We start from the raw sequence: 137,492 nt of genomic DNA, 5'->3' as shown, positions 1-137,492 counted from the left end.
CAAGAAGGATGAAGCAGAAAGCCAGGAGGAAACTCACAACTTCATCAAACCTCCAAACCAACTCAGAACTGTTAGTTTCTTGCTTGTGTTTGCCTACGCGAACAAACCCTGGCATAACAGCTGGGGCACATTTTCCCACCTGTCAACAATAATCCTGTAATTGCATTTATAATAGGGAATATCATTCATGTGTTTTGAAAGTAGAAGATGGTAAATTTTTCTCACCAACCACACTGCACAGACGATGATAATCACTAGCAATAAGGAGGTGTGGAGGTGAGAAACTACTTTCCTGGAAGGAAAGGCTGTGTGGTTTACTATATCAAAAATCAGACTGGGAGTATGGTGCCTTGGATTGTCTGCCCTTGTTCTGTCACTGACCAGCTCTTCAGTGGCATAGTTATTTAAAAGCATGGAACTCTTGTTTCTTCAGCTATAAAATGAATCATCATCACTCTCCCCATCACCTGATACAGTCACTTGCCAACAGTTTGCTTTGTGCCAACTCTGTGTAGTCATTCTGCTAGTCCTTGGGACTTCCGTAGCACTTAAAGCACTTCCGTAGTCTTAACTTAGTGCTCATCGCCTTCTGTTATGATACATGGCAGGTCTAAATATGACACATGTATAAATAAATCTATGATTGCATACATTGATAGCTTATAAACACAGTGCTGGTGAGTTTATTTATAGCTCAGATGAGCAAATTCTATTTTGTCTTTGTGGCAAATGTGTCCTATAGACGAAAGGGACAAACATCATTTCCTTTGACAGCTTGGGTTTCCAAGCTTTGTCGCAACAGCTTGCTGTATGGTTAAAGGTTATGTTCCAGGGAAATTACATAAAATCTTTGTAGTTTGCAATTGGGAAGCTGATTTCTTCTCGGCAAACACTGAAGAAAAGTAATATTTTATGGTCAGGGCCACAGACTATATAGATATAAACTGAAGTAAGATTATTAACCCACCAAACTAGTTCTCTCTTTTTGCTCTTTGTTCAAGTATGTTCCAGTGGTCCTTGGAACATAAATACTCTTTGACCTCTTTTTTTTATCTCCCTGGGAGTAGTAACAGCTAGTTCAATACTTTGGATTCTTAAGGAGCTAAGATTTGCTAGATTATTTCTTTTGACCTACAGTTTCTCTTTTAATTTTATCCAAGACTGAGTCAAGGTTTTGGGGGGCTTCTAATTTAGTTTTATAATAATAACGATGTACTATTTTCTGTATATTTCAAATTTGTAAATTTTCTACTCCTTGGGATCTCAGTGTAAAGAACAGAACTCAGGGCATTGCACTTGAAGCTTGAGACAAAGAAGCAAAGTGCGAACAGTGCGTATGGGAAATGCTGGTCAGAGCTGCCACAAGGGGGATAAAGTGTGGGCTAAAAATGAAAATCGACTCTGCTTCCTGAATTTCTCTTCAGTCACTTCTGCATAAGTGGTAGTAAGTGCCATTGGCAATGACCTGGGAGTTTCTTTTCTTTAAATAAAAGGACCAAGCTATACGCAAATGTTACTTTAAAAATGGGCTGTCTGTTCTAGGGTGCTTGTTTACACTTAAAATTGTTCAGAACACCTTGAAATAAAATAACAGTCCATAGCCCTCCCGAGCCTTCTCAGGCTCACTTGTTGCAGCCAGTCTCCTGTTCTGGGAGCCAACACAGCCAAAAGCCAGTGTGGGAGAACCTCTTATTTCTAAATAGGCACATGTTTTGTATGTGCATATTTTACTGTCTTCATTACAGCTACTCCAAATGATATTTGGAGCCCAGAGCATATAGTCTGTGTAATTTAAAAGGGAAATAAAGACTAAATTGATTGAGACTGTTTATCTAAAAAAATATCCACAATCTGTTGGTTCATTATTTATGAAACTCACAAAAATAGGTGATTGGTTAGGCATCATGTGTTCATTTTAATGTAATAGCAGGGGAACCTTTCACCATAAAAGGCTTTGGGAATTTGATTTTATCATTATTAATAGTTTTGTAACACTGTTGTTGGGTCAGTTTCTACTTAAATTGCTGGTAGGCATGAGAGAAAGATAAAATTACTCACTTAGGCTTTCTTTTTGTTTCCTTAAAACTTCGGAGAGAATTTTATTTTGGGGTAAGTGGGATATATTTTGGTTCATTGTTTCATGAGCACATGTGTTGTGAATCACTTGTGTGCAGTTTCAGGCCCCACAATAGGCTTTATGAGATTTATAAAGATAGAGGTGGCCTTGCCCTTTCTCCTGGGTGGCTTACATTCTCTGGAGGGAGGGAGACATGCACACACAGCCATGTAACAGGAATATGTCCTCACATTAACACAGACATGCTTTTTTGCAAAACTCTGTTTAAACTGTTTTTTAGTAATAGTGGCAATATATCCATAGTGGTTGCTAGGATCCAGGCACATCCTAAGCACTCTCATATATTAACTCCTTTAATTGTCACAGCAATTTTTGGGGGAAGATACTTTTATTATTTTTAAAGCTTTTATTTATTTATGAGAGCGTGCACCAGAGGGAGAGGGACAAGCTGACCGTGCCATCTGTAGAGCCTGATGAGGGGCTCAATCTCAGGACCTTGAGACCATGACCTGAGCCCAAACCAAGAATCAGACGCTTAACTTACTGAGCCACCCAGGTACCCCAGGAGGACACTATTATTACCCCTGTTTTACAGAGGACAGAAAGTTAAGCAATCTGCCCACGAATCAAAGCAGGTCTAGTTTCTGAGTCTTGTACTTAGGTTAACGACATAATTCTGCTTTTTGATTGAAAGGCAAATTACTATAGATAAGAAAATAGTTGTGAATACATGGTTTCTTTCAACACCAACTTTAAAATTCTTTGTGAAAGCAGTCAAACAAGCATTTAGACAGAAGCATTTTAATAAAAATGTTAAAGGAGAAATTCACTGTTCAATTTAATTTTCGAGAGGGTGACAGTTTCCACAGCATCATCTGTGAGTCAAATACTTAACAGTAAATGTAAATACGAACGATTATTAAAAGGTTGTGAGGCCTTCATTAAAACAGTATGTAATTAATGAATGTGATACTAGAGCGGAAATTTGAATATGCCTTCCAGCTCATTATGATGAAATTTCGGTTCTCTAGTAATGGAACTTTGGAGCCCAGCCACCAGGTTAGTAGGGGCTTAACATCACAGCTCAACTCTCTTGGGTGTGGAAACTGCCTGGCAGTTCCATCCTTAGGAGGAGACTAACTCTGTGTTAGGAGGGTGGTTCTGAAAATTTTGATGGAAACTCTGGTATCTTTCTGATACTGTATTGCCTGTAGGAGAGGACAAAGGATTAGATGACATTTTAAGATGTCTTCCAGCAATGGGTTCCTGTTGGGGACTGACACAGAGGACATGAATGTTGGCCAGATCTAAATTTCAACTCATCATGATCAAGGACTTGAACAGATCTGGTTGTACTTGAATTAGGTTATGGACACAGGTTAATTTTTCTCCTCTAAGGTTGAAATGTCTAATTGTTAACCCTACCTATTTGCTTGGTTTAAGCATGTGATGGAGTCACTATGATTACAATTAACTTTGATTCCTTCTTATCCAAAAAAGGGGACTATAGAGTTCTTTTTGCTCTTTTGTCAACATTATATAATTTTGGCCTTCTCTAGATACTAGTGAGTGATAAGTAGAGCGTGTTAGAGGAAATAGAAGATGAACATGACTATAATGTAAAATGAACATGACAGCATTGGTTCTCCAGAGAATGGTTACTTTGGTTTCAAGTATGAATGATTAGTTGCCCTTTATTAATGTAGTGTAGGATTTGTATCCGGTAGAAGATCCATCTTCTAAAAACTTCTATCCCACTATATTACTATTAGAAAAAATGGTTTCAGTAAAATGGCACATTTCTAATTTTTAAACTGGAAGATTAACCTGGATCAGTGAGTAGGATAGCCCTGCCCAAGGAAGATCATCCCTCAAAATTGAGAAACATTGGTTGATTTTAACTTTCGGTATGGAGTTGTGTCTGAAAGGGAAAATGTTATAACAAGGTTAAACTTACCTGTGACTCTGGATGCCCATCTAATTTTTAGAAAGTTAATTCTGTTCATGAGTCTCACTATTAGTTGTAGTCTGGTACTGCTTTTGATATTAATGCCTTAGTGGACTTATGCACTGAGAGATTGATACTTCTCAGTTCAGATTTATGAATTGGGCACAAGTATAAGTTCTTCCTCTCCTAATAAGTTAGTCAGTACATATATATTGAGTGCCTATTATTTTTCTAGAACTGTACTGGGCTCTTGAACAACATTTAGTTTATGTATCACCTCAGATTTGTGCATTAGTCCTGCTGACTGAGGCAGCGTCTCTGGCTTCCACAGCACAGCTGAGTGGCCATGGGAACAATCCCTCAAGTTGCTTTCAGAAAGAACCCAACAGTGTCTTCATGTCTAAGCTGTGTGTCTCTCTTGAGCCCTGAAGTTTCCTCTTGCCCCTGAAACATGGTGGGACCTACTCAGCATTTATATATGTGCATCCTACAAATTGTGGGGAGTCAACATCCCATGTGGCCAAACTTTGACCAATAAGAGAAAGGGGTCAGTGGCTAATTTCTTTCTTCCTAAGTCTGCACGGGCTCTCTGGAGAGCCAGTGGCTTCATCCTGCCTCTCTGAAGACATTCTGCAAATCCCAGCATTCAGTTACAAGGAAGTTAGGGCTAGCTCGGTGACATACTTTCTTCTGTTTGCTTTCTCTTCTTTCCTGCCTCACTCCTGCTTCCCTGGGATTGCACTTCTCAATACATTGTTATCACATGAGCTTTTGCCCTGAGATGTGTTCTCTGGGGAATCTGGGGTCATTCTGCTCTGAAAGAGAGAAATGTTTGGTAGGGTTACAAGGTAAATCACAATGATAAAGCGTGATGAGTGCAAGAGTTGTATACAGAAGCTGGGCAAGTGGGTGAGGAAGAACTCTAGGTGCTGGAGGCCCAGTGAGTGGGGGAGGGATTCCCAGAAGGAGGTGCTTCCTGCGCTGAAGCGTGCCTAGTGAGTAGGGATGGACCAGCTTCCTGAAGCAGAGAAAGACTCTCTAGGTGGAGAGAATCGTGTAAGAGGCCTATGACAACCAGGGACACTTGTTTTGACTGGTACATGCATGAATCAGTAGCAGCAGGTGGGCGATACAGCTGGAAGATAGACAGGGCCAGGTCACAAATGGTGTTGACTATCCTACTTGAGAGATCAGCTTGGTGGACTCGTGGAGTGGAGTGGAAGCCATTTACCCTTCACCGTGAGTTCAGGTGTAAATGAGAGACAATAGTGGAAGATAGTACAGATAACTCTTTCGAGAAGTATGGCTAGGAAGAAATGGGAAGGAGCTAGAGGGGCCCATGAGAGGTATCAGTCAGAGGTCTGGCAGGAAACAGCTCACACAAAAAGTTGAACTGAATAGAATTTAATATAGAAACTTTTTATGGAGCTGTCGATATATTTTAAAGGGCCCAGCAACACAGACACCAGGAACCAGCAGGAACAGGTCAAGAAACTGTTAGCACTCATAGTCCCAAAGGGGCCAGGGGCGGGAATGGGGTTGGAATGGAATCTTGGCGGCTATGGAAGGCAGAAGGGAGATAAATACTTCCCACCAGTCTCTTGTCATTGCCTCCCATTGGACAAACTTAACCAGAATCTAGAAGATAAAGGAACTTGAAAGAAAAAGTCTAGAGAGGTCAGCCTCTTTGGGCCTAGCTTGGGGCAGTAAGATTCAAGATGGATCTGAGGAACAAATGAGGAAGCACCAACACACAAAAAAAGGAAGCTTTTTTTTTTTTAGTAGTAGGATAGACATGGGGGTGCCTGGGTGGTTCAGCTGGTTAAGCATCCGACTTTTAATTTCAGCTCAGGTCATGATCCGAGGGTCGTTGGATAGAGCCCTATGGTGGACTCCGTGCTCAGTGCAGAGTCTGCTTGAGATTCTCTTTATCCCTCTCTCTCCCTCTGCCTCTCCCTCCATGCATGCACACATTCTCTCTTTCTCTCAATAAGTCTTTAAAAAAAAAAAAATAGGAGACACGTGAATAATTTACATGTGGAGAGAAGAGCCAGAAGAGAGGGAGGAGAGTAATTGATGGAACAAGTTTGAGGAGAGGATAAGACTTGAAGAGCAGATACTTGTTTTATAGAATAGGAAGTTTGCACTGTTACATGAGACCCAAGGGAGGGAACCAAGCCAGTGGCTAAGTTTGGGCCCTCGCAGGCACGCACAGAAGGGAGACCACTTGAAGAATCTTGTGCCTGGAGAGCCTTTACTTTGTTGTTGAGGGAGGAGGCAAGGTTATCTGTTGAGAATGAAGGGACTGGTATATGGCTTGAAAATATGAGTGTTAATTATAGAATTGTCCTGAGGACAGTGGGAAAGTGAGCTGACTGGGAGAGAAGCACAGAAGACAGCTGAGGGGATTGGGGTCCAGCTGAGACAGGAAGGGCTATGTGCTGAGAGCAAGTCATAAAAGACAGAAGTACCATAATACATATTAATAAGTAAATTGCTAATGTTAGTAGCTGTGATAGAGTGAAGACAGAATTTTCCTGGTGCTATTTTTGACTCCTAGCTATACTTCACACGTGCTGCTGGGTCTCGGGTTTCTCACAATTCCATATTTCCTCAATTCTGAGGCACCATTTGTTTTAAAATGTGCCAGAGTTCTATTACCTTTTTTGAAGGAGAAGGAATTCCTTAGTGTGTTCAGCATACAGAATTTTTTTCCCCACCAGTAATAGTATAAATGTATCCACTTAATTATGTATCATTACTTTCTCTGTCAAAGACCAAGTTGGTGCCTTTACCTGAAATAGCTAGATTCTCCTGAATTACTTCAATCAGTGGTTCTCGAGACTGGGTGGCATGTTTCTTTTTCAACCTGAGCTTGAGATCCAGGTCCGTATTGTCTTGACCCGGCCCAGCCTTTGCCTTGCCTTCCATGGCATTGGTCTCTGCCTCATCTTCCTTTGTCCTCCCTCGTGCATTCTCTCTACATTCTGGTTTGACTTGCCACTGAGATGGTTGTCTTTTGTTGGTTCATGCCCCAGCTCAGCGGGGTTTAAGCGTTGCGTCAATTTATATCCTTAATCAGTTCTTAGAGTATCTTATGGTTAATGTTGGACTGTGGTCTTACATTTCCAACTGCTCCTTTAAAAAAAAAAATTTCTACTTCCTAATGTAAATGGTTTGAGCCTTGTTTTTATGAATAGCCCTAAAATTGTTAATGTTTCTACTGGTTATACTCCTGGCTTTTTAACTTGTAATTAAATACTATTTATTTGGAGTTGTTACGAAGTGTTTGACAGATATCTCAGTGACAGTCTTTTTTTTTTTTTTTTGGTAAGATTTATTTACTTTAGAGAAAGGGGAGAGAGGAAGAGTGAGGGAGGGAGAGAGAGAGAGAGAGAGAGAAGCAGAATTTCCATTGAGCGCAGAGCTGGACACGGGGCTGGATCTCATGACCTGAGCCGAAACCAAGAGTCAGTTGCTCAACCAACTGAGCCACCCATGTGCTGCAGTGACAGTCCTTTAATTTGCAGGAAGTGCTTTTATTCTAGCATTTAAACATCACTGGTCACTGGTTTGTTCTTAGGGGATCAGCAACTTTGCTCCCTCTGGTTACATTACTTCTTGTTGGGGAGGAGGTCTTTTACACACCCTCACTAGTGGTTGCTGTGTCGCTTCCTTGTGTAATTTTTTTTTTTTTCTGGACATGGTAAGCAACAAAGATAACATTCAACTCTTGGAATACTCAAATAACTCAACTGAAGCAATAGTCAAATGAATGGATGGTTGACCTATTGTTAAGGTTGTACAGGCCCAATTCATGGCAATTACGTCATTCTGCATAGCCAGTGTCATGTTTCTTTTGATAGGGATTTCAGAAATCTTCAGATTTGCATCTTAGAAATGTAGAAATGTAGTAATGCCTCTTTCACATGCTGCCATGAAGATCAAATCAGAAAAGACATGTGAAACATCTTTGTAAAGTACCATGAGCCAAACAGGTTACAGTTCTTCTTTTCTATGCCTAGTATGATGTATGGCCTGCAATATGATAATTCAGGAAGAGGTTTTTTGGCACATAAACCTAAATAATACTTTGTCTTCTGTATGAATGATCATCTCATGTTTATATAGTGATCAGTTAATTTATTTATTCTAATAGTCCTACAAGATAAAGAGAGAAACTGTTGCAACTTTATTCCAGATAAGGAAATCAAGGCTGGGGCACTGCCCCAGGGTGACTCTGTTGGTTAAGCAGTTTGTGTCTGCCTTCAGCTCAGGTCAGAATCCCAGGGTCCTGGGGTCAAGCCCCAAATCAGGCTCCCTCCTCAGCACAGTGTCTGTTTCTTCCTCTCCCTCCCCCAACTCGTGCTTCTCTTTCTCTCTCAAATAGATAAATAAAATCTTAAAAGAAAATCAAGGTTCAGAGATGTTAGGTGGTTTTCCTAAGGCACAAAGCTGGAAAAATGGAGGTGGTGGGACTAGAATCAGGGTCATCTCAGACTATGGTTCAGTTCGTCTGTCTGGTTAACATCCTGAGCTGTATCATAGACAAGGCTGTGAGAAAGCATTGGGAAAATATTATTTTTCCACAGATGCTCATAAGTATTGGGGAACATATAGAGACTTTACAGTTTCTATGCAGTGTACCTTATATTTTTGGTCCTAATTTATTCCTGTGTGCAGAGACATGTATTATATTTTGGAAAGACAGATATTTAATTTTCTTGTTGGAAGTGACTGTCGTATGTTGCTTTTAAAAATTATGAATCAAGAGAAACCTGTAGAAAGGAAAGCCATCCTTATCTGTACTTTCTAATTTTTCCAGAGTCAGTATTTATTACCTACATAATACAAAGTAAGTAATAAAAACGATAACGGTTTTTAAGATAAACATGCTTAGAAATATAACTGACATCTTAACAGCAGTTATTTCTGGCTGATGAGATTATAGCAGATATTTGTTGTTTTTGTGTGTTTCCATATTTTCTAAAGTTGTCACACTGAACATCTATTGCTTTGTAGTTAGAAAACAAAACATTAAATAATATTTTAAAACCATCATAAGAGGAAAATAGATAAAGTTGAATAATTAGAAGCCTTATGGTAGAAATTAAGAATATTCTGGAGCAAGTAACTTTTGAAGAATTACTTTTACATTTACTTTGAGGTCATGGATTCCCCAGAACATACGGTATTGGGAGGATACTGAGCATGGGGAAGTGTGAAGAGGGATTGGGCAAAGGGAATTATTGCTGGCTAAATTCTCCTTTCTATGACGTGCAGAGAGAGGTAGTGAGAGTGCAGTTTTTATACTGATTTCTGCTTATAAGGTTTTAAGATTTATCATTGGCTCTCAGGATTCAACAAGGAAACTCTCACGGTCATGATGACATACTTTGGAGTTAGGAAGCTTTAGGATTAGATTAGGTTCTAATCCTGGCTTTGCTACAGATGAACTGTATGACATTGGGAGGTTACTTAAATCTTTGCCAGTTTCCTTATCTGTAAAAACTCGACCTTAGAAAGTGATGGAGAACACCAAGACTTGTGGAAGGTATTGGGCGCTGTGACTGGTACGTGCTAATCCGTGATGGGTCGCAGCTGTCCCAGCCACTGCAGTCAGCTCCCTGATCTGGGGTTTGAGACAGTCATGAAATGAGTGGGCTCCATGGAACTATACCGTATCTCAAGTATCTTTCAGCACCCTCGGTTGAAGGTGACAGCAACACAGCCCCGATCAGTTTCAGCTTTAAAACGGGGTGTTTATTAGATGTATTGTGGGGTAGCTCTACAAGTTGGTTGAAAGAGGGAACAGCCATGGGGACCTCAGGCTCTTGAACACCTTAATCTCATGGGGGATGGTTATACGAGCTGCTTTAAATTCTTTCACGATTTTGATATCTGTGCATTTTGAAGGTTATCACATATTAGTGTCTTTTCTCTTATGTATTTGTCAGATTGTTCCTGGTTCTCTGTATATCAAACAGTTTTGGATTATATTCTGGATATTTAAAATATTATGTTGCAGAGCTCATAGATACAGAGAACAGATGGGCAATTGCCAGAGTTGGAGTGTGTTGGGGGCGGGGTGGGCAAAAGGGATAAAGGGATCAAAAGGTACAACTTCCAGTTATAAACAAGTCCCGAGGATATAACGTACAGAATGGTGACTGTAGTTAATAATGCTGTATTGCATATTTGGAAGTTGCAAAGAGAATAAATCTTGAAAGTTCTTATCACAAGGAAAAAATCTGTACATATGTGTAGTGATGGACATTAATTGTGATCGTTCCGCACTATAAACAAATATTGATCACTGTGTTGGGCACCTGAAACCAATCTAATGTTATTTGTCCAGTGTACCTCAATTAAAAAAAAAATTCCACTGTGAGACTCTGGGTCCTTTTACAATCCCTTGTAAAGGTTTTTGTCTGTGTTAGCAGGCAGTTGGCTGGTGCAGTTCAGACCACGGGTCACCTTTGGTATGTGGCGGTTCCAGTGTTAATTCAGTTTTCAGAGCATTTGCTATTGTTTCTTTCTGGTGTTTGGAGCTGTGGTTCATAGCTTAGCTGAGTTCTCTGTAAAGGACCTGTGCTGCTTTCACTCGATGCCGCACAGCCCCAGCTTGAAGGGGAGCCCAGAGACTTGTGGTGTTGGTTCCTATACAGAACTGAAAGACCCCCTTCCCTATTCCTCTGGGGTATTTTCTCGAGGGCTCCCTTTTTGTATTGCCTCTGGCCAGAGGGATGGATTACTGCATAGTTTTAGCCTCCATGCTTTTCTGTAATTCTGCTTGACTAGGGTGAAGTGGGAAGAGAAAGAAGGGAGAGGAAGAAGAAGGAGGATTCTTTCCGGAACTTTATGCTGCAGGAGCCCCTGTTCAGTTCTTCCAGCCAGAGAGAAGGGTTTTCTCTGGAGGTAAAGCTGCCTGCCTCACTGTGACATTGGCACTGCTCTGCACCTGGGGCTGGCCTCGGGACAGGGCTGCAAGAGAAAACAGAGGACACAAGAAGCAGCACGGGGTTCCCACCTCCCCGCTCCCTCCGTATCCAGCTCACAGAGTTCACTTTGCTTGGTCTTGTGGCCAGAAAGATAGGATTCTCTTGGAGTCTTTGCAGCCCGCACCTACCAGCCAGATCCCTGATTTGGCGCACCCTCAGCTCGAAGCCAGGAGATAAAGCCAGAAGAGAAGCCAGCAAAGGAATTCCCTGTGTGCTAGTTATTCGTCAAGTTGTGATTCTCTTCCCCAGCCCACCTGCTATTTTCTGTTCTGTTTTGATTTTTGTTTTTTGGGGCAGGTTGGGGAAAGAGAAGCTGTAGTGGGCTTTCTCCATCTTGGCCAACACCAGTGAGTCTTTACTGATACTGGCCAGATAACATGTTCATGTGAAGGTGTTCTGAGATGCGCTGTCCAGTCAGAACTGCATGGAATCTTAGAATAGTCGCCCCCCCCCCCAAAGTAAAGAGGGCAAGGGGCATGCCATAACCTGAAGAAATGGGAGAAGGATGCTAGCCAGACAGAACAATTCTTACTTTTTCTGATTAAAAAGAAAAGTAGATATTTTAAGTTTGTTTTCTAGGAGTGTTGTTATGATAGTAGGTGTTATTAGGGTTTTTAAAAATTCTGTTGATTTGAGAGATTCTTACACCATCCATTGAGTGCAGAAGAACTTAACTAGCTTATTTTTACTGAGCTCACAAAATTTGCAAGCAAAACCATGACTGGATGTCAAACTGTCCAGAGCCACTTATTACCTGTGCTGTTTCTCTAGACACCCTTCGGAGGTAAAGCTAAATTTCAGGTGGCAGCATTGACGACCATTAGCTTTTGAATTTAAAATGTATTTTTATAAATCTTTTCTGGCTGAACTCTGCCAGCGGCTTAGCTGGATTCACATGCGAAGTTTGCTTTTTCCTTAGCCAAACAATGAAGTCAGCAAAGTGCATTTTCAGAACTCCTTCACCTCCTTGTCCTCTTTTCTCCCGTTTGGCTGTTCACATTTTTCTTTTCCCTCCTTTGAGTAGAATCCTCCTCCTGTCCGCTTGCTTCTGCAGCACTTACGCTCTTGGTCTTTTCTTCCGCGCTCCCTGGTACAGAATTTATGTGACCCAAGTCTTGAGACCTTTGCCCTGAAGGCCTTGCTCGGGTGGCGAATGACACTCATCAGAGAAACTCATGAGTGATAATGGAGTAGGTGCCTTATCCTAAAGTCAGGAGAAATATGAACGTTTTTTATGTCTTAGCAAAGCGCCTACCTGAGCTAGAGAAAGCAATACATTGTAACTGTAGAAAAATTGGAAAATACAGAATCACGAAAGAGAAAACAGAGATCACTATGGTCAGCATTTGGTTCACGGTCGTCAGTCTTTTGGGATACATACCCGAGTCATTTTTCCATGTAGTGATTATACCCTCATATGCTTTAAAAGGGTTCAGGCATAGTGTTTCTTAACCTTGATATTACACTTAAATGTCAGAAGTATTTTTTGATTAAGGATGACCCCGGCATTATCACTTCAGGACTCTATGCAGTCCTGTCATGAGTACACAGTTTATTAACTAATCTTTTATGGTTGCACATTTAGATTATTTTCAAGTTCTTAGTATTTTTTTTTAACAAAGATTTTATTTATTTGACAGAAAGAGAGACAGGGAGAGTGGGAACACAAGCAGGGGGAGTGGGAGAGGGAGAAGCAGGCTCCCCGCGGAGCGGGGCTTGAACCCAAGACCCTGGGATCATGACTCCAGCAAGCTGAAGGCAGATGCTTAATGACTGAGCCACCCAGGTGCCCAAATTCTTAGTATTTTAAATAATCCTAAATCGCAAACCTATTGTGGCTTCTTTGGGTTACATGCCTGGAAATGGAAGTGGGATTGATGTGTCACAGGGTATATTTAATACATTTCTGAAACCTTCGATGCTTATTTCTCTTGGTGCTTTTTAAATAGTAAGTTTCTCTTGGTGCTTATTAAATAGTAAGTAGTTGCTCAAATTTGGCAGAAGCAAGGGTGCCTTTTCAGTTTCAGCTTGATTCATATCCAAAAATTTGTAGTTTCTATTTCAGGCAGATAAGCTTGTAGCCATATGTAATTAGACATAACAGGTGGATTTCCAAGGATTTAGCTTTTCCCCCTTTTGGAAAAATTGAACTTCTGCTTACCATTGTAGAGTTTTAATTTGGGTTAGGAGAAAAAAAAATAAAGAAAAAAAAAAACAAACTTCAAAAGATAGACAGATTCTCCCTCCCTCCTAGGAAATTCTGTCTTAGGAAGTGGCAGCTCTCTTTCTTGTTTCTTCTTGTTATATAATGGGGACTGGTAACACCTTCAGACCAGGCAAGTTTGGCTCCTACCTTGGTCTCTGCTGTAGAGGGCCTAATTCTGGTTCTCGCCCCATTGTGTTCTTTCTCTTGCCTTGTCAGCCGTGCCCACCTGATGTCATGTTCTCCACTCCCCCCACCCTTTCATCCTATGCTCTGGATGACAGGACTTTGGAACTCCATGCTTTAAAGGCCCAGGATTGCCTTCAGGGCCTTCCTGGGCTTTTCCCAGGTGCACCTGATTGTAGACCATGATTGGGGAAGGAGAGATGACAGACCGTGGATATGCAGCTGGGATTGTCACTTGTATACATGGAGGCTATTTAAGGTATGGGGTGCAAAGGCGGTCCTGCAAATGTGAGGGGTGAGCCTGGAAGAGAACCGGCTACAGTGTGCTTTGTTACTGTACGTGTGCCCTGAGGCTATTACCAGGTACCGACAGAGAGAGACGTCCAGGCAGAGAAAAAGTCATGTATGTGCTAGAGCCTGGAGGCAAGGAAGAGGATAGCGTATTTGATCCCCTTTCAATATTTCATCCACGAAACGGTGAGAAACGAAATGTGGAAAGTAGATAGATAATGAATCACGAAAGACCTTTTATACTCTGCTAGAATCATAGACTTTTTCTTCAGCCAACTAGAAATCATTGCAGGGTTTTGAGCAGGGATGACATCATTAGAACTAGCTGGGGAGTGTCCTGGAAGAACAGGTGTGGAAGACAGGTGTCACTTAGGCTGCTGGTGGTCACCATCCAAGCAGCAGGAGATGGCCAATGAAAAAGGACAGTGGCCATGATGACCAACATAAGACCCTTGCCCCCTCTGTAGGGCTATTGTGTGGCCCAACTTAAGTAACAAAATGTTCTGAAAATTGTTTTGGAAAGCTTTTAAGGTTCTGCAAATGTTAGTGTTACTGTTAATAACAAAAATATTTATCGTATTTATGGACAAAGGACAAAATTGAGATTCTAGCTAGTCTCAATTCTAATGTAAGCAGATGTGAAAATCAGCTAAAATGATAGGGTTAACCATCCTGATGTGAGGTGTCACATCCCCCGAGGGCTCCTTTGGGCACAAGAAAGTGGCTGTGCTAGTCTTGGGGGTGGGGGTCCAAGTGGAAAGGACGGTGATGTTGGAGTTGCCTGGGCTTGGGTTTCAGTGTTGATGGGGAAGTGTCCTTGAAGTGGGTCTCTTCATTCAGTAGGAAGCTGTTCACGTGGTCCCCTGTTGTCTGTAAGGCCTTTCCTTCCAGCTGCTGTACTCATGTCCCTGAATCTCCCTAATTATGTTTTTGTAGAGGAAATAATCCTTGTCTCTCATCATGATGTGGAAGGGAATTGGGAAGGAGGGGTCTACATTCTTTATCAGATTTTCATCCAGTCTTGCTGTTTATAGATCTTTCTGCTTTCTGAGAGATTTGGTGTTTTCATCTCTGAGAGTTCCTGCAGCTCAAATCTTCCTTCTTCTTCTTATCATCTGCCTATGTAGCCCTTAGCTTTCAGATTTTCTTACTTTGGTAGGTCAGTAAAGCTCATCTTGTGCTTTTCATCTTCCAAAAAATTGTTGACACCTGCATCTGTTGTCATTTTCACTTCTAATATCTTTATTTTTGTCATCTTAAAGTATTACTGTTTTTCACTCCTTGATCCCTTGAGAAATTACTCTTTTGTGGATTTGTGGATGCAAAGAGAATATATATTTAATTTAGCAAGTTTAAATGTAGTTATATAATAACATAGTGATTCCATGTGTTTAAAGACTTTATAACACATTTTCCTCAGTACTTTCTATGAGAATTTTAAAATTAATATTTCTAATATTGATATTATCATAGGTTGTCTAGCTATAGATTTCTGGAGGAAATTGAAGTTTCCATCATTTCTTCATCAGTAGACTTGGTTTAGAATTTCTTTTTTTGAAACTTGCCCTCACAGTACAGGAGAGTGACAGAGATAGTTGGTTTCCCTTTATTAAGAACAGTGAAAATATGAGATACAGACTATAATTGTACAAATATAGATTTTTCTTTTAAACATGAAGAGGAATTTGGGTGCAGGGTATTGGTTGAGTTGTTCAGGGTCTCATATTTGGATGTAGGTAGGCCAGGTCCAAGGACCCACAGGGTGTCCTGCTGGACCAGCCAAGGGAGTCTGACTTCATGAAGGATGGAAGTCAAACATGAGGCCACAGGAGGTGAAAGCAGATTTATGGAAGAAAGAGACCAGATACAGACAGACAGTCTGGGAGACCCAGAAAGGAAAAGAGCTTGAGTCTTCTCTTTGTTTGGGGTCTGGAGGTTTCTTTTTTTGAGGACTGTGGTCTGGTGCACCTGTCCTCTTGGGCTTCCAGGAACCAGTTAGAACAAAGACAAGAGCCAAATGTTATTCCATGAGCCAGGGCCTTGGTGTGGAGCTATCTGGTGCCAGCAGTCTGGAATAAGTATGTGATAGCTTCGTTAGGTCATTCTCACCTGGTCCTTCCTTAGATGTTATCTATTCTAGAGAAATCATTAAGTCCTATCCCTTAAAAGGAGAACATATGCTATTTGCATTATAAGGCCTGTGCAGAGTGGGGTGGTGGTGCAGATCCTAGCAAGGATAGGAACCAGAAAAGGCACAAAGAAAGAAAAACAACTTTTTCTCTCATGGGGTCCGTTCCATTTCCCTCTCACAGTTTCACACTGGCAGAGGTGAGATTGGGACCTAGGTCTGTTGTTGCTGGTTTATTGCCTACCCTTTACAAGCTTGCACAGAGACACCATAGAAGAAAAATGGTCTAAGCTGGATTTTTCCCAGAAGCCCTGGGCACTTTCATTGATACAAAAATGTAAGCCCCATGAGAGCAGGGACTTGGCTGCTTGGTTCATTGCAGTATCCCCAGCATCCACATGTCTACAGTTGGCACATGGGCGGAACCCAATCCATCTATATTGGTTTACACAGTGAATACATGAAATTCCTTGTTGACCAAAACAGACACTGAACTCATATTTAAAACATGAGCTCTTTTAAAATAATTTCTAGGGGCGCCTGGGTGGCTCAGTGGGTTAAAGCCTCTACCTTCGGCTCAGGTCATGATCCCAGGGTCCTGGGATTGAGCCCCACATCAGGCTCTCTGCTCCATGGGGAGCCTGCTTCCTCCTCTCTCTCTGCCTGTCTCTCTGCCTACTTGTGATCTCTGTCAAATAAATAAATAAAATCTTAAAAAAAATAAAATAATTTCTAAAAAGCAGTAGTGTCTGCAAATGCAGAGACGAGGATGTGTCATAAATAGATTAGATACCTATTAGTTTACTTAGCCTGAGGTTTCCATGGTAACTTCGTGTTCCTTTTATAAAAGAAAAATCTGAATATAAATATTACTGCACACTGCTACTGTGCACACGTACTCGATAATATTGGCTAAGGAAGTTTTTATTATAAGATGGATGTGTGTCTGCATGAAGTATTCTCACCCTTTCGACCTTCCCACAGAAGTCGGGCGAGGATGCTCCCTCGCGGGAAGCGGAGTTGAAGTATTTGTGCTGTGGACTACCGTCTCATGCTCACTTTCCTTCTCGCTGTCTCACTTTCTCAAATACGGCGCCAAGCTCTTTGCTGAGCACTTCAGTTCCGGAGCTTTTGTCCCAGATGAGGTGCAGACTCTCTCATCCAACACAGGGCTCTGCTCTTCTCAATGCTTTACATAAAAACATGCAAAGAGAAGAACCCTGTCTGAAGGAAATGGATCTCATTTGCTTCCTTTGGTTCCATTCCTCTATGTGTGTTCTCTTAGGTATCAGCACGCTCTCTTCTTTGAGGCCTGAGGCCTCTTACTGCCTCTGTATTTTTTATTCTGGGGTCACCTGGGTGGTTCAGTCGTTAAGCGTCTGCCTTCGGCTCCGGTCACGATCCCTGGGGCATGGGATCGAGCCCCGTGTCGGGCTCCCTGCTCAGCGGGAAGCCTGCTTCTCCCTCTCCTACTCCCTCTGCTTGTGTTCCCTCTCTCGCTGTCCCTCCCTCTCTGTCAAATAAATAAATAAAATATTTTAAAAAATCTTTATTTTTTGTTCTGTACTACAATTTGTGCTCATCTAGTGGGCCTTGATGATTAACTGTGGTCACCTCTTAATTGACTATTGAGGCTAGGTGGGGAGCACGTGGGAGCTGAATTTCTCATGGGTGGGTCACTGCCATGAACAAACCTCAGAGTCCAGAAGGTCAGGCAACTTCGTTTGTTCTTTTATTAGTTCAGTCTGTCAGGCGTCTGTCTGTCCTTAGGCTGCTGTATTTCACGGCATACCTTCCAGCTTATTACCTTTGGGCCTCATCTCGCTGTTTGTCACACCCTGTCATACTGGCTAATTTATTAGAAAGGATCAGGGGCCCTTGAAGACTTAAAAACCCTGTTATCTTTCTGGGATTTCTCCTCAAAGCCTTTTCTGGTGGTTTCAGCTCGCAGATATTTGGTCTGACCCTGTAATCAGTATATAATGAGGTCACATCATGCACATTCTACCTTATTTTTCCAGAAAACACAGCCCCTAGTAGGCAAGCCATTTGAATGCCAGGAAATAGGTATCTGTTGGAAGGCTTAGGGAAAAATTGGCCGTGATGAGTTGATTGAGAAGTGCTACAACATTGTACTTATTGGGGGAGTTAAGGGATCTGGTAATTTTCACCAGATGGAGTTTTTACTTGAACACTGACCTGTGATGTTCTGTTCCACTTCAGAGCCCTTCGTGTATATGCTCTTTTATAGAATGACAGGGTATGTGTGTATGTGTGTGTCCTGTCCACTCCAACAAAATCAGAAGCTTATTGAGGACAAGGACTATGTGTTTTAATTATTTTCAATCTTCCCCATAGCACTTAGGTCACAGTACTTATTAAGTACCACATAGTTAAGAATGAAATGTTAATGTTCATGTATAAAAATGGTATCTGTTGATACAGACACAAATCATTACATATGTTAATGTTTTATACAAACATGTGTTGTCAAGATATATATGTACGTATGCATATTATATTTATATGTGAGAGTTATTTGAAGCATTGTCGAGCCTCCGTGTAGTTAGATTGTAACAATTGTCATCATAATTGGGAGACAGTACCCCAGGTTTTCTGTGAATGTATGAAGCTTTTGTACCATAAATGATTTTTGTGTTTGGGGGTGTTAGAGAAAAAGCAGAACTGGTCAGCAGTTCAAGTAGTAAAAACAGATTTTATTCAGAAACTGTTGAAATAGGAGTACAGAGACCTTAATATAGAACTGGGCTCAATTCTGAATATAGCATGGATCAGTGGGGGTTTGTAGGCAAGGAGCGGGGTGGGGGGGTGGTCTGTGGATGAAAAATTACTAAGAGGAGCCATCGGGGGTAAGGGGAGTTGGGTGATGTAGAGCTGAACATGGAAGCCCAAAGGCCAAGGCTTCTATGGGAAGAGATCATGTGGGGGCGGGGGATGTACCATGATTTCTAGGGGGATAATCTTTCCTTAAGTGTTTGGTGATCAGGAGTAATTCCATGTTCTGTGTCTTTTTTGGGTTGTTTCCTGGTTCCCACATATTTACACTGTAAAAATTTTCAAAGGATCCCATCGCTTTGTTATGTGGGGCAGTGTCCCTGTGCCACAACATTCTGGGATTGGCAGACCTGTTTGAATAGCCGCCATCTTTTGAGTGGAGTAAGACCAGCTGCTTCGTCCGGTTCATGATTGGAGGAGGATGGGTTGTGAGCTGGTGTTGCGTTGTTCTCCGAGCGCACGCTGACTTCTGTCAGTCTGTTTGGTGATAAACTACCTGGAGCCTGATGTGGAGGGAAAATTGTCAGGAATTCTACCCCCACAATTTGCCAGGAAAACTTACGAAGCGTGTTGAAATAGGCAGAAAAGATGACCAGGTGTCCTGCGTGGTGCCCTTCGTGGAAAGATCAGTTCCTGTGGCAGCCTATACCTTTGTCTTTGAACTATTTTACAGCATTGTTGGGTTGTAGGAAACCGATAGTCATACAAACGGCTCCTGTTTGTGGAAATTAAAGTGTATTTTATCCTCTGAATGCAATTAACCAAGTAGCCTCCATATATTTACCCCTCAGCATCTCTTAGTTCATTTCACTTTCCAGATTGCCCACTTCTGCGTGTTCTTTGAATTTTCCTTTGAATGGTTATAACATGTTACTGATTGATTTGCTGATTAATGATAAATAAAATTTTTGGTGGGTATTAATTCCATATTTTATAAGAAAAAAGTTACCTTTTTTTAAAAAAGATTTTATTTATTTATTTGACAGACAAAGATCACAAGAGAGGCAGACGGGGGTGGTGGTGGGGGAAGCAGGCTCCCTGCCGATCAGAGAGCCCGACGTGGGGCTCCATCCCAGGACCCTGAGATCATGACCTGAGCCGAAGGCAGAGGCTTTAACCCATTGAGCCACCCAGGTGCCCCCAAATTTTACCTTTTTTTTTTTTTAAAGATTTTATTTATTTATTTGACAGAGAGAGATCACAAGCAGGCAAAGAGGCAGGTAGAGAGAGGAGGAAGCAGGCTCCCTGCTGAGCAGAGAGCCCGATGCGGGGCTCGATCCCAGGACCCTGAGATCATGACCTGAGCCGAAGGCAGCGGCTTAACCCACTGAGCCACCCAGGCGCCCCCCAAATTTTACCTTTTTAATTGCTCTTTAACACCTGGGAAATTCTTCTTTCCAAGGGATCAATTTAAGTGATAAATGGTTAGGTAAGTCTGTGGCTAGAGTTTTGGGAGTTGGCTGTAAATCAGTACCTTGAACGCCACTCAGAATATTTGAGGAGCAGATATTGTATCTTTAGTGATTTTACTATATCACAGTATTTCTTACATCTTTGCTATGGATCTAAGGTCGCTTTCAGAAACAGATTTTAAAAAAGGGCTTTGTTACCAGCTCAGATAAATAGCCTATTAAATAATTTAAAATCCATCTAGCTTGTGCTACAATCTAAATTCCCGACCCTGAGTGCTGCCCTCTCCATGAAACAGGTCTGAATTTCAGTATTTTTAAATTATAAATAAACACAGTTAAAGCTTCTTGCTACAGTCCTAAGAATTTTGTAATATGGAAGTAGTTGTGGCCCTTTAGAGGTCAGTAATCTGGAGGAGGCAGGGAGGATAAAGAATTTTAGGAAAACTAATTGGTACATGACATCTACCATTACAGCTAGAGAACACAATATGCCTTTGACCTGTTCTTATTGCTGTTCTCATCCCTGAGCTGGCAAATTGAATGACACAGAGGCAATGGTCCAGTGGTCGAAGAGCGCTTTCTGAGCTTTCTATTTATTCTGGGGTCTTCATTTGAAATTCATGTCAGACTTCTCAGCATCATTACTTTGCGAGGATGATAACAAATTACCTGCATTTTACATATGAGGGCCAGGAACTTCTCAGTGGGATATGAAAATAGGAAAGACTTCCTAATACAAATAACTGGGAAGAAGAGAAACAAGTTTGTCCTTATGTAAGTGCGTGCCTGGTCGAGGCTTTTCTATAATGGGGGATTGTGATAGGCTGAAGAATGGTCCCCTGCCCAAGTCCTAATCCTTGGAACCTGTGAATGTTACCTTTAGAGGTGAAAAAGAATCTTGAGATGCCGGCACCTGGATGGCTCAGTGGATTAAGACTCTGTGTTCGGCTCAGGTCATGGTCTCGCAGGTCCTGGGATCGAGCCCCGAATTGGGCTCTCTGCTCAGCGGGGAGCCTGCTTCCCCCTCTCTTTCTGCCTGCCTCTCTGTCTACTTGTGATCTCTCTCTGTCAAATAAATAAATAAAATGTTAAAAAAAAAAAAAAAGAATCTTGAGATGGGAGATTATCTGAGTGGGCCCTAAATGCAGTTACAGCGGGAGGAGAAAGGCCACGTGTCCACAGAGGTAGAGACTGAAGTGATGTGGTCGCAAGCCAGCCAGTGCTGGTGGCTTCTGGTTGCTGGAAAAGGCAAGGAATGGATTCTTCCCTGGAATCCCCAGAGAGAGCCTGGCTTGGCTGATCAGTGATACTTGAAGATAGAATTGTGAGAAGGCATCTCTGTATTAAGCTGCTGACTTTGTGGTCACCCATTCCAGAAGCTGTAGGAAAACCAATACAGAGTTTGGTAATGGCTAGTGGGGAGCTGCTGGAACATGTTCCTAAAAATGTGCAGATGGCTTTAGAATTGGGTAAGGAACAGAAATTGGAAGAGTTTGAAGGCACATGATAGGGAAAGCCTGGATTGCCTAGAACAGACTGTTGGCCAAGACAGGGATATCAGACTCTGCCAGCGAGGACTCAGTGAGAAACACAGTGGAAAAAGCCGAGGTTGTCTTGGAGAAAAAGTAAGCTGTCATAAGCATAATGTTGGTAGAAATAGTAAAGGTGCTACCAGTTAGGACTGAGAAGGTGAGGCGTATGCCTTTGGAAATTGGAGGAAAGACAATGCCTGTTATGTAGTCAGCAGTAAAGGTAGCGGAATTTTGTTCTATGGATGTGTGGAAGGCAACACTTACAAGGGATGGACTTGGTTATTTCCAGAGCAGATTTATGTATTGAACGGAGAGCCTGGTTTCTTCTTGCTGCTTATAGTAAAACGTGAGAGGAAACAGGTATATTGAAGGAAAAATTTCTTAAACAAAAAGGAAACCAGACTTGATGATTTGGGAACTTCTCATCTTGTCCAGATTGCAAAAGATGGTAAAATTAGGAGACCCACACACAGTTGGGAAACGACGCTGTGGAGAGAAAGAAGCCAAAGAGTGAGACACACTCACTGGAAAGGAAATCCTTTCGCTAGTGCTACAGAAACTAGGTGCCTGACTCGTGGGTTTCTATAACCACCTCAGCAGAAGCCAGCAATAGGGATGGGACTGTTCAGGAAAGATCTGTGGTGGCTCCTCCATCTAATGTCATGAATCCTGTGACTGCACAGGAGACCACAAGATTTTTGAGAACATGAGCAGAAATACTGCTGACCTGATCTGAAAGGGACAGAGGTGGATGAAATGGAGGAAGGCTGTTGGAATCCCAAAATTTACAGGCAAGAAACAGCCTACTAAAACTGCTCAGCTGCAAACATGTTCTACTTTTCCGAAAACAAAAAACCAAGCCCAAGAATGACTCTGGCCCCATGTTGGAGCTGTAAACTACAGGGGATTATTTCTCGGCCTTGAAACCCAATGCAGTCTCCCCTGCTGGATTTTGAAATTACTTAGGGCTGTTGACTTATTCCTGGCCTTCCTCCCTTCTAGTTTATCCCTTCTGGAAGGGGAACATCTGTAACTGTGGTTAAGGTCCAAAACCCTTGTATTTTGGAAGCAGGTGACACAGGCCCCCGATAGAGAGGAATTTTGCCCCAGTGTGGATCATAGCCAGAGTGGCTCCATATACCTGATTTAGAGGAGCACATTTGGGATTTTTGAGCTGATGAGATACAGATGAGGTTTTGAACTTGGAGTTGATGCTGTAATGGGCTGAGACTTGAGCTGATGTTGGGATATGGTGAAGGTATTTGGCATGTGAGAGAGACATGTATCTTTGGTGCCAGAGGGTGGACTGCAGGAGGCTGAGTAACGTCTCTCCCCCACCCAAAAAGAGATACACGTGTCCTCATCTCTAGAACCCGTGAATTGTCTTTTATGGAGAAAAGGACTTTGAAGATGTGAAAAAGTGAAGATGGGGAAATTAATCTTTATTATTTGAGAGGATCCTAAATGTAATCATTATAAGCATGAAGCAGAGGGAGATCAGACAGAAGAGGAGAAGGTAGTGTGACCACAGGGGGCGGAGACTGAAGTGATGCTCTCCTAAGCCAATGAATGCCAGCAGCCACCAGAAATGGGAAGAGGCAAGGGGCGGGTTCTCCCGTGGAGCCTCTGGAGGGAGGCTGACAGCTTTGATTTTGGCCCAGTGATTCTGATGTTGGACTTCTTGCCTCCAAAACTGCGGACGGGTAAATGGAGGCTGTCGTAAGTGGCTGTGTGGTGACTCGTTGCAGCAGATGTGTAAAACTAACACAGACATGGGGGGAATTGTAGGTTCTCTGCTTCTCTGTGTACTCTTGTATTCTGTTTGAATATGAGCCATCCTTAAGATGACTGGTAGACTGTGTAACCATCTGGCTTTTATATTAGAAACTTCTACTACTCCCTCTATTTTAAAACAGTAACCTCTTTGAAGCAGAATAGCATTACATAAATTGAGAACACTGGTTAAGAAAAAACACAAGGCTTGACTTGGGCTCTCAGCTATGCTGCATGCTAGCTGGCTGTCCCTGGCTAAATCACTTAACCAATCGGAGGTTCAGTGGAACAATGGTAATGTTATTTATGGTCCTTCCTGAACCGTATAGTTGTTAACAAGTAGTTAATGAAACAGGTGTATGGGAAAGATACCAGGTAAATATCATGTTGACCGATTAATTATATTCCTTCTAGCTATATCAAAGTTATGATGAGCAGTTTTGCACAGAAATCAGTGACCATATTAAATATGATCCCCCCTGGAATTCGATGATATCAGAGAGATTTTGGGTTCAGATTTTTTTGAATACTTTAAAGCTTTTGATACTTACAGATCTCTTTCTCTCCAGAAAGTTTATACCACTTAACTCTCTCATTAGAGGCCCACAAGTGTTCCTTTTACTGCCCTGTAACCTCAGACAGCTTTTAAACATCATTTTAAAATGGTATGTCTACCTGATGAAAATAGTTTGTATATCTTTGGTGAGGTTTAACTTTTTAAAGTTTTGTGTGTGTGTGTGTGTGTGTGTGTGTGTGTGTGTGTGTGTGTGTTTTAAGATTTTATTTATTTATTTGACAGACAGAGATCACAGGTAGGCAGAGAGGCAGGCAGAGAGAGAGAGGAGGAAGCAGGCTTCCTGTTGAACAGAGAGCCAGATGCTGGGCTCGATCCCAGGACTCTGGGATCATGACCAGAGCTGAAGGCAGAGGATTTAACCCACTGAGCCAACCAGGCGCCCCAACTTTTTAAAGTTTATTAATCTTTAATGAATTGCTTCTGTTCTTTGATCATATATCAAGTAGTTATTTGTTCTCTTCTGGGCTGGTTTTTAGAAACCCAGCGTTTGTTAAGTTAATTATCTTTGCTGTATTTTTGTTTCTTCACCAGTTTGTTCTGTTGTTTACCTTTTACTTTGTGATGACTTTTGTGTTTAACCTTTGTGTGTAGTTAAATTTAGTGAACTTTTATTGCTTTCCTTTCTCCCTCCCTTCTTTTCTCCCTCCTTATATCGTTCGCTCTAGAAAGTCTTTCCTATTTGACCGCTTTTATTGTTTGTTTTTTTTTTTTTAGGTATATAGATTTGCCCTTAACGGACAGTAAGACATATTTGAAATCCAGGATCCTGTCAACTTAATCTCAGATTTCCTGTTGTCAAGCTTGGTTAAAAGTTTGAATGGAAAAAAATAATATTCATAGAAGATTGCCTGGAGGGTATACTAAATTTTATTTCTGGGGGAGTGCCTAAATGCAGCATAACACCTTTGCTTCTAGCCTGATAATTCCACCTTCTCTAACTTAAGACCCCTTCTCATTTTATCTTAAGTATATGCAGAAGTGGAAGCAGAAGAAACAGAGACCCAAATGGTTTGTGCCTTACCACATCACCATTAACTCCTTTCTCAGTGTCATCCTCTCTACCCTCACTGTCCTTAGTAAGGATAATAATTCAACCATTTGTCAAGTGCTAACGCAGTGTAGCTTAACGTGTCTAACATTTTACATGTGTTATTACTTACTTTCCACAACAACCATACAAGGTAGAAAATACTCTTTTTTTTTTTTTTTAAGATTTTATTTATTAATTTATTTATTTGACACAGAGAGACAGTGAGAGAGGGAACACAAGCAGGGGGAGTGGAAGAGGGAGAAGCAGGCTTCTGCAGAACAGGGAGCCCGACATGGAGCTCGATCCCAGGGCCCTGGGATCATGGCAGACGCTTAACAACTGAATTACCCACCCAGTTGCCCCAGAAATATTATTATTTTCATTTTCCTAATGACAGTTGGATGCTTTGAGAGGTTAAGTGGCTTGCCCAGTATCACATAAATTGTATTTGGTGTAATGGGGGTGTGAATTCAAATGCAGACCTTTCTGATTTCAGAGCTCATTTCTTAACTGCTAATGTTTCCACGTGTATGCATGTGCAAAGACTCACGTGCACACGCGCACACACACGCGCACACACATACATACCTTCTCACCTTACGCGCCTGATTTCCCGATGTTGATAGGACTTGATATTTCTGTTCCCTTTGGTCACTGATCCAGTAAGGGAGGTAAAATAGAGTGGATGAATCCAGACGGCAACATCTGGGATATTAAACTGAATAAATAAGATACTGGATTGAAAATATTTGGACGAAGATTTAGAATTTCTTTTACTCTTAAAATGCTCCAGTGGTGGTGTGTCCTTGTTCACCCTCGGTCCAAGCATCTCACACACGTAATGTGCTCAGATCAGGGGAGGTCACTGTGAAAATTTCAAAGCATCCAGAGGCTAGAGATAAGTGGGTTGGTCTTAATTTGGCATCTGTAATAAATGTCTCTTTTATAGTCAGTGATTGATGGCAGCCTGCTGTGGTGGATGTGTCTGGGAATGGTGCTTAAAAAAGTGCTCGTCCTTTACTAGGGTTTGGGTGATTAATTATTATACCTTCTGTAACTTTTAAACAGAGTGAGAATTAGGTCAGTGAGAATAGTTCTTTCTTTGAAAAACTGGGGACGGTGATGGCATTCAGTTTCCGAGGATTATTTAGCTCTTAGAATCCTATCAATTATTTGGAGCTTAAAATGTCTGCAAGAGGAAGAGGGAAGTGTAGCCTTTTCGGAGAGGTGAGACCAAAGGTCACTGGTCATAGCCTGGGCGCGTTGACTGTCCCCTCATCCTATCCTCAGTGCCAACTCACTGCCTGGCCTGATAGTTTTCGAGAAAACAAAACAAAGCACAAAGCCCTGCTTGGTATGTATGGAAGAGGGTAAGAATGAGAGCCAAGCAGAGGACAGTTTGCAGTCGGGCTTGCACACAGGCCGGGGCTGATGGAAAAGCACAGTTGTCCCATGAAAACCGGCTCCAATAACAGCTTATTTCTGTGGTTGTTTGCAGAACGACTACCACTTTGAATACACGGAGTGTGACAGCAGCGGCTCCAGGTGGAGAGTGGCCATCCCGAACTCCGCAGCCGACTGCTCGGGCCTGCCTGACCCCGTGAGAGGCAAAGAATGCAGTACGTTTTGACGTTTGCACCGTTCCTTCCCTCACTAAACTGCATCCCTTCAGCCCAAGAAGTGAATGAAAATGAATATAAGCAACTTTGGGGAAAAGGAACATAGAGCATTGGTGTCTAGCAGAGCAAGAGCTTCTTCTTAACCCTCGGCACCCTGATGCCTGAAGTCTGTAATGAGACACAGGCAGAATTAGAGGATGCTATGTTTATTTATTTATTTATTTATTTAAAAAATCCATTTAAAATCGGGTTTACCGTCTCAGTTGAAACTCTAGAGGGCAGAGTGGCAGAATCTCTTTTTAATGGATTTTTTTCTTTACATTTTAAGAAAGTTTTCAAAAACTTTGGGAAAATATATATAACATAAAATGTACCATTTCAGCCCTTTTTAAGGGTAGAGGTCAGCAGCATGAAGTGCTTTCGCATTGTTGTGCTGTCATCACCTACACCCAAGCACAGAACTCCACCGTTTAGCAATGGGTTTCTTTTTTTAAGCCTAAGAGATTGTGCAATTTATCTTTTTAGTGTACCCTCCAGAGAGATGGTAGAATTGATGAATATTGCATCCAGGAGCTTGTCTGAGCGATAAACTGGTTGGGAGACCAACATTGTGAGTGAATAGAGAAATAGGTTATTACATTTGTCTTCATTTATAAACTCCACTTTTTAAAATTCTTTCATTTGGTAAGCTACAGTTTCCTGCAGTGAAGTAGTCTTGGGGCAGACTGGAGTTCAAAGCTGAAAGTAAGACAAAGAGAGATTTTGTGTTTCCTGCTATTTCTCAAATGGTCTTCCTAAAATCTTACTTTTAACTGTTTCCAAATAAAAGAGCAGATAGATAAGCAAATTATTAAATGGTAGTTAATTCCTTCCCATTCATCGAATGTGTCTCACTTACCAGTGAGAGAAGTATTAGCATAGGTGGTGGGTTTACTGAAAAAAGGGAGATAGGAAGATGGAAGATGTCTCATGGGGAAAATTAGTGGAGAAAACCATTATTTTTAGTAAATGATACTAAATGAGTAGAGAGAGAACCTGGGATCCTTGAAGCCAGGTTAAGGGTTCAGTCCAGCAAGACTCAAGAGGATAGTGGGGTCGGATAGGAATAAGATGATACGACCTGGGGTGTTCCCAGCCACCTGTGCAGAAAGTGCGTCAGCTCTCACTAAGGGAGGATTTGTGCGGGAAATGGAAACAGTCTTTTTTTTTTTTTTTAAAGATTTTATTTATTTATTTTGACAGAGAGAGATCACAAGCAGGCAGAGAGGCAGGCAGAGAGAGAGAGGTGGAAGCAGGCTCCCTGCTGAGCAGAGAGCCCGATGCGGGGCTGGATCCCAGGACCCCAGGACCATGACCTGAGCCAAAGGCAGAGGCCTTAACCCACTGAGCCACCCAGGTGCCCCGGAAACAGTCTTAAAAATACCTATGGAGTTAGCGTGTTGTAAAATGCTTCAGTTACTTTCCTAGAAAATCCGTGTATTTTTTTAGTCTCTATTTACTTTTTACTTGTGGGGTAATACCTTGGTTCCCTTGTAAACAACCCTGGGGGTGGGAGTGGACTACCTAACCATCATAAACCCTACTCCTTATGCAGGGATTGTGCTGGCCAACATTGGCTTTTGAAAGCTGATTATTAGTTGGAAATGGACCTGGGCGGAGTATTTGACACCATGGAAATTGGCAAACACTACAAATCACATGCCTCTTCCACTGAGAGCTAGTTGTTAAACATTTATTAGCATACCACTGATTACATTTATTGGCCAAAGGTTCAAATATTTATCATAGAATTGATGCTTAAATAAGAATTATTTCTATTTGAGGATGACCAGGGACATATATTTTTTTTTTTGCACGTTATTTACTACAGTCTTCCACAGATAATGTTATGAATCTGATACTCCAGCTAGAGCTTTTCTAAAAAATTGACTAGTCATCAAGACTCTAAGTTATTACTTTAAAAATGATACTATTTACTTTAAAAATGATACTGACTTTACAAATGACAATACTTATGTGATGGCTGGGTACATTTTTTTTTTTAATTTTATTTTTGATAAACATATATTTTTATCCCCAGGGGTACAGGTCTGTGAATCGCCAGGTTTACACACTTCACAGCACTCACCATAGCACATACCCTCCCCAGTGTCCATAATCCCCCCCCCCCCACCCCCCCCTCCCCCCATTAACCCTCAGTTTGTTTTGTGAGATTAAGAGTCACTTATGGTTTGTCTCCCTCCCAATCCCATCTTGTTTCATTTACTCTTCTCCTACCCCCTTAACCCACCATGTTGCATCTCCTCTCCCTCATATCAGGGAGATCATATGATAGCTGTCTTTCTCCGATTGACTTATTTCGCTAAGCATGATACCCTCTAGTTCCATCCACGTCGTCGCAAATGGCAAGGTTTCATTTCTTTTGATGGCTGCATAGTATTCCATTGTGTATATATACCACATCTTCTTTATCCATTCGTCTGTTGATGGACATCTAGGTTCTTTCCATTGTTTGGCTATTGTAGACATTGCTGCTATAAACATTCGGGTGCACGTGCCCCTTTGGATCACTACGTTTGTATCTTTAGGGTAAATACCCAGCAGTGCAATTGCTGGGTCATAGGGTAGTTCTATTTTCAACATTTTGAGGAACCTCCATGCTGTTTTCCAGAGTGGTTGCACCAGCTTGCATTCCCACCAACAGTGTAGGAGGGTTCCCCTTTCTCCGCATCCTCGCCAGCATCTGTCATTTCCTGACTTGTTAATTTTAGCCATTCTGACTGGTGTGAGGTGGTATCTCATTGTGGTTTTGATTTGTATTTCCCTGATGCCGAGTGATGTGGAGCACTTTTTCATGTGTCTGTTGGCCATCTGGATGTCTTCTTTGCAGAAATGTCTGTTCATGTCCTCTGCCCATTTCTTGATTGGATTATTTGTTCTTTGGGTGTTGAGTTTGCTAAGTTCTTTATAGATTTTGGACACTAGCCCTTTATCTGATATGTCATTTGCAAATATCTTCTCCCATTCTGTCAGTTGTCTTTTGGTTTTGTTCACTGTTTCCTTTGCTGTGCAAAAGCTTTTGATCTTGATGAAATCCCAATAGTTCATTTTTGCCCTTGCTTCCCTTGCCTTTGGCGATGTTCCTAGGAAGATGTTGCCGCGGCTGAGGTCGAAGAGGTTGCTGCCTGTGTTCTCCTCAAGGATTTTGATGGATTCCTTTCTCACATTGAGGTCCTTCATCCATTTTGAGTCTATTTTCATGTGTGGTGTAAGGAAATGATCCAATTTCATTTTTCTGCATGTGGCTGTCCAATTTTCCCAACACCATTTGTTGAAGAGGCTGTCTTTTTTCCATTGGATATTCTTTCCTGCTTTGTCAAAGATTAGTTGGCCATAGAGTTGAGGGTCTATTTCTGGGCTCTCTATTCTGTTCCATTGATCTATGTGTCTGTTTTTGTGCCAGTACCATGCTGTCTTGATGATGACAGCTTTGTAATAGAGCTTGAAGTCCGGAATTGTGATGCCACCAACTTTGGCTTTCTTTTTCAATATTGCTTTGGCTATTCGAGGTCTTTTCTGGTTCCATATAAATTTTAGGATTATTTGTTCCATTTCTTTGAAAAAAATGGATGGTACTTTGATAGGAATTGCATTAAATGTGTAGATTGCTTTAGGTAGCATAGACATTTTCACAATATTTATTCTTCCAATCCAGGAGCATGGAACATTTTTCCATTTCTTTGTGTCTTCCTCAATTTCTTTCATGAGTACTTTATAGTTTTCTGTGTATAGATTCTTAGTCTCTTTGGTTAGATTTATTCCTAGGTATCTTATAGTTTTGGGTGCAATTGTAAATGGGATGGACTCCTTAATTTCTCTTTCTTCTGTCTTGTTGTTGGTGTAGAGAAATGCAACTGATTTCTGTGCATTGATTTTATATCCTGACACTTTACTGAATTCCTGTACAAGTTCTAGCAGTTTTGGAGTGGAGTCTTTTGGGTTTTCCACATATAGTATCATATCATCTGCGAAGAGTGATAGTTTGACTTCTTCTTTGCCAATTTGGATGCCTTTAATTTCCTTTTGTTGTCTGATTGCTGAGGCTAGGACTTCTAGTACTATGTTGAATAGCAGTGGTGATAACGGACATCCCTGCCGTGTTCCTGACCTTAGCGGGAAAGCTTTGTTTTTCTCCATTGAGAATGATATTTGCGGTGGGTTTTTCATAGATGGCTTTGATAATATTGAGGTATGTGCCCTCTATCCCTACACTTTGAAGAGTTTTGATCAGGAAGGGATGCTGTACTTTGTCAAATGCTTTTTCAGCATCTATGGAGAGTATCATATGGTTCTTGTTCTTTCTTTTATTAATGTGTTGTATCACATTGATTGATTTGCGGATGTTGAACCAACCTTGCAGCCCTGGAATAAATCCCACTTGGTCGTGGTGAATAATCCTTTTAATGTACTGTTGAATCCTATTGGCTAGTATTTTGGCGAGAATTTTTGCATCTGTGTTCATCAAGGATATTGGTCTGTAGTTCTCTTTTTTGATGGGATCCTTGTCTGGTTTTGGGATCAAGGTGATGCTGGCCTCATAAAATGAGTTTGGAAGTTTTCCTTCCATTTCTATTTTTTGGAACAGTTTCAGGGGAATAGGAATTAGTTCTTCTTTAAATGTTTGGTAGAATTCCCCCAGGAAGCCATCTGGCCCTGGGCTTTTGTTTGTTTGGAGATTTTTGATGACTGTTTCAATCTCCTTACTGCTTATGGGTCTGTTCAGGCTTTCTATTTCTTCCTGGTTTCAGTTGTGGTAGTTTATATGTCTCTAGGAATGCATCCATTTCTTCCAGATTGTCAAATTTGTTGGCGTAGAGTTGCTCATAGTATGTTCTTATAATTGTCTGATTTTTCTTTGGTGTTCGTTGTGATCTCTCCTCCTTCATTCATGATTTTATTTATTTGGGTCCTTTCTCTTTTCTTTTTGATAAGTCTGGCCAGGGGTTTATCGATCTTATTAATTCTTTCAAAGAACCAGCTCCTAGTTTTGTTGATTTGTTCTATTGTTTTTTTGGTTTCTATTTCATTGATTTCTGCTCTGATCTTTATGATTTCTCTTCTCCTGCTGGGTTTAGGGTTTCTTTCTTGTTCTTTCTCTAGCTCTTTTAGGTGTAGGGTTAGGTTGTCTACCTGAGACCTTTCTTGTTTCTTGAGAAAGGCTTGTATCACTATATATTTTCCTCTCAGGACTGCCTTTGTTGTGTCCCACAGATTTTGAACCGTTGTGTTTTCATTATCATTTGTTTCCATGAATTTTTTCAACTCTTCTTTAATTTCCTGGTTGACCCATTCATTCTTTAGAAGGATGCTGTTTAGTCTCCATGTATTTGGGTTCTTTCCAAATTTCCTCTTGTGATTGAGTTCTAGCTTCAGAGCATTGTGGTCTGAAAATATGCAGGGAATGATTCCAATCTTTTGATAGCAGTTGAGACCTGATTTAGTACCGAGAATATGATCTATTCTGGAGAATGTTCCATGTGCACTAGAGAAGAATGTGTATTCTCTTGCTTTGGGATGAAATGTTCTGAATATATCTGTGATGTCCATCTGGTCCAGTGTGTCATTTAAGGCCTTGATTTCCTTGTTGATCTTTTGCTTGGATGATCTGTCCATTTCAGTGAGGGGAGTGTTAAAGTCCCCTACGATTATTGTATTATTGTCGATGTGTTTCTTTGATTTTGTTATTAATTGGTTTATATAGTTGGCTGCTCCCATGTTAGGGGCATAGATATTTAAAATTGTTAGATCTTCTTGTTGGACAGTTCCTTTGAGTATGATATAGTGTCCTTCCTCATCTCTTATTATAGTCTTTGGCTTAAAATCTAATTGATCTGATATAAGGATTGCCACTCCTGCTTTCTTCTGATGTCCATTAGCATGGTAAATTCTTTTCCACCCCCTCACTTTAAATCTGGAGGTGTCTTCAGGTTTAAGATGAGTTTCTTGTAGGCAACATATAGATGGGTTTTGTTTTTTTATCCATTCTGATACCCTGTGTCTTTTGATTGGGGCATTTAGCACATTAACATTCAGGGTAAGTATTGAGAGATATGAATTTAGTGCCATTGTATTGCCTGTAAGGTGACTGTTATTGTATATTGTCTCTGTTTCTTTCTGATCTACTACTTTTAGGGTCTCGTTTTGCTTAGAGGACCCCTTTCAATATTTCCTTTAGAGCTGGTTTGGTATTTGCAAATTCTTTCAGTTTTTGTTTGTCCTGGAAGCTTTTAATCTCTCCTTCTATTTTCAATGATAGCCTAGCTGGATATAGTATTCTTGGCTGCATGTTTTTCTCGTTTAGTACTCTGAATATATCATGCCAGCTCTTTCTGGCCTGCCAGGTCTCTGTGGATAAGTCTGCTGCCAACCTAATATTTTTACCATTGTACGTTACAGACTTCTTTTCCCGGGCTGCTTTCAGGATCTTCTCTTTGTCACTAAGACTTGTAAATTTTACTATTAGGTGACGGGGTGTGGACCTATTCTTATTGATTTTGAGGGGGGTTCTCTGAACCTCCTGGATTTTGATGCTTGTTCCCTTTGCCATATTGGGGAAATTCTCTCCAATAATTCTCTCCAATATACCTTCTGCTCCCCTCTCTGTTTCCTCTTCTTCTGGAATCCCAATTATTCTAATGTTGTTTCGTCTTATGGTGTCACTTATCTCTCGAATTCTCCCCTCGTGGTCCAGTAGCTGTTTGTCCCTCTTTTGCTCAGCTTCTTTATTCTCTGTCATTTGGTCTTCTATATCGCTAATTCTTTCTTCTGCCTCATTTATCCTAGCAGTGAGAGCCTCCATTTTTGATTGCACCTCATTAATAGCTTTTTTTATTTCAACTTGGTTAGATTTTAGTTCTTTTATTTCTCCAGAAAGGGCTTATATATCTCCCGAGAGGGTTTCTCTAATATCTTCCATGCCTTTTTCGAGCCCGGCTAGAACCTTGAGAATCGTCATTCTGAACTCTAGATCTGACATATTACCAATGTCTGTATTGATTAGGTCCCTAGCCTTTGGTACTGCCTCTTGTTCTTTTTTTTTTTTTGTGGTGAATTTTTCCGCCTTGTCATTTTGTCCAGATAAGAGTATATGAAGGAGCAAGTAAAATACTAAAAGGGTGGCAACAACCCCAGGAAAATATGCTTTAGCCAAATCAGAAGAGATCCCAAATCGTGAGGGGGGAAAGGGGATAAAAAGAGATTCAGGGGCGCCTGGGTGGCTCAGTGGTTTAAGCCGCTGCCTTCGGCTCAGGTCATGATCTCAGGGTCCTGGGATCGAGTCCCACATTGGGCTCTCTGCTCAGCAGGGAGCCTGCTTCCCTCCCTCTCTCTGCCTGCCTCTCTGTCTACTTGTGATCTCTCTCTGTCAAATAAATAAATAAAATCTTTAAAAAAAAACCAAAAAAACAAAAAAGAGGTTCAGAAAGAAGAAAAAAAAAAGAAAGAAACAATTAAAAAAAGAAAACCAATAAAGAAAAAATATAAAAAGGAAAAATATATATATATATATTAGATAAACTAGTTAAAAAACGTTAAAAAAGAAAAGGGTAAAAGTTAAAAAAATTTAGCAGTAGAAGAAAAATAAATTGAAAAAGAAAAAAATTAAATTAACTGCAAGGCTAAAGAATCATGGGGAGAAAGCCAGGAGTTCCGTGCTTTACTTTCTCCTCCTTTGGAATTCCGCTGCTCTCCTTGGTATTGAAACTGCACTCCTTGGTAGGTGAACTTGGTCCTGGCTGGGTTTCTTGTTGCTCTTCTGGGGGAGGGGCCTGTTGTAGTGATTCTGAAGTGTCTTTGCCCCGGGCGGAGTTGTACCGCCCTTACCAGGGGCCGGGCTGAGTAATCCGCTCGGGTTTGCTTTCGGGAGCTTTTGTTCCCTGAGCGCTTTCCGTAGAGTTCCGGAGGGCGGGAATGAAGATGGCGGCCTCCCGGTCTCCGGCCCGGAGGAGCCGAGAGCCCGGGGCCCCACTCCTCAGTGCGCCCTCAGAGAACAGCGCCGATTTACTCCCGTCACCCTGCCTCCGGCCGCGGTCCGAGCTGACCGAGCCTGCGACCGGTTCAAGGTAACCCCGAGCTTAGAGCTTATTCCTCGGCTCTGTCTCTGTAGCCGGCTTCCCTGTTCTAATACCTGTAAGCTCTGCGACACTCAGACACCCCTGATCCTTCTGTGACCCTGCGGGACCTGAGGCCACGCTGATCCCGCTTGGGCTTCACCCCGGTTAAGCCTCTGGAGCGATGTCCCTCAGCGGAACAGACTTTTAAAAGTCCCGATTTTGTGCTCCGTTGCTCCGCCGCTTGCCGGGAGCCAGCCCCTCCCCCCGCAGTCTATCTTCCCGTCGCTTTGGATTCACTTCTCCACCCGTCCTACCTTTCAGAAAGTGGTTGATTTTCTGTTTCTAGAGTTGCTGTTCTTCTTCTCTTCGATCTCCCGTTGGATTTGTAGGTGTTTGCAATCTTTTGATAAGCTATCTAGCTGATCTCCCGCTACCTGAAGTAGTCTCAGCTGCTACTTCTCCGCCATCTTGACTCCTCCCTCTGGGTACATTTTTTAGGTTGGTGTTTTGTCTGATATCTGAATTTTCAGTGATTTCCATGTAATCTGGTTATGTCTGCTCTAGAAACTGTTGGTCTGGCCTCTGAAAAGTGACTTCTTTTTGTACAGTAAAGGCAAACAATTATAAATTATTCTACAATGCACAAAAAGCATCACATATCTAAGTAATTTGGAAACTAAGTTAATTCATAGCATTCAACATGGTGTTTACCAAGTTCCTAGCCTTTGAAGTGTTGCAGAAGGCAGTTATGGTAATAACTGAGTATTTGCTCAGTGGTTCAGATTTTCTATTGCTAATAACAGCTGTCATTTCTCATGCATGGACTGTATACTAAACACTGTGCTTAGTCCCATTGTATCCTTACAACAGCCCTCTCAGATAGATATCAGAAGTACCTTACCACAGGTCATAGAGCCAGGATGTGGCAGATCTGGGATTCAAATCCAGACATGCCTGATTCCAGTGTCTGCCTCTTACTCACTGATTTAGACTGCCACTTCTGGATGACAGGCCTTGCAGGGCCCCACGTAGGAGATGTAAAGTGCTGTTGGTGGACGTATTCAAGAGAAGACTGTAGACCCTCTTGTGCTTCAAGGACAAAGGAGAGTAAGGATATCCTGGTTCAGGAATGGCCTGCTTCTTGCAAACCATGCCTGAATGATGCCAGGAACTTGGGTGGCAAGTGATGCCCCTAGGTGCTAGACTCAGTAGTTATGCCATAACGATATGGCCCAGCAGTTGGGTCACAAAGACAAAATAAAACTATGGTGTATGGCGCTTCAAACGAGTGAGGAATATCTAGGGCAAGGACTGTGTAGGACTTAATTTCCACATATCTCAATGTCTCTAAATGAAGTCAGACCCAGAGTTTGGCCTTAGTTGAAATTGCTGTAGATTTTTCAGAATGTAATTGGGGAGATTTTTTTCTTTCTTATCAAAAGGAAGCAGTACAGGCCTTTCCTTAGGAAAAGGCTTATAGGAATGTTAAGGTAGCAGCTATAAATTTTTCAGAAAATTGATGAGCAAGGTATATTATATAATCGTTAATTTAATTTAATTTTATTATTTTTTTAAGATTTTATTTATTTATTTGACAGAGATCACAAGTAGGCAGAGAGGCAGGCAGAGAGAGAGAGAGGGAAGCAGGCTCCCCACTGAGCAGAGATCCTGAAGCAGAGCTTGATTCCAGGACCCTGAGACCATGACCTGAGCCGAAGGCAGAGGCTTAACCCACTGAGCCACCCAGGTGCCCCTATAATCGTTAATTTTAAAAAAGCATATAAAATCTGGCTGCAAGGCTTCTCTAAGTGAAGTTAGTGGAGTTTGTGTTATGCTAGAATCCTGCATGGGTTGTGAGCAGGAAGCTTATAAGGCTCAGGAAATGGGATGGAGAGGCCTCTGGTAATTAACTGACACTTGTCCCCATAGTCCTCCTGTCCCCTCTGCTGTGGAAAGCTCCTTAGTCTCTTAGGTAGTACTGCTCTAAGGGCAGGCCACTGAGATGCCTCATATTCAGCCCTCTGTCTGGTAATTCCAGGCTTAGCTCCAGAGAACGTTGCTCCTTCTCCAAAGCCCTGGTGCCAAGTGTCTTGTGTTTGTGGGTATCACCATCGTGTGAGGTCTCGGCATCGCTCAGAGACTGCTTGCAGATAGCATGCCATTCTGAACTACAACAGTCCTTGTCTTTCCCCAGAACAAGAGGATATAACCCCTATCCCTAATCTGTCTCTTCTCCACTGTTGGGCCATTTCCCTAAAATCTTCACTTGACCCTCTGGGGTCTGCTTGACCTTCTTAGATCATCAAAAACGAGTCTTTTGGAATGCTTCCCTAGGTGGAGATACCTTCTCTCTTATCCCTCCTCTCTTCCTTCCTTCCTTCCCGCCCTATCCCTCTCTCCTCCTTTTTCTCTATCACTATTTCCCTGGAGAAAAGGCCATTTTGTTTAGAATCAAATCAAACCTTAGAAATAAGAGCCAGGGTGTACCTGGGTGGCTCAGTCCCTTAAGCATATCACTGATGAGTTCAGCTCAGGTCACGATCTCAGGGTCGTGGGATCAGGCCCCACATTGGGCTCTGAGCTCAGTGCATGGGGTCTGCTTGTCCTTCTCCCCCTGCTCTTCCCCCTGCTTTCTCTCCCTCTCTCTCTCTCTCATAAATAAATAAATAAATAGATAAATAAAAAAAATTTTTTTAAAAGGAGGAAAGAGAAAAGCCTGGCCAATGAGAGTAGGGTGAGAATCCCTCTACCTATTTCTTTACATTCTTTTAGACAAATCTAGAGCCCTGAGGGGGGAAATGAACACAATGAGGTATCTCTTCCTCTTGGGAGTTATCTTCTATCGCTTACTCCCTCAAGTGGTAGTCATTGTGTAACTTTGAGTACAACCATAACACACTTTTCTAATTGAGGATGACTATTTCAGATAGCTGTGATTCCTTTTGATAGGTTGTCATCAAATTGGTTATAGTCTTGTGGGCATTTTTTTTCTTCTACTTTCGTATTTATATAAAGTTCTAACATTTGGTTTTCTGGATCAAAAAGTGCTAAGGTACAAAGTAGGAAAAACTTGAATATAAGTTTTTTTTTCCTGTTTCTTGATTTCTCTCACATCTATATTGTTACATATCCAGAAGCAGAGTAACTTAAGATGGTTTGGGTCAATAGATTTTTATTTCAGTTGAGAAGTGAAGGAAGAGGAAGGATTCTCAGGGAGAGAGAGTTGGTTTTAGCTTTATAAGTGGGAGATAGAGAAATCTAATCCTTGGCGTCATAGATCTTGCTGGTATAGGCGTTTCCCCAGGATTCAACTCCTAGTCTGTTTCTGTTTGTAAAAAGTTGTTACTGGGACAGGAGCAAGTGCACATGGGCGCCCTGAGTACTTGGCGCTAAGTGCCAGTCACATAGCATGCTGTGAGTCTGTTCCATGGAACACTGACCCCAAGAAATACGTCGTGGAAATACTTTATGGAAAAAAGTGTTTCAGAGTTTTCTGTGGTGAAATATGAGAAAGTTTGGAAAGTGGCGAATCCCCTTACAGAGAGATGCAGTGAACATTTTCATTTTAAAGTCTCTGAGAAACCTAATATACACTTATAGAACATTTCCTGTGTGTTAAGGGCATCCTGTTTTACTCACAGTTTGCCAAGTTTAGTTGATTACAGGCCTCTTTTATCTAATGTGTAGTTGGACCCCCCCAGGCTAATTTCTGCAGATACAATTTCTGGAACACACAGGTATAAACACACATGCGTGACTAATTTAGTAATTTTTAAAAAAGATTTTATTTATTTATTGGAGAGAGAGAGAGTGGGTGGGGGAGGCACAGAGGAAGAGAGACAAGCGGACTCCATGTACTGAGCACAGAACCTGACATAGGGTCAATTTCATGATCTGAGATCATGACTTGAGCTGAAACCAAGAGTTGGAGGCTTAACTGACTGAGCCACCCAGGCGCCCCTAATTTAGAAAAATTTTATATGGCATTACTTATACCAGGTCTAACTAATTTCATGTAATTTCTTTGCTTTGCAAGGTTCATTTGCAGTCTTACCATACTGGTGTCTAGTTAAAGACCTCCCATGGGTGATGATGGTCAGGTGTGCTATACGCCTGAGATTAAATCCCAGCTCTGCAACCAGCTTGTATGTCTTGGGCAAAATATTTAGTTCACAGCTATTTATTGAGCTTTAATTCATTCACTGAACAAACATTTATCATTTCCTATATTCTTGACAATTGGGATCCAAAAATAAACTTGAAAAGATTGCTGTCTTCCATAACCTTTCAATCTAATAAGAGAGCAGATAAGTAAATAAGTTACTTATAGTATAGGGGCAGAGTAAATGAAAGATAGAAATACCAGAGGTGATCTTACCAAGGAGAGATGGATGACTTCCGCTCACAGGAAAAGGGCTCATGGTGAAGCAGATTTAAGTTTGAAGTTCAGAGTCATCTGTTACCAGCTGAGTAACCTTGGAAAATTATCTAAGCCTTGGCAGGTTCATATGAAAAATTGTTACTGAGAAAGAATCATTACTAAGAATTGTTACTGAAAAATTGTTCATGTCAAAAATCCTTACTGAGGACTGAGCCAATAAATGCCATATTTAATGGGCCATAGATGATAATTCTCTGAGGATCTCTGAAGCAAACTCCGAAAGAAGTTCTAGACTTCAGGGCTGTGAAGTAGCCTTTGAGGCGCTGGAAGCATGGGCACAGGTGCAGACTAGGGGCAGCACTGGGTCTCCCTGGGTGCCTTGTGAGAGCCACGTGGCTGGCTGTCGGGGAGATTATGAGAGGGGACAGAGTTTCTGGCAAATCTCACAGGCTCCTTCCTATGTGTCATACCAAGGACTTTGACCTGGAGACAGCTATTCATGGGTGTCTGAAGGAGTTAAACGAGATGATACGTATCACCTTTAGTGTCCCGAATCGTAATTATAATGTAATAATAATAATGTGAAGTGGTAATAGCCCATCATTATTTGCTACATGCCAGGCACAATTACAACTGATTTACATGTATTGACTCAAATTAATTAGGCATCACCAAAACCTTGGGACGTAGGTACTTTGCAGAATGCGGATTTGAACCCAGGCAGTCCAGCTCCTGGGTTCATGTTTGTAACTTCTGTGGTGTCCTGACTCTTCAGAATATACTATAGCACATACTGAACAAGTGTTCTTCCCCCTTCTTTTGGCATCCATGTTCCCTTAACATTTATCTCTTGATGAAATGTGATGTAAGTTAAGATCTGGATAACCAAGTGATTTTTTAAAAATAGCATGTAAAAATCCTCAGATATATTGCTTTCTGGGTCCTTTTAAAGGATTAATGATCTGGCTGTAGATTTCATTCCTAATTGTACATATATCTCTGAAAGGTAGAAGAATAGCATTCAGAATTTAGAGCACATTTGCATTTATAGCCTCATATACAACAAGAAGTTGGAGTTTTTTTTTTCACCCTCTGCCTAGAGTCTTGTTGGTGCTTAATACATATAGTACTCTTTCATTATTCGATGTGTCTTAGGAAAAAAATTGATACTTTCTTCAACTAAAGAAATTCTTAATTTAGAATAGAGTCCTTTTTTATTCATTCCAAAAGATAAAGCTGAACACTCTCAAGGCTCTTCAGAAAGCTCCAGAACCATGGAATGTGTGTGGATTAGATACCTGGGGTGTCCTAAATTGGAGACTGACTTTGCTGTTTCATTCTATAGGTGAAACATTGAGATCTGATTAGATTTGTGAAAATTCATTCTGTATGGAAAAAGGACAGGAACACTTTGTCCTTAGTAGGCTTTGTGTGAGATGTTGATGCCCCAAGTTCCAGGTTGGGAGGGTGTTGAGGTTAATGGGTTTAGCAACACACCAGTGACAGGTGAAAGGTCCGAGTGAAGAGGATTATGAAAAGAACAGCTCAAAAATCAGGCTTATTAGTTGTGGTGTTTGGTGGGAGCTACGGTTGAGGAAGGTTCTCTGAAAAACATGTTTTATTAGGAGATGAGAGAACTCAGCCCTCAAAACTGCAGAATCAAGGGCAGCAAGCCTATTAGGAAGTAGAGGGTTACCGACACCTTCTAAGAAAGGAGAAGTTCAGGATGATAAGAATCAAAGTGTTAGGACATAATTGGAAGTTGAGAAAACTGATTTCGCAAATGCATTGTTCTGCCCTCTTTGGTCACCTCATCAAGTACTCTGAACACTTTCCTTCCCCTCAAGGTCTCGATTATATTTTTTTTTCTGTAAAACTTATGTCATCTTGCGCCCAGTGGACTGAAATTGTCTTCTCCTCCATCAAACACTTAGGTCAGGAAGCCACAATGAAATCCATTTGTTATTTTTTTTTTTTCTTAAAAGAAGAAAACTGCCTTAGTTGGCGCTCTCATCAAAAGTTGGAAACTAATTTAATTGGGGTTGTTATCTCTCCAGTTTCATGGATCATTTTTCTGGACAAGAGTTTGTGGGTTTTTTGTGGGGAGAGGGGAGGATGGATAATCTAGCCCATCAATCCCCTTGAAGAAGCACAGGGACAGTCATATAGTCCTACCTGACAGAGCTGTGTGAGGACCCATTTGCTGAAAGGATGTTAGGGGTGAGAATTCATTTTCAGAGATGTAGAGGCTGTGCTTTCACTAAATACTCTTTTCAAAGAACAGGGAATTAGAGAACATGAGTCAGACCTGGTTTGTGTTAATGTACTTGTTCATATGTCTCCCTTTCATTTTTGTAAAGTGAAATATAAAAATAGTTTTTTTTTCTTTTTTAAGAATTTCACAAGTAAGAACTTACAAAGGTCATGTTCTCTTCATCACTTGCAGTGAGAGAGGAAAAACAAGAGCTGAGATTTGCCAGGCTCAGTATTATGTTTGATTTCTCATAGATGCCATTTTCTACTTTCTTTTGTTTTCAGTGAGCAATGTAATAATAAACCTAGCAGCCAGTTGAAGTTTTAATGATATGATAATGATAATTGATAGGCTGAATGATTAATGAAGGTAAAATTTATCATTGAGACTCATGAACTATGCGTTATTGTCCCTGTTTGTTCTGTCCTCAATGGCAGTGAATAATAATGGTTGCATGAGTAGCCTTGTGGGGGCGCCTGGTGGCTCAGTGGGTTAAGCCTCCACCTTCGGCTCAGGTCATGATCCCAGGACCCTGGGATCGAGCCCCACATCGGGCTCTCTGCTCCACGGGGAGCCTGCTTCCTCCTCTTTCTCTGCCTGCCTCTCTGCCTACTTGTGATTTGTGTCTGTCAAATAAATAAATAAAATCTTTAAAAAAAAAAAAGTAGCCTTGTGGTCTAGTCAAGAAGAACAGTATCTACAGCTGTAACCTTACTCTTTAAACTTATTCTATTGATCTTATTTAAATGAAACTGAACAACTGAAGAAAAAGAGACACATTTGCTTGTCTTATTTCTGGAATTGATTTAATTATTCATTTCCCATAAATGAATATAATTATTTTTTACTTAGCTATTAGGTTAACAGATAAGATAGATTTCACAGTGAATTTAGCTTAGTGAATATAAATTTTGAATCTATTTTGAGGAAGATAAGTCTAGACTAGATTAGAATAGAAACTTCATCCGAATAGGGATTGTTTCCAAAATACCCTTGGTGTCTAGCATTTGCCTACCAAATACTAGGTACTCAAGAAGTACTTGTTGGATGACTTCCTGTAACATAGAATGATTCCTAGATACTTAACCTGAAATGACATTGTACCCATTTCCTAATTAATCAGCATCTCTCATTAAAAATTAAAAATTCTTGGGGCGCCTGGGCTGCTCAGTTGTTTAAGCATTGAACTCTTGATTTTGGCTCAGGTCATGATCTCAGGATCATGAGTTTGGGCTCAGCATGGATCCTACTTAAAAAAAATTTTTTTAAATAATTGAAAATTCTTTTATTACTACTTGTTATTGCTGTTTACTATTAAGAAACAAATTCCAGTAATGAGCAATCTTAAATTAAATAGAAAAATGGATTAATTGTGAATAAATGTAACTGATAGTTATTATCTTTCAAAGCATGGGGTCTTTGGAGGAAGAAAAAGCAAATTTAAAAGACCCTTGTGGTGAGAGGATTAAATAGATATTCTTTATTGTTAGGCATAAATCATAGATGATAATCAGCATAGAAATGATTCATTCAGTAGCTATTATTTAGTCCATTGTACTGGGTGGTTGCCTGATAATAATGATGCTTTGAATTTTCATGTCACTTTTCACTGTCAGAGTAGTTTCCAGTGTCTCATGGGACCACAGCCGTCCTGTGAGGGAGGAAGTGAAGTCGTATTCTCATTGGAATGTGAACGAATGAAGGCACAGAGGGTTAAGTAAATTTCGCCAGCCTTTTGCTAGTTGGTGACAGATGAATATAAATGCTTTTTTTCCATATCTGATTCTTCACACCTGCATATTTCAACCTTTACAGATTCGCAGTAGCAGAAATTGAGGTCAGAACAGAGGCATAAAGCTGAGAACAAGAACACTGAGTTTAGCGCATGACCTCTTGGTTACAATTTAGACTTTTAGAGGATGGATTTTTAGTATCACTCTTTCTCTGGGTGTTTAGGGCAAATATTGTGAAATCCCAGACTAAACCCACTGTTACATGGTGTGTGACCTTATGCAAATCAGGTTTTTGTGTTCTTACGGCAGAACTTTGGGGTCTGCTTAACTTCAATTCAGATATTCTAGAATTTTGAGATTGTTGAAGAAAAATTGTATTTATTTTAGAAATGATTAGTTGTTCAACTGAAACCTAGTCAAGGGACATGTACAACACTTAAAACAACAACTGTCGTTAACAACAACTTACAACAACTGTCATCCTGCTTTTGTTGAAAAGGTCCTATGTTATACTCTAAAAAATTCTGAATGAAAAGAATGTCATACCTAAGATTGTAGAAACTTTTATAAGCCAACTAAAAATCAGAGGCCAAGAAAGCAGTGCTGAAGTAAAAAGTGAATGAGGCTAAGATGGAAGATACTAGAAAAGGGAAAGCTGGTCATCATTGGTGACTGCCTAAAGAGATGGGCAGTTCTGTGCTGACATAATCTCATGGAGTAAATTATGTTTTATAGGAACGTGGGCTCTTCTCTTCCTTTGACATGTGGCTGGAGGGCTGGCTTCCAGGGTAGGAAAAAAAACTGAGTAGCAGCAAATGATTAAAATACAAAAAGGTTTAGACTCTTTAGTTCCCCTGTATCATTAAAGACCCTATACTCGTTGGACTATCTTTGAACACATAATTATTCTTTGGCGATGTCAAATCATCAGGCCACTGGCAGAATTCCTATTGTCTCAGACCCCTGAATTGCGTTATTAATAATTACTGCTAACGAATATTGAGTGCTTTATGTCAGGGACACTGCTGAATGCTTCATGTAGAATAGCTCATTGAATCTCACAGCAATTCTTCAAGATACATGTTATTACTGTCTTCCTTTCACAGACGGGGATATTGAGACTTAGGGAAGTTAGCATCTTGCTAAAATTTTAGGAGTGATATATTAAAAATTCCACAAGGTATCTGAGGGTGGGAAATGGTTATTGCACAATATGTACAATAATGAATATTATTCAACAGTTCAAGACAGGAAATGGAAAGTGATGTCAAATACAATGATGGGTTCATTTGAAATTGCTTGAGTTTTTGCATTTATTATACTAATTGCCCAAGTTGAATTTTCTTGGGGCACCTGCTTTGGAATCAGACCTAAATTTGAATATCAGTTTGGGCACTTGTTAACGGGCACCCTCCTACTTGGGTTATTTAAATGTACCGTGCCTCATTGTCCTCATCTCGTAAATGGGCATATCTTCCTCCTTCACAGGTATGTTATAAACATGTCACTCCCAATTTTGAACGGATTCCACATTTGTAAATTCACCTACTTTATAAAATTTATTCATGACTCCCCCCACAGTAGTGCAAATAATACTTTCACGGTCATTTGCTGACATACACAGAGCTTAAAAATTTGAGTCACCTGATCACCTGGTCTCAGTCGAGTTCAAACAAGTCACATTCTGCCTTATTTCTCATGGTGTCAAAAAGAATCCTCTTTACAATTTATTTAATGCCACTTTTTTTTCTGCATTTTTATGCTTTTTTTGGTGATTTTGCTGTCTAAAATAGCCCCCAGATGTGGTGAGGTGCTGTTTAGTGCAAGAAGGCTGTGATGTGCCTTGTGGAGAAAATACGTGGGTTAAATAAGCTTAGTTCAAGGATGAGTTATAGTGCTGTTGGCCTTAAGTTCAATGTTAACGAATCAACTATATATATTAAATAAGATGTTTTCCAACTGAAACACACATAAGACAAGGTTATGTATTGATCTGTTGCTGAAGATATTGTGTGACCAGTCTCATAGGAGCCTAACCTAGGATTTTACCATGAATAAAAAGAATTGATTGTGTAATAAATACTTAAAACATTCACTGTCAACTTTTTTTCAGCTTTCCTTCTGGTCTTAGAGTGTTGAGGCTCTTCTCAGTGATTTTTTTTTTTAATTTATTTATTTGAGAGAGAGAGATCACAAGTAGGCAGGGAGGCAGGCAGAGAGAGAGGGGGAAGCAGGCTCCCTGCTGAGCAGAGAGCCCGATGCGGGGCTCGATCCCAGGACCCCGAGATCACGACCTGGGCCGAAGGCAGAGGCTTAAGCCACTGAGCCACCCAGGCGCCCCTCTTCTCAGTGATTTTAACAGGGCCATGAACATTCTGAAATAACACAATCTTCTTCTTACCTTCTAGAGTCCCTTATAACAACTTAACAAAATATTACTCCTTATGAATTAAAAGTACCATTTAGGACACTAGGCTAAACTATCTTCAAAGACTGTGTTATCAGAAAGTAAATATTTTCAGCTCAGCAGGTCGTATAGTCTCTGCTACAACTGTTCAGCTCTACCATTGTGGTACAAGAGCAAACATAGACAATATGTAAATGAATGCTTGTGTCTGTGTTTCAGTAAAACTTTATTTACAAAAACAAGCAAGCTGGATTTGGCTTGTGAGCTGGAGTTTGCTGACCCTTGATTTAATGTAATGTTGGTGCTTGATTTATTTTAGTACTTATCAGTTTTCTAGAAGCCCCATAAACAGTAAAAGTGAAATAAATTTTTTCCCATTATTGTGTTTCTCTGCTGGTAGTTCTGGTAGTGACAATAATAGCATATAGCGAATGTTTATTAAATGCCAGGCACTGTGCTAAGCACTTTATACTATATTTTTTTAAATTAATATAGCCATATAAGAGTATTGTGATGATTATCTCATTTTCCAGAGAGAGAAGCTGAGGACCCCAGACAGATGAAGTGACTCACTTAAGGTCACAGGAAGAGTGGTACAATGTGGTCCCAGGATAGTTTTGACCTTGTAGCCAGCATGCACTATTTTTCACTTACACTTTTCTTATTTCCTAATGTTTTACTAACTGTGGGATGTTGATTTGAGAGTTCAAATTTCCTTGTACATCATCGTAAGCTTTTCTGAAGAAAAAATTACAACTTTTCAGTAGATGAATAAGTAGACAGCTGTGGGGTTTAGCTCTAATTCTTTAGTTATTCAAAATTAACTTGTTTGTTTTTCTGGCTAAGTTTTGAAATGTATTATAAAAGAAGAATGTATCTAAATGTGAGGCTTTGCTCCTTCATTCTCTGCTGGGAGACTTGTTTTTCTTTATCGAATAATTGGGAGGTTTTATTTTGTTCTTGTTTTTTTAATATCCTGATTAAATGACTAGAAAGCCCTTTGCTGTGTTTGAGTCGCTAAGAGCACTTTGAACACAGAGCCCCCTCTTGGGGGCCATAGATTTGCATTTGTTGAATGACTAATAACTTAGCAGCAGAGCTATCTTTTTTTCTGTAACTGTGTCAACTGTTCTTCACAATACCCATGCCTGCTGTCTCTGGTTATAGTTAGTTCTCAGAATTAGCCCAGAGCTTGACATCAGTAATAAGATGTGGGTTGCAGAAATGACTACTAGGTCGGAGTCATAAATGTTGAAAAAGTGGAGATACTGATTTGGCTATTGCATGAGAAACACTACCCTCCAATTACCCCATTATATTTTGTTCCCACTCACTGGATCAACCTGTTATTTGGACTTCGTATTTGCCAGATAGAATTAGGAATTCAAAAATAATGATCCTTGTTTTCTGGAAGCTCAAAATCTCACATCAACTGATACATATATAGATCATCTCGTGTGTGTGTGTGTGTGTGTGTGTATGTGTGTGACAGCACACACGCTTTAATGCAGGTGCTATGAGAAGAGTATCCTAGGAGCAGAGAGAGAGACACAACTGACCAGCTGACTGCCCAGTGGGGTCAGGGAGGTCTTATAAAGAGGGCCATTTTGGGGTTAGAAACAGGAGTTTGGCAAGTAGAACAGGTGGATCAGTAAGCATTTCTGGAGAAAGAGGAACACAGCAGGGAGAGAGAGGATGAAATATCTTGGGATAGGAATCTTGTTAGGGTTGAAAGAGGAAGGAGCAAGTGATGAGCCTGGAAAAATAGGTTGGGGCCGGATTATAAAGCACATATGGTAATAAGGACAAGCTTAGAAAGCTTTTATTAGGGTATGGCATGACCAGAGCTTTACAAAATAATTCTGGTGGGGCTCCTAGGTGGCTCAGTCAGTAAAGCATCTGCCTTCAGTTCAGGTCACGATCCCAGGGTCCTGAGATCAAGCCCCATATCGGGTTCCTTGCTCAGGCAGGAGCCTGTTTTTCCCTCTCCCTCTGCCTGCCACTCCCCCTGCTCTTGATATCTCTTTCCCCATCAAATAAATAAATAAAATCTAAAACCAAAACCAAATAATTCTGGTGACAAAATTGATGGACGAACGCAGTGACTAACGAGTTCTCCGTTCTCTCTTCCAGCTTTCTCCTGTGCTTCGGGAGAGTATCTAGAAATGAAGAACCAGGTATGCAGTAAGTGTGGTGAAGGTACCTATTCCTTGGGCAGCGGCATCAAGTTTGATGAATGGGATGAATTGCCAGCTGGATTCTCCAACGTTGCGACGTTCATGGACACTGTGGTTGGCCCTTCTGACAGCAGGCCGGATGGCTGTAACAAGTAAGAATCCAAAGGAGTCTCTGGATCTTGACTGAGTCCTTGAGAAGCATGTAGTTGCTCTTTCCTAGAAAGAAGGTGGGGCTGATCTTGGTACTGACTGGGATTCCAGAGAAGCTAGTTGCAAAGAGTCATCTTTTTTTGATGGTTATACAGATAATGTAGCTCAATTTTCATGAGGTTAAAGTATTTGCTCTTAGGACATAATAAATACCATATGCAAAGGTGCAGTAAAGTTATTAATAGAAAAACAAACCAGTTTTCTAATAATATATCTGTAACATTCAAGACTGGTATTTCTACTAACCTTTCTCGAATTTCTAATGGGTAATTTTGGATTAATTTTTCTTTTCCTCTGAAAGAAAGAATGTGTAATCTTCATTTAGATACCCTATTATCTCCTGTGAGAGAGTAGGTTAAATACATAAAGTGGAAAGCTCCTTTGCTTAATTATTACCTTTTAAAAATTTTTTTAGAATTGAAGTATAGTTGACATATAATACAGCAGTTTAAGGCATACAGCAAAGTGATTTAAGGCAATTATATATATGAAGAAATGTTCACCACAGTAACTCTAGTTACCCTCTGTCACCATGAGCAGTTATTACAATATTATTGACTTTGTTACCTGTGCTGTAATTTCTTCCTTTCTTTAGGGACTTATTAGCTTTGCCTGTGACAACATTGGTGGAATGTTAAATTGTTTTTGAAAAGATGCAAAATCTTACCTTTGGGCTGTAATCCTTCCTGTTCTCTTGGATTGACTATGTAATATTTCCTTCCATATGGCCATGGATGGGAAATTAAACTTCAGGCCTCTAGCTATCTTCTGACCAAAATGGCTTCTTAGGAACTCAGCCTTTTTACCATGAGCTAAGGATGCTGAGGAATTATTTAGCTGTGCTGAAAGATGTGTTCTCCCCTTCCTATCCTTCCTTAATCTCACTTGCTTTCCAGTGTCCTCTCTTTCTCTCTCTTCCAAGTGACATTTTTACTCTCCTGATAATCATTTCTTTATATAAGGTTGTGGCATTAGATATCATTAACAGGATTATTCCTCTAAAAATATATATTTATATGTACATTTTATAATGCATGTTTCATATGTATAATTTATATGTATATACCTTTGTATATATGTACACATGTATACACATATATGCATATATACATGTGTATACATATGTGCTTCAGTGTGTATATATTTTAAAAATGTAATTTTATTTTCTTAAACTAAAATTGCTCTTTAGGGGGCGCCTGGGTGGCTCAGTGGGTTAAAGCCTCTGCCTTCGGCTCAGGTCATGATCCCAGGGTCCTGGGATCGAGCCCCAGGTCGGGCTCTCTGCTCCGCAGGGAGCCTGCTTCCTCCCCTCTCTCTCTCTGCCTGCCTCTCTGCCTACTTGTGATCTCTCTCTCTCTGTCAAATAAATTAAACCTTTTTAAAAAAAATAAAATTGCTCTTTAGGAGAGGGTACTAGTAGGATGTTATGGTATCTCAGATCTTTGTTTTGGTGAACAGGAGATATTGACATAGCTTTCTTCTACTTAGAATATGTAGTTTATTCATTAAAGAAATTTAATGATAAGTACAACTTTTTCAGTGTTCTGTTTCATCTAATTTTCTTAATATGAGTTTCAGTCTGACATTGCTATGATCATCTCCCTCCTTCCCTCCTTTTCTTTTTCCATTCATCCAACCTTGTTTTCATTCTTTGTAATTGGTTGGGTCATAGAGTTTTCCAAAATGTTTCTATCATTATAGACTCTAGTGGTACATTTGAATTCTAGTCACACTCCATATTTACCAATATTTGTTTTGTCAAATCTTGTTTTATTTTAACCATTCCTGGGTGCATGTATGAAATGATACCTCCTTGTGGTTTTAAGCTGTATTTCCCATGAACACTTTTCATATAGTCATTGTCTGTGTGTTTAATTTTTTGTGTGCATGAGATATCAGTTTTACCCATGTTCTATTTTGGGGGTCAATTTATTATTGAGCTGTATGAGTCCTTTCTGTATTCTGGTCATGAGTTCTTGTCATGTATATATTAGTATAATACTTACATAATATTCACATGCATGCATGTACATGCAAATACATATTCACATATGTGTAATATTTTCTTTGTCGTATTTGCCTTTTCATTTTCTTAATGGTGTCTTGCTAAACAAAAGTTTAAAATTTGAAAAAGTACAGTTTATTTTTTGTTATGCTTAATTTTTTTTATATCTTCAGATATCTTTTCTAATCTTGTTTGCAAAGGCTACAAATCACAATAGGCATTCTAGTGTTATTAGAGTTATTGTACTTTTATACAAGATGTAAAACTTTACAACAGTAGTTACAGTTATATCCTCATCTGTGTGCTATTGTCATATATTTAGAAACGTATTATAAAGCCTATAATACAATGAAATGTATGTTAAATAATCAAGTGTTTTTATTTTTATTTTTTTTAAAGATTTTATTTATTTATTTGACAGAGAGAGAGACAGTGAGAGAAGGAACACAAGCACAGATTGTGGGAGAAGGAGAAGCAGGCTTCCTTCAGAGCAGGGAGCCCGATGCAGGGCTCAATCCCAGGATCCTGGGATCATGACCTGAGCTGAAGGCAGACACTTAACAACTGAGCCATCTTGGCGGCGCCCCAGTTGTTTTTAAAAGAACTTAAGAGATGAAAAAATATGGCTTTGTATGTTTATCTACATAGTCACCATTTTTGGTGCCCCTTTCTTTACATAGATGTGAATGTTAGGATTATTTTTTTTCAACCAGTGAAATTTTCTTTATCCATTCTTATGATGCAAGTCTGCTGCTCACAAATTCAGCTTTTGTTTACTTAAAAACACCTTTATTTTTGCCTTCATTTTGAAGAATATTTTCTTGGACATCAGACTCTGGACTTTTCTCTTTCTGTACTTGAAGGTGTTCCACTACCTTCTGAACTCTCCCTTATTTGTGATGAAAAGTAAGCTGATTTTTTTTATGATTAATTCCCTTCTGTGTAATGTGTCCTTCTTTCTTTTTTTTTTTAAGATTTTATTTATTTATTTGACACAGAGAGACAGAGAGAGAGAGAGAGAGATCACAAGTAGGCAGAGAGGCAGGCAGAGAGAGTGGGGGGGAAGCAGGCTCCCCGCTGGGCAGAGAGCCCGATGTGAGGCTTGATCCCAGGACCCTGAGATCATGACCTGAGCTGAAGGCAGAGGCTTTAACCCACTGAGCCACCCAGGTGCACCTGTGTCCTTATTTCTCTGCCTACTTATGAAATGTTCTCTATATTTTTGCTATTTAACAGTTTGACTGTGATGTGCCTGGCGTTGGTTTTCATGTATTTACCTCAAGTTTAGCGAGCTTCTTGAGTTTGTAGGTTGATACCATTACCAAATTTAGGAACTATTTTAGCCATTATTTCACCAATAATGTTTTTTCTGCCCTATTCTCTCCTTCTTTTCCTTCTTTTACTCCAATTACATGTATGTTAGACCACTTGATATTGTCTAAAAGTCGCTGAGGCTCTTTTTGTTCCAATTTTTTTCTCTTGTATTGCAGATTAAATGAATTTTATTGTTCTATCATTAATTTTTGGGGGGTTCTCAAATTGCATATGCTGTGATTTTTCAGTTTTGGAATTTCCATCTAGTTTATTTTATGGCTCTTACTTCCTTTAAAATACTTGAGATTCTTCATCCCTTCACTCACTGTGTTCATCTTTTATTTATAGTTGACTATATTTGTAAGAACTACCTTAAATACTTGTCTGTTTTTTTTTTTTAACTGTCTTTTTTCTCATCGAAGGGTCGTATTTTTCCATTTATTGGCAGGTCTAGTAAATTTTTAGTGTATCTTGGGCATTGTGAGTGTTAAGGTGTAGGGAATGTGGATTTTAAAATTTTTTTTTATTTTAAGAATGCTGAATTTAGTTCTGGCAGGCAGTTTTTGTGCTGAAAAAGCACCCTGATCTCATCAGGCCTGGTTTTATTATTCTTTAGGGTGGCTCTGTAGTGGTGTCACTCGTAGTTTATTAGTGCAGGAGCTGGCCTTTATTAGTGCAGGAGCTGGCCAACTATGACCTGTGGGCTCTTTGTTTTTCTAAACAAAGTTATATTGCAAGACAGCTGCACTCATTTATTTATGCATTGTCTGTGGCTGCTTTTCAATTACAGTAGCAGAGTTCAGTATTGCAGGAACAACCAGATGGTCCACAAAACCAGGAATATTTATTCTCTGGCTCTTTATGAAAAAGTTTGCTGATACCTGCTCTAGGGCAAGGCCCTATTCCCAGGGTGGCAATTTTGGGGTGTCAGATGAATGCCCAATGTGGTTTTCAAGTTTTCTCCTCTCTGGGAGACCAGAAGCTTCTGTGACTCCCACTAAAGTGGTCTCTCTGTTTAAGTCACAATTTTGCATGGCTGTTCTCTGCCATGTCTGTCTGTATCCTGCAGCCTCAAGCCCAGGGCAAACAGAGAAACTCCATATGGACTTCTGGACCCCTGCTTTCTCTGATTCTCAGGCCCATAAATTCTAGCTGTTTCAGCTGCCCTAAACACTTATCTCTGCTCCTTAGCTCAGTGAGACGACTCTGCTCTGCTTGGATGCCACAATCTGGAAAGCGTCCTGAAGAGTGAGGTCAAAGTCAGTTTGGGCTTTGCCTCATGCATTATCCTGCTCTCAAAAATCTCAATCTGGCATTGTCTATTGTCAGTGCCTGAATATGGCTCATGTTATTTTCCTTAGTTTAACAGTTTGTGAAAGAGAAAGGGCAACTCCAGTACCAGTTAGTGAGTCATGTTGGGATGTGGAAATCCCAGTCTTCAGATTTCTTTTAGAAAAAAAAAAGAAAAGAATTTGCCAAAATCTGACTCTTATCATCCATATAAACAAAGAAGGCTGTTAAGTTGTGCTCTCATACTGTTTGTTAGAAAAAAAAATTTTTTCCCCAAGAGTCAACATGTAACTCCTTATTGGTTTAGCTCCGAATTATGGTTAAATTTACAACTTAAATTTTGTTCACCAATGTATTTTTCCTTCTTTCATTTCAAGGAACTCCTCATCTCCCTGGCAGATATATAGGTGTATAAATAAAATTTCAGGTGTTGCTTGAGAGAATAATTCTACCTCAGACTGTTGCAATTAGTGGTCATCTACTTGGTGACCAAGTTTTTGATGAAAAATAGCTGTTTCCTAGCAAATGGATCCCATAACCTTACCGAGGTTTAGGAAGCACTTTGCCATAGGAAATGAACATTTTCCCAGTAATTTGTTGGCCTTTGAGTTCCAGAAAAGCTTTAGACTTCCCTGCTGTGCTTTGCTGATGGAACTACTTTCGAAACTGACTTACATAACTTGTGAATAGAAGAGGGTTCCTAATGCTAATGTAAAAATGCCTCTTGGTTTTGTTTCCACAGCTCTTCTTGGGTCCCTCGTGGAAATTACATAGAGTCCAATCGTGATGACTGCACGGTATCTTTGATCTATGCTGTGCACCTCAAGAAGTCGGGTTATGTCTTCTTTGAGTACCAGTATGTCGACAACAACATCTTCTTTGAATTCTTTGTAAGGCCTTTTATGTTCTAGAACTTACTTTTTGAGGGAAATTCATGTAAAATTTCTTTTAATAGGTTGTTGCTTTTGCGTGGTATGCCTGCTCAGTTTTTTCTGTCAACTGAACCTTTTAATATTAAAAGAAAACCTTATTTTTTCTTTAATATTTTATTTTTGCTTAATATTGTTTATTTACCTCTGAGCTCTCATCTTGTTGAATAACATTGGACTTGTTTATTTTTGGTTATGATCCTTAGATGACTATTTGATTTAGACTTTATGCGTGAAAAATGCTTTCACTCAACATTCATTTTAATTTTCTTTATAGCTACAGATGTTATTTCATTCAAAATATGTTTTCACCAATTTCAGTTTTTGTTTTTTTTTTTCTCCTTGCAGTTTCAAATATTTGATTGATTTAAGTATAAGCATGGGCAGTATTTCAAAAGTGGAAGTGGTTATGTGTTTCTGATTCTGTCAATTTGGTATAATCTAAAGGAATCAGGGGATGAGATAGTTGGTGTTTTTGGTAAGAGAAGAAATAGCATTATAGGATGTAGGATGAAATAGAAGTCTTACAGAGTAGGCCAGAGGGGAGGTGGGAAGGGGATGGAGCACCTGGGTGATGGACATTAAGAAGGGCACATGATGTGATGAGCACTGGGTGTTGCATGAAATTGATGAATCACTGAATTCTACCTCCAGAACTCAAAATGCATTATATGTTAATCAACTGAATTTACATTAAAAAGAATAGACTGTTGCTACTAAAATTATTTAAATATTTAATATAGGGGCACCTGGCTGGCTCAGTCGGAAGAGCACGTGACTCTTGATCTCGGGATTGTGAGTTCGAGATCCACACTGGGTGTAGAGATTGCTTAAATAAATAAATAAATAAATAAACTTTAAAAAATAATATAAACTGTATCTAATCTAGCAAATATCTGTTGTGGCAGTCTCTCAAATGCTTGAGAAAATATTTTCAGATTGACTTCTTAAAAAAAAAAATGTGTTGTACAGGTAACCGGGGAAAACTGCCGTGTAAAATGTTTCTTTGTTTCAGATTTCAGAAGCCCAGGTACTGATAATTCTAAAACAAATTTATTTTGCTTCTGATTTTGAAAATTTGTAAGTCAGAAGTTTGATGGGAAGAGATACTTACCATGAAAGTACGAGCCTTGGACTTGAAGTCAAGAGATTCTGGCTTAAGTCCCAAGTACAGTGTTTAGCTGTGTGTTTTGGGCAACTAAGCTAACTTTCCGACTCTCAGCATTCTCTTTTGCAAAGTGGATTGTTTGACCAGACAGACCTTTAAGGATCCTCCTTGTCCTAATATCCTTTGAGGAGTTTAGGATGTTAAGTAATATTCAAACTGATTTGATTTTTAAGCTACATTTTGTTTGCAAAACACTTCTTAGCGTAAATGATTCTCTATTCCATGGGACATGTTTGCAATATAACTAAAATTAGAGTAAGGTTAGGAAGTAAATAAGCATTTAGTTTTGTATTGTTGAGTAAGTTGAGAATTTTAAGTAGAGGTACTCCTAAGGCATGAAGTTTCGTTACTTCCTTTGAATGGTGCCTTTGTTCTGGTTATAGACTGAAAAGAGGTGGTGAGTTCCTTCTTTTATTGATGTTTCAGGTTTATAGGTTGCAATTTATTGACTCAGAGGGTCAACACTTCAGTCATCAGGCTCATGGTTAATGGAAAGGAAATGTCTGAAGACTGAAAGATACAGTTGTACCTTCCGACATCCCATAATTTAAAGCAGTCAAGCATTTAATTTTAGAACTATGGGAATTTCATTCAGCTCCTCTACTCTTCTTTTTAAGTGATGAAGTCAAGACCTAGAGGGAATAAGTGATTGGACCAACGTTATACCTTTACTGAAGAACAGAAATCAGATCCCAAAATGACATTAAAATACCCCCAAAACACATGATGTTTGCTTTTAGCTGAAAAAAGAAAAAAAAAAAAAGCTTTCAGCTTATCCGCACTTGGACCACCAAAGGTATATTTAGGGTGCATAACTGCTTAGAAATGGCTTAACACCTGCATTAGATGGTCATTATGCCTATTATATACGTATGTATAAATATAATACTTAAATTCAGCTTAAACAAATATCCTCAGTGGCTGATAGTCTCTAGTATTTTTGGATGTTAAAAAGATCTGTTTTCTAGCTTATAAGCTTTTAGGAAATACCTATTACAGCAAATGTTTTAATGTTGTTGGCAAACTGGTCAGGACAATGAATGAAGTGGCCAAGATGTAGAGGTGACAAGTTCTTATCCCAACCCGCCTCTGTTGCTGACTTGTGGGCAATACTGCAAAATGGCCTTGCTTTTTGATGCCTGTGTATTCTTCACAGGCCTGGAAAAGTCATGTGCAAAAACCCTTAGGCATTTTGTAAGAATGGTCTGGAGAGCACCGTGTGTTTGGTGCTCAAGATAGTAGCTACAGTCATTTGAACTGGTATGGCACATGATTAACATTGCCCCCCCAAATCAACATTTAGGGCTTCGACTTTGACCATAGCTACTTACCTGCATGTCTGGAATGAGTCCTGGGGAATTGATAACAAAGCAGGTGTCATTTATTTATTAACTTAAAACCTTGCTTCCCTAAGTCTTATAAAAACATACTTCATTTTTATTGGGCCTGGATGGTGAATGAAAGCTTCTAAAATTTTGGTAAGATTTTTGTAATGATTTTTTTCTCCCTTCTGTGAATTTTAGAGTTAGCTGCTCTCATCTTCTCTCCCTCCCTCCTCTCTGTTTCTTAACCCTTTTGTTACAATAATGAGGATCCTTTACTTAGAATCACCATATACAGTTGTCACTTAGGCTCCAGAGGTCTTGGTAGGTTTATTTGCTGAGAATTACTCACTGTCATTACTTAGTAGCTATTGAAAGAAGCTCTTGCAGCCTGTCCTATGCTGAGTAATGAGTTTAATTAAAGTCATTATTCAAGAAGCTTTACTGGGGCCCTTGTGTTTAATCCACAGATTCAAAACGATCAGTGCCAGGAGATGGACACCACTGCAGACAAGTGGGTAAAACTCACAGACAATGGAGAATGGGGCTCTCATTCTGTAAGTCTCTGTTTGTTTGTCTTTTCCCCACCAACCCCCATTCTGCTCCTTCCTTTTCCCAACGTTATAAAAAAAAGCTTATGAACAAAGAAGAAAAAATGGTTCATTAATTTAGACAGTTTCTAGTTAGGGAAGAAATTGTCCCAAAGTTCCAAGGACAGGGGCTCTTTGTTCTTTGTCTTAGGTACTTTTTCCTACCTTTCTCTTTCTCCTTAGGCTTCTTTCCCTTCTCTTTCCCATCACACTCCAATTTTCCTCCTTTTCAAAGGGGCATTGACAAGAAAACACGCCATTCAAAGCTAATACACAGAACCTTGGGGTATGTACGTTTACACATGTGCTTGTCACATGGCCCGAATCAGTGGCTCCTGGCACTGGCAGGATCCTTTGATCCAACTTTCTCTGCAGTCTCCGAACAAGTGACTTTCCAGCTTATCTTGGGGGTCTGTACTGACTCCTCTGTTGGACAGCTCTGCGTATCACAAAATTCACCCATGGCTGGAGCCTTAAACTTCTTCCTATCTATCTGTTACCTGTTGCTCAAAAGTTCTCCCGTCTCTGGTCACTTCGAGTAAGGTGACTGCCTAGCCTCCACAGGACAACTCCAAATGCTTGAAAGCAGTTATCAGACAACGTGGTGTGTGACTCTATTATTACCGGGGGCACTACCCCTTTAGAATGAGGCATGGATTTCAGATTTAACTCTGGCTTACAGTAGTTGTGTTTCTGTAGGCAATTGGCTTAATCTCTTTTGTTCTGTTTTTGGCTTCATCTCTCTGAATCTGATTTTGCTTGTAAGAAATGGGAGTGATCTTGCAGGATTAAATGAGAAGATACGTGGGAGCGAGCTAGTGTGGTCCCTGCAGAGTAGACTGAGCTGTATGTCAGTAAGCAGCCGTCCACCCCCACCTTTGAGTTTAGCCTCACTCTTAAGTGGTTAATACAATGTACCCTTTTGGACTGTTTTCTTCCTTCCTTCCTTTCTTTCTTTTTTCATCTGTATGCCTGGAAGTGATGCTAGAACCACTTAAGATCCCATTCACCTAAGCATTTATTAAGCTGGGCTTTGAAGGTACAAGTAACCCTTGGCAACAAATATACTTTCTTCCTTAACACAGGGGAAAGTACTTAGTGCATGACTTTTCTGAGTCTCTGGCAGCGTGCAGTACTTGGATACGTTTTAATTTCATACAGCTTGAACTCGGCCTGCCAGAGACTACACAGAAGAATAAGAGTGGCAAATGAGAAAGCAAGGAGCCCTTAAATTAATTTGTTGGCTTTGACAGAAACAGCATGAGGTTTATGAGAAACATAGTTTGATAGGTAAATAGAACCATGTGCTGGTGGCCAAGGAAGCAAATATTACATGTAACATCAGTTGCAGTCATTTAAATCATGTTATTTTATAACAGCCCTGTTTTTCTCTGGTTGCTGTTGCAGTATAGTTTATTAAAAAATTTTAGAAGGAAGCAAACTCATTCTGTTGCCTTTTTGTTTTCAGAGCCCAGAGAGCTACTTATGAATAGTGGCAGTCCATAAATACGTGATTGGGTTGAGTGCCTTTTCACTCTCTGGAATGAATTCCTTTTAAATACAAACCAAGACTTCATGCACATGGTTTAAAAATCATTTTATCTTTTTGTTCAGGCTTAAAGAATTTCCTTTTCTTTCTTTATTGCTATATTTTCTTATTGTCAAGCTTTTTTTTTTTTTAAAGGAAATATGACTACAGCAGAGCTTATATATGAACTAACAGTAGACTTAAGTTCGTAGGTTCCTAATTAATGGTGTTTCATGATAACGCCTTGAAAAGTATAAAAGGGATTAGCTTTGAGGTATGATTGAAGTAGCGTGGTTTATCTGACCTAAGTGCCTTCTGTTCCTCTTTACAGGTAATGTTGAAATCAGGCACCAACATACTTTACTGGAGAACCACTGGCATCCTTATGGGTTCTAAGGCAGTCAAGCCGGTTTTGGTAAAAAATATCACAATTGAAGGTATTGCACAGCAGTTTTTTTAGTAGTCACATATCAGAATTTGGAGCTTGTTAAAACATTGATTAAATTGTTGGTTTGGGTGGCTCAAGGGTTTATGGGGCAGGAATTAATACGTTAGGCATTGTACATGTCTAGAGATCCTGGTTTTAATTTTGGCAAGTCGACTGGCTTTTTTTTTTTTTGTACACTTAAACTAAATTAATTGAATCTGTGTGAAAAAGAAAGCATGATACAATTTCCAGTGTCTCTACATAAAATAAAAGGATCCTTGTTAATAAAACACTATTCCTCATTCAAGAAATGTCTATTGTACCAGACATTGAGCCCGCCCAGGTCACTGTAAAAGCCACAGAAATAGAAATAAAATAAACTCTTTCTGTCTCCTGAACCTCTTTTGCCTCTCTGAACCAGCCAGGCATTTGCTGGCCCAGGAGAGCAGCCAATAAACCCTGGCAAGGTTCATTCTCAATTAGGGCTACTTTTAATTAAACCAGTCATTCTCCTTTATTAATGGCTTATATTTTACTACGTTCATACTGGTTCCTGTGACACTAACTCATTAGTCATAGGGACATCTGCTGGCAAAGGCTGGAATTACAAACCAGAAGAAAAGGCCATTTGTGCCAGGGTCGGCTAGGTCAGAGGGAGCCGAGTTGTCTTTTGACTACTCAGTTTATAATTTTGTATACCTCTGTCACATCTCACCCTCTTGTTTAAGTGTTTGCTCTTCTTAGGATGTTTAATCTATCCCAGTGTTTTGCACACAGTAAATGCTTCCTTGGTGTTGAGTGGATGGGATAAAGGATCCTGGCTGACTACTACTGTTTCTCTCACTTCTGATAGAAGCAGCAAGAAGGCCCTGATGTGCATGTTGTTGGTGGGTCCTCCCTCCCATGCTCTGTTTTTCTTTACCACACAGGGGTGGCATACACGTCAGAATGCTTCCCATGCAAGCCGGGCACATTTAGCAACAAACCAGGTTCGTTCAACTGCCAAGTCTGTCCCAGAAACACCTACTCTGAGAAAGGAGCCAAAGAATGCATAAAGTGTGACGAGCACTCCCAGTTTTCGGGTAAGACCAGGCTTTGCCAGCTTATGCTCTTTGTTCTTCTCTCTCTAAATTTATGTTTGTTGAGAGTGTAGTGTCTTTAGCCAGAAGTCACACACCAAATGGGGTGGGAAGAGTGTGTCAGAAACCAAGTGTTGAAGGGAATCAGTATTGAATGGAGAAAATACGACTTCTTCTTACCCCTTTGTGCGTGACTTTTCCATTTATCACTTTTTTTGTTCCACACCCCACAGGGATCTATTTCTCCCCGTGCTTTGGTTATATGTACACTAATCTAAAAAAAAAAAATCATAGTGTAATTTTACATGATTGGTTGGCATAGACATGTGCTTGGAAAATTTCCATTTATTTCAAATTTACAATGTTCAGTGATAATGGAAAAAATCAATGTCTTATTGGAAAAAATTATGATATGTTTCTTGTGTATTATGGGAACATTGTTGCTCTAGGGTAAATAAAAATGCAGGCTTTTATTTTCCTGAGGCCTAGCTAGTTCTTCCTAAATTCATCTGGTGTAAGGTTATTTTAAATTTTTAGTTGTCTGGGTTTTTTTGTTTGTTTTGATTTTTTGCCTTTTTCGAGAGTCACAACATAAATGATTCATTTCTGAAATGCAGTTTCTGTGTTGCAGAGGAAGGATCCAGCCAGTGTGTGGAGCGACCTCCCTGCACCACAAAAGACTATTTCCAGATCCATACTCCGTGTGATGAGGAAGGAAAGGTACAGGCTGTGTTCAGTCGACTGCATTCCCTGGTAATCCAACCTTCTTCCCAATTGGAGCAGCCTCCAGTTTGTTCCTGAGACACTTAAATGAGTTGATTTATAACACATGTTTGTAAGTAGGACGGAGGAAGTTTAAGAATGTAGATTCTTAATCCTGCTGCCCCGTTTTGATTTTACACTAGTACTTATTAGTGCTGTGGGCCATTTATTTGCTCTAAGTCTGCTTTTTCATCTGTAAAATGGGGCTAATATCACGTCTTACTTCACAAAGCTGTGCTGAGAACGCAAGACACCCTCCGGCTGCGGGTCCTGGCGTCGTGTCTGTCGTAGAGCGAGTGCCCCTAAAGGACTGCTATTTTAACACTAATTTTTTTTAAAGATTTTATTTATTTATTTGACACAGAGAGAGAGACACAGTGAGAGAGGGAACACAAACAGGGGGAGCGGCAGAGGGAGAAGCAGGCTTCCCACTGAGCAGGGTGTGGGGCTTGATCCCAGGACCCTGGGATCACGCACGATCTGAGCCAAAGGCAGATGCTTAATGACTGAGCCACCCAGGCGCCTCGACAATTAATTTTTTTTTTTTTTTTCAAAAATAATTGGATCAGGAGGAGCGCAGCCCTAAAATGTGTACTGTGACTCACAGGATGGAAATATCCTGAAACTTCTCTTCAATTATTTGTTTCCTCAGTCGGTTTGATCAGTAAGAGCCATGCAGCCATAGGCAAATTCAGTTATGGCCGATGACGTTGTAATTGCGTTTAGAAAATGCAGAGTAATTACCATACAGATGGCACTTTGCCAGAGGAAAAATGCACACACGAACCCTGCGGTTGATGTGGCATTTTCTGTCTTACAGTAAGCCTGTAAAGTGTATGTCAGTAGAGAAACTGAGATTCAAGTGGCTGCCAGGGCATCCGAGTTGCCCAGCCGGTTAAGCCCTGCACTCGGGTTTCTGCTCAGGTCATGATCTCAGGGTTGTGGAATCGAGCCCCAAGCGCCCGACTCTGTGCTCCGAGCAGTTTGCTTCAGGTTCTTTCCCCCTCTCCCCCTGCCCCTCTCTGCTCACGCTCTTCCTTTCTGTCTCTTTCTCTCAAAGGAATAAATAAAATCTTTTTTAAAAGTGGCTGGAATGCGGCACTCCCTCCTTGCGTTTACATCTTTTATATCATGGCATTTAATTTCTTGACCTAGTTTGGAGATATATGTACATGTCAGTATTGCTTTTCTTTTCTTAATTTTGTATCCTTAAGTTCTAAGCTGTGCTTTTTATATTTGTGTGATTATTAATCTCATCTTTAGTCCTCAAATTATTTTTAGGAATTGTCTTTTGAGTACTTAAGACCAAGCTCATTCTAGTATTTGCAGGAGAGCCATTACTTACTCAGAATAATTCTACTTAGAATAATTCAGAGGAAGGACAGTTTAAATTAGTGGAAAATTTTAATAATTAGAAGTATATGTATTATTTTTAATAAGAAGTGTAACTCAAACAGTCATTAAATTAGAAGGAGTTTTGAAGTAAGATCTCAATGGTCCTATAATAATGGCCAAGGAAGGATTATTTCCATTTAGAAAATACATGCGGAGAGCCACTAAGATGAGTTACAGTTCTTTACCTAAACTTTTTTTAGTTAAACTTGTCTTATTAATAAGTAGGGCAAATTGAATTTGTTTTATTCTCTATACTAATCACTAATTCAGCATCACTGAAGCTTAAATGAATGAGATCTAATATACAAATGGTTCTTGTCTTTGCTGTGGTGAAAATATTCAAAAGTCCTTTTTTATTTTGTCCGTAAGTAGTTTATTACATCAGTGAGTAGTGTGATAAAATTTAGTTGACCTGGACCTAAAGGGAGTAAAACCATGCATTAAATGTAGAATGTACAGAATACACACACAGGCGCACGCGCGTGCACACACACACACACACACACATACACACACACACACACCTGTGTACATGTAAGCACCCACAGGCATTTTGTGTTCACATGTACACACAAACTACGTTTTCCTATTGAGTCTAGGTGAACTCTGAACACGTTCTCAGTATAGAACACATTGCACTTGCTCTCCATCAACTCAGTGATTCTTTAAAAAGTGATTTAAGACTTTTTTCAAGAGAGATGTGTCTAGCTTTAGGAGTTAAAAAAAAAACAATAGAAGCTTAATTAACTGATACAGTAGAGAAATGTAGATTATAGATGGGAATTTTAATCCTTTTTCTATTTCTGTTGGTTTCAACCTTTTCATGTGTTCTGGTTTCCTCTTTTAAAAAGATATTTTATTCTTGCTTGGCATAGCCTGATGATTTGCTGGTGGCTTAGTGATGTTTTCAGGTCATTCAATGACTGTGGCTCCTTTTGTCCTGTCATCCTCTCTTTGATGTTATTTTCCCCTTGCTTGGAGAGCATCCTCAAGGGAAGCAACTACTGAGGTTGACAGATTTTGAACATAATCATGTATATGCCACAGGACTGGTACAGGTTTTTCTGTTCATTTGAAGCTCAGGTATTTGATTGCTTCCCCTCCTATAGGGAACATTTTTCAGAAGTATTTTAATTAGTAACGGAAACCCTTCTAATCCTGGTTGAGAGACTTTCATTAACATCATGAAAATTGCAGTGTTTCTGCTCACTCATTCATTTATTCAGTGAGTTTTCCTTGAGCACTGGTTATGTTACAGAGTGCTAGGTGATGAGGGCAGAACCAAGGAGAGGCAGAAGAAGAAGGCAACTGTGTTCATGGAGGGTAGAGCAGTAGTTGCCAATTTTTTGTTTGCAGCAGACTCCCCTTGTGGTTCCTGTCCCCAGTTTTTTGTTTCAGTAGATCTGGGGCAGGGCCTGAGAATTGATATTGCTCAGAAGTTCCCAGGTAATTCTGATTCTGCTGCTCTAGGATCTCACCAATTTGAGAACAAGTAGTCTGGATTTCAGAGGAAGAGATGGTCTGTCAAAAGAAAAGAAATTATTTCCAGCTCTAGATTAGTGCTACAGCAGAGAAGTCTCAAGATTTATGGGGATCGGACCCAGCCTGGGAAGGCTTCAGAACTGTATGAACTCTTGGCCAAGGTGTGGAAGAAGAGCTTTTCTGGGAAAGGAGAAGGATGGTGATGATCTGATGTGGGAAGGAGCATGGGATAGCTGAAGAGCTAGTAGGGTATGAGTGTGACTGGACTGTGGGGGGGTCGAGGGGGTGGCATTAGCTGCATCTAATGACACAGACTCATGCTAGAATGGGGAGGTTTTGTAGTGGTGAGTCACCTTGAAATTTTTGAGTATGTTTTCAAAATGTTCAGAGCCCACTTTCTACATAAAATGAGATACACTCATATGGATGCATACACATGCACAGATTCAGTGCTTGACATTTGAGCTAAAAAAATCTTGACCTTGGGGAGCCTGGGTGGCTCACTCAGTTAAGCATCTGCCTTTAGCTGAAGTCATCCCACAGTCCTGGGATTGAGCTCTGCATTGGGCTCCTTGTTCAGTGGGGAGTCTGCTTCTCCCTCTGCCTGTCGTTCCCCCTGCTTTTAAAATCTTAAAATTTTAAATTTTAATTTATGCTCTTAAGATCTTAAAAAAATTTTGATCTCGTTAATGGTCACATAGTCATCAAGAGAAGGCATCTTTTGATGTTAGCACCATATTTGATAGAGCCTCTCATGATCTCCGTACAGCTAAGATAGAGAACTGTGGACTAAATGATTTGGTTAAGAGGATATATGTCTAATTGAGAAACTATATGTAAAATGTTTGACTTAATAAATGGATATATCAGTGAGGAATGTAGTTGATATTAACTAGTAGTATAGTTGGTATCATGTATTTGTTACAAGAATATAAATTCAATAACATAATTATGCATATCCTAAGTCATACTGAGAAGAATGTGAGGACACATGAGTACAATCAATATTTGATTTAAAAATCCTCACCTGGGACACCTGGGTGGCTCAGTGGTTAAGCCTCTGCCTTCGGCTCAGGTCATGATCTCAGGGTCCTGGGATCGAGCCCCGCATCGGGCTCTCTGCTCAGCAGGGAGCCTGCTTCCCCTCCCTCGCTCTCTGCCTGCCTCTCTGACTACTTGTGATCTCTGTAAAATAAGTAAATAAAATCCTTTAAATAAAAAAAAAAAAATCCTCACCTTGCTTGAGGATATTGGGAATAAGTATGTTAAATTGTAGAGCAATAACGCTGGGGAGAATGACAGAAGTAAAATTTAGAGAGACCCTAGTGTGCTAGCACATTGAGCTCGAATTAACAAAGTCAACATTTATTTTCGTCAAAGTGTCAGATATAGAAGTATTTAGAAAAGAGAAAACATTAACTTGCCAAAAATATTTTGAAGAGAATCTAAGCTTTAGAACCTGGCTTACCAAGTAAAACAATACAACAGAGATTTATTTATATATTTATTTATTTATTTTAAAAGATTTTATTTATTTGACAGAGAGAGATCACAAGTAGTCAGAGAGAGAGAGAGAGAGAGAGAAGCAGGCTCCCTACTGAGCAGAGAGCCCAATGTGGGGCTCGATCCCAGGACCCTGAGATCATGACCTGAGCCGAAAGCAGAGGCCTAACCCACTGAGCCACCAAGGCGCCCCAATCCATCAGACATTTAAAGAGGGAAAAAACCTCCCAAGAGTACAAAGGATACTTATCTTTAATTAAGAGCGTTCAAGGCTAAAAAACAAGTTGCTCATTTGTTTATCATATCCACAAAGGTTGTCTTAGATCTGCTTGCAGAAGTTAGAGGGATAAGGCAGTTTTGTCAGGGCATCTGCCTCGTATAGACAGGGCTTAAGCTTTTATTTATTTTGGGTACGAGAACTCCATAGAAGTAGTAACATTCATACATACATACATACATACATACATTTATCTATCTATCTATCTATCTATCTTTTATCTCAGGGAGAAAAGTAATTCCCTCTCCTGCCCTGACTGTGGACAAATAAAAATTATTATTTTTATTATTATTATGTTCAATTAGCCAGCATATAGTACATCATTAGTTTTTGATGCAGTGTTCATCGATTCATTAGTTGCATATAACACCCAGTGCTCATCCCAACACGCACCCTCCTTAATACCCATCGCCTTGTTACTCGTCTCCCCAGCCCCCAACCATTCTTCCAGTGGTGTGGGATACTCTGGTCCAACAGCTTCATTCACCAGCTTCATTCACCCTACGGCTGGGCTGCCAGACTCTGTTAAGTCCTTATTCCTGTCAGTTCACACAAATCAGTTCCTCAAGGGGAAAAGATGGTGTCGGTTACCACAGTAAAAAGAGAGTGATTCTGTGCTGGTTCACAGAACTTGCCTACTCTTAAAAAACATGAATAGATCTGCCAAAGTTGTCTTGATGCTGGGAATTCCCACAGAATTTTTGGCACGCCTCTCCTGATATTTTCAGAGTGGTCATAGGTTTGCTAGTGTTTTGGTATCAGATCACTGTGGCAAATACAGTTCTTGTAAAGATGACCAGGCGCTCAGCTTCCGGTAGACAGAAACACATTCTTAATTACTTTTAAAAAAAAATCTGTAAGCTTAATAGAGTACCCGGAACACAGAAGGTAATGAAGCATCTTTTGAATAAATTAATGAATGAGAAAGTTAGTGAGTGAAAGTAAACATATTTAGAGAATTGTGCTTTGTCCTTGGCAGAGGGCTTGAGAAAATTTTGACAAACTGGGCAGAATTTAGAGAAGAGAGACCAGGATATTAAACTATTTGATATGAAATATGGTTGAAGTTGCTGGTAATTTTTTTTTCAGGTTGGAGAAAAGACCACGGGATGGAAGAATTTGGATCATATTTCTTACATGTTCTACTTGTCCCAAAGAGATTTGATCTCTTCTCTGTGAATATCCATGACATTTCATGTTTCTCTTCAAAGTGATGATGGTGACCATAATTATGGAAATAGTAGTGACGGTATCAGTAGCAGAAGCATCTGTCACTTAAGTAATTGCATGCACCCTCACTGTGTGTGTGCTTGTGTATGCAGACATGGCCTCTAATTCTTTTTTTCAATAGCTGTGCAATTTAGACATTATTATACCCAGTTTTTAGATGAGAGAACTGAGGCTTAATGAGGTTAAGTAATTTCTGGAAGTTTATAGGTAGCCACAGCCAGTAAGTCTTAAGACTGGAATTCTAACCCTAATTGTGTCTGCTTCCAAATCCAGTGCTTTTGCGTCTTCTTCACATATTTTCTTTTTTTATATTCTAGCATTTTGTGAACCCGTCTTGTCACTATTAGACTGGAACCTCCTTCAGAGCAAATTGTCTTATTAATATTTAAATTCCCCACAGTGTTTTCTTCTATACACAATAGGTGCTTAATAAGAACTTCCTAAGTAGTAAGCTGAAGCATTTGATAGGAAATCACAGAAAAGAGGAAGCAGACTTTTCTGTATTATTCCATAAGGGAGAATTTGGGTGAAATTTTAGAAGGTAAATTCCATTGGTGCATAATGATGTTCAAACAAGCAGAGCTGCCCACTTCTGGAACAGAATGTTTTGTCAAAGAGCAAACTTGCAGCCAAGGCTAGAAGGGTACCTGCCAGGGCAGGATGTTCTAGAAGGAAGCCTGGAGAGGGGACATTTGACTATATGACTTAGTCATCCCTGAGGCTAGGAAATTGATGGAATATGTCTAGTACTTTCTTTGTCCTTTAATGAACTTCACTATTACAAGTTATTCCAAATGTTCAATGTCTCTTATGCAGTACTTGTGAATTACATAGCAAAGTTAAGGTGTAGGGGACATTAAAAAGTCGGGTATAGGGGCACACTGGGTATAGTGGGTTAAACCTCTGCCTTTGGCTCAGGTCATGATCTCAGGGTCCTGGGATTGAGTCCCGCATTGGGCTCTCTTCTTGATGGAGAGCCTGCTTCCCCCCCTCCTCTGCCTGCCTCTCTGCCTACTTGTGATTTCTCTCTCTGTGTCAAATAAATAAAATCTTAAAAAAAAAAAAGTCGGGTATAAAGGATACAGCTCTTAGAACTGCCTTTCTTGATACGCAGTTTAAGTAAGTCAAATATAATTGGGAACTGTTTCTGAATTAGGATGATGGGGAAAGACCATCGCATTTCTCAGTGATTAGGGAGTTCAAATTTGTAGAAATTAAAATTTCATGATAGTCTTCTTTAAATTATTTTTAAAAACAGCTTTATTGAGATTGAATTGTCATATTAGACACTGTATCCTTTTAAAGCCTCTGTTCGGTGTTTTCAATATTTTTGCCTCAATCTAATGTTAGAACATTTCCTTGCCTAAGGCCCTGGCTACAGTCTCCAGGATAATGTTCCATCCCCACACTGTCTTCCACATAGAGGAAGAAGAGGGGCTTTGATGCATTTAGAGAGGGAACAAGGATGTAACCACAAGGGAAAAGAGAAAACAATAAAACCTTCATAGAAAAGGAATTCAAGTAGATGCTGATACATAGATGGGCGAGCTGAGGAGAGTCTTAGAGCGCATTGGACATTGAGCATGGGTTTGAAGGAGGCAATGGATGCAACTTGGCAGAATGGTGTGGGCCGTCAAAGAGACAAATCATGAGGGCCCAGTGTCTCGTTTCTGGAAAAGATCAAGGATTGGAAAAGGCAGGAAGGCAAGCAATAGCCCACCTGGTTGGGAACATACAAGTCAGAACATTATACAGTGCAAGGCTGGAGTGGGATTTGGTAGACTTGTGAAGCACGTGTCATTTGACTCTGATGAATTCAGCCAGTCTACAAATGTGTAGGGACATTTCAAGGAAGAAAGCTGGCAGCCATGGACAGATATATTCTCAAAATTTGTCTAAATTTTAGTCTTCCCAGTCCTGTATTTTTTTTTTTGAAATGAGAATTGATACCTACATGTGTTTCTTTAAAATATATTTTATTCATGCTTAATATAAAATACTCGGACACTTTAGGTTTTCTCTAATCTTACTCGCAATCTGATAGATTTTGCTATATTAGGGCTTTTTGGTTTCATAAAATATTTCATTATTTTATCTCGACTTGCCAAAGAATGAGTTGATTGTTGGTTTTTCACCTGCACTGTGAGCCATCTGACGCTAAGTATCATTTATATTATTATCTTTCCCCAGCCAGCTCCACTTGATAACATCTGTCCCCAGTAGAAAGAGAGTCATAGACTCAACCTTCCATGTGAAGCAAGATGTCTTGTAAATGCAACTTTTACTGTATAGCTTTGAAATTTGGCTTCTCACTGTTTAAATATTTAAAGGTGGTGCACATTTTCTAATTTTTAAACATTTACTGTGCTTGGATTCAGAATCATGTGGTCAGCTGACTTGTCAAAAATGTATTTCCTTATTTTACTATTTTTGCCTTAACTGAACTGACCCTTCTTGAGTGTTACGTCACTCTTTATGAGTTTTGCCTAATTCTTGGGCAAGTTGTTCAACAGCTCTTACCCACAACTTCCTTATTTATAAACTTGAGGACAATAGTAACGACTTCCCACAGTGGTGGAGAGGCACGCAAGGCGTGCCCCCAGGATCAATGCGCGTGCTCAGCCTCAATGCCACCCCCACTCCCATGCGGGAACTGCCTATTTTCAACAGTGCAATAGCTTAGACTAATACAATGTGATTTTAATTCATGTCCAAATAAATCAGCAAATTTGTGACTTCCGTGGGTCAGAAACTTGTTCTCTCTACTTGCTAAGCTGGATTTTTAGAAAGACAATCCCCCAGATATAATGATGTTTTATTTGCTTAGATTCTCTGAATTTTGTACACCGTTTTTCAGAGGAATTGAGAACCCTTTATGGATACAGGATCTAGGTAATTTTTTTTTTTTTAAGCTGTTGAGGAAGCCTTAGCCGGAGCGGCATCATTTTACAGATGGGTAGAGAGGCAGTTGGGTGCAGTGACTGGTTGAACTGTATCATGATGTGGGCCATAAAATGAATGTAGAAAGAGAGTTATAAAAGGAAAAAATATGTTATTTATAATTCTGTTGAGACATCTACCTTTTAAACCATTTCCTTAAGCATCCTTCTTCAGATAAGGTAATTTGCTCTTCCATAAGAGAATACTTGAGAATAAAATTGAGTGGTCTAAAGGGTGTGCTATATTTAATTTCCTATTAACTGAAAATAGTTATAAAGAACTGCTTTTAATTTTGTTTCTCCATCTTCAGTATTAGACTTACTTTTGCAAGTTGTTTTAAAGGAGAAAACATTCTTTCATTAGATTATACGCCTAGTGAAGGAAATGGAGTCTTGTTTTAAAAACTATAGTTAGGAAGTTGTTTTTCCCTTTGCATTTAAAATACCTTCTTATTTTTACTGAGCATATTGATTTTGTTTGTGAAATGGCTAAACCATTTAATTTTTCTGTTTTCACAAAGAGAGTAATTTTATAATTGCAACTTTCTGGATTTGGCTGAGTTATAGTGATCTTGTATATTTTGTGTCACATAGGGGTGTGTGTATGTGTGAGAGAGAATGAGAAGATAAGGTTTAAAAGACTTCTGTCTTTTAAAGTAGAGGTTGTCTTAATTCTGATGGTAGAAGCACCTGCAACAGGGCCCAGAATTAGAAGTACTTTAGCTATGGTTCTTGTGGTTTAACATCAGGTTATTGGAAAAGATTCAGAGAGCAACCACATGTATTTGTGAAATGCAGGATTGAAATGTGAAGCTAGACACTGTCTTTTTAAAAACGTACACCTTTTCTTTTGTGATCAGGTTGTGCTAGGCATGGTGATAGGTGCTGAGGGTGAGAGATAGGAAGAGAGTACTGAAGGTCTCCAAACGGAAAAGGCAGTCTGCCCAGACGCCTATGTCGTTAAGGAATAAAGTGCGTGGGTGGCTGTGAGAATGAGGGTTATAATCCCGTATCTATACTTCGAAGTGGAATTCGATGATGATGAATGTGCTTTTGGATGCTGTAAGGCCCACCTGTAGCTCATAGTAAAAACATGTGGAAGTAACGGCCATTCTCCCAACCAAAGCTTTTTTCTTTTTATCTCATTCTGTTACTAATGGTTTAGATTCTTTTCACCTGGCCCTTCTGTTCTTTCACTATTTGACTTTTCCTAGGCTTTCTGTTTAATGTTTTTATTACGGAAAAGTTAAAGCAAATAAAGCATCTTATATGACCTGCAAGCTTTTTTTCCCCCCCGCAGACGCAAATTATGTACAAGTGGATAGAGCCCAAAATCTGCCGGGAGGATCTCACAGATGCTATTAGGTTGCCCCCTTCTGGAGAGAAGAAGGACTGTCCCCCTTGCAACCCTGGATTTTATAACAATGGATCATCATCTTGCCATCCCTGCCCTCCTGGAACATTTTCGGATGGAACAAAGGGTAGGATGCCAGTTGGACCTTTAGCACAATAATCTCGCTGGACTATTGTGACATTGTTCTTCATTGCTTTTACATAAGACTTATTTATAAAACATACTTATCTCACAGAGACTGAAGAAGAGTTGAGAAATATCATAATGAATTGTGAGGTGTCAGTGCCTTCTTTAACATACCACAAGGATAGTTTTTTCTAGGCATTTTGTATAATATGTGTAATACCCTCTTCACTGGATGACTCACTCTGCCTTTGAATGTTGATAAAAAAAATTCCACCATAGGGAGCCTGGGTGGGCTCACTTTGTTAAGCATCTGCCTTTGGCTCAGGTCATGATCTCAAGGTCCTGGGATCGAGTCCAGCATCGGGCTCCTTTCTCAGCAGAGAATCTGCTTCTCCCTCTCCCTCTGCCCAACCTGGCTCCTCCCTCCCCCACTCATGCTCTCCCTCTCTCTCTCAAATAAATAAAATCTTAAAATAAAATCTCAAATCTCAAATAAATAAAATCTTAAAATCTTAAAAAACCATTCCACCATATTAAGTGTTAAGGATAGGCACTCTTTTTCCAGTGAGTGGTATGGATAAGGACAGGCACTCTTTTTCCAGTGATATATTTATACAAGTATAAATTATAACCTTCTAATTCAGCTTTGGAATCATAAATTACATTTTGTGCTATAGTAACAGCAAAAAATTACTTGTTTTGAACATACGGCAGTGAAGATAGTCTCTTAATTTTTCAGGATGTACAGTTGAGAAAATGTTAGTGCTTATCAAATAATACAGAAAGCGCTGCAGAGTTTGTTTTAATTTTGATAGACAAAAATTACAATGTATTTCAGTTGTGGTCATCTCTCTTGAATATAGCCAGGGTATCTGCTTACTACCCAGAGCCTTTGGTAGATAGCACAAGAGGGACTTAAGAGTCTGATTAACTTGGTTTTGAATCCACATAGAACAGGCAGCCATTAGTGTGATTAATCCAAGTTCCTTAAATCTTTTGAACCTTAATTTTCGCACCCTTAAAATTGTGAGTAATAATATCTAGCTTGTATTCTTTGAACAGGTTATGTAAAAATGTGTCTAAAGTACTCTGGTATCAAGAAGTGTTTGCTCAGTGAACATTTCTAATGACATGATTAATGCAAGTGTGTTGGATAAATTAGGAAAGGGTTGGACAGAATCCTTCCATTTCATTGTTGCACATATTAATTTAAATCAGGTTTATTGATAAACATGACTCTCAACTCCCAGTATCATTTTTCAACATAGCCAATATTTTGTATTTCAAGTAATGAGTCCATAATTAAATGGTACTCTGTTAAGTTTAATAACCAATAGGAAGGCTGAAATATTTCCTGGTTCATGAGGTAGAGGGAACTGATCTTAAGAGCACATACAAGAGAACTAGTTTCAGGTTACCCTTCTTGTGCAGGGTGACTGATATTAGCAGTTACTCTCAGAAATGAAGGAAAAAAATAATTTTAAAATATTTTATATTGATCCTTTTCCTTTTTCATGTTAATCAAGTGTATATGGGTAAACTATATCCAGAAATATTTTTCTTTCCAGATTATTTTAGAAAAAGTTATTAATTCTTAAGAGAATTGACGCTCTACTATCTCTCCTTCCTGCATTCCTCTCTGCTAATTAAAGTTTAGTAGTATTTAGAATAGAGGAAGAGGAAGATGTCCAAATGCAATTTAACTGTAATTATCTCCTTCACCTGTCTCTCATAGAATGTAGGCCGTGTCCAGCAGGAATGGAGCCTGCGCTTGGGTTTGAATATAAATGGTGGAATGTCCTTCCTGGCAACATGAAAACTTCCTGCTTTAATGTTGGGAATTCAAAGTGCGATGGAATGAATGGTGAGTTCAGAATCAGCCTCCTGGACATATTGGGTCATAGAGACTCTTGGGCCCAGCTCTCTAAAAACATACCAAATGTGGGTATGAGGAACTTCATTCTTGTCCATTGGCTTACTTGTCTGCCTTCCAGCCCTCACACGGAAATGGTGAATGGGGTGTCACAACCAGTCAACTTCTCCGTAACAGTATGAACTATTTTGCATTTTTTTGGAGTCAGCTTTGAAGTAGATATTCAGGCTCACCATTTATGGTTATAAATGTATTTAGAGTAGCTCACCAAGGGATGTAATGAAATCCATGTCACTTGCCATTTCGAAGAACAGGATGACAGCATTTCTGTCAGCATTGAGTCTGGCTCAGGACTGAGCTGTGTTGAGAGGTGAGGTCAGCTCTAAGTCCCCTTCCCTGTGAAATCTATGATTGTGTGTACAGAATATATGTAAGCCTCACTTATTGAAAACTTGAAAATGTGACAGAGTTTTATAAGATTGTGGCTGAATTTTATTTGTTCCAATATTTTAAGACTCGAGAGAGGCTAGCACTTAGTTTTCTGCAATATTTTCTGGTTGAATGAGTGACAGTATCTATATGTGTATTTTTTTTTAATTTTATTTATTTATTTATAGACAGAGATCATGAGTAGGCACAGAGGCAGGCAGAGGGGGGGGGGGGGGGGAAGCAGGCTCCCCGCCGAGCAGAGAGCCCGATATGGGGCTCGATCCCAGGACCCTGAGATCATGACCTGAGCCGAAGGCAGAGGCTTAACCCACTGAGCCACCCAGGCGCCCCTATACATGTATTTTTAGACTTAATGCTAGGAGTAGCTATTCACAAATACTAGGGTTTTATACCAAAATGCATCCTTTTACTTTCATCATCTCATTAGCAATTTTAATGAGCCCACTTTTTCTCCATATTACATTTTGTTGTTTTAAAAAATTCTTTTAAATTGCTTCTGTTTTAAGTCAGTACCTATCTGAAATAAATATACTTGGGATGTAGGAAGTGAGGTGAACACATGAAAATGAAGATTGAAAAATAGTAGGTCCTTGAATACTTCCACTTCTAGGAAGTTATCCTAAGGGAGAAGAAGAAAAAATACAGTAGTAATTACTTGACCATGAGGGTTTATGTTCCTAAAAGATCCCATGATTGAATTCTAAGTTGAAGAAGTTAAGACTTATGGAGGAAAAATAAGATTAGGAAGGCCAGGGAATTGAAAGAACTCATGAAAGCATCGACTGTGTGTGTGTGTGTGTGTGTGTGTGTGTGTGTGTGTGTGTGTGTGTATTCACTTACTAGTAAAGATTATCTGGAACTTTTACTTGATCTTTTGGAGAACTTGGTCTAACTCTCATGATAATACTCAATGGTAGCCACTTGCTTCCTCCTTTACTTAGAGGCTAAAATGTACATTTTTGATAATTTTCAGAAATGTTTAATTATTAATTTGAAAAATAGACATCTCTTCACTATTAGTATGTGATATTAGAATAACAAATAGTCATGTGAAAAATATAATACAAAAATGAAGATAAAAGGTGATGTATATTTTTATGCCCGGACAGTTCAGCTTTGAGAGGAATAGCACTGACAAGAATGGGGACCAAAGTGAGAGGCCCAGGTGTCATGAGGGGATCACCCAGTCATGGGTTCAAGTGGATGTGCTTTGGCTAAATTGACTGTGTGACTTGGAGTACTTGGAGATTCATGTCTTCTCAGTCTAAATTGTACATAGTTGCAGACCAGATACACAGAAGTACATCTTCATGTATTGCAAGTTTGCCTTAAAGTTACCCATAGTTGGAGAGAAGTTACTGTTTATGCATGAAGATGTTCAGTGAGCATTATCTATAATAACAGAAATTGAAATAGTCTAAGTATCCAGCAAAAGATTATGTTTATGAAAGTTATGCTGTACTGATAGAAGAAATATTATGCAAACATTTAAAATGGCAGTCATCTGGAAAACAATTTGACAGTGTTTCAAGAATTTTGAATGTTCTTCTTCAACCCATTTATTCCATTTCTGGGAATTTATACCTGGGTAACAATGTAAAGATGTAAAGAAAGAAATTATGGAAAAATATGTTAACTTTAGTGCTAATTAAGAGGAAACAAACTAGATTTTCAACAATGGGATTTGATTAAATTAAATTATGTAATCATGGAACCTATTGTTAAATCATTAAAATTAGATGTAGTAAGGATTTTTAATGGGAAAATGTTTTCAAAATAATACTAATGAGAAAAATCAGAAGATAGTGCTAAATAAAAAAACCAGAAAATAGAGTATCCATTAAAATCTAAGGTATGTTAAAGTGTACACTAAAAAAAGATGGAAAAGAAATACATTGAAATGTTAAGAGGCTCTCACTTGGAAGTGGGAAGTTACAGGGAAGTATGAATTGCTTCATATTTTTTTGTTAAGTTTTGCCATATTTAACAAATATTCCTCCTTGATTCACATTGCTTTCCAAATCACCATAACAGCACAAAACACTGGTTTAAAAATATATCTATTTTACCTAGTAATTCTTTCACCAAGATTCTTTTCTAAAAAAAATACAGAAAAACTTTACCAAAAATAAGTTTATTATTACAGTGTCATTTATAGCACCTAAAAGGTAAAAACAATCCAAATGGTTAAATTGAGTGTGTGGTCAAAGGAGGTAAGTCTGTTAGTGTGATTGGTAAATTATGGATATTAATTATATCCGTCTACATGATAAACTATTAATTCAGTCATGAATATGTTGGTGAAGTATTTATGCATAAAAATGCTTATGCAATAATGTTAACATATAAAACCGTGACACTAAATGTTATCAACAACACAATCTCAAAGATGTAAAAACCTAAGCATCCAAAGATAATGAAAGGAAACTACTCAAAATATAAGCAGTGGTTTTATTCTGGGTGATGGGGTTAAAAGTAAGTGTAGTCTTCATCTTAAAATTTTTCTGTGGTTTCAAAATTTTATAATTTATAATATGATTTCTGAAAACAAATAAATAATGGTACTTGGGAGATATTTCTCCTTTCCTCATTTAATGTGGCCATTTCAGCCTATGGTATGTTGATTATTTCTATGCAGAGGACAGACCTCCCATCACCTTCTATGTGCAGCTCTGTCTCCCCATTCTCTTGTCAATTGTTAGCATAGGTTTCTTCTTAGATGCTACTGACCCTCAGAGAGGGGAGACCCAGCCTTGTCTTCCTAACCCTAGTGCTTCTCATGGTTCTTGGCAGTCCATGAAGGCCTCTCGAGTGAATAAGTGAATGAATGCAGAATAGTAGTTGTAAATTAGGGACCAGCAATAGAGCAAACTATAAGAAAGAACTCTGGACCCCAAATCTTCTTCTTTAAGTAATTTGAAATTTCTAGTTTCTGTTGGTTATCTGAGGACTAAGATTTTCCATTTCAGTTTATTGGAAAAGATAAAGACCCTCTATTTTCGTTTAAAAAAAGCTGAATTTAGAAAACTGCTATTAGTTTTCCCTTAAATAGCTTCTGTGCAAAAATATGCATTACTTGATTCTTCCTGAGGAATCATATGGAATGTCTTTATTGATATTAGGAGTCTGCCTCTGCATGCAATTTACAACTGCAGTGTAAACATAGGGAATTCTTTTGGAGTATTTCTAACTTTGGAGGGGATGAGACAAGATAGTAGAAGCCTAGGGGATCTCATTTCATCTGGTCCCTTGAATTTAGATATCTATCAAATCATTCTAAAAACCTATGAATTCAATCTGAGATGTAAGAAACGAATTGCTGGAATTCTACAAATAGAAAAGTAACCACTTTTTGCAAGGCAGGAGGAGCAGAGACATGAATCTGAGGTGATGTATTGGAAGATAAACCATGGGTCGGGGTAGGAGGGAGGGAGCCTCTAAAAGCCAGCTCCTGGAAAGTAATATAGCCCCAGTGTGCATAATTGGAACTTTTATAATTCTGCTCCAGGGAGAGACAGTCCTGCCTGAAAGGTGCTCAGGTCATGAAGCTGGGCAAAGTCCTAGGTGGGACAGCGTGGTCTCAGGGTCCCTGAGGTCACAGAAAGAATGGGGGTGTCTGAGCTGACAAAGTTCCTAAGCACTGGAGCGGGGAAACTGGCTATGGTCAGCAAGCCTGCAAGTGGGCTTTCAGCTCTGTTTTCTATAAACCACAAACCATGGCAACAGGGTGCCCTGCAAAGGACAGAACATGGCAACCTCCTCCTTCCCCCAGGCAGGGTACAAGGGTGCAGAATGATCCAGCAACAGCTCTCCCTGTGGGGCTCTGCTCCCTCCCCTCTCTCTTCCCTCTCTGGTCCCCTGAGGAAAGGTGCAGGTGTGAGATGCAGTCTTCTTTGGAGTTTGGCACACACAAGAGTGAAGACTGATATTCCCTGAGGGTTTACTAAAGAGGAGGGGCCCCAATCTTTCAGTTCCAGGGCTGGTGATCAGGGCACTGCCATTTTTTTTTTTTTCTGACTTTTTTTTTTCTGACTTGCAATTTATTCAGAAGAAAACAACACAGAAGGTAAGGAATTACCCACTGATAAATGGCATGCCATTATCAAGCACATGGAATTGACCCCCAAATGGGTTATTCATTTTATAATATTTTTTTCTTTGCAGATTATTAAAAAAAAAAAAAAGGCACTGCCATTTTTATTTTCATTTTCTAAAGCGGGGCAGAAAGCCTTCAGGGAACAAAAGCCACATAGAGCACCCAGAGCAGCTTACACTGACCCTGGCTCCCTGGCAAGGGTCGGTGTAACTTCACTCAGGCAAAGACATCTGAGAATCAGTGCAGTAGGCCCCTCCCCCAGAAGACCAGCTGGAACATCAGGAGAATACAAAGTTTACCGAGCACAAAGAACTCCAAAACTCCAGTGCTAGGGGAAAATAGTATGTAGAATTTGAGGGTTTTTTTTCTCATGATTCTTTTATCTTTCAGTTTAGCATTTTCCTTTTTGTTTCTTTTTCAGCTAGTTTCTTATTTTATCAACTTTTTGTTTTTAAGTCTTTTTTAAACTTTTGCTTTTACATTTATAAATATGTTCTTCATTTTTGGCTTCCTTTCACTGTATTCAATTTTATTTTTGTATATATGTATGTTTTGTTTTCTTTACAATTTTAGGATTTAGTGTCTTCTAACAAACAGACCAAAATATACTTACGACCAAGTGGATCACCTGTTTTGTCCACCTGGGAGATTATATTCTCTCCTTTCCCCCCCCCCCCACCCTTTTTTTCCCCTTTTCTTTTTTGGTTTCTGATCTCTTCAGATTTGTCTAGTGTGTAGTTTGCTTGGGTCATGGTTGATACTTTTGATTTTATTCTCTTGTTCATCCATTCTTCTCTGAGCAAAATGACTAGAAGGAAGAATTCACAAGAAAAGAAAGAACCAGAGGTAATACTCTCTGCCACAGATCTAATCAATATGGATATAAGTAAAATGCCAGAGCTGGAATTCAGGATAATGATTATAAAGATACTAGGTGGGCTTGAACAAAACAGAAAAGACACTAGAGAATCTCTTAGTGCAGAAATAAAATCTAATCAGGCCAAAATTAAAAATGCTTTAACTGAGATGCCATCTAAAATGGATGCTCTAACAGGTAGGGTAAATGAGGCAGAAGAGAGTCAGTGACATAGAAGACAAGATGATGGAAAGAAAGGAAGCCAAGGAAAAGAGAGAAAAACAACTAATGGACCATGAGGTGAGGATTTGAGAAATCAGTAATACCATAATGCAAAATAATATTAAAATTACTGGTGTCCCAGGGGAAGAAGAAAGAGAGAGGGAACATTAAACTGACAGCAGATCTAGCCACAGAGACCTGGAAGACCAGAAAGGGCTGGCATGTTATATTCAGGGTACTAAATGAGAAAAACATGCAGCCAAGAATACTTTATCCAGCATATCTCCTTCCATTCAGAATGGAAGGAGATGTAGAGAGTTTCCAGGACAAACAGAAGCTAAAAGACTGTGATCACTAAACCAGCCCTGCAAGAAATATTATAGGGGATCCTGTAAGTGAAGAGAGAGCCCATAAGTAATACAGACCAGAAAGAAACAGAGACAACCTACAGAAATGGGGTCTTTACAGGTAATACAATGGCACTAAACTCTTACATTTTAATAGTTAACTCTGAATGTAAATGGGCTAAATGCCCTAATCAAAAGACACAGGGTATCAGGTAGATAAAAAAGCAAGACCCATCCATATGCTGTCTGCAAGAGACTCATTTTAGACCTAAAGACACTTACAAAATTGAAAGTGAGGTGGGGAGGAGAAATATTTATCATGCTAATGGACATCAAAGGAAAGCTGGGGTAGCAGTCTTTAAATCATTCAAATTAGATTTCAAACCAAAGACAATAGTAAGGAATGAAGAAGGACACTATATTATAATTAAAGGGTCTATCCAACAAGATCTAACAATTATAAATATTTATGTTCCTAACTTGGGAGCAGCCAATTATATAAACCAATTAATAACAGAATTAAACACATTGATAATAATACAATAATAGGGGACTTCAACACCCTACTCACTATAATGGACAGATCCTCTAAGTAGAAGATCAACACGGAGTTATTTCTAACTTTGAACATAAACACTAATAGTCTTTTTAATTTTTTTACCCTATTTAAAAATATTGTTGGGAATCAATGGGATTTTTACTGATAAAGTTACCTTATCTCATTTCCAGGTTGGGAGGTGGCTGGAGATCATATCCAGAGTGGAGCTGGAGGTTCAGATAATGATTACCTGATCTTAAACTTGCATATCCCAGGATTTAAGTAAGGAAAACCAATTCTGATTCCTTTCTGTAAGAATCCTCATGCCTGTTTCCCTATAGAAATAGATGCAGTAGGACTGCTTTCCTAAAATATACTTATGTTTTGATGGACTTAGCAAATAACGAACTGTTGTAGGATAATGTATTACATTTAAGAATATCTGAGAATTGGTGATTGAGAAACTGTAACCATTAGTTGTATGTTTAGATGAAGCTGAAAGTTTTTAACAATAATTCTATCCAAATGTTACAATAACCATGATTATTGGATGCTTAATGAAGAAGTTTTTGCCCAAGTTGTTGTTTGTGGGAGTATTTTTTGGTTTATAAATTTATTTTTTCTCAATTTTATCTGTAAAGTAGTATGTTATAACTGTTCAAATCCTTTTTTGCTTTAGTTCTCCATGTTGACATTTCCCAATAGGCATATTTTGCTTGCTTTAGGATGGATGGTAATAGTTAAATCAGGAGATTCAAGCATATTACCATCATTGTGTAAGCTCCTTACTGGGATGGTCTGGGGACACAGAGATGGAGCAAGGAAGAAGTGGCTGTGGGAAGCCATTGATTAGGGGAAGAGAAGAGCATTGCTTTCAGCTTAATGAAGAAAGTGGCTTAGTTTTGTGTCATACTGTATTTAGAATATACAATAAATATTATAATTTTAATCTGTCAAATAGGCCACCAACGTCTATGACTGGAGCCATGGGTTCTGAACTGGGAAGAATAACATTTGTCTTTGAGACCCTCTGTTCAGCTGACTGTGTTCTATACTTCATGGTGGTAAGTGTAAGAGAGGCTTTCAAAGGCAGGCTTCTAAGCTTGGCATTTTCTTTCAAGTGCCAATTCATTCATGCAAGTTGGGATAAGAATCCCATTTTTCTTCCCATTCTTAGGTCCTTGCAGAAAGTTAAAAAATATCTAAAGAAGTCACTAAGAAATGTGCAGTGCAGCCCACAAAGAAAGCTTGTGTACCTCATGGGGAGGACTGAGCAAGGGGGCTCAGGTGATTGATGGAAGTCAGGGGATAGTAATCTGGTAAAAACTCCTTCATAAAGATATGCCATCAGCACAATGAAAACTCTCCTCTAATAACCATTCTGTAGTTCAAACCACTAGGAAGGAAAAACCTCTATAAGGAAACTCTTCACTGTTAAATTAATAAATGTAGACAAAGGACTTACTATGTGCATGTCATACTTCTGCCCAATTTTTTCTAGATGGCCTATACATTTCAACTCTTAGCTTGAGAAAAGTAGCAACAAAAAATTTATTAAGATCTTCTGTGGGTATTACAATGTTGTTGGCTAAGATTTTAACACTGTAAGTAGTGACTTCAAAGACATTGTTTTTGCTTTTCTCCCAAGTCTTTTAGAAGCTAGTTAGCAGTCTATTAACAGTTTCCTCTGTGACATACAAATTAGATGAAGATTTTAATATTTGTAATTACTGCCAGCTTAAGGGAAGGCAGGCTGTTTTCTTCTAAAAAAAAAAAAAGGAATTTGTCATAGTAAAAGAAGATCATGAATAATCTTCACATCCATTTATTTTTTTTATAAGATTTTATTCATTTATTTGACAGAGATCACAAGTAGGCAGAGAGGCAGGCAGAGAGAGAGAGAGTGAAGGAAGCAGGCTCCCCACTGAGCAGAGAGCCTGACAAGGGGCTCGATCCCAGGACCCTGGGACCATGACCTGAGCCGAAGACAGAGGCCTTAACCCACTGAGCCACCTGGACGCCCCAAAACATCCATTTGATACACTACAAATAAGCAATAATTCAATTCCCAGCTCTGCCTCTGTATTTCTTTAATCTGTTCATTCTTTTTCACCATCAGTGCCATTACTGAGGTCCTGACTCTCACTCTTTCTCGGTAGCCATCTGTATTCTTTTTCTTTCCATTCTCTCATATATGCTACTGTCCAAATGTTCTTTATAAGCATCAAAACAGTAATGGAGACGTCTACAATGAATCTGCCTTCTTCCCCTTGCTGGTTGGTTACTGCCTATGACAGTGGCGATTAAAGTGTGGTCGCTGGACCAGCATCACCTGGGAATTTGTTAGAAACATAGATTTCTCGGCCCCCTCCTGGTCTTAATGAGAAGCTCTGGCGATGGGCCCGGATATCTGTGTTCTAGCCAGCCACAAGGGTGGTTCTAACATCAACGAAGGTTTGAGTGCCAGTAGCCTCTGAATACACTTAAAATTTCTTAGCATGGCTCGGTTTGGGTTTTTGTCCTCTTTGCCCAGCTTCTTTTTACCAAGTCGACCATTACTACTCACACCTCTTTAGACATCCTGAATTTGTTAGAGGGCTGCTCTGTACTTCAGTTCTCATACTTGGCACTCTGAGCCAGAATGGCTTTCTTCCTTTTGCTCCTTTGTCTGGTAAACTCCCACACATTATTCAAGGGGTGCTCAAACTTCACCTCTTCTGGGAAGCTTTCTCTTAGTCCTTTAAGTGAAATTAGCCGTTCTCTCCAGTGTGCTCCAAAAACTCCTTGAGAAAACTCTGTTTTAACTATGTGACTGTATTGATGTTTTTGTCTCTCTCATTTGACCAAGCAATCCTGAGGGTAGGAATCATAGCTATTTATTTTTGTAAATCAATCTTAGAGGTTTAGCTCATTGTAGAATCTGTTAGTTTTCTTTCCTCTCTGTTTGATTCGGTTTTCTCACAGGATTTTTTGTGATGTCAATTAAATAGTGTATAGAAATGCTCTCAAAACCATGCAGGTTTTCAAAACCTTTTACAAAGGTAAGATGGCATTATTTGTGGTAATGCAATAGATTTCATTTATTATTGGAATAAACATGTAGAAAGATGATGTTTTAACAGAGAACTGTCTGTGTATTCTGAGTTCCTTTTAGGAAGCGGCATGTATGGTGGTTTGGTCATTTGGTAACGTGGAGAATTCTGTAATGTATGACAAGCACATTCTGTTATTCCTGTCTGTGGTGTGAACTCAAGACACATCTCTTTACAGCATATTTGATTACTTTATAATGTTTGACTCCTATGTTTATATCATAGAAAGAAACAGACATATCTTGAGCTCATGCCACCATATGGTCAACATCCCGGATAATGTAACAGAAGCCCATCCGAATTTCTAAGTCATCTAGTAGGGTTTCTGTAGGGACCACTAATTAGAAAATTCAAGGCTGGCTTTGATTTTCACTTCAAATTAATTAGTTGTATATTACATTATTTGGTTGACTTACTATATTTGTTTTCTAATCATCTTAATGACAGCATATTGGTTAGAATGTCACACATTTGTAGGATATTCTAAATATTGAATTTAGCTAAGGAAATCAGAAATAAAATATTTACACATATTCCTTTGGAATTCAAGTTTAAGCAGCAGAAGATGATTCTTTGGACTTAAAATAACATTCTGGTTAATAAATACTTGGAGAAGCCTGGAAGTTGCAAGTGTACTTCAAGAGGAACTTAGAACTCCTGTGTAAGAGCTGCCTAGCAGAATCTCTCAAGGAAAAAGGCAAACATGGAAAGCCTTGCTCTTCTGTGAGGAGCTTAGTCGTTTACTATGAGAAATTGGAGGAAATTGTTTTCCCTTTGAAGTGTCTTTCTTTCTTTCTTTTTATATATTTTTTTATAAAGGTTTTTTTTTTCTTTTTTTAGATTTTATTTATTTATTTGACAGACAGAGATCACAAGTAGGCAGAGAGGCAGGCAGAGAGAGAGAGAGGAAGGGAAGCAAGCTCCCTGCTGAGCAGAGAGCCCGATGCGGGGCTTGATCCCAGGACCCTGGGATTATGACCTGAGCTGAAGGCAGAGGCTTTAACCCACTGAACCACCCAGGCGCCCCATTTTTCTTTTTATATTTTATTTATTTATTTGACTGAGAGAGAACACAAACAGGGGAAATGGAAAACAGAGAGGCTTCCCTTCTCACCCACAGAGCAGGGACCCCGATGCGGGACTTGATCTCAGGACCCCAGGATCATGACCTGAGCTGAAGGCAGACACTTTACAGACTGAGCCACCCAGGCGCTCTGGAAGTGTATTTCCTAAGCTAGAGTCACCTGCACACAGACACATGCGCATGCGCGTGCACGCGCGCGCACACACACACACACACACCCACACACTTAAATGTACTACAATTTGAGACTTCTTTCAGGTTATATTGACAATGTGTTTGAAAAACTGTAATTACTAAGCTGGTAAGTGCTTGCGTAGACTTGGAGGGAGGTTTTGAGAGTTCTAGGGTGACATGCTCTGCAGATAAATATTCATTGACCCTCCAGGGGTTTTTGTAAAGACATATTTGTAATGTATACACATGTATATTAATCCTGAGTTTGTGCTTTTTTGTTTATATTTTCTACTATATATTAGGATATTAATAGAAAAAGTACCAATGTGGTGGAATCATGGGGTGGAACCAAAGAAAAGCAAGCTTATACCCACATCATATTCAAGAATGCAACATTTACATTTACATGGGCATTCCAGAGAACCAATCAAGGTCAAGATGTAAGTTCCAAGCACTTTTTTTTTTCCAATGCAAAGATCATGCTCCCGAGGAAAATTTGTACAAAATGATCACCTATCTCTCCTGGAGGAAAAGACTTAGTTTTCTATCGATATGGGATCAATCATTTGGTTATGGAGAGGATTTGTATTAAAATGGTTTGAGAGCAAGAACGTATGAAATTGAATAACACAACGTATCCTTTGGATAGTTCTACACTAAACAGATATATTTGCTGAAAGCTTAAGAGAAAGAAAATCTGACTGCAGTTATTAAAAGGTGTCTTTAAGGCTTTCTAAGACTTTGAGAAGGCTGGTGACTGTCTTCCTCTTTTTCTGAATGGTCTGACATTTGTCCTGGAGCCATTAACTGGTGTTGGTTTATTATTTCATTGTAGTGATGTCGCCTTTTATAGCCTGGAGAGTGTGTATGTACACATGATTGGGTTTACACACAGAATTATTTATTTTCTTTTACTGTCCCTGCTAGAGTAGACCTTAATTCTCCCCTAAGTAAGTTCCGTTGTATGTTTTGATAGTAACAAGACTTACTTTTGTGGATTTCCATAGACGTGACCTTCCCAAGGTGAAAACAAGGTAAACCACTTAAAGCTGTGGTGACACATGAAGAACATTTTCTCTTTTCTCTTTGGACTTTCCCTGGGGAACCCATTCCCAGATGTTATTTGACTCTGATTGTTGATGGGTGTTTGGGTTACCATCACGTGGGGCATGAACATGCTGTGGAATGTTTCCTCATCTTCTTGTTGTCCCTCCCCCAGACAAAAGACATTAATAGTCTAGGGTAGCTCTGTTCTCTACTGATAGAGTGGTGCCACTGCCTGGTGAGAACTAGTTCTTGATTGACCCAATGTTACAAGAAGAAAAAGTATAGTTAGACCCAGGGATTTGTTCTCTACTCTGCAACCCTTCACTAGAAATCCATATATAGGTCAGGGAAAGTACTGGAGAGAGAGAGAGAAAGTCCCAAAGGGATGGTGTGATGGCATCATGGTCAGTGTTTGGTGAGGACCAGAGTCCTAGTCTTTCAAGGCTAACCCCTCTTCAAAAACTTTACCATTTGCTACCCTGCAAACATCCTATTGTATCATTACAGTTAGGCTTATCTCTGAATAAACCATCATGGGAGATAAAGTTGCTCCTGTGTTAAACCATACCAGTTCTTCCAGATGTAAAGCCTATAAACATGCCTGATCTTGCGGTGATTGTGGATAACCTCCTAGAACTCCATTACTATGGAGATTAGCTCCTAGTGTTAAGATTTAAGATTTTTTTTTTTTAAAGAACCAAGAAGAAGTAATTTTAATCCACTATCGATTATAAACTGCTAGTCTGGAACACTCTGCTTAGCTATTTTGGTGATATCCACACAAAACGATCTGGTTGTACAATTAAGCCCCAAGGCAGAAGTCATTACTTTCTGCTCTCTTTTTAGAATAGACGGTTCATCAATGACATGGTGAAGATTTATTCTATCACTGCCACTAACGCAGTTGATGGGGTGGCGTCCTCATGCCGTGCCTGTGCCCTCGGTTCTGAACAGTCGGGCTCATCGTGTGTCCCCTGCCCCCCAGGCCACTACATTGAGAAAGAAACCAACCAGTGCAAGGAGTGTCCACCTGACACCTACCTGTCCATACATCAGGTCTATGGCAAGGAGGCTTGTATCCCATGTGGGCCTGGGAGTAGAAGCACTCAGGTAAGTGAGTGTGTGTTTCTGTTATTCCCAGGAAAACTTTAATAGAGACACTCATAAGATCCCCTTAATATTTCTCCAGGAACTATGTTGTAATTCTATTTAGAAATGGCTTTTTCATTCTTCTTGTTTTCTCTCCTCTTACATTTATGCAGCACGTGAACATGTCTTATGTGCCATGAAAGCCCGAGTTCCTGGGGGCATCAGATATTAAGAAAAGCACTCCAATAAGAATGGTTTCCAAAAATATTAAAAATTAGATTTTTGTGTATTCTGTTAGGGGGGAGCAAGTAATCTCCCTCTGTGGGTTGGCCATAGGAATATGGGGAGAGCAGCAAGTATATCTTAGAGTATTTTAAGGCCAAAGGTTGATGTTATATTATGGGTGAAGGAGAAAGTAGTTTTACTGTCTCTTGAAACTGGCATAACAGGGACTTTTGGCTATTTATTAAAATACCTTTTTCCAAGAAACTGGTCTTAGAATAACTTTGCTCTTACTTTAAAAAATGCTGATTTTTCTGTACTCTGCCTTGGAAAATCTAATTATTTTTTAGAAATTCTCTATATTCATGTGATAAACCATAACTAAGACCAAAAAAAAGAAAATATTTTTAAACATAGAACTGTTTTTGAAACACATTTTTCATAGCAGCTAATATTTTGTTTTCTACTATATATATTTTTTTGTTTCTTAATCTTTAATCAAAGGACCACTCAGTTTGCTATAGTGACTGCTTTTTCCACCACGATAAAGAAAATCAGAGTTTGCACTATGACTTCAGCAACCTCAGCAGCGTGGGCTCATTGATGAATGGACCCAGCTTTACCTCCAAAGGAACCAAATATTTCCACTTCTTCAATATTAGTTTATGTGGGCATGAGGTGAGTTCTGGTTGTCAAAATGAGATGGAGCTGTATTTCAGCTCTGATTGAGTTGATATTTTCTGTGTGGATGGCCCAATAAAATCTCTACAGAAACTAACAACCAAATGTCAGAAACTGAGCTGTGATTGCTTAAATCCTGCGTTGCCTCTTAGCATGTTGGCAGTTTTCTCCAGCAGGGCCGGCCTTGTCTGCCTCTCTGTCCATCAGAGCACTTATTCACCAGCCCCTGGAACCCCAGAGATAATGATTTTCATTATGAGATGCTGTGCCAGATTTTATGCAAAGAAAATAAAACGAGATCTGATGACCACAGATGTTTTCAGGCAAAGGGATCTATAAATTTTACATGGTGTGGTGTTTGTCCTGTTCTGATTTCACGGGGAGTAATCTAAAGCACTCAGCTGGTTAGTCACTCAGTTCATTCAATAAATAAATGCATATTAAATATGTGTTTTGCTAAATATTGAGTGAAGCGGTGAATGAGATTCTTTACATTACATATTACATTTCTTTTTGTCCTTATGCCTCTGTTACCACTGTCTTGCCTTCCCTCTATCCCCTCTTCTTTTCTGTCCTCTTTCTCTTCCTTTCTTTTTCTAACTCCTTTCCTTTTGTTGCTGTTTTCCCCTTTCTTTCCTCAGTAGTTTCTCTCTGATCTTTTCCCTTGTTTTCCTCTTCTCAGTTTCAACAATTTAAGCTTAGTAACAATATATTGTACCTGTATTGTTGTGAGAAGGCTTAGTGGAGGAAGAAACTTTTAAGTTCAGATTGCTAACTGCATGAAGAAAGATAAGTTGACGTTCCTTTCTTTGGGCCCATGTGTGCTCACCCTACAGCTAAGACTAATAAAGTAGTCTTCCTTTTTCCCTTTATACTGTCCTACATAGGAATTATAAAGCTATAGTTGTTTGTAGTGGGACTATAGTATATTTAAACAGTCTTCCAATTTTTATAGATTACATATTCCAACTGAGTGAATGATTCAAAAAGTAAACTCCTGTATTCCCTTCACCTTCCTCTGTAGTTGAGTAGTTACACGTCATTGAGTTTGAGTAGCTGAATGAAGACACTTGTAGTGACCAACTATTAAGAATTTAGATGGTGTCCTAAATTTTGCTGCAATAGGACTTTTAGGCTTTCTTCTTCAGACTTCATATTACCTTTTTGCCACAACAGACCAATAAAGGAGAAGGAAGAGCACGTCTTTTTCTTTGACATTAAAACCTTCACCAAGAGTTATCTGGTCTCTTTGAACACATTGTTATCCTTTGAACTGATGGTCTCATGGGTGACTTTTAGTTCCTTAAGTTAGATGGCTTTCATCCAGCACAAATGATGCTTGTAGTTGGAAGAGCAGTGCAGTCTTGAATTTCTATATTCATTGTAATTTAAATGACTCAACCCTGGTTAAACGTTGGAATTCCTCAAGAGCTTTAAAAAAATATGCCAGTGCCTGGGCCCCATACCATACCAATTAAAGCAGAATGTCTGCAGTGAGGAGAGAGCCACTGCTCTACGAGGGTCATGAGCTCTCTGAGATCTAATGTAAGGACTGACTCTTCCACACACATACACATACACAAAGAGGTTTCTCTTTATGACTTTATTTTCATAGGGGAAGAAGATGGCTCTCTGTACCAACAATATAACAGACTTCACAGTAAAGGAAATAGTGGCGGGGTCCGATGATTATACAAATTTGGTAGGAGCCTATGTATGCCAGTCAACTATTATTCCTTCTGAAAGTAAGGGTTTCCGAGCAGCCTTATCATCACAGTCCATCATTCTGGCAGATACATTTCTAGGTAAGCTTCATTTGGTTCCTGTATGTATGCATGCAGTTATTCTAAAATTACAGTACTGGTAACTTGTCATTGTGTTGGTATTTGCCATAGATGATGATGGCCGCAGGTAATTCTAAATCATCACTTTCTAACATGGTTCCAAAGCCCCTGAAGTTGAGATCTATTGGTCAATCTAAGTGAGTGCAAGCATCTCCTGAATTTATGCATAATTTTTTTTTGAGAGTCTATGCTTTTCATCAAATTCTCCAGGAGCTTAAGAAGCAGAATAAGATTAGAAACCAAAACTATAAACAAAAGGACAGCAAACAAATATTTTATAAACCTAAATCATAATATCCACCACCAGTTTGCATAAGTAAGTTGGTGACACTTAGTAAAGGTGAATGTGGGGAGCTTTATTCCCGGTCTGTCTTTCCTGTCTTTGTAGACTAGAAGGCATAAGAAAGTTTTAAGAATGACCACTTAGTGATTTTTATGGATCGAGTTCATTAGAACCTCTGGGATGGTGATATAACAGTATAACAATTTAACAAGCTTCTTGTGATTCTAATGTACAGCAGAGTTGAGAACCATTGCTATCAACTCCAGAGGAATTTAGCTTTAATTTTCAGCACCGTGGTCAGTTACCGAGTCAGCTGGAGAGGTTGCTGTTACTGCTTGCATTTTGGCTCTGTGATCATTTTGTCTTCAAGGGATGGGAGAAGTGCCTGACTTTTAGATTAAATAAAATTTGGAGTTGCTTTCTGGAAGTTATTGGGTACAAAAATTTTTTGTTTTCTCAGGTGTGTCTATATTGAGTGAAAAGCTGTATTAACAAAACAGCCCAGCTCTTACAATACAACTCATTAGAAGCCGAGAATTTTAATAATGTTAGGATGTTGAAGTGTTAGAGCTGGAAGGGGCTTTAGAGATCATCTCAATTATTTCATGCATTTTACAGATTTAGGACATAAGGCCCAGGGATGTGAAGTGACTTGAGCAAAATTACAGAGCTATAGAGTAGATTCTTTTCTTTTTTTTCTTAGAGTTTGGAATGGTACTTTATCTTACTGTGAATGCATAGATTTAATACAATATTTCTGGTCAAATGACAGTATCCAAGTAAAGCTGGTTTCTATTCAGATGCACAGAGACTAAATAAATCTCATTCTTCCGTATTGCTTAACAGCTTCTTTTTTGTTGTCATCTAGGAGTGACCATTGAAACGACATTGCAAAATATTAATATAAAAGAAGAAATGTTCCCAGTTCCCTTTAGCCAAATACCAGATGTGCATTTCTTTTATAAGTAAGTGAAGATGCTGCTTCCCTTGACTATTTTAATCAAGAGTATCTTGGTACCTAGAATAGTAGCTTATTATACTTAATAGATACTCAACGATTAGTTCTTAAATAGAAGACTTAGTGTAAAGCAGGAAACATGAACTATTTTTAAAATGTTATATAAGTTCTGATATGTATAATATATATCTTTTTTATGATTATATTTTTTCTATATTTCTACTTTATATCTATTTCTTGTATATATACTTTATATATATATATATTTTTTTTTCTTATAAATTGGGCAATAAAGAGACTCTACTTCTTGTCCAGGCAGTATTTGTAATTCAGACATTTCAATATTAGCCAAAGTAGACACAACCTCTCTTCCCTTTGAAAAATTTTTGTGATTATGACTTTGATTATAATTATGGTGACTTGCCTAAACACCTTGATGATAGCTTATTACTTTACCTGAGAAAATAGTCCATTTTTCCTAGGCAGTGAAAGCAAATGAGCTCAGTTTGTATTAAAATTTTTAATTAGTGAACTCGGACACATTTTTCTTATTCATTGTTGCACAGAGTGTGGGAACAGTTACACACAGGTTATTTATGTCTTGGTGATCTGTGTTGTGTCTGTTCTGTAAAATGCCATTTGCCCTGTGATAGGTCTTCTACGACTACGACATCTTGTGTCAATGGCCGGTCAACTGCTGTGAAAATGAGGTGCAATCCTACTAAACCAGGAGCAGGAGTGATTTCAGTCCCCAGGTATTCTTACTTCTATGTGGTCAATTTCACATTTGTATTTATTGTGAGGCAGCAAAACTCTCAGAATCCTACTATTTTAAGACATATCCTCTAGGAATGCAAAGCAGGAAGAACAGAAGAATATGTAGGTTTTTGTTGTGGGAATGTGCTGAGCATCTCTTAAGAGGAGTAGGTCTTTACCAATCTCAGTACTTCCCCGTCTCCTCAAGGCCATATTCTCCTCCTGTTTGCCTAAGTGTCTGTTTGTCTTGAAAATTATTTAACTAATTATATAATTATTGTGTTTGTATCCTCGTATTAATTCATAGTGGTTAGTCCTAATTTCCCTAAGAGCTGCTTTATACATAACCTGTCTGATAGTACTTCATCAGTGAACTACCTGGTGGTCTAGACGGAAGTAATCTACCCTCCCAATCATAGCTTCTTTCTCTGTAAGGCAGGGGGGAGGGGGGGCACAGTAGATAATTTGTATGCTCCATTTCCAGCTCCTTCGTTTTCTGATGAATGGTAGCAGAATGACGGAGGTAGAGTCTCATCTGTAGAATACACAATACAATTCATTTAACTTACTGGCATTGAGAGAACAGCTCTCCACAGTCTCAGTCTGACTAATACAGTCCACCTGGATGGGAACTCTAGGAGAGAACGAGCAATTTCATGGACTCAGAACTGTCAGCTTACCTACTGTTTTCATGGCATGAGTGCCATTTAGATGTCTACTGATTTTCATTCTTTGCACTTATTTATTGTTCCGTATGTAGATTATTTCTAATCTCTGTGTGGGATTAAGGTACCTTTGGAGCACAGTTTGACTTGCAGGTTTTTCTCCATCAAGCTAGTGAAAATGTATATTTTAAAAAAGAAAATGGTTGACTTAATTTTGTTTTTGGTAGTTTCACCATAACCCATGAGAGATCTGAAGCTCTTCTGCTCATGTCACTGCAGTATTGGAAATCAGTGGTCTAAGTGTTATGGCAACTGCTTGATATCTTAAAAAGATTAGCAGTGCTAACAATATTGCGGGTTTACTTTGGGACATAAAGGTACACTAGTATTCATCTCTCACCAGCTGTGTTTCTCTGTCTGATGGATCTGGGAATTAATTTTTCTTTTCACCTTTTCAAGGTGAGAGAAGTATATGATGAGAGGAGAACACAATGAAAGGTAATAGGTGTCAAGTGAAAGAGACAGGGGGAGTCTGATGTCCAAGAGCCTCATGTGGCGGAGGGTCCCTGTGCCGGCATCCAGGCTGGAGTCAGGGCAGCAAACCACACTTTGTTTAGGAGAAGGTGTGGTTCGAGTGGCTTTAATTATTCGGCAATATCCCACCATAGAGCTTTGAGTTCAGACGCTGCTTTTGTTTATGGTAGCACCTCTAAGGTCCTTTTTTTGGACTTAGCAACTAGCCTCCCTGAGTCTGGCCTCAGGAAGTCTCTCTGATGGCTTCCAAGCAGATAATATGACCGAAGGTCAGGTCTGTCCTTTGTTTTTTTTGTTTATTTTAAAAATTTATTTGACAGAGAGAGAGAGATCATAAGTAGGCAGAGAGGCGGGCAGAGAGAGAGGAGGAAGCAGGCTCCCTGGTGAGCAGAGACCCCAATGCGGGGCTTGATCCCAGGACCCTGAGACAATGACCTGAGCTGAAGGCAGAGGCTTAACCCACTGAGCCACCCAGGTGCCCCCAGGTCTGTCCTTTAAGAAAGTATCTCACTCTCCCAATGTGGGTTCTGATGTTTTAAGGTAATAATAATAATAATAATAAAAAGTCTCATGTTGTTAAATGATACCATTTAGAAACTTGGGGTTTTTTTGCCTTGTGCGAAGAGGAAAAGTTAAGTTTTTCCTTTGACCTCTAGCAGTTTTTTCTCTTCACAGAATTTAGCTGTCTTTGCCAGGGTTTCTCAAGATACTCTGTGACAGAATACCTTGGGGTGTCTATTTTAAAAATCAATTTCTAGATCTTTCCTGAAACCAAAACAATCTCTTGAGTGTTGAGCATAGGAATGTTTTTTAAAATACAAGGCAATTCTTAGGTGCCTGGCTGGCTCAGTTGGTGGAGCATATGACTGCTGATCTCAGGGTTGTGGGTTCAAGCCCCATGTTGGGGGTAGAGATTACTTTAAAATATTATTTTAAAAAACACAAGGCAATTCTGTGCAGATAAAAATTTTGGAACTACTGATCTTAATCCACATTTTGGTATTTTGGTGATTTGGCTTTTTTCTGAGATAAATCCTCAAACTTTGCTCTGCGTTTTAGTTTTCTGAAAAGCTCATTTAAAATGTCTTGGTCTACAGGGTAGTCCTTCACCAATATTTGGTAAAACTTTATATGTAATTATGATGCACATTGAGGTTTGAGGACCACTGCTCTAGGGAACAGCCGGAACCCCACAACCTAATGAGCTAACCTTCTGTTCTTACTTGAATCAGTTCCCCGTGAAGGCACAAGGGGGAGCCCTGGCATCAGCATATGAAAAACAGCAGCTTGTTCTGAAATAATTAGAGTTTTTTTTAGCTTTGGGGCTGAATCAAGATTTCCTACTAACAGTGAGGAAATGTTAACAGAGCCAGGTTTCTCCGGCTACTTTTGAGGAGGATTTACTTTGCAGTTTGGGGGAGTTGGGGGTGGGGAGCTTTAAGATCTCCAGAAGAGGGAGGAAGGTGCTAACCAGGCACTTGGCTTGAAAAAAGTCTCATATGCTGTGACCAAAAAGTCTCAGAAGGCAGACTTTAGCAGTTTGGAAGGGATGCCACCCCCGGGAATTCTTCTGTCTTGGCCAACAATCTTGGCAAAGCAGGCAAAGGAGACTGGAGTAGTAGTGATGTTGGTTGGGGCTCTGAAGCTTGTGACCTAAGAAAATGTCATAAGACCCTTAGTCTTGGGAAAATGAGAAGGTCTTAACAGAGCGTGGGCCGGCAGGAGGAAAGGGACAATGTGTGTTCTCTGTGTATCTCGCAGGAAATTTAGAGGGAATAGCAAATTATCAGGGCCGCCTACTAACCTGCAGTTGGAAAACTGCATCCTGTCTGTGTTTGGTCTGGCAAATGCAGTTGGTTTCTAATTCCACAAAGTGTCTGGGGGGGGTGTGTGAGACATTTTAGATAAAAACTTAACAGCATGGTATCTGTGGTGGAAGAAATCTGAGAGCCAGAGTGAGTGGACTTTTGGGGATTTCCTGGTGGAGTTTGCATCTGGCCAGCGAACAAATTTCTAACATATTAGAGTGCTGATAGCCCTAAATAGGTCACCCTCCAGCCTCTGCCTAAGAAACTTTTCAAACCTCCAGTCATGATCCTAGGTCGTTAGGAAAATCGAAGATTCACCTTTCAATAGGAAAAATTTAGAACTAAATAAACATTGTGTCCTAAGTGTTCTTTCAAATGCATAAGAAATTTCTGTGAATGTAAAGGTTAAAAAAGCATTATTAGAAAGTGGGCAAAAGGAGTCCTCTTCACTCTGATGAGAGACCTGCACCAGACGCATTTGCTTGACGCAGTAGGGAACACTGAGGACCCTGGGTATACAGCTGTGGTGGCACAGTCAAGACAGAAGGATGTCCAGGCTGTGTCGATAATTCTTTTCTTCCCGTCATGTGTTCATCTTGCCATTTTGTCCCTCCAGTTTCTCACAGGTAGAGATTTACAAAGAAGTGCACTAAGCCCAGAGGCAAATATCACATTTATCAGGGGATAACTCAATTGGTCTGCAAGTTATTGGTGCTTTGTTTAACATGAGTCATTCTTCTCCAACGAGGTGGTCTTTAGTAATGATATGATTTAGAGGAAAATCATCATCCTCTCTTTCTGTCTCGATTTATGTAACTATATTTAACTGCTTGGAGAGTTTATGAATCAGTCTAAAACTGTTTTTGCCAAAACCTCCTTCAGAATCCAAATTCATCTTTATCATAAGGGTAGCTTTGGGCTCAGAGAGTCCCCCTAGTAAGTGGTTCCGGGGCAAATGGAGAGGGGCTACTGATCATTGAAAGGGAAAAAAAAAGAGTTTAGCTTCTGAGAATGCTGTATCTCACAAAACGGATGCTTCAGAGGTCTGTCGTGATAGCATTCACAGGAGGAACATGCCAGAGCTTTATTCCACAGGCTCTGATTTAGAGTTTGCTCTGTCAAAATTACCGGACCTGCAGGACACTTGTGTTTTCTTTGGTCTTTGGGAGAGGTCTCTTGCAGCCAAAAATCTATCCATTTTAAGGGGGTAAGAGGCAAAGGATAATGACTGGTTAAGTGGGTTCCTTGTTTTCTTTTTTCCTCTGAACCACTTATGGACAGATAATAGATATCTAAATTGGTACAAGTTAAGTTTAAAAGGCAGTGGAATTTAAAAGATAAAAGCCAAGTATGTTCTTAGAACAAGGAAAGTGAGGAGGCATATAAAAGCTCTATGAGCATAAGTAAAAACCCGTTATGATCAAGAAATGGAAAAATTGAATACAGAATTGTTAAACAGTTCAAGCACTAATGAGTAATCGTAGGACATGACATAAAAAGATTACAAAACAGTCAAAAAGTTTAAGGATCCATTTTGAAATAAGGATGATAAAACTCTGACAGGTTTTGCAGACCTGTAGATAAGAGGGTCTGGAGAGTGTTAGCTAATGTAGTTTGTATAGGTCTTGATCAGGTTCTGGCTTTTGGTAATTAACCTAGGGGAGAATCTGCAAAAAGGGAGGTTTTTGCAGGACACTGGTAGAATTTTAGATCCCTGGATCAAAGAGGTATGGATCAGAAATCTTATGTTCAAACTCAGTCATAAGTGGTTGATACTCTTCAGCCTCAGGGTAGCAAGATCCAAAGCCATTTTATGGATCCCACACAGGAAGGCTCTCTGTCCACTGGCATTCTCACCTGAGAAAGGCTGAACTTCTCAGAAGCCAAAGCCAAGGGGTTACCAGCAGCTGGTTAGAGAGCATCACCCATGCCAGAGGATGCCAGTCTCTGAACTCCAAGATTGGGAAACCCCAAGAAACCCAGAAAAGCCTTGCACGAAAGAAGCTGAATAACAACCGTGCTCTGACACCAAATGAGAAAGTTTGAGGTACTTGAAACTATGGACTTTCCCCCCAGTCTCTTGAGACCAACTCCAGAAGGGTCAAAACCCTACTGACAATGTACCTTATTTGAATAAGGTTTAGGCAAAAACAAGGTTACATTGTTTTATCAACTATCCCAACAATTAACAATTGATTAGGTATAGGATTGTAGTAGTTCATAAGAAAATAAGATTATTGTCCATGAATTTTTAGTATGAACCAAGGAGATCCTGTCTTAGGTAAGATGATTCATATAAAGGAGGACACTAATAACTCGTAGCTCTGTCCACTTCCCCCCCAGAATATGTATCCCATTTTAGAATCCAAGATAGAACTTACTTAACTTAAAAAGAACTTACTTAAAAAAAGATTGATCGGAATTTTCACGTTACCAGTGCTATCCTGATGGGAAAGGCAAGCCCAGAAACAAAATAAGGAAACTGGAAAGTCTTCCTTATTTAAGAGTAAAACCATATTATGGTGCACCTGGTTTTCCTTGTCGATGGTGGTTTCTGTACCTAGAATTCACGGCCTATGGTGACAGGGGTGTGACCCTACAGGGGTCATCCTGTGGAATTCTAGTCTTCTGTGCTCCAACTGTCAGTGATTCACGTACTGCTCTTCAGACACTTACTTGCTGGTTTCTATGGTGATCTTGTAGACCAAAAATTTAAAAAGAGAAGCTCAGTTAGTGACACCTTTGAAAAGCCAGTGTGGGGAGGATGGAGATGATGGTGACCCAGGTCGTCAAAGGGAAAAGAGTTTCACATATTTGGCGATAAAGCATTTGTCTATCTTACTACACGCTTTTTTATTCTTAGTAGAAGAAAATCTTTTTGTGTTTTTATTTCTCTTGCATTTTTTTTTCTATTTTCATTTTCCGTGTACGCACTATTGAAATGAGTACCGCTTCCTACACCCTTGTCACTTCATAGGGAAGGCCTGATTCAAACGGTGAAACTTGGGTTTATAACAAAGAATCGAATTTGGATGTTCCACATTTTAACTGATTCGTTGGGTTGAAAGAATTAAAGAATTGATTCTAAACTAAACTACTTTTAACCTAAGAGCAGATTTTAAAAAGTAAATTCTCCCAGGGAAAGGCAGTGAATCATTGTAGTATTTTGACACGTACTGGCAGCTCTGTAAGTTACATCAATGTCTTGATTTTTTCCCCCTGGTTTCTGTAGTTCTACCAGTTCTTGAGAAAGTGATGTGCATGGTTAATAGTCTTTTATATTTTGCAGTACTTGAAACTTTCCCAAATTGTTCTCTTATTTTGTCCTTTATAACCACCCTATGAAGGCAGTGAAACAGACATTTCGCTTCCGCTAAATTATAAATATGAAACAGTGGGGGGGAGGGACTAAGTCACTGGTGGAGGAAAACACAGATCACTTGCAAGTCCAGCCAGAATTGTAACCCGAGTTTTCTCTCCAGAGGTTTTTGCAACTTTAATTAATTTTCCCCCTTTTCTTTATTTATTGAGGGTTTTTTTTTTTTTTTTTCTCAAACTGTACTGGACTTCCTCTTTTATTTTCCCAACATAAACAGCCCTCGCTGCCCTTGAAAATGTGCCTGTGTTGGAAAGATAAAATAATTTGGGAAGGAGAGACTTCAGCAGGAAAGTATATTGGGTAATTTATGCTAAATGATCAAAAGTTAATTACCTTTAAAATTTCAATTCATTGTTGTACAAATAATTGTGTTCTTGAAGAACTTTTCTTTCTTTCTTTCTTTCTTTCTTTTTTTTTTTTAAGATTTTATTTATTTATTTGACAGACAGAGATCACAAGTAGGCAGAATGGCAGGCAGAGACAGGTAGGGGGAAGCAGGCTCCCCACTGAGCAGAGAGCCCAGAACCCTGGGCTCATGACCTGAGCCAAAGGCAGAGGCTTTAACCCACTGAGTCACCCAGGTGCCCCTTGAAGAACTTTTCTAATTGGTTGCCTGATTTTTTTTTCAAAAATGCAGTTTTGAGTTGGTTTTCCTGATGTGGAAGGTGGGAAATAGTGAGAATTTTTTTAAGTGGCATGATTTTCATCTATTGTACTTACCTTTAAAAAGAAATACCTTTTTGTTTCTTGGTCTGAAAATATTTTACTGGCTTTTACAAACAGAAATCAAGCTATTAAGCTATTTTTCCTAAGAGTTCCCATTCGTCGCTGTTCTCAGCTCGAAAGTACTGGACCTCTGTTTCTAAGTACATTACACAGAGCTGTGCTTTTCTTTACATCCCACGCATGATTACTTAGTTTATAGCATACTACAGGCATTTCGACATTTAGAAGGATTATCCTATAAAAATGTAGACAATTTTTAGGCAGGCAGATTTTTCTTTCAGTGTTCATATTGTAGGATGACCTTAGAATATATACTAAGAGTATGAAATTTTACTTTGTTGCTAGACCAAAAATTACAGTTTTAGACTGCATATCATCACAAAGTCATCTGAAGTTAAAAGTTAAGAAGGGGTATGTTGGGGTTCTCCCTTTTATTGTGTGTCTGTCTTTTTGCCCCACATGTGTTAGGACACCTGTATGTGGCAGCAGCCCAGGTGTGAAGGTTTCCAGAGCAGTGCCGTGTATGTACACAGCTTAAGGGAAGTTTACTACACGTATGAATGGAACACGATTCCCCTAGCTTTAACGAAGTCATGAACAAAACAGCCATTCCCACCAGAACCTTTCCACATAACTTCTTGCTTCAATGAATAAGGATCCAGTACACAGTAATGGTTTAATTTTTGAGCTATGCTGTGTTTATCTGTCCCTAAAATGAAAGAAGCAAGTTGACATAACAGACCCACGTACCACAGAGCAGTTTCAAAAAGTCTCTATTCAGGCCCCACCTGGTGGTTGGTTCTCTGCCGTCTTGCACCTGTGTGTAAGCCCCATCTGTGGTCACTGAGTGGTGATGGTCACTACCTCTTGAAAGATGTCTTCATCAGACTGAAGAAACCCATGTTTGCACAGTCATTTGCACCACTGAGATTTGTGTGGACCTGATAGTTGTTTTGTTTGCTTTTATACTTTAGGCAATTTTGTTTTCAACAATCACCCCCCACCCCCCCTGCTGCCCTCACCCTCTAGACCATGATCCTGTTCATTATTCTGTTCTTGGAGCCGTTGCCTAAGTACATCACCTTTTTTTTTTTTTTTTTAAGATTTTGTTTATTTATTTGACAGAGATCACAAGTAGGCAGACAGGCAGGCAGAGAGAGAGGGGGAAGCAGGCTCCCCGCTGAGCAGAGAGGCTCAATCCCAGGACCCTGAGATCATGACCTGAGCTGAAGGCGGAGGCTTTAACCCATTGAGCCACCAGGCACCCCCTAAGTACGTCACCTTAAAAAGAAATGACATCTCCCTTCTCCCAACTGGTTCCTGCCTGTATGCCTAGCGCCCACTCATTGCCCTGCTCCTGAAGCTGTTATGATAATGACCAGCTTGTACTTCCCTTACAATTCATCTACCACTTCATCCCTCAGCAGGCATCCCCTTGCTTTCTTCTTTTCTCTTCTGGCTAAATCTTACTGAATATTCGATATTTGTTCTAGGCACCCCTTCCATCAAGAGGTCTTCCCAGAGCTCTTTTTATTTTTTTGTCATTATCTCTATCTGTCCTCTACATCTTTAAAAAATAACTTTATAGGGATCCGATTCTCATGCTATACACTTTGCTCACTTAAAACAGATAAGCCACTGGTTATTAGCATATTCATAGATAGGTACAACCATCAGCACAGTCATTTTTGAGAGCTCTTCTTCACCTTAAAAAGAAACCTTATACACTTTAGCTATCACCTTAGCTCTCTTCCAAGCCCCAAGCAACCACTAACTTACTGTTTTTATAGATTATCTTATTCTGAACTTTCATAAAAATAACATCATTTATTTTTTTTAAAGATGTTATTTATTTGACAGAGAAAAAGAGAGCACAAGTAGGGGGAATTGCAAGCAGAGGGAGAGGGAGACGCAGGTTCCCAGCTCAGTAGAGAGTTCGATCCCAGGACCCTGAGATCATGACCTGAGCTGAAGGAAGACACTTGAATGACTGAGACACCAGGCAGCCCAATAACATCATTTAATATGTAGAGTCTATATTCTATATATTAGAAGAAGAGTCTATATATTAGTAGAAGATTTATATTTTATGTATTAGTAGAAGATTGGCTTCTTCTACTTAGTGTGTTTTCAAGGTTCATCCAATTTGGGGCATGGATCAGTTCTGCGTTCCTTTTTATGACCTAGTAATACTCCACCGAATGTTATAGCACATAGTGTTTGTCTGTTCATCTGCTCATGGACCTTGGAGTTGTCTCTACCTTTTGGCTCTCATGAGTAATGCTCGTATGGACATTCATGTACAAGTTTGTGTGTGGACATATGTTTTTATTTCTCTTGGATTTTTATCTAGAAATGGAGTTACTGGATCACGTGGTAACTCATTTTGATGATTTGAGGAACTACCAGCTTGTTGCAAAACAGCTGCACCTTTTTCCATTCCCATTAGCAATGTTTGAAGTTTCTAATTTCTTGACATGTTTGCAACTCTTGTGATCCTCTGTCTTTTTGTTCTGGCCATCCTAGTAGGTATGAAGTTGTGGCTTCATTTCCTTTCAGTTTCTTGTTTGTTGGTTTTCTCAGCACCCACACATTGCTTTCCAGTATGCAGTGAGCACTTAAATGTTGCTTGGACTTGATTGAATGTGCTAGAAGAACTGTCACTTCATTTTTTTATTTCAGCAAGTGCCCAGCAGGCACCTGTGATGGATGCTCATTCTATTTTCTGTGGGAGAGTGCTGAAGCTTGCCCTCTGTGCACAGAGCATGACTTCCATGAGATTGAGGGAGCCTGTAAGAGAGGAGTTCAGGTAAGGGACAAATCCATCTAAGCAGAGCTGTGTGATTAAAGAGAAATTGATGAGTCTGGTGTCACTTAAGTCACAGAAACTCAGGTTCAAAACTGTGGCTAAAGCTTATAGTTAAATTAATGTCTCATTAGTATGCATTTAAAATCAAGTTTTGTTACCACCAATAAGGTTACCACCATCAGTGGTTACACTGCATGTATTTCTCTTGTCATTAATTTTTTTCAAAAACATGATTTTTAGTTACTGACAGATACTCTATTATATATATTTTGGGATTTAATAAATCCCCTGTTGGACATTTGAGAGAAAATTTGAGAAGTCTTTTTGTAAACAACTGTAATGAACATCTCTGTTGAGAATGTGATGATTTCCTTAGATTTTATTATGAGAAAAAGATTAATTGGATCTAAGGAGATGGACATTTTTAAGGTTCTTGATACATATTACTAACATGCTTTGGTGGTATCCTTTTGCACTTCTGGGAGCAGTGTCTGAGAGTGCTTAGGTCACTGTACAAGCTTTGAGGAGTATTGTGTGAAAAACACAAACTTTTCTTCCTTCAAGATGTCTTCCTATTTGAACCTCTCTGAATTCTATTGAAACGACAAGAAAAAAACACAAATGATAATAAATCATTGCTAGTCGTGGTAACCATAGTGGGGAATTGGCATCAGAGAATCAGATTCTGATGGGATTTCGGAAAACTGGGATAAAATTGGAGTAGGCCTGATGTTCAGGTCTCCTGGAGTGGGAAGCGTGCTAGAAGGCTGGTGGCAAGAAGGGATCAGAGAGGGAGTGCTGTTCTTTCCAGGAAAGTCTGGAGGAGCATATTATTGGCAGGTCAGAGGGCAGGAGTACAAGAAGAAGTCAGAATGCTCTACCTCATCTCCTGCAGTCAGAGTATTAGCAGTAGCCTTTACCTCTGGGGGAAAAACACAGAGAGCCGTTCTCTACATAGGGATTTTTCAATCTTTAATGACATTGAATCTATAGTAAGAAATACATTGCACAGCAAAGCTAATACACAGACTCCAACTCAGATACATAGCAGTATGCCTAAAAATGAAGTGAAATTTCCTGGAACAATAATTATTTTTGTATTTGATGATAAAGTCTAAGCATAAAGATCATATAAAATGTGTTGTCATGAAATAATTGAATATAAAACAGGAAAGGTTCCCAATCTACAACAAGTAAAGAAAAATTAGGAATGTTTTATTTCATTCATGAAGTGTACATCTTGTGCACAGGTGAGCCAGTTTCTTGTTAACATTCTTAGTGGATCAAGGATGAAAAATCTTGGCTTACCAAAAAATGGTTTCTTTTTAGTCCTCATAATACTAATGATACACATTTTATGTCTCACAGTGGAAAGTCTTCTTGATCGTTTCTCTAAAATGATGATACCCTTATCATTTTTTAAGGAATAAATGAGAAACGGATGCATTCCCTTCTTTGACCATCACTTTAACTCAAGGGCTTTGAAAAGTCAGGTGACCTTTTATGTAAACATTCTCTAATATTCACCATTTCTCTTCTGGAAAGCAATGATGAGAACATTAAGATCAAGGGGTTGCAATAATCTCTCTAACCCTCTTTATTGCCAAAATTCTGTTCAGCATGTTTTAAGAATGTTTGGAACAGATAGTTAGAAGGTGATTCTTTTTAAATATTTGCTTTTGCCTTCAAGATATCTTTAGGAACACTTGGCTGTGTTTGTCATATTGAAATACATAATTTCCCTCTTGTAGTTCTAAATTTACCTTGAGAAATAGGTAAGTCAACATTTCTGTTATACTTAGATATGGATTTTGAAAATATTTGCCAAATGAGATCAGGCTTCAGTTAGAAAAATAGAAATGTTATTCCGAAGCTCATGTACCTTGCTTAGTGTGCTCAGTCGCAACAGCAGAACAAATGGGTACGACCCGGTAAGTGGGTGTTTATGTCCAGCCTCTGAATAAAAGATTTCAAAAAGTCTGCTCTTTTTAAATTTTTTTTTAAATTTTTTTAAAGATTTTTTATTTAATTATTTGATAGACAAAGATCACAAGTAGGCAGAGAGGCAGGCAGGGGGTGGGGGCAAAGCAGGCTCCCTGCCCAGCAGGGAGCCCGATGTGGGGCTCAATCCCAGGACCCTGAGATCATGACTTGAGCCGAAGGCAGAGGCTTTAACCCACTGAGCTACCCAGGTGCCCCCAAAAGTCTGCTGTTTAGTGAGTTTTATGTTGCACAAATGACAGCTTTCACTGTTTTCCATTACAGTAGACCCTCCCCCCTTTTCCCCTGGGGGATATGTGCCAAGACGCCCAGTGAATGAATGCCTGAAACCACAGATAGTCCCAAGGACTACGTATACTTTGTTTTTCCTTTTACGTACGTACACACGTACCTAGGATGAAGTTTAATGTCTAAATCAGGCACAGTAAGAGATAAACAACTGATAATAAAAGAGAACAATTATAACAATATACAGTAATAAAAGTTATGTGAATGTGCTCTTTCTCTCAAAATATCTTCTTGTCCTGCGCTCACCCTCATGATGACGTGAGATGGTGAAATGCTGTGCGATGAGATCCAGTGAGGCCAGTGACGTAGGCACGTGACAGAGCATGAGGCTGCTGTGGACTTTCTGATGATAAATCAGAAAGAACATGTGCTTCCTACCTGAACCCACAGAAAGTCAAACTGCAGATAAGAGAGGACTGCAGTACGTTCAGGAGCAAGGGTAGATTTTTTTTGGATGCCCGAAGCCTCATGGGAGAGAAAAATACAGTGATTGTAAAATATTGCTAATGTGTATTATTTAATTTTTTAACAATTTCCCTGTGTTTCCTGCTCTATACAGGTTTTCTCTCTGTCTTGACTAAGTGTATATTTTCCCAATTCTGTAAATGTATCTAATCCAGGTGTGTATGAAGTTAAGTTTACACATTACAACAAGCCCTCCACAGAGAGGTTTGTAAACTAAGAGAGTGGCACAACTTGTGGGGAAAGTGTTCTTATCAACTTGGATCTTAGAAATCTATACCAGGTTCTCAGTGTGTGTAGTAAGCATTACTTCTAAATGTCACCCAGTCATGCAGATTTGAAGAGATACTGTGTTATCACTGAGAGGGATATTTTTAAGTTTATCATCAAGTTTATCTCACCCTGTTTGCAAAATATCCCAGCATGCTGGAAGAAGACAATTTTCAGCTGCGGAGTCAGCCATTTTCTCCTTTGCCAATGACATGTGACTGGATGAAGCCATAAGGCATTCTAATTAATAATTAGGGAATGACTCAGAAATTTGGCCAATAGCTTGCTCTTTTTTTTTTTTTTCCCTGAACAATTTGGGAGCTTATGGAAAAGTTAAGTACTCTGGGTTTACAAGTATCTTTTTAATCCAAAGTTTTAACATTTTGTTTATGACTGTCATTAGACATTAGAGCTTTGCCAATTTCACCGCTATTGCACATTTGATAAAACTATATAATGTATTGCACAGTCTTTTTTTTTTTTTTAAGATTTTATTTATTTACTTGACAGAGGGAGAAACAGCGAGAGAGGGAATACAAGCAGGGGAACTGGGAGAGGGAGAAGCAGGCTTCCTGCTGAGCAGGGTGCTGGGCTCCATCCCAGGAATCTGGGATCAGGACTTTAGCCGAAGACAGACAGACGCTTAACAGACTGAGCCACCCAGGCACCTCTGCAGGGTCTTTTTTTGTTAGAATGCGCTTCACATGAAGCCAACATGTGCTGACTAGAGTTAACGTTTTTCTCTCTGTTGTCCTTGTTTACACTTAGAGATGTAGCATTTGTATTTTGAACATGCCCCTCATTTCTCGTCTCATTCTTATAAAAATAATGTGACCCATTTTAAAAGTGTTTTTTACATTAAATTTAATGAAAATGTTAGAGTTGTCATGCAGTAAAAAAATTTCAATTACTAATGACTTTTCTAAAAAACCTGAGAATTGTTATCCAAAACTTGGTTGAAACTTTTCCTTAAAGTAAATACTATTCTCCTGTACTTCATGTTTAATTGCAGAAATATGTGTGCTTGTACAGTAAAATTACACATTAGGGTGTTATCCTTTTGTTAGGATATTATTATTATTATTATTTTAAACATTTTATTTATTTATTTGACAGAAAGAGAGCAAGCAGAAGCAGGGGGAGAGGCAGGCAGGGGGAGAGGGAGAAGCAGTCTCCCCGCTGATCAAGTAGCCCAATCCAGGACTTAATCCCAGGACCCCAGGATCATAACGGAGCCAAAGCAGACGCTTAACTGACTTGAGCCACACAGGCAACCCCTGTTAGGATATTATTAAAGTGACCATCAGACACCAGAAAATTTAATTAGATACAATGATCAAAAAATTGAGTCTTCCATGTCCTTTAATGTCCCTGGATATAATCATCACAAAAATTACTACTGGTCATTATATTTGTTGAACTATAAAAGCATGTACCGTCCTTTAATTTTTTAATTTTTAAAGATTTTATTTATTTATTTGACAGACAGAGATCACAAGTAGTCAGAGAGGCAGGCAGAGAGAGAGGGGGGAAAGCAGGCTCCCTGTCGAGCAGAGAGACCGACACGGGGCTCGATCCCAGGACTCCGGGACCACGACCCGTGCCAAAGGCAGAGGCCCCAACCCACTGAGCCACCCAGGCACCACCGGTCCTTTAATTTTTGTTTCTGGTTAGTGTTATTTGATCTATTTATCTGAAAAAAAATCATTAAAATTGGGGCACCTGGGTGGCTCAGTGGGTTAAGCCTCTGCCTTCAGCTCAGGTCATGATCTCAGGGTCCTGGGCTCTCTGCTCAGCGGGGAGCTGGCTTCCCTTCCCCCCTCTCTCTGCCTGCCTTTCTGCCTACTTGTGAGCTCTCTCTCTCCGTTGAATAAATAAATAAATTCTTTAAAAAAAATCATTAATATTCAGTATATTGATTTTATTATTCCCTAGTTAGTTGCAACTTGCAGTTCGGAAAAACATTGTTCTAACAACACTGAATCATCTGGTTTGGGAGGATAAAAATAAGGACCTACTGTGGGCAGTAATGACCCAGAATAATGTGGGGAAAATAAGGGTGCGGTCTGTGTGCCTGCCCCCCTACCTCTGACCCAAGCCTGCTCATCATGGTATGCCTGCCTGTCCTGGGTCCAGAGTTTGCTCTTCTTCTCAGGGGAGATACTTGGTGGGGGAAATGGACCTACAGCATGGGTGGGTGATACCTATTCCCCTTAACTATATTAAACAACCTAAGCTTTCAATTAAAATCATGACTAAGAAGTCAGGAATCGGGCACCTGAATGGCTCAGATGGTTGGGTGTCTGCCTTTGGCTTTGGTCATGATCCTAAAGGTCCTGGGATTGAGCCCCACATCAGGCTCCCTGCTTGGCAAAGAGTCTTCTTCTACCTCTTTTTCTCCCCACTGCTCCCCCTGCTTGTGCTCTCTCACTCTGTCAAATAAATAAATAAAATCTTAAAAAAAAAAAAAAAAAGTCAGGGATCATAAGAAATTTGAGCAAACAAGCTCAAATGGTACGTCCAGACATACCTTTTTATTCAACCTCCTCAGATGGACCAAGCCTCGTGATCTAGCAATTCATGTTTTTATTTGGTTTTGTTGTGTTTTTGTTCGTTATTCCCTTTTTCATTCTCTTCTCTATCTCTTTCTTCTCTTTCTGGAGCTTCTTCTATTAGATGCATGCCGAGAAATCCTCTATGTGTACTATGAATAAGGGGCAGAACCCTTCTCCTTCTGAATCTCATTTCACATGTCATCTATGTGTGTGTGTGTTTTTAAAGGAAACCTTGTATGTATGGAATGAACCTAAATGGTGCATTAAAGGAGTTTCTTTGCCTGAGAAAAAGTTGTCAACCTGCGAAACAGTTGACTTCTGGCTGAAAGTGGGAGCAGGTGTGGGAGCATTCACCGCGGTTTTGCTGGTGGCTCTAACTTGCTACTTCTGGAAAAAGAATCAGAAGTAAGTAACTTCATTGGAGTGACCATGTAAGACCTGAAGGATCTCTTCTGTTGTGAAAATGTTAGACCTAATTGTTGTTACATCCAATAGTTTTTCTCAGAAAGATAAGAAACTGCTCCTATGAAGGAGTTATAGGAAAGACCTTTAAGAAAGGGAACGGGAATGATAATTATTCTGCTAATAGATGATAGAACATTAGAGGTGATTGGATTAGACCTATTTGTTACAAAATAGAGAAAAATGGAGGCTCTGGGTTATTCAAGTAAATGGGAGCAGAGCTGAGATGAGAGGTCAGGTTTTCTCTCTGCCTGTATTTTTCTTTTCATGACAATGTTGTGTCTTCTTGCCCTGATGTTTCTTTTTCAGTTTCTTGTGAGACAACTAAGTATGTAGGCAAATGCAATCTGTATTTACTCCAGGACTTCAGGAATCTAGGGTTGAATATTGAGTCTGTTTCCTGAATATATATTGATCTGTTATGAGATTTGACTCTTCTAAAATGATTATATATCAGCGGGGCTCTGAAAGTTCTGTATTGTCGTATCACAAGGCCATTATAATATCCAAGGTGGTGAATTGAAAGGAACGAGGTATGTACAGAAACAAGAAAGACCAGATCACTGACCTCAGTGGTATTCTTATTCTTATGAACTAAACTTTGAAAAATCATATAGTGCCCAAGCTTCCAAATATTGATATATTAAGAAAACGCATTCAGACTTCACAGTTTCTCTTCATTTTTAAAAAGTTCTTCATAATTGAAGAATTTAATCAATGTACAATAATTGATAGAGCTAACTATACTGCCATGATTCTCTGAAATCCTGGAAGAGATTTGTGTGTCAATGGTAGGTAAATGGGAGCTCATAGTGCTTTGGCTGTAAGGAGGGACATTGCTTAGTAGAGCAACTTTACCACAAGAGCATTTAACAAGGTGGTGTATGACCACCTAAATTGGTATTAATTTGTATTAAACAGCCACTTTATTTGTTTACCATCACTTAGACTGGAGTACAAATATTCCAAATTGGTGATGACAACTAACTCAAAAGAATGTGAACTCCCAGCGGCAGACAGTTGTGCTATTATGGAAGGAGAAGACAATGAGGAAGAAGTTGTCTATTCCAATAAACAGTCACTACTGGGAAAACTTAAATCCTTGGCAACAAAGGTGAGAGCAAAATTTTAACCTGTATTACTGTGCATTTACTAACAAAGGGCCATCGTAACCTAAGAGTAACTTTCATACAACCCTGTCATTAAGTCTTTCTCTCCATGGATACGTATCCAACAGAAATACTCTTAGAAGTACACAAGGATATTGGGGAGTGAGCACTGTGTATTGTGTAAGACTGATGAATCACAGACCTGTACCCCTGAAACAAATAATACATTATATGTTAATAATAAAAAAAGGAAGTACACAAGGATATACATATAAGATTATTCACTGCAGCATTGTTCCCCCCTCCCTGTTAACAGAGTCGAAACAACCTTATACACCATGAAGAAGGAGTTGATAAGAAATTTCCACGTAGCAAAATAATGGAGTCCTGTGTGACTAGGCGACTAGTAGAAATGGACATATGTATGTCCATAGGTCCAAAAGAAATAAAAACAACACAAAGACTATTAATATCTATTAAAGATCAATTTATGTTAGTCTTTGCAAAGCAGACTATAAACAATGGCTGCTTTGGGGGAGGCTTGAACCAATGGGAGTCTTTAGTTTTTGAAGTGGGACATTTTTATAATATTTGAATTTTCACAAAGATAATGTGTTGTTTTCTAATATTAAAAATTTTAGGTTAAAAAAGATCTTATCCACTCATTCTTTTTGTTTGTTTTGTTTTGTATTTTATTTTGTAACATGTTTTTTTCACATAGAAAAAGTAAAATTATGTAAACTGTTGAGGTATTAAAGGTACCTTATCAGATGCCATCACATTTGTCAGCTTTGAAATGATTACAGTATCCAAACAGATTAACACTAAGCCTTAAATATTATTTGTAAACACATTTTGTTGACATTCTTCACCATTGACTTAAAAGATGAGAAATTACCAGTGTACCTACACGCAGCTTTAAAAATAGAATGAAACAGAAGAAAAGATGTGTTTCAAATGATTTTCAGCAGGAAGGACAGGTAACAAAAGATTACATTTATTGAGAATGTTTCAGTAACTATTTCCTTTTACTCTCCTAATTTAAGCACATAAATATAGTATAAAGGATGATTTAAAACAAAATGAATAAGCCATATTCCCCTTCTAATGGTGATTTAACTTTGTTAGTTTTCACTGTCGTACTTTAGGAAGGAGGTTTTTGCTACGGAATAACAAATGTATAGCTAGTGTCAAGAACTGAGATTTCACCCTACTTGCAAGGTAACAAATGAGCCTGCCACTCTTTCATGGACAATTTAGGAGGCACAAGACTCCTGGTCAGAGAAAAAGCACTCAATGCTCCCAGTGGACACACTAGCCAGGGTATTAGCATTTGTACCAGTTCCCCAAACCCCACTTTGCTCGGGGCTCTGTGAACAGGAACAGATGACACACATACACAGTGGCTTGCATTACAGGAAAGGAACTCTAGGCTTTGGGAACCTGACTTTTTTTGAATGGGCAGTAATCATGCCAGTCCTTTTCTGCAAAGAGAGATATTACTGTTACTATACTAGACAGTGTGTGTGTTCATTGCTTCAGAAGGAGACTCCATTTCCTGCCATATGCTCTGGAAAAATACAATTCCTTGAGCTTCTAAGGCTGCTTTTTATACAAAGATCCTTAAAAAGATGGTCTTAAACAATGGTAAATCACTGTCCTGCTCATAAGATCTACAGAAATGCAAAGGAACCATGGAGAATTATCTCCCCAAGATATCCAAACCTTATTTCTATACCATCTTGGCTCCTGGTAAATTTTCCCGTTAGTACAGCATGCTATCCACCATTCTGTTTAATCTGTTTGACTGAGGCTGGGCTCAAATCTGGCCAATTTACTGCATACATCATTTAAATAAAGCTACTACCATTAGGACACCAAACAGCAAGATGAGATGAACCTGAATTATTGACTTCAAACATAGCCCCAGGCTCCCAGATCCAACTAGCTGAATAAATCCCATAAACCATGAGGGTCCACCTTAGAAAGCTAGGCAGCTTTAAGTCCCAGTATTGACCTTTCTACTCAGCCTGAGACCTTTGCATTGGCACTGAGATCTTTCCTGTGTAAGATTCATGTGGAAGAGGGTCAAAGGTATTTTCAAAAATTTGCAGAACCCAACATATCTCCCACTTTTGTGTACATGGCCATGGTAGGGGAACTTAGTGAACAGGATGATGGCATTCCAGATACCCAAAAGAGATGAGTGACTGCACAGACTTCCTCTTGACCCTTAAGGGTAAAGTTGAGGGCAATTACATTGTCCATAATAATGTTTGAACCATGAGTTGATGTTGACCTAAATGTCATCAGAGGCTGAGGTGGTGGCATGTCATATTCTAGCTAACTCAGAGACAATTTTTTTACCATCTTTTCTGATTGGATAACTGCCTATAGGATGAATAGGAATAACACCAGTTACCCCTTCAGAGATCTCTGAATAACCAACAGTAGTCTCATTTTGAAAATCCTTGCAGTTGTCTAAAGCTTGATGATATGTTGGGGCTATTTTCATGAATAGTTGAATTATGACCACTTATGACCCCTCGTAGGGTACAAGTTAATGACTGGCTTCTACACAAGAAGTACAGTCCTGAAGGTGCACAGGGTGCCTTTGGAAAGAAAGTCTTACAGACGGTTGTTGGAGACACTAAGTGGGACCTGCATTAGTTAGGCAATACTGTCTGATGGTGCCTGCAGCCCCCTTGGTGACCCATAAACCTTAGGGTTCCCAATTCACTTCACATACTTGTGTCTCTTCTTTGTTTTTGAGAGGCTGCTTAAGGACTGTCAGTCCAACTTCTCCTGTTGGTCTACGCTGGAAACTGGGCGGTGCTTGTTCACTCCAAGGAAGGACTGAGCAATGGCAATGGGAATGTTGGTGTCGATGTTGTTACTTGGGGCAGAAGGTGGGGTCATTTCCTGCTGTTTCTTATAGATTTCTCAGTAAGTTTAAAGGGACTTCTATCTGATGGGTATGGTGGACCTAGTCTTTGATTAAGTTTAAAGTACTTGCAACAGTTTGAGAGAGGAACACTAATGCACTATCCTTCACAGAAGGTGACAGGGAGACTCTGAAAAACAAATTATCATTAATATCCCCCATCCTTCATACCTCTCAGGGTCTAAGGTATCTGCCCTCTAGGCACCTCATTATCAGACTGCATTGTTGATCTTCTTCCACTGCCAGAAATAAGTTTCCCCCATTTTAGCTAAAACTTCATCTTATTTCTGCTTATCCCTTATTGGAACCTAGACCTCTGCTCCAGAACATTCAAGTGCAAGAGGGACAAAGGCATTTAAAAAAACTTATGATGGAGACAAAATAGGTCTTCTACCTTTGTGTGGGCTATGGTAGGAGGTCTTGATGAGCTGTGTAGTCAACCAAGTGGTTGTTATCCTTTTGATCTAGAATCATGACATTTCAATAAAACAATATAGGTGGCTACATTAGGATTGTATTTGAATCTCCTAGACTACCTTCTGGCAGAGCTACCACCTGACATTCTAGGGGTTGCTTAAGTAAAAAGGACACCTCATGTCCGTGAGTGGACAGGATAGAATCCTGGGTTTTAATGTAAGTATATATAACCTTATATAAGTGCATATAACCTTTTTACCGATAATTATACATGACACAGCCAAGAGGAGATGATCCCTTTCTGGGGACAAGCATGTTTAGTAACTGAACAACCTTATTAACTATGTGGACCAAGATGAGGTAGTGGGGAGATAGAGTCAGAAATGTTTTTGATTCAATTTTGAAAAGGCCCTGGTTGTGCTCAATGATACCTTTCAACAGTATGAGGTATTGAAGATCCATTGAACACCTCTATGGTCAGCCCATTTTCAGGTAGCTTTTGTGGTATGAAGGGCGCCATTGTTAGACTGAAAACAATCCTTAAAGTCACAACACGAAAAAGGTTTTTTTCAAGGGCCATTAGTGTGGCTCGAGTTAGCAGATCTGACTGGAACAGCAACTCCATACCGTGAACAGGTGTCAGAAGAGGTAAGGTGCTACTGATACCCCAAAGAAGTGATCAGAGGTGTGACCATCACTTTGCTATGGAAAAACTTGTCAGTTCTGGGCCTGAATCCCGAGTCTTGCATGCTTGGTAAACTCTGCATCTGCAAAAGAGTCCTTTGCTTTATGCCCAGTGTGGGATAGCAGATTCATTGCTATGGCGGGCAAAATGATGGGTCCATGCAGCATTGTGGCAGTCTGTCCTATGCAATCTCTATTGTGTGCTTAATTCTCTTTGATCTTTTCAGATCACGAGTCCTTAATGCAAGTATCTACATGAGTGACCCAGATGATTTGATCAGCTGAGATTTGTTTCTGGAATTTGTTTGCACAGAGAGGAGTAAATTTGATGTGTTAAGTCTATAGTTTTCCAAGTGGCAGACCAAATAGTGTATTGACGCTTGGTGATAGCTCAAGAGTTAGTGGTGATCTAATAAGATTTATCAAGATAAGTACTGGCCACAGCTATGAGAATGGCTGTGGGTTCAGCCCACTAGACCAAACAATTTTGTAGGTTTTCAGTTATGTATACTTGGTGCTGAGTTAGGACAGCTACAGCTGCTGGTGGACACCCACTGGGTTTCCACTTTTGCAAACCATCAGTGAATCAGGCCCAGACATAAGGTAGAACTTAGATAAACCAAGGACTAGAGCCAGTGGGTTCATTTTTGGAGGTAGAGTAAGAGACAAAGTTGCCCCAAAGGGGTATGCTGCCATTTTTTCATGTGAGATTGAGATGCTGCTGGGCAGGACCAGCTATATTCTTGAATATACCACTTATATTTGATAAGTGAGACTTATTAGGTCTTTGCCACCTTGCTGACCCACCATCAGTGTGACCATCGGGCTGTAGACTCACAAGGTGTGCACAGGAATGGCTTTCAGTTTTGACAAGAACTCAGTTATAAGCTAATAGCTGCTTTTCAGAAGGGCTATACCTGGTAGCCATATCAAGGTAATGAATCTAAAATCCCCAAAGATGCCTCTGGGGCAGGCTCCTTTCCATTGCTGAAGTCTTTGTCAGAATCAGCAATCACTGAGAATTCTGTCCCAAATTGGTCATTAGGGCTGTGAGGCCACAAAGGTGGAGAGCATGATTCAGCTTGCTGAAGACCAGGTAGCCTGTTCAAGTGAGTCCATGCTGTCTCCAGTAGCAGAGCGTCTAAACAAGTGCTGAACTGTTCCTGCATGACTAGCCAATAGAGTTAGCATTGCAAGTCTGGTCACATCGTCTCAAGAAACTTTACTTACATAGCAGTTTCCTGAATTTTGGTGGTGGTGGGGGGGTGTTATCAGCCACCTTTGTTGGCAGAAGTCTGACAGAAGAGGCAATGCTATTGAGACTGAGACTTTTGACTTGATACTGACATTGTATCATTTATGTCATGACACATTTTGGCACAGGCAAGTAGAGACACTTGTGTGTAATCCTGACACAGACATTTGTTGCAAATGGTGGAGGAATTAGGAGCCCTTGCAATGCCCTGCTATCTCTCCTTTCCATGGGACTGCCCTTGACCAGGGGAATCACTGCTGGTACTTAGGAGAGGAGGATGTGTATGCATGTACCATCAATTCCTTCTAGATTTCTGGATGTAGAAGCAACAACAGCAGCTTCTTGGATAGTCCTGCAGAACTCATCACACAAGGTCCCATTATCTTAGCTTCCCCAATGAGAACCTTCTTAACCCCCATTAATGGAATTCACATGTCCCTCTCCTGTCACAGCTTCTGGTAGGATGGTCGTAAATGTTTGAATCCTTCCCCTCCTCAAGGCTCCCTAACTGATGTAGATGGTTGTGCCTGGCCTTCAGTCCCTCTTGGTGTCAGAAAAACTAATCATCTTTCTCCATAAAGCAGCCAAGGTCAAGAGAGATAAGGAGGAAGAGGTTAAGGGTGCAGAGAGAAAGGCAGTTTCTGTGACAATAGCAAGCAAAAGCATTTGCTTTTGTTTTTCAGCAGCACTGCTCAAGCAAACTTCCAATGTTTTGGTCCACCTAAAATCCTATGTTGCATGGCAAGGTTATCATTCCTGACATCATCTATTTCAGTGTTAGGACTTCTTCTTGTCCCAGTCCCAGCCGGATTGATTTCGGACTGACACTGGAAGTGTTTTGTCTTTTATTGATTTCGGCTTGACTTGCATATTGGAGCCTTTTTTAAAATAAGGGAATCTACCTTATTTCTTGTTCCATTTTCATAAATCTAAATTATTGCCTTGTTTTAAAATAAAAGATAGGGGAAGCTTCTAGGGTGGGGCTGATCATATTAACTTATTAAGATTCCTTTGGGTCAGTTTCTCATTCTCCAGTGACCTTCCACATAGTAACCCAATCTGGGGTACTAAGAGCCCCAATGCTCATCAGTCCCTCCCTAGACTTCCTGTGGGGATTTTCTATTGATTTTCTGGGAAATCTGCTAAAGAAGGCCAAAGCTCTGTTACTGCCATGGGGACCCACTACAAAATCTCTGAGACCTTTTACTGTCATCTTTGAACACATCCAAAGTTGGCATGATAGAGCACAAGAGGTGTTTAGCACAAGGATGGCCCAGCTCTTGCCATTCTTAATAATCATTGACTCCTGCCACATCATCTCCAAAGAGAATCTGCCAAAATATAACAGTTCACCTAGTTTCTGGCCGTAAGTGGTTTCTGTTTTTTCTTTAAGGGTCATTGTTGGTGCATGTCTCTGTAACCTCTTGTGAAAGGGGGTGAAACCTTTTCCCATCAGGTTGTATTTTAGTACTACTTGTTACCAAGGAGCACACCTGCAATTGATGGCCTGATTGGTGAGGAAGTCCCCAGAGGAGGATTAACAGCATCCAGGCTACCGTTCAGGCAGCCGAACCATGAACTCTTGGAACCACTTCCCAGAATTCAGCCTACAACCACCTCTCCGGTTCCTTTCCACTTCCAGGCAGTGAAATGGAGAACTTTAATTGCCTTGTTGATCATACAGTTTGGTCACCATGTTCGTTGCTAAGTCTCATGGACTTTGCTCAAATCTTGCTAAACAATGTGTGAAGCTGTCATACTTATTCTACTAAAAAGACACCTGTCAATTTTCCATCCTCATCAGCAAAACAGCGAGGAACTACAATGGTTATGAAATTGCACTATATTTGCTAGCCAACAAATTAGCCTGCATACTTTTATGGACATTTTGAAGAAAGGAGTCACCTGGGTCAGAAGTAAAACAAGTCTATTATTCATAGCAGTAGCAGTGGCCAAAATGAATGCTTATTTTGTTTCCTCAGGCCCCATCTCCCACAGAGTGAGGTGGCCTAGGTGATACACAGTGTGTTATGTTGCAGAAATGAGCGCTTAGCTTGGGGAATCTGAATCTTTTCTAACAGTCAGGAAACATGTCTGCCATTGGCTCTGCAGGGAGAGACAATATCAGGGCTGCAAGCAAACTTTTCTTATGTTCTTCCAAGGCTTTTTGTAATATAAACAGCTTTGAGAAGATGGTGTACCATGAAGGGCAATTAATGTCTTCCTCAGAAGACTTGCAGAAACAGGAAGACCCATGGAGAATGATCTCTCATCGTCAGTATACTTAGACTTCTCTTGCCTGATTTGATCTTGTGATTCCCTCTTTGTGAGGGAATTGTCTTGTAATGGAGGAAGCATTCAGGCCCCAGGAAAGATTTTGAGGAAAAGTGATTATTTTTGTTTATTTGACAGAGAGCCAGAGAGAGCACAAGCAGGGGAAGGGGAGGGGCAAAGGGAGGTGGAGAAGGAGAAGCAGGCTTCCCACCAAGCAAGGAGCCCGATGTGGGACTCAAACCCAGAACCCTGGGATCATGACCTGAGCTGAAGGCAGACACTTAACCAGCTGAGCCACCCAGGCTCCCCAGGAATTACAAGTATTAATAAACTATAAAGTGTTTCCTCCTCTTGCAGTACCTCCTTCATTGTTATTTTATAACCATAAAATTGAAAGCTTGAAAGATTCCTGAAAACAGTCGCAGGAAGCATGGTGGAGGATAAAGTCTTTCTCCCTGAGAACGTTGAGTGCACCTCTTTTTGTTTTGAATAGCAATTTTAATTGCCATAATAATTTAAAAAATCATTTCAATGAAAATTTAAAATGCTATGAAAAAACTGAATGAACTGTGCCACGGTACAGCCACATACCCACCACCTAAATTTTACTCTATTTGATTTATTACCTATCTTTCTAAATCTCTATCTCTCTATTCATTTACCAATAAATTTTTTTTGATGCATTTCAAAGTAAACTGCGGGATTCAATACATTTCACAACTAAGCACTGCAGGATATGTATAATTGATGAGAGAATTCAATATTTTCAGTTTTTTCTAAGGGACAATGTTCACATAGAGTGAAATGCCCACATAACAAGTATGCAATCCGATGAACCCTTGGGAAGTGCATATTCTTGTGTCACCCCAAATCCTATCAAAAAAATAGAATATTAACCTCATCCCTGAAAGAGGACTCATGTACTTTTGCGTGAAATTGATCCTCATCCTCACCCCCTAGAGGAAACTACTGTAGTGATTTTTTTAAACCGTAGATTTGTTTTGTCTGTTTTAGAACTTCATATAACTGTAATTACACAGTATATAGTATTTTGTGTAAGTTTCCTTTCACTCAGTAGAACATTTTTGAGATGTATCTACCCTGTGTTAATTGGTGGTAGATTCCTTTTTATTCAGGATTAGTATTCTATTGTATGGATTTGCCAAAATTTTTTACCGTTCTCCTCTTGATGAATACTTGGGCTATTTCCAATATGTAGCTATGACTAAATCTGCTATTAATATCATTAGACAAGTCTTACTGTGTCTCCCATTTAAAAAATGTGTTGTGCCTGGCTCTGTGGAGCAAAAATGGTTGTAAAGTTTCTTAACTGTTATGTCATTTAAGATCTGGCTTATCTTATATATGTGTTTATTCCTGTCCTAAAGTCAAACCTTATTTGATATTTTCCTCCCAATACACTGGATGTGTCAGATTTTTTTTACGGGTTTACTTTTCTTGGCTTTTCTCAGCGACTATAAAAATGTGTCTTCAGGGTTTTTTGTTTTTTTTCTTTTTTTTTTTTTTTGTTCTTTCCATCATCACTCATGGGATACTATCTGATAGACATCTTGCCTGGGTTTGGTGCTTTGTCAAATTAGATGCTGTTTCTTATGTCAGAAATATCTGGTTTATTAGTACACGACACATGAACATCCTTCACAGACACATACCATTATCCAGTGTGATGAGAACATTACACAGGGTCCCTTAAAGTACAGAGAAGGGAGTGCAATAAGGCTGTGACAGGGAAGGAGAAGCTTCTGGGGGAAGTTGGTTTTTAAATAAATTCTTGAATTTAGAACTCAGAAAAATCATTTGTATGGCATTTTTATGTCATACTTTAGTAAACTGATATCTAGAGAGGTTCCCTTCTTTGTCTAAGAGAAGGTTAGGTAGAAATTAAAAACCCATCTCCTGAGTTTCAATCCGGTGTTCTCCCTTCTGAAATGTAGCATTTCAGTACATTTGCATAAGCAGTAATAGCCTACCATGTACTAGGCCTGGAGCCATGTTTTGGGAATTTTAAAAATGAATAAGATACAGTTCTTGTCATCTATAAGCCTCAGTTAGTGGTGTTAAGTACACACACACACACACACACACGTGTAAGTACATGTATATCCCACCTTCTCAATAATAGGAGCAAAATCCCATGTGAACAAAGAGGACACAACATCTAAAGCCCTAGGATGCTAATAACATGATTTTATAGAGTGTTTTCAGTGTTTTTTCAAATCACAGCTTTTAGGATCACCAACAGGCCTCTTCCCCTTCTCCCCTCTGGAACATATTGAATCAAATCTTCTCAAGGAAAGATCATAAAAATCCCAGATTTCCTTTCTAGTTTATTCCTGGTACCCTAATGCTCTTTCCCACAATACAACGTAAGCTCCTTGAGGACAGACAGTTACTGTCCTCAAGTTTAGTCCTGTTCCTGCAGTGCCTTGGGGCTTAATAAACACTGGAATTATCAACGGTTATTTCAATAGAATGCCATCTGGTCAACATGAGACTCCAGGCAAACTTCTTCAGAGCGAGAGAATGAGTGAGTGAGAGCACGGAGGAGATGTGAGGTCGGCCCTCCCGCAGGCACATCATCTCAGTGCAGGCAAGGGAAAGTGAGATGGTGGTGTTCACATGACGTTTTTCACATCCTCCTTTCCCTGTAGCCCGAAAGCTTGTCTGAAGTCTTGGATTTCTCCACTCAAATGAGAGAAAGCACAAAAGTTGCCTTATTTTTTTCTGACAGGTACTCAGGCTTTACTCACTTTTATTTTCTCATTTCACTTCTCTACTTCAGACACACATTGGTTTGCACCTAGGATTGGCCCCCCTCCTATTTCCTTTATTTTAAAATACTCCTAGTTCACTTCATTGTTATTCTATTTGAAAGCATAGTCCCCCCACTCCATTCCAGCAGACTCCAGAAAGTTCTTCCTGACTTTCACAGTGCAACATTGAGAGAAATCTCTTAATTCTCTTTTTCCCCATTAAAGAAGTACTGATTTTAACAGGCTGCGTTTTGAATGTAATATGCAACAAAAGTCAGCAATGATATATCTGAGTTAAATTTTTGATTTATTGTCTAAGATGACTTGTTTTTAATCTTTAGAAGGTATATATATACCCAACAGATTTTCCTAAAACATGTCAACAAACCCAAAGGATCTTGTGTCTTACTGCTGTTCTCCTTATTTATTTCTGCTGTCCTCCTTACTACGTATTCTTTGCATCTTGTGAATATATAGCTTCTGTCAGTTCTCTTATCCAAAATTCATATGGCAAGGTCATCTGTTTCAGCACCCAGGTCAGATATCCCCTTAGGAAGGGTCTGGTCTCAGTGGTTTCTTCGCTAAAATATTTTTTTGTGAAGCTGTATTTTTTGGTTATCTATTGCGATCATGTGTTTGCCTCTATTTTTGGATGGTCTGTCTTATTTCTTGGCCATCAAAAGCATCTTTCAGGGTAGGGATGCTATCTGTTTTATATCTGCCACTCTCCTTTAAATGTAAAATCCTAATCACAGCTGGCAGGTATGTAGATTGAAATGATTTTCAGAACTTTCCTTCTGGACCCATAAGATCCTAAAATCTTAGTGGAATTTGAATGAGTTGATTTTGCTTCAATGTTTTTTTCTTCATAGGAAAAAGAAGACCATTTCGAATCTGTTCAGCTGAAATCCTCAAGATCTCCAAATATATGAAAAGACAGTGCTGTAGCCTTCAGACTAAAGAACACAGAAACCTGATCTCTAGTTCTACAGGACTGTAGCTTAGATCCTGTCTTCGTATCCAGCACGTTGGTGATCTCACAGAGGGCCATGCCGCTGAAAAGGGAAGGAGGTTGAAACGTTTGATTGCCTTATCACATGGTCAAGTATTTTGCCAAAAATACAAAAGCAAATGGCTTGGGTCTCAACAGAAGATGAAACTCAACTCAGGAAGAGATTAATCTGTAAATAGACATAACTGAAAATCGAGGTTAAGCCCACCAGCGCACTGCTGATGCATGCCATATAATTAATGGGTAACTTTTATTCTTTATAACTTCTACATAAAAAGTGTGCTTTGGAGGGCAGATATGAGCATATGCATTGTGATTCTATTTATGTCTTTTCTTTGTTTATAGTTTGGGGGAAGATTTGAAAAATTTTAAGGTATAGTTTTTTTCCCATTATTTATTTTCCTGACCTTAAAACGTCTTTTCTATTAAAAAATGGTGAACAAAGAAAGACAATAAATTTTTCATTTTTCCATAGGGTCTTTCTTGATTTCAGAAGCCTAAGTAAGCAGTAACCTTTCAGGAAGAATAAACATGTAAACATGTGTTTGGGTTATCTAAACTTACATTTGCCTTTGGAATTTCATCCTTGTTGGAACTGGTAAGAAGGGCTTGACTGAAAGACTTGAAGGAATATAAAAAAAAAAAAAAAAAAAGGCAAAGAGAAGCCAGACTTTCCATTAAAACAAATAAGCTGATGGTATTATGGAAATCAAATGGTTTAAGACCATTTATGTAATGCTGGAAGTATAATTTCAAATGAGTGAGAAGTCTTGTTTATCAGATGACATGCAAAACCATGAAGAAGAAAGTGGGATGGCTTGTGTATAAATACACATAACTATGCAAAGGTATTGGGATAATTTCATGGTTCACAGAAAATGGCAGTGGGACACTGGCCCTATATCAAGCATCAAAGTTACATGGTTATTTTTCTGCTAAGACATTGAGGATCATGACTTCCATAGAAGTTTTTCTTTTTGAGTAAATAAGGAAGGAACTCAATTTTGGGAAACTGCATTTAATTGTATTCATAATAAGAATGTGGTTGTACCATAAGTAATTAGGAAATACGTGTTGTTCTTACTCAAAATTGATCCAGGTAATTGTGATACTTCCTCTGATGGATGGGTTACAAGAATTAGCACGACTTGAATATTATCTGTTGAAAGAAGTTTGAATGAAGTTGGCTCTGACTAATTGTGTGTAAACTTCTATTGTTTTAGAACTGGGAAAGAGGGGAGTTTACTGACCACTGATGATCTAAGGTGCTCTGGTTTGTTTTCAATAAACAGTAATCTTTGTAGATCTTAATCTAGAATTTTTTTAAAAAGACTGGTGATTGCCTGAGAGGCAGGCCATAGGGGCAGGGTTTGTGTAAGATTTGCCCCAAGCCTTTCAAGGAAGTATGACTTGTAACTTTTGATTCGGCAGGTGATGTCTTTATTTTGGTGGAAAGTGGGAGAAAAATAAATAATTGCAGTTACTCGACTGGTGGGTGAAACCCTGAACCATCCTATTATCGTTGGATGAATGTTCGTTTTTGTGTACATCTTTGCTGTGGGATTCATCAGTATAGGCGAGGTTGCCGTGATTTTGTTGTTTGTCGTGAAATTCAGGAAGGACGTCACTTAGCATCAACCTTTTTCACATTCAGTTTCTTAAATCTTGCTTTTTAATAAGAAAATATTTTGGCATTGCTCACATTTATCCTGGTAACTGTGCTGATGAACCTTTCCCATCTTGATCAAAATTTAAACAGAAGAATGACAATACATGGGAGATGCTTCTTTTCAGAGGAGCCCTGGCAAAGGTGTCCAGGCTGGACAGAGCTAGGAGGTTCCACATAGTCACTTGTCACCTCTCTTCATCTTCAGCTGTGTTCCATGTGTATGTACCAAGCCATAGAGATAATTGGGATTTGCTCCCAGGTAGCTTCTTTCTTCTCCCGTCACCAGACTAAAATCTCTGACATGTCAAAAAATGCCTTAAATTTTAATGAACTCTCTGAAAATGTAGTTTGTATTGAAGAATTTATTTTATTTCTAATTTTAGATATATAAAATAGATTTTGTCATCTCAGTCCCATCTTTGGAAAGGAGTTGCCTTTCCCCCTTTGGATCCCAGTGATCTGTCATTTTATTGCAAGCACTGAGGGAGTATGAAAGAAATAATATCATGAGGAGAATATTCAGACCAATCTTGGCTATAAAATTCACTGTAATTTTATGTCTTGCCTTTGTGGAGCTTAGTGGAATGTTGAAGGCATAAACAAATTAATCATGTTTCTGTGACTTTTAATAGACATTTGTTGTTTTTTTCCCCTCATAAATGGTAGGAGAAGTTCTAGATTATTTTTCTAAAAGGCACAGGTTTTGAAGCCTTAAATACTACATTAAGCCCACTGTCGCCTATAATATCTCCTAGCACTCTGTCAAAACATATTTAAATCGCTTCTCCACTGGATGAGACAATGTCTTCTATGGATAAATTACATCATGCCATTTAACAATGTTGAGCAATTTGATATGTGTCCACTTGATTTAAAAGACTGAATTTTATTCCTGTTGACTTTTCCCCTTTTTGGTTACTAGTAAATCAGGTCCTTTCCAGGATTAAAAATGTTTCATAGTATTTTTGTGTAGAGTTTTGTGATTATTTTCTTCCCAAGGAGAAAAGGTGGTTTAAAGGGTGATGTGGAGGAATTGCTTGGCTCCAGTCATTTATGAACTGGAGTCTCTAGGTTCCCAGGTGATGGGTCATGATTGACTGATTCTTTAAGACAGATTGGGTCAACTGTCTTTTGACATCTATTAGTAGAACTACTTCATGTGGCTCTTGGTGATTCCTAATGAAAGGTTTATGTGCAGATCATTTCTCTCTTCCTCATGAAAGTAAAATTCCTGGAAGTTGGAGTGGGAAGATGACTTTACTGGCAAGTTTAAAGTCAGTGTATGCTCACATTTATCTTTTTTAAATAGAAGATATGTAGAGTAGGTCTTCCTCTTGAGAGAAAATATCCTCACATCTCTTACCATAACGATGGATGTTAGCTCAGATTTACAGGACGAAGTCCTAAATTCAGGTTGCCCTAAAGATGTCCCATGGTGAGTAAACTTTAAAACAACAACAAAAAAAGAACCCCCAAATAAAAAAAAAAAAAACAGCAAAAAAACAAGAAAACAAACAAAAAAACAACCCAACATCTGATGCATTCATTGAATGTTAAATGGATTTCACCCTCACATTGACTGGCTAGAGATGACACTCTTGCTGGATTTTATTTCTTTTAGCTTAACATTTTCAGATGAGTTCCTTTTAGGATTATAAATGAAGGAAGTAAAGCTTGAAGATGGGGACAAATATTTGAAAATTGATAACACTATTGTAGTGGATATTGATATTACCATTGCAATTGATACTACTATTGTAGTTGTCTAGATCAGAGAGACCAGCAAACTTTTGCTGTAAAGGACCAGGTAGTAAATATTTTCAGCCTTGCAGGGCATGTGGTCTAGACAATAATGTAAACCAATGGGCGTGGCTGCATGCCAATAAAATTTTATTTATATACATGGAAATTTGAGTGTCATTTAAATTTCACTTGTCATGACATATTCTTCTTTGATTCTTTCCTCAACTATTGCAAAATGTGGAAGCATTCTTGGTTCACAGGCCTTCTGAAGATGGTGCTGGACTAGGATTTGGCCTGCGAGCTGTGGTTTGCTGACCGTTAGTTTTAATCACTGCCACCCATAAACAAAACAATGCAGAAGATTCTGATTTGGCCTGTTAGGTGCTTAGCACCTCAAAAAGTTTCTCAATTCTCTAGAGATGTGCAGGAAGGAAATAACCCATCCCGCTCCCTTGATGATGTAATCACCTACACAAAGGCAAAGCCAGATACTCTTCTGCGTTTCTCTTGTAGTTTTGGGACTCAGTTCTAGATACTGACTAGCAAATGATAAAGCTAGAGTATGTGAGTAGGTTCAAATTCAACCAGCAAGATTGATTTACACACCTTTTCTTATTGGGATTTGTGTAATAGTTATTGCTAAGATAACTGGATTTGGAGATACTACTCAGTCTTACATATAGATCCATTTAAAGTAACCGTACTATCCCCAAGTAGGGGCTGTTGATGTATACAAGTAGTTTCAGCATAAAATCTTGAATCCCAGCTTGAATCTTGACCAGAGAGGCTCACCTGATCCATTTGCCTGCGTCCAGGCAAGCACACACCTCCATCCACACACGTTTACCAAATCCTATTTTAAGACCTACTGAGCTACAAAAGACGGGATTCCTTTAATGATGGTGGCTTGAGAAATGGACCTCTAATTTCCTTGAATAAAATGTCCCAGTTCAGCTTTTAATCTGTTGGAATTTTCCTCTTATTAATGAGTGTTAGAAGAAGAGCTCTGTCTAAAATAGCTTGTGGGTATCGGTAGATTTGGTGTGGAGCGGAGCAATTCTTCTTTATCTCAGATGGCTGCTTTCAGATTACATTGTTTGCGTGACGTAAAAGAGTTAAACCAGTGGGAGTTCTATAAACCTCACCTTTGTGTCACAAGGCAGGGGCGATCATGGCCTTCTTCACAGGTTTTGACCTTTGTTATTAGAGCTATGGCGGTTAGAACCCATACTGCCGTTCCATGTTCCTGGCACCTCACTTTTCTTGGCTTCTCCAGGCTTATAGCGAAGAGCTCTGGGACCTGAAACTATCGTGATGGCTAAGTGAGGAAGGCAGAGGCTAGCCCCGGGAAAGTAGGTGAAGGTTGTAAAAGTGCACTGTCTGAATCACCTTCTTTCTCAGCTTCTTTCTTAATCTGTCCCTTGTGTGGTCTGCCAACCAGCTTGCCCCACAACTTGAAAACGGGACTTTTTTATATTACCATGATGAATCTGAGTGGGCAAGAGGATCTAGTAGTATTTAAACTGGAGAGGACCCAGAGCGCTTCAGGGACTGTAAACACTCTGAATGCCAACGGTTGTCACCCATAGCATTAGGTTCTGATATGTTAATAAGTAGGGCAGATCGTCCTGCTTGACCTCCTGAAACTCAGGAACAGTTTGCAAAGATGGATCCGCTCAACCAGTTTTATATTCTGGAAGGATGAAATGTTCTTACCAGAGTTTAAAAAAAAAAAAAAATCAAAACCTATTTGTTCGAAATAGCTTATGTAAAAATTGTTTTACAGTTGCTGTTTTTCCATACATACTCTGAATGTTTTTCCAAAAAATTATTTCTAGGGATCACATGTTAAGTCAGGCTCTTTCCAATAGGAAACAAGGCTTAGGGCAAAGAAGGAGAAAATGACGAGAACTGTCAATTACTCTGTGTCCAGTGTGCAGGCGGAGTGTGAAAGGTACAGTGGCCCGTAGGTCAAAACCCTCCTCCCCAGTCCAGTGTTCTCAAGATTCACCCATGTCCTCATTGCCTTGTTTAAGAAGATCCATGATCAGTTTGATTATTTTAGGCATCAGCTGTGTCTCTGAACCACCCATCTGACACGGCCTTCCTCCAGCTGTCACATCCCATCAATGGATTATGTTTATTCTCCCTCCCATCAGCCTGGCCTCAGTCTTTACCTTGAACAGATGCTCATTTGGGTTGCACGTATCTGGCACTCCCACCACTGTACCCCACAGCAGGATGCTCTTCTGCCATTTACTGCCTTGAATCTACTATCCAGTCCTCCCCACCCACTCTCCCCCAGTACAGGTTCTTCCTTGAATATGAGTTTCAGAGACTGATTTGCACTGCTGTCTTTGAGCATCTGGTGACTTCTGGATGGATTAGTTCCATTGCTGATCCAAATGCATTCAGAAGGAAGGAGAGAATTTCAAACATCTGACTCCTCATTTTATGTCCTCCAAGCTCACTCCTGTTGGCTGTGTGCCATTGCTCACAATTTCTAAATTTTTTAAAAATAACATTGATATGTCCTAATGAACCAGGCCCTGATTATTGAGCCTGTGTGCCCCCTTTTTTTTTTTTTTTTTTAATTTGAAAGACAGAGATCACAAGTAGGCAGAGAGACAGGCAGAGGGAGAGGAAGGGAAGCAGGCTCCCTGCTAAGCAGAGAGCCCCATGCGGGGCTCTATCCCAGGACCCTGGGATCATGACCTGAGCCGAAGGCAGAGGCTTTAACTCACTGAGCCACCCAGGTGCCCCCCGTGTGCCCTTTCTATCCTTGATCTCCTCCTCCTTCCTCTCACTGTTTTCCTCAGTCACACTTCTTCCATTAGCATCATTTCCTGTCTTTATGGTCCTTAAAGGCAGGAACTACATGACATCTTCTCTCTGCCGTGTGCTGAAGAGTAACCCCCCCACCCTGCAAAGGATAGATCTACATCCTAACCCCTGGAACCTGGGAATGTTTTTTTATTTGGAAAAAAAGACCTTTGCTGATATGAACAATTTAAGGCTCTTATGATGAGATTATCCTGGACTATCCAGGTGGGCCCCAAATGCAGTGACAACTATTGTTATCAGAAGCACACAGAGGGGAAGCTAGACACACAGGAGGTGATGTGAAGATGGAGCCACAGACCGAAGTGATGGGGCCACAAGCCAAGGAAGCTGACAACCCCAGAAGCTACAAGAGGCATGGGATGGATTCTCCCCTAGAACTTCGGTGGGGGACAGTGCTGCCAACACTCTGATTTTGGACTTCTGGTCTCCAGAACTGTAAGAGAATAACTTTTCTGTTACTTTAAGTGATCCCATTTGTGGTAGGTTGTTAAATCAGCCACAGGACATGAATATGTTCTCTAGTCATGGTACATGGTGCAGGACCTGGCAGGAAGATGAGTTCTTAGTGAATTTTCTGACATTGATAAACTATTTGTGACTGAAGGATTTACAAGGGGAAGTAGGAAAGTGTGGGTACAAAATGAGCCAGTTTTACTTTATCCACACTTTCCCTGTTCATTCCTGCATTGAGCTTTGTAAAATATCCAAGTTTAATGACAAGCATGTCACTAAACATGAATGGGGACTTCGGAAACACCCCGGATGATAACATATCCTGCATTTTATTGCCCCATTTAGCTCTCATTGGTGAGGGTGTTTTTCCAATGGGTTGACAAGATGCTCTCCCAGCCTCCTTCCTAGTAACTTCCTGGTTAGTTTAGAATAGTTGTATTAGGATAGTTTCCCATCTTTATGCTTTTGAAAATGAGAGCTATCCCGCCTTTCCTGGCAGGCCACAGTGCCTGCATTCAGAATGCAAGAACCCTCTCTTGACTGTATCAGAGGCTGATTTGGGCAAATTCTGGGCTGCGGTACGGATGTGGCTTAAAGAACCCCGTATGTTTTGTCATCTGGCCACTGACATTGCCGGAGAGCTATGGTGCCATCAGTGAAATTCTGACCTTTGTGGTCTCCAAAGTCCAGATTTGCTCAGAACTGTCCAGAAGGGCTACAGCTTGTGTTCAGAGCACATGTAGGTGTAAAGAGAAGCACAATAGAAAATTACAGCTGACATTAGATGTAGAAATAATCTAAAGTCAACATATTATTCCAATTTCTTAAAGTGACTAAAAAAGAATAAGCCATTACCCACCATGCTGGAAAACCTTGAAGGTTTTATTCTCAGTATTTTTACATTAATACAGATGCTTTTTATCTTGTGCTGAGAAAAACAATCTGTTACACATATTGTAACTTTAATATACAACATAGAAACTCATCCTAAATTAGTTACAACAAGGACCTACAAAAAACTTCATAGGAAAAAAAGTTACCTAATATTGCCACCATATTTTTGTTTAGACGGACCCTGTCAGACCCTGTCACCAATGCTCAGCTCTGTAAACAATGGTTATTTCCGTGTCCCGGGGAATCGTTAATAATAGGGGCGCTAAAATCAGCCTAAAAAGTTCTAGCACATCACTATATACTGTACAGTCCTCAAAAATAATTTATCGTACTGTTTCTAAAAAAAGGTACTAGGGTTCTTTTGCTCTGTTTCCATATTCCGGAGCTGCACGCGAGCACTTTTGTCTAACAGTCTAAAAACACGAGAACTGAACTGGAATTCACAATCACAGAGATGAGGTGGTGGAGTCGAGAACTTCTCGCCCATTGCACACCGTGGGGACATAGGTGCTGGCAGAAGCTGGAAAACAAAACAGGTCGGAAAATTCGGTGTTAGTCGAGTGAGCCATGTAGGTGATGGAACAGATGATCCCAGACCCTTGTTAAAATTAAGTTCAAAAACCCATTTTTAATTTAACTTTGGAAAAAGATAAGTGATTTAATGCTGTAGTAGGCCAACCTTCTAAATGTGTTGTGCTCAAAATTCGTTTGTACCTGGCGCATACCTCTGCTAATGTCATCCCTCTTGGAGAGTTCATAAGCATCATCATTGTTGAAAGGAGTCGCTTATGGATTTAAAATTAGCTCTGGTAAGCTATACATTGGTTAAGATAGAATGTGCAAAACTGAGAGTTCACTGCAAATTTCTTAAAGATTGTTAACTTAATTATGGCTTTTTTTTTTTTTTAGATTTTATTTATTTGGTAGAGAGAGAGATCACAAGTAAGCAAAGAAGCAGGCAGAGGGAGAAGCAGGCTCCCTGCTGAGCAGAGAGCCCGATGTGGGACTCGATCCCAGGACCCCGAGATCATGACCTGAGCTAAAGGCAGAGGCTTAACCCGCCGAGCTACCCAGGTGCCCCAATTAGTTACAGTTTTAGGACCTCAATTATATTTGCTCTCTCTGGGTAGTCTCACAAGTCTTCTGTGAACTCCACTGCCTTACAGAATGGTTTGATGCATTTTCATTGCTCAAGTGGATAACCTCTGTGAACACTCCAGCAAGGGCTGGGGTGCTGAGAACTCAGATTCTTAACAATTTTCAGAAGGGGTGACGTTCCAAAGGCATGAGGCTCTTGTTAATGACAATAGTGACGACAGTGTCAGGGTATGAGTATGATACGGGTGTGTATATTCATTCGGTATATGGCATTTAGTTTTCCTCAATGCAAGGCATATCTTATGTTACTTTAAAGGTTTTGTTTTTATGAGAAATCTACATACAGCTTTGTCTTTTTACTGAATTAGAATAACAACAACAACAAAGGCAAGGAGCCCCATTCTTCCTGGGCTGTGCAACTATGTAGCCAAGAGAATCAGAGATGACCTTACATTTCCTTTCAGAGCTGTTCATGTTGCATCCCTTGGCCCGTCGATGATGATATGCTTTGCCGAGAAGGAACTGATCCTCTTGGCTACCTGACCAAAGCCCAGGTCAAACTGATGTCAGCTATCCCATTCTTTAAGTACATCGCTTGGTTAATAATCATATAAGCTCATTTCCTGCTGAAGTATTCATGCCTGATAGTGGAAATATTCTTGCCCCATAAAATGACATTTTTCCATATGATTTTCTTTAAACACAAAGGAGAAACTAATTATAAATGTTGAGATCATATGCTCAATCACCAATCTGGGGCACTGACGTCTTTCAGCAGGCTCCCCACCAGGGAGCCTACAACTCCTCAATTTTGCATTGATTACTCTGCTAGGTGTGTAAGAAAAGCCATAAAGACAAGTCTCTGGGATTGTCTGAGGTTAAGCAGAGTCCAGTGACACGGTAACTCTTGGAGATATTGTTCCTTCGATCATTTGTAGGATCAGGTTCAATTTTCTTTACAATATGATCCCACTAAAAATGTACAACTTTGGGAGAAAACATGTCACAAGCTCCCTTTCTGTAGTGAAGAACACAGTGGGTGCTAGACAAATACTAGAGGGAAAAGGATGATGATGATAATTTCAAATGTGAGGGTTTTCCTTTACTCCTTGTAAAATTTCTTCCCACTTATGTAACCCTCGCTTCATGAAAGCTAGGGAAGGCAAGAGAAAGAACAAGGGGAGGTGATGTCCAACCATCATTGGGTGGAAACGTGGGAGGCCTGCCAGACTCCTCCGTAGGTGGCTCTGCCTGCATTTTCACAGTCAGGTGACCAAAGGGTAACTCTTGAGCCCCGAACTTGTCCCCATTTTAGTCTTCCTTTCTTCAGTGAATGGTCTCACTCTCCAGCCAGTGACCTGAGCCAGAAGTCTAACAGTTATACTTCCTTCCTTTCTGGTCCTTCCTCCCACATCAAACCAGTCATGTGCCCCAGTCAACTCACTCCCCACATCCGTCCACCTTTCTGTGCCTCCACTACCTTGGGCTAAGCCACCATCATGTGGCTCCTGGGACAGTTGTGCCGCTGGCGTCTCTGTTTTCACACTTGCTGTTCTGCCACACATTCCCCATACGGCAGTGAGAGTTTATTTTGAAATGTCAGTCATTGCCCTGGGCTCCTCTGATGATCCCCTTTGTGCTCTCCTTCCTCCATATGACACATCCCTGGGTGTGTCAGATCGTGCCTCTATCTCTCTGTATTTGTTTCATTCTGTGATTTCTTCCCTCGCTTTTTTTGTGTTTGTCCTCTAGCATGGAAAATCCCAGCAATGGCAGGCCTTGGCAGTAGCCACCGCCTCTGCCAGGAATGTTTTTCCCTCTCCCCATCATGTGTTTGGCTTCTTCTTGTCATCTGCATCTGAAATAATGCCTCCTGAAAAAGGCTATCATCAGGCCACGTAATTTAAAGAGCTGACCAGTTATTCTCTGCCACATTACCTAATTTCAAAGCAGATTTTTTTCCTGGCCTATTTTTGTTGTTGTTATTGTTGTTGTTGTTAGTGTCTTAAGTCTATGAATACTCTTGACTAGAAAATATGCTAGGCTCTGTCTTTTTCATTATTTCATCCCAATTGCTGGTCATGGAATAGATCTTCTCTAAATATTCTCTGAATGACCATATAAATGGCTGCATTTCAAATAACAGAAGTTTCGAGAAGGAAATAATTTTTCTACCTAAAGAAATGACCAGGAGATAGGAGGCACATGTGCAGCCTTCTTTTGGGACAGGTAGGCCATTTTGCTGCTCCAACCACACTGTGACATTGACCACCCCCTACCCCTGCAGGGAGAGCTGGCTCAGGCTGTGTACATCCTGTGTACATCCATGTGGCAAGCATGATGCCTTGGACATTCTGACTAAACTCTTCATCTTTTCCAGGATCAAGTTTTATCATTTCTGTGCCCATTTTTTATTTTCTGAGCTTGACGAGGAATCCTAGGTCATGGGGGGCGGGGTACGTGTAGGAGAACCAGGGACTGATACGCTCATGCCTGTCTGTGTTCATCTTGGATCAGTCTAATAACCTTCCTGTCGGCACTTTGGAAACCTACTGTGATATTCCCACACTATTCTGGAGCTCAGTGTCATGCTGTTCTTAAGTTCGAGCTTACGATTTTTCTTGCTCACTGTATTCTAAATGTCTAAAAAATTCAGTGTATCTTGACTAGGTGGGTAGGAAGGACAGGGGCTACAGAGGTGGTTATGTGGAAAATCCCAAGTTATAGTTTCACATATTCCCCTGCACCTCCCCCCTGCCCCCACATTGATACCATTATGGGAATCTGCAGAAGAACTTCAACTCACCTGCCTGCATCACAGGGACATTGAAGGGAATGCCCTATGTTAGAGCGTCCAAATTCTTTGCAAAGAAGATAAAACTCACAGCAATGGCAGGCCTTGATAATACACATCGCACGAACTCAAGGTTGTCTTACCGGGAATAACGACAGTGAAACCCACCCCCACCCAGACTCTTTCTGTAGTCACTTCTTCCCTAACCACTTTTCAGTGTATTGAAGGGAATGGTAACTCGTGTTTTTCTGCTTCTCTTTTAGTGTTTCATCTGCAGATTCTGCCAGCGCCTTTTATTTTATTATGTAAAAAATATCCTCATTTTTGTCCATGCTGCTGAATATAGTAGAGGAAATTACTGTTTTATGAGTTTACTATCTCAATTACTTTGCCTTTCATAAATATTTTACATACGCCTCTCGTCTTAGCCCATCTGTTATTCCCCAAGGTAGTGAAATCTGGGCGAGAGCAAAGTACTATCATTTCCATGTGTGTGTTTGTGATGAGCTTTTGCTATTATTCTAATGAAATTCTCATGAGGTTTTTAATGGTGTAAGTTTAGCCCATTTTCCTAAGTGCGGTTAAGCAAATTTCTATAATCCTACTTTCTGTCAGAAACAAGATGTATGGTGGCTTATTTTGGGCTTTGTCAGGGGTGGGGGGGAGAGGGGGGGGTGAGCAGCAGTTGTTAGTCATTCCAGGCTAAAGTGGTGTGATGCAAAATGAAAACAGAAGATTGTGGAAAAGGACCCAGTAAGTTCCACCATTGATCACAAAAGGGCGATTCACACCCATCAGAAGGCAGATTTCACTTCAGACACTTTGGGGAGGCATTGGAAATCAATGCAGCCAAGTGGCTGCTTTGTCTCGCACCGTGAAACCCATTTCTCCTCCACCTGTCATGCACAGGCTGGCCAGGCTGTGGAGAAAAGGACCCCGTTTTTTTCAGGGACCTGAGCCCTCAGTCAATGCTAAACATATTTATTTAATAGATTCTTACGGATGCCAAGTCTGTTAGTCATTTGAGTGGCTGAGACTTGGTTCCTGAGTGTGTTCCTCTAACTGTGTAATACAGCAGACTCGGGAAAAAAGGAAAACAAACATTTAAACAGAACAGACATTCTACTTTGTTCCCATCTGTTCTATTTCCTTGCTCCTGGTAACCCCAAATAATTTTTCCCGGCATGTCTGCTTGTTGAGATATTTTAATGCTATGGTCATGGAATTCAGTTTCCAACAGCCGTTTGTTGCTTTGTCCTCCTGCTTTGTTATCGAACCTGTTTTCTTACTCATCACCTTAATTTTATTTGGGCTGGGGCCCTGAGGTCCCATTCCAGGTGTTCTTCTGCTGATTAATACAGGTTATCTGCGCCAATGAGGACACTACTGGCCACTGTTTTGGTAGCCTTGCTATGTCAGATTTCACAGTGGAAGTTATTAAGAAATGAGGCTAAGATTCTCTAGGTGTTGGTCTTAAATTGTTAAAGGTAGATTTTAGAGGAAATCATATTCATGATGATGTGGGGTAAAAATCTACAGATCCAAGATCTAATTTCCAAATGTGGAGTTGGAGCTTATGAATGCAAAGCCTTCCTCATTCAGTGACTTATTTCTTGTGAGACAAGATTCATGGAAAGAAAATATGGCAGACACTTTTTTATAACCCAAAATACAGCGTAATTACCTTATCAACAGAAATTCCACTCGGTCTCTGACTAAACACCCCAGTCCACTGTGGCCAAGATATACTGTCATGCTTTCTTTCCTTTTTTAAAAAAATATATTTATTAATTTTTTAAGTAGATTCAACACCCAGCCTGGGGCTCGAACTCGTGACCCCAAAATTAAGAATCACATGCTCTACCGACTGAGCCAGCCAGGCACCCCTGTCAGGCTTTCTTTCAGTCACATTCTGTTACTCTCTTCCTCCCTGACGGCGTATGAAAGTGGAAGTGCAATGAATAACTTGAAAATGGAAGGACTTAATTTTTTGGTGCTATTCTAGTTTGCATTCTTTTGGCTTCCCCTTAGTTGCCCAACATCTCTGGGTTTTTGTTTGTTTGTTTGTTTTTGTTTTTCCCAACATCTCTGGGTTTTCCTCTTTCTTACCCAAATGTGTTTTCAGGCAAGGAACGGAAGCCCCTTCACCCTGAGGCTCAAACAGCTGCTAAGAGATGTATGTGCTACTTTGTCTAGGGATCAATCAGGCCACCAGTGTCCAGCACTAATAAAATAATGTCAGGCCCTGGATGGCTCAGTTGGTTGGACCACTGCCTTCGGCTCAGGTCATGATCCCAGCATCCTGGGATGGAGTCCCACATCGGGCTCCTTGCTCGCCAGGGAGCCTGCTTCTCTCTCTGCCTCTGCCTGCCACTCTGCCTGTTTGTGCTCTCTCTCTCTTCCTCTCTGACAAATAAATAAATAAAATCTTTAAAAAAAAAAAAAGTAAAATAATGTCAGGCATTCGTCCTCCCTTCTAGGGCAGCTCATCTTGTCAGCTTCACCTTCAAACTACACACAGCATCTGGACACTTGACTAGCTTCCATCACTGCCGCCCTGACGGGAACCACAGACATCTGGACTCAGCCATAGCTTCCTCAGTTACGTCTCTGCCTGCTCCCCGTCCTCTGTCCTGCCCACAAGCCAAAGTGCGGAGGGCAATGCTTTTACAGCTGGGTCATTCCGTACCCTTGAAGCATGTTTCCCAGTTCTTTCAGAAAACAAGTGATTTCTAAGGTCCTCCTGCTCTGGCCCCTCTCTGTCCTCCTCTCCTCTTATTTTCATCCTTGGTCATTTCCCTCTCGGACTTTCTGTTGTTCTTCCAGCTGTGGACTTTTGCATTTCCCCATATACGGACAGGGCTCCCCTGTCCCCTTCCCATCATGCGTCTGGTCAAATGGTGCCTTATCGGAGAGGCTTTCTTTGGCCACTGTATAAAAAAGAGGAACCGTGTGTCCCCAGGTGGCTGTATTTGTCCTTGCTTCATGTTATTTTCTCCCTGTCACTTATCAAAACCTGACTTATTATGTATTCTCGGTTTGGCTATTTTTTTCTTTACATCCCCAGTGCCTAGAGCTGAGCCTCAACCCAAAAGCTTCTTGAATGAAGGAGTAAATTATCCTTCAAATTGATCACAGTTACCTACTAAGAGTCCCTCTCCCAAAGCCTCTGACATTATTCTAGGTAGGGAAGATGTTAAAAAATTTTTTTCTATATATAGGCATTTTCCCATTCTGAGGATATAGATATTTCCATTTATGAATGTTCTTCTGTGAATTTCACTTACTGGAAGGAAAAATAGTACAGAATAAATTGATGTGAGACTCTTTGCTTGCTTCAAGGAGCTGACCGTCTGAAGTCAGTGTATGGGCAGTATTTGACTATATGCATATTTCCTTTTTAATTTAACATAGCTACATAGTTGTGAGCATTGTACCATGTCCCCAAAGGTGTTAATAGATTTGGGGTTACATGGAAATGCATGTGACTTTTGGCATCTCTGGTTAAGGGGCTTTCTTTGGGGTACTGAGTTTCTGTTATATTCAATGACACAGGACAGAAGGGAACTGTACAGTGTCATTTAATGCAAGAAAGTGAGGCTTAAAAAAAAACAAAAACAAATGATGCGGGGCACCTAGGTGGCTCTGTTGTTGAACTGACTGCCTTTGGGTCAGGTCATGATCCCAGGGCCCTGTGATCGAGCTCCGCATCGGGTTCCTTGCTCAGTGGGGAGCCTGCTTCTCCTTCTCCCATTGCCATCCGCTCCCCTGTTTGTACCCTCTCTCTTTCTCTCTCTGTCAAATAAATAAATAAAATCTTTAAAAAAATAAAAACCCATGGGGCGCCTGGGTGGCTCAGTGGGTTAAGCCGCTGCCTTCGGCTCAGGTCATGATCTCAGGGTCCTGGGATCGAGTCCCACATCGGGCTCTCTGCTCAGCAGGGAGCCTGCTCCCCCCACCTCTCTCTGCCTGCCTCTCTGTCTACTTGTGATCTCTCTCTGTCAAATAAACAAATAAAATCTTTAAAAAAAAAAAAAAAAAAAAAAAAAAAAAAAAAAAAAAAAAAAAATAAAAACCCCAAAATAAATGATGCTTACTTTTAAACTATATTTAAATGAGAGAAATTTTATCATGGACATAAACATTTAGCCAGTCACCATTAATGACATTGTTTTGTCTTCACCAAAGCACGTTTTCTGGGCAGCTTTATGGCTAACCCCTTGGGAATAGCACACGTTCCCTGTGCACAGCCCGGGTGCGGGGTCGCCGGGGTCTCTGATGGACATGATTTATGCCATTGAACTCCCTGGAATGGGCTTTTGAGAGGAATACATGTTCGCACCTTTGCCAGTAGAACAAGATGCTGTCATGTGTGGCACTGAAGAGAAGGCTTCTAATTTAAAAAAGAAATCACTGAACTTGCAGATGCTAAAGTTCTCGCTGTCAGAATCATCTCTGAGATGCATTTGGTAACTGAGCTGAGGCAGAAAATCCAGAGAGACAGAATAGCCACATAACTGCTTTCGAGAATTTTATCTGTGACTTCACTTATCAAATTCCTTAAAGTGTCTAACAGAGAGGGCTCTGGTTTTCCCATCCCGAAATGTGGTTAGCATTCTCTTCCAGCCCGAGTCCCTTTGGTCACTGTCATTAAAGAAGGTAGTCTATATTTGCTTAGGGGAAAACCTAGTGAAATAGTAGAGGTAAAGAGAAAATGACTTAGGGGTTGCAAAAAGGCAATTGTGAGACAAACACAATGGAAATGTTAGGTAGAAGAAAGGGGGAGTGTGAACATCTGTTCCCTGATACAGGCAGGGTTACTTGTGAGAGTCAGGGCCCCCCTCTACTCCCGCCCTCAGGAGGATGGAATGAGGTTCTCAGGCATCTTGTGACTTTCCCCTCCAAAGGAAAACTGGATTGACCTCTCTCTGATGTGGATGCACTAGGTCTATTCTGCTTTGAAGCAGCAGATGGCTGAGCTTGCTGAAAACTCCTGGCTCTTCCTGGATTGGCCAGCAGGATTTATGTTTATAATATACTTATGCCTGTGGCAGAAAAGACCATCAATTCCATCTGTGTCGTCAAATAACTTGCTAATTTTCCTGGCCGGTCTAGTACATAGTGTCATTATGGGACTCCCTCGACTGTCAAGTGCAGGCATATTATGCTCATTTTCTGGACTTGTGCTGTTGAGAAGGAACTTGGACATGATGTGCCTTTTTTTTTTTCTTGTATAAAGTCATATTCAGACTTGCGTAATGGCTTACCCCTTTTAACTGGGGTATCTTCAAAGGCCGGGCCATTGACAAATGCTAAGTCTGATCCTCATGGGCTTGCTTTCAGTTGCTGTAGTTCTGTGGGAAATTAGAGTGTGAGTCTGGAAGACTGTTCACTTGATCTTTTTATACCACTGCTCCTTCTAATGTGAAAATCCTTTGTAATAAAGAGTGATTCTGTTAATGAAGCCATTTGCACTTCACCACCTAGACAAGCGACTTTCTGAATAAGGTTTTGGCAGAAGAAATCAATCTCCATATGCCTACGGCTCCTCCGGGACCCAAATCTGAACATGATTAGTTAGTAGAACCCTCTTGACTGTTCTTAATGATAATGGCATGCATATCTCTGAATGATCACCAGAGCAGGAGAAACACACATCCCCATGGGACCAAATCTGGATACAGAATGGCTCGGAAGACAATTGGACACACTCCTGTTTCTCACCTCTCCCTCCCCAGCCTGCGCTGATTAGAACTCGTATTAGTGTCCACAATATTCCGACCTGCACGGAGGCCCTAGGGTTTTCTGCTGCATAACCTCATGCGTACACCCAGCTTGTGTCCTTCGTGATTAGGCAGCTCTCCTTACACTTGCAGCTTATGTTCTTGATTGCCTGTCTTTGGGAACCAGCTCTGGGAAGCCCTTGTGCTTCTGAAGCTGAACAAAGATGGTCTCTTCCTTCTCATTCAGATACGAAGAATGTTTGCTTGTGTGTGGGGGTATATGAGCAGCATTACAAGTATGAGTTGAAGATTTTAGGGTCTTTGAGTTAACTGTTATTTGAGGGAGTATTCCCAGTTTCACTAAATGTCTTCTGTGTGGACAGGTACTTCTGTGCTAGAAATGCGTTCTCTGGAGGGTTCCAGAGAGAGCTGGGGAAATCGTAGCTGCACGGGGCTGTGGCACGAGACAGAGGACGGGAGTTCAGAACACCTGGCCCCTCTGAACCCACTGCCTGCTCCCTCCATGAGGGTCCTCTCCGAGGCTCTCCCTGGCCCACACTGATAATAGTGGGTGAAGCAGTCAGCATGGTTAAGGCCGAGGCTCTCAAAATATGTCCCTTGGGCCACTTCCATTGAACCAGCTGGAGTATCTGTTACAAACCAGATTGCTTTTGACCCAGACCATATGACTCAGCATATCTCTAGGTGGGGCCTGGGAACTTCATTTCAAAGAGGGTTTTTTGTTTTGTTTTGGTTTGGTTTGGTTTTTGTCCTTTTGGTTCACAGATATTGGGAGCCATTGGCCTAGTGGTGTACTTACTAGAGAAAAATGAACGTTACCTTCATTTTTGTTATTTTGACTCCCACTGCGTATATGGTTAATCAGATACAACTAAAATTGTTCTTTTTGGCACTTAGCAGGATGTAAACATTTCACAGACCATGAGTTTTCCAAGATGTCCCTAAACATGTCCTTTTGTCCATGCCTGCCTCTAAGTTTGGTCATGCTTTTCCATCTTTTTGGAGCAACTGCTCAGCTTTAAAATCCAATACTAGTACTTTGTCCGCTCTCAGCCACCTTAGCTGCTGTCAGGTGGCTCACCCAGGCTCCTACGTGAGGTGGCATTTCCTACTCTTGCCCGAGAATTAAGTGGGAATGAATTTGGCTGCACCTTCTGGCCTGGGTAACTTCTTGGCGTTAACAGGATTGCTTGTGTCTCATCTTTGTGATTTCTGATAAAACTGCAGTACTGGGGGAAGGCTTGGGCGAATGTGTCATAATAAAAATGGCCATGAATTATTTCAGAGGTGGGGGCGTCTATGTCCCTTCCCTCAAATTTGGACAGGCTTTGTCATCCTCTCTAGGATTGCACGTGGCAAGTCGTCCTGCCAAGCTGTGAAGTCTGAGATCATAGTGACTGTGGGCCTCCAGCTCAGCTCAGTCTCTGCTGAAACCACAGAAGGACCTGGTCCAGGCCTCACAAGAGCAGATGAACTGCTCAGCCAAGCCCTGTCTGCATTCTGGGCCCACCAAATCCTAAGATGATAAAATCATTATATTGTTTTATTTTCATTTGTATTTTTTTAAAGGTTATTGTTTTGAAGTCACAAAGCTTGGGGGAAGTATGCTATGTGGGAATAGTTACCTACATGTATGTATGGGTTGTG

At 39.9% G+C, this 137,492-nt stretch overlaps 2 protein-coding genes across 2 annotated transcripts in view; one reads left to right on the top strand and one right to left on the bottom strand.

The window, feature by feature from the left end:
- The first annotated feature begins 26,455 nt into the window (after positions 1–26,455).
- Positions 26,456–118,908, top strand: LOC111155281 (KIAA1324 like). The gene is made up of 21 exons (XM_022515412.1): positions 26,456–26,573; positions 47,593–47,788; positions 53,198–53,345; positions 56,345–56,431; positions 58,324–58,429; positions 59,349–59,501; positions 60,130–60,218; positions 70,387–70,567; positions 72,302–72,430; positions 79,140–79,230; positions 79,910–80,012; positions 83,601–83,738; positions 85,192–85,455; positions 86,161–86,334; positions 87,953–88,142; positions 89,333–89,429; positions 90,076–90,177; positions 99,973–100,099; positions 105,902–106,080; positions 107,086–107,251; positions 118,467–118,908. Exons 2-21 carry the CDS (start codon positions 47,625–47,627, stop codon positions 118,524–118,526), a joined length of 2,748 nt encoding a protein of 915 aa, XP_022371120.1. The 5' UTR covers positions 26,456–26,573; positions 47,593–47,624; the 3' UTR covers positions 118,527–118,908.
- Positions 118,909–126,176: 7,268 nt separating this feature from the next.
- Positions 126,177–137,492, bottom strand: part of LOC111155316 (glutamate metabotropic receptor 3) — a 97,111-nt gene continuing 85,795 nt past the window's right edge. Inside the window, exon 5 of the mRNA XM_022515460.1 lies at positions 126,177–126,729. Coding sequence (XP_022371168.1) covers positions 126,656–126,729 — 74 coding nt within the window. The 3' untranslated portion in view covers positions 126,177–126,655. The remainder of the gene's footprint in view (positions 126,730–137,492) is intronic.

The sequence above is a fragment of the Enhydra lutris genome, unplaced genomic scaffold (assembly GCF_002288905.1).
Source record: "Enhydra lutris kenyoni isolate GAN:26980312 unplaced genomic scaffold, ASM228890v2 scaffoldscaffold40, whole genome shotgun sequence".
Taxonomy (NCBI): domain Eukaryota; kingdom Metazoa; phylum Chordata; class Mammalia; order Carnivora; family Mustelidae; genus Enhydra; species Enhydra lutris.
The sequence above is the reverse complement of the archived record's forward strand: the minus strand, read 5'-3'. Positions and strand labels throughout refer to the sequence as shown.

Excerpts from the sequence above, each read along its gene's own strand:
- LOC111155281 (XM_022515412.1), top strand. The coding sequence starts at position 47,625 with ATGAAGAACCAGGTATGCAGTAAGTGTGGTGAAGGTACCTATTCCTTG. Across the intron at positions 53,346-56,344 it reads ACATCTTCTTTGAATTCTTT|ATTCAAAACGATCAGTGCCA; the intron begins GTAAGGCCTTTT and ends TTTAATCCACAG. Across the intron at positions 60,219-70,386 it reads CGTGTGATGAGGAAGGAAAG|ACGCAAATTATGTACAAGTG; the intron begins GTACAGGCTGTG and ends TCCCCCCCGCAG.